This window comes from Lynx canadensis, chromosome C2 (assembly GCF_007474595.2).
Source record: "Lynx canadensis isolate LIC74 chromosome C2, mLynCan4.pri.v2, whole genome shotgun sequence".
Taxonomy (NCBI): domain Eukaryota; kingdom Metazoa; phylum Chordata; class Mammalia; order Carnivora; family Felidae; genus Lynx; species Lynx canadensis.
In genome coordinates, this window is record NC_044311.2 from 140902169 (window position 1) to 141046347 (window position 144179).

Genomic DNA, 144179 nt, shown 5'->3' on the forward strand with positions numbered 1-144179 from the left:
TTTAGCAAATCCTTTGGACACTGCTTGTGAAGTCTAAATTACATTGTAATCTGTTCTATGGGAAATGTGATTTATGAGACAATTATTTTCTGATATTTGGTTGGTATTCTTTTTATGTAAAAAATGAGCCCAGATTTAATCTGAAGAATTGTAAGAGCACAGCTCCCAAACTGGTGTGTGGTCTCGTTCCCACTAAGTGAGTCAGTCAAGAGGAGCATGTTCATTTACTTGAGTGACATGTGTTAATACCGTACTTAATGACACACTCCAGCTACATCTGGATCGATGTATACCATCAATTAAAAACTGAGACTATAGCCTTTGTGCCAGTTCTCTGACCCCTATCTTGGATTACGGACCCCACTGAGAATACACTACTCACTGTAAACTCTCTTCTTCTAGTTCTTTTTTTTTTTAATTTTTAATGTTTATTTATTTATTTATTTATTTATTTATTTATTTATTTTTTAATTTTTTTTTCAACGTTTATTTATTTTTGGGACAGAGAGAGACAGAGCATGAATGGGGGAGGGGCAGAGAGAGAGGGAGACACAGAATCGGAAACAGGCTCCAGGCTCTGAGCCATCAGCCCAGAGCCTGACGCGGGGCTCGAACTCCCGGACCGCGAGATAGTGACCTGGCTGAAGTCGGATGCTTAACCGACTGCGCCACCCAGGCGCCCAATGTTTATTTATTTTTGAGAGAGACAGAGCATGAGTGGGGAGAGGCAGGGAGGGAGAGGGAGACACAGGATCCGAAGCAGGCTCCGGGCTCTGAGCTGTCAGCACAGAGCCTGACACGGGACTCAAACCCACGGACTGTGAGATCATGACCTGAGCCGAAGTCAGAAGCTTAACCTACTGAGCCACCCAGGCGCCCCTCTTCTAATTCTTAAAAACAGACATTTAACAAATCTGTAACAAGGGATACAAGGAGGGTACAAACTAGGTAGAAGCAGGGGCAGAAGTGGGAATCTGTGAATTTTGACGGGAGAAATCATCACACCTCCCAGAGTATAAGCCCTTTTGCTACATGTGGGAAGATGAGCAGGGGGTCCACAGAAGTGAGAAGCCTTTTGAAGAAGCAAGTTTGGGGGTGCCTGGTTGGCTCAGTCTGTTAGGAGTCTGACTTGGGCTCAGGTCATGATCTCACGGCTTGTGAGTTTGAGCCCCACGTCAGGCTCTGTGCTGACAGCTCAGAGCCTGAAGCCTGCTTCAGATTCTCTCTCTCTCTCTCTCTGCCCCTCCCCTGTTCGTGCTCAAACTCTCTGTCTCTCAAAAATAAATAAACATAAAAAAAAAAAGAAGAGGAAGAAGCAAGTTTGTCTTGTGTGTTCAGGGAGTGGTGAGAGACCCAGGGAGTGGTCTCCAATGCATTTTCATAGACAAAGCAGAAAGGACTGGACTTTAATGACTTAATTCTTCTGAACTGCCTTCACGTTCTTCCCAGTCCACCCCGAAAATAAGGCGAAAGTTGTGTGATAATGGAGACATTAACTCACAATGAGATACAGAAATGGGAAAATCAGATCACTTGGTTCTATCCATCCTTCAGATTATGGAGACAATATGAGATCTCTTATTCACTTATTGCCTATGACCAAATGTGATTCAGAAAGGGATCCCCCTGCCTCCCCTTCGCACTAATAGGAGGCGGGCTGCACACACTCGAAAGCTGCTCAAAGCTGGGTAGGAAAAGGGAAAGCAGAGCTGAAACAGGTTAAAATCGAAGGGTCTAGCTGAACATTTTAAAACCATTTATTTCTTAATGCATCCAGAGAAGGCAAAGTCCCCAGCACACGTTCCTGTGGTTGCAAACATTTCCTTAGATTTGTTTTCCATGTTTAGTGAAGGTATTCCAGATTAGGTTAGGTAGCAGCATGGTCCACTGAACACTCATCTGGAAACTCGTCTGGGAATTCTCTTCTTAATGGAGATTAAATATCTTGGCACGAAGTTAAAACAAAGGTTAGAACCGGGGCCATGTTAAGACTTGTCCATAAGGTATGTGGTACATGGTTTACTTCGTTCCCCTGCCAAAATTCGATGTGCTGTATCGCAGCTCATAGATGAAGTTCACGAGAGACACAAACGTTGTGGATCTCGGTTCAGTGTTCTTAGGAATGCAACACTCACCCAGTCAGCATGCCTCTGGGATCGTCACGGCTCCTTTCTGCCCCCGTCAGTTCACTAAAAGCAATTTGATCACAGCCAAGCTTGGCCCTGTAATTCTTTCAGCTGTGGAGCTGGTACAGTCCTGTTAGGAAAGATCGACTAAACTCCACATAATGGACCCACAGAGGATGAGAAAAAATATCCCTCCTGTGGTAGGCTGACTACTAAGATAGCCAGTGCTCTCACCTCCTGGTATTTGTGCCCTTGTGTAATCTCCTTCTCTTTTGGGCAGACTTGACCTGGTGACCTTATTCGAAGGAACTGAACGTGGCAAAAGTGATGGGATGTCAGTTCCAAGATTAGCGTTTAACTCTGTGACTCCCCTCTCGTTGGCACTATGTTTTGCTAGCGTGTTCTTTCGCCTTATGGCTCTCGTTGCTTGCTCGCGCTGGGGAAGCAAGCAGACATATTTCAAGTTGCAGGTGGTCCCTGGCCAACAGCCAGTGAGTCAATCGGACCCTTAGTCCAAAAGCCCGCCAGGAATAGAAGCCTGTCAACAGAGTCCTCCAGGCACAGGAAAGAGCTTGGAGGCAGTCCCTCATCAGGTGCACGTGGAGGTGACCCGTGGGAGTCCCTGAGTCAGAGGACCCCACTAAGCCATACCCAGGTTCCAGGCCTATAGAAACTGAGATCGTTAAAGTTGTTTCAAGGTGCTAAATTCTCAGGTAGTTTGTTACGCAGCAATGGATAACTATTATATCTGCTCACAGAAGTGGTAAGGCTCAGAAGTGGGAGAACAAGCATTGGAAAGAGAATTGGTATATATATTTGTATCTGTCGGACTCACCAACCCAGAGAGAATCCTTATGACAGTTGTTTTCTGTATACTGTTTATAATCATGGCAACAACCTGGCAAAGGTGGTGGTGTTCCCATATTTTAGATAAAACCGAGGTTGTGGAGACCAAGTTACTCGGCTCAGAACACATAGCTAGAAGGCAACAGAGGTGAGAGAAAACACGGTCTCTCACTCTGAAGCCTTCATTCCTTCTTCTGCCTTAACCAGTGTAAGTGGCAAGGGGTGTGGTGGGGATTAGGGTGGAAATCAGAATCACCTGGAGATCTTTTTGAATCCAGTTATGTTGCTTTCGTTTCTGGAGGTCCTGACGCGCTTTGAAATGAGTCATACCACACAGTGGGGTCACACCAGAAAAGCACTGGACTTACAAGTTCAGCTCTCTCCCTTGCAACTTGGCCCTTTAATTAAAACCGCATTTCAACCACATTCAGATTGAGGATCTGGAAAGCCATTATGTGACCATATGACTTTGGCATTGTGGTGTTAGGGTGTTTTAATTAAGTTAAAAATAAAGCAATAGCACCCAGCTCTCCACTATTTTGACAGACTCAACATAGTCTGATGCATCCTGGACTTGACCTCACTTACGGCCAAAAGTTGGCAAAATGGGTTTGGCTCAGCAGGGACGGATTGGGAATAGAATGGAAGAATGGTAAGCGCGGCTTTCATTTGGTGGTGGGAACAAGATTATGAGATAATGGAGGAGCACGCCTCAGTGCCTCACCTTGGGAAGATACGTTTGGCCCTGGATGCTCCTATAATGGCTTCCACAGTGGAGCAGGGCAGTTCAGCAGAACTGAGTAGACTTTGAGAAGGGCCTGTGGTTCTGTCTCACCAGCTCCTGGGCCAGGGTCCCTCTTCTAGATTCAGCCCTTCAGCTCTTGCAATACCTCCCCTGCTTCTGGCCCTGAGGAGAGACCGAGTGGGCTTCTTGCAGACCCCAGCCTCACTTGCACAGCAAAGGCCTCTTTGCACATATCTGTGGAGGATGTCACCATTCGCTGGCAAAGCTCAGTTTCTCCTGGACGAGATGACTGTATCCTTCTTCGTAACCTCCTTCCTGCTACCTCACTGCACTTTGCCTAGATTTTTCTAGAGCAGCACTGCCCTGTATGGTAGCCACTGGTCACTTGAGGCTATACAGCATTTGAAATGTGTTAGTGAGACTGAAGACGTGAATTTTCCAAAAAAAAAAAAAAAAAAAAGAATTTTTCATCTAATTTAAATTTGATTTATTTAAATTTAAATAACCATATGTAGCTGGTGGCTAATGTGTTGGACAGCACGATTCCAGAGGCTGCCGTCCTTACGTTATTCTTTTGTTAACTTATTTTTGGTTAATATTTAGAGAACATTTTCTATGTGCCAGGCACTATACTTAGAATTTTGCATGTATTCATCCAATTTTCACAAAACCTGATGAACCTCATTATATTATTTACATTTTCCAGAGCAGAAAGTTAAATTTCATAGAGATGAAGTGGCCTCTCTCAAATAATACAGGCAGGAGACAGGATTCAAAATAAAGTCTATCCGGCTTCAGCCCTGTGTTTCTGTACAAAAGAATGAGGCTAAATCAGCAGAAATGGAGGGTGAAACAAAACGGAACCAAGACAATTAAAATATAACCCTTGTTATAATGAGTCATTTCACTTTATTGCATATTGTAGATGCTGGCCACAGCACACACATTGGTTTCTGAACAACCATAATTCAAAGCTTTCACATTATATGCTGTTTTCCTTTCAGATGTATCATCTATGAAAATATCAGTGAGCTCCAAAAGTCTATACTGGTAACGTTCACCTTTATGCTCTTGTGACACTAACTACAAATAGTAAAAATAGTCATCGGTTGTAGGTCTTTGGGCCTGTGCTGAGCCTTAAGGGTAGCCATAAAACAACTCAAAGAAGAGATATGGTGCGGACTGAAATGGCTCCTATGGGGGTAATGTTTGCAGAACATAGGAGGTACGCAGTAAATGTTTATGGATGGTGAAGATGATGAGAATTCAATTTCCACTGCTCCTTTCCTCTCCATTTTTCCTAAGGAATTTACGGTTCATTTGCAACCAACACTGTGAACGTCACAGAGACCCCAGCACTGAGTCACATAGCTGCGGTGTAATTGGATGTGATCACACTTACAGGAGAGAGATAAAGCACATGTACTTTTAAAACTGTGCTAAAATCTCAGTCACTAGAATAGGCTGGAGCTCTTGAATGCTTTGTGTCTTATAAGCCAGAAAATCGTCAGTGCCTAAGACTCAAGCAAGTACATTCAAAACAAATCCAGCTTTTAGATCTCACTGACAGAGTGCATTTCAGTCAGATCAATGTATTTGAAAGAAAAATATGCTACATATATTAACTACTAAGTTTCCTAACTACGAGGACCGGAACTGTAATTTTAAACCTTAAGGCATTTCTTTTGATTATTTTATTCAGCAAAATTCTTAGTGTCATTTTGGGATTTCACCAAATTATGACAATGACGTTGGATTAAACTTTTTAGATTTGATTGCCAGATGACACAAACATTTGATCATCTGCTCCCAGTGTTCTTTTAGGCAGGCAGTGCAGTGTTTAAGCAGACTTGTAATAAAGATCTTTCTAACCAGCTACTAGAAAGTTATGATTATCACAGTGTTCTTTCAATGAATAGAAGTGATACACAGTTTTGTTGTTCAGTTTTATTGAGAAATAACTCACATGCATCACTGTGTAAGTTTAAGGCACACGGCATGAAGGTTTCATTTACATATATTGTAAAATGATTACCACAATAGGTTTAACTAACATCCGTCTTCTCATATAGATACGATAAAAGGAAAGTAAAGAAGAATAAAAGAAAAAATTGTCTTCTTACGATGACAACTCTTGGAATTTACTCTCTTAACATCTTTCCTATATACCATACAGCAGTGTTAGCTCTAGTCATTATGTTGTACATTACATCCCTAGTGCTTATTTATCTTAAACTGGAAATTTATAGCTTTTGACCACCTTCCTCTTATCCCCCCTCCTCCCACCTCCCACCTTTGGAAACCACAAGTCTGAGCTCTTTATCTATGAGTTGTTACTGTTTTAAGATTCCACATATAAGTGAGATCATACAGGATTATTTTTGTCTTATTTCACTTAGCATATTACTTTTAAGGTCCATTGTTGTTGTCCCAAATAGTAGGATTTCTTCATTTTTTAATGGCTGAGTGACATTCCATTGTGTACACACACACACACACACACACACACACCACCCTACACCCCATACCTTCCTTATCCATTCATCTATTGATGGATACTTAGACTGTTTACATGTCTCGGCTATAGTAAATAATGCTGTTATGAACTCATATGAGGGTACAAGATATCTTTTTTGAGGTAGTGTTTTCAGTATCTTTGGTTATGTTCTTAGGAGCAGAATTGCAGGATCATATGGTAGTTCTATTTTCAATTTTTTAATGATTCCTCCATATTATTTTCCATAGTGGCTGCACTAATTTATGTTCTAACAGTCTCTTGTGTTCCTTTGAATTTCTATGGTAATAGCTGTAATGTTTCTTTTTCTATTTGTAATTTTGTTGATTTGTTTAATTTTTTTCTCTTATTTCCTTGGTTGGTCTGGCTAGGATTTTGTCAATTCTGTCTTTTCAAAGAAGCACTCTTAGTTGGTTTATCTTTTCTATTGTTTTTCTATTCTCTATTTCCGTGCTGATCTTATTTCCTTTCTTCTGCAAACCTTGGGGTCCATTTGTTCTTCTTTTTCTAATTCCTTATGGCATACAGTTAGGTTGTTTGAGAACTTTCTTACTTCTCATGTAGGCATTTATTGTTATGAACTTCTCTCTTAGAACTGCTTTTGCTGCATCCCATAAGTTCTGGTGTGTTGTGTTTCCATTTTCATTTGTCTCAATAAACTTTTATTTCTCCTCTAATTTCTTCTTTGACCCACTGGTTGCTCAGGAAAATGTTAATTTCTATGTGTTTGTGAATTTTCCAGTTTTCCTCTTATTACTGATTCCTAGTTTCACACTACTGGTATGAGTTCAGTCTTCCTGAATTTGCTGGCCTGTTTTGTGGCCTAACATATGGTCTGTCCTAGAAAATGTTCTAGGTGCTCTTGAGAAGATTGTGTATTCTGCTGTTGTTGGACAGAATGTTCTGTGTACATCTGCTAGGTCTATTTGTTCTATAGTGTTGTTCAAATCCACTGTTTCCTTATTGATTCTCTGTCTGGATGATCTATCCATTGTTGAGAGTGGGGTATTAAAGTTTCCAACTATTATTGGATTACTGTTTATTTTTCCTTTTAACTCTGTTAGTTTTTGCTTTATGTATTAAAGTGCTCTTTTCTTGGGCACCTAAATATTTACAATTGTGTATCTTCTTGATGTATTGATTCCTTTATCATCACATAATAACCTTCTTTGACTCTTTTTTATTATTTTTAAAGTTTATTTTGTCTGATATAAGTGTAGCTATACTTGCCTTCTTTTTCTTTTATTTAAGGTTAAAGTGAGTCTTTTTTAAGGCTGATATTGTTGAACTTTTTTTATCCGCTCTGCCATTCTTTTGATTGAAGAATATAATCCATTTACATTTATTGTAATTATTTATAGGTAAGGGCTTACTATTGCCATTTTGCTAATTTTTTTCTCATTCTTTTGTAGATCCATTGTTCCTTGTTTCCTATCTTGCTGTCTTTTTTGTGTGTGTTTTTGATTTTTTTTTGTATCAATATAGTTTGACTTATTTATTGTGTTCTCTTGTGTTATTACTACAAGATTTTCCCTTGTGGTTACTATGAGGCATGCATAATATATCTTAAACTTATAACACTCTATTTTAAACCTATATTAAACCTATTAATAACTTAAATAGAATTTTTATACTTTACATTTTTATTTCGGCCCCTCACATTTTAATGTTTATTTATTTTTGAGAGAGAGAGCACAAGCAAGGGAGGGGCAGAGAGAGAGGGAGACACAGAATCTGAAGCAGGCTCCAGGCTTCAAGCAGCCAGCACAGAGCCCAATGCAGGGCTCGAACTCACCAGCCGTGAGATCATAACCTGAGCCAAAGTCAGATGCTTAACCAACTGAGCCTCCTAGGCTCCCCTCTGCCTCTCACATTTTAGGTTATTGTTGTTACAATTTATGGTTTTTTTATATGGTGCAAATAACAACAGGTTATTGTATTTATGGTTATTTTTGCTACATTCTTAAAAAATATTTTTAAACTAGAGTTGTGAATGGTGTATCACTATTACCATATTGCATAATCCAATGTGACTATATATTTGCCATTGTCAGTGAGATTCATGCTACCTTTTTGTGTTTTTATTTTTGTGTTAATTATAAGGGGAGTTAAAGAACTCCCTTTAGCATTTCTTGCAAGACAGGTCTGGTTGTAATGAACCCCCCTCAGCTTTTGTTTGTTCAGGACAATCTTTATCCTTCCTTCATTTTTGAAGGACAGCTTTTCTGTGTATAGAATTTTTGTTGACAGTTATTTTCTTTTATTATTTTGTATGTCACCCATTTTCTCCTGGCCTGAAGAGTTTCTGTTGAGAAATTCACCAATAGCCATATGGGGGGTTCCTTGTATGTAAGTTCTCTTTTCTCCTGGTTCTATTAAATGTTGTTGTTGTTTGCCTTTTATTTTTGGCAATATAATTATAATGCCTCTTAGAGTAGCCCTATACCCTTAGGTTCAACCTATTTGGGATCCTTTGGGCCTCATGGATCTAGATATCCATTTATCTCCCCAAGTTCAGTAAGTTTTCAACCATTTTTGCTCTAAATAGACTCTCTGTCCCTTTCTCCTTTTATTCCTTTGGAATTCTTATGATGCAAATATTGTTGGTTTTCATTATCCTTTAATTTCCATAGGGTTTTCTTTGCCGTTTTAATTTCTTTTTTCTCCTTTGACTGGGTAATTTCCAATGCCCTATCCTTCAGGTTGCTGATTTGTTTCTCTGCATGTTTAGGTCTACTTTTGAAACTCTCTATTGAATTCTTCAGTTCAGTTATTGTATCTTTTAACTGCAGGATTTCTGTTTTTGTTTTTATTTTTTGCTGGTTGCTTTGTCAAACTCTTTTTGTTCCTGCATTGTTTTCCTAATTTTGTTTAGTTGTCTGTCTCTGCTTTCACATCATTCACTAAACTTCCTTAGGAGTATTATTCTGAATTTTTTGTCTGATAGTTTATAGATTTCCATTTCGTCAGGGTCAGTCACTGGGGCTTAATTTGTTTCCTTTGGTGGTGACGTATTTACCTGATTTTTCATGAGCCTTGATTTCTTGCATAGGTATCTGAGCATTTGAGTAATTAAAAAAATTTTTTTAATGTTTACTTATTTTTGAGAGAGAGAGAGAGAGAGAGAGAGAGAGAGTTGGAGAGGGGCAGAGAGAGAGGGAGACACAGAATCTGAAGCAGGTTCTAGGCGCTTTGCTATCAGCACAGAGCCTGACGTGAGGCTTGAGCCCGCAAACTGTGAGACCATGACTTGAGCTGAAGTCAGACACCTGGCTGACTGAGCCACCCAGGCAGCCCTGAGCATTTGAGTAATTAACCTCCTTTTCCAGACCTTTACAGGTTTGTTTTGGCAGAGATAGCTCTTCAGTAGTCAGCTCATTTTAGGTGGGTGTGTCTGTTGGAATGCCTTTGGGCAGGTGGGACCTGCTATCATGGACTTCTTTGGGCAAGGCATCTATTCAAACACTGAAGAGAGGGATGGAGTGTGTTTACCACTGGCTGAAAATACTTGGATATGATTGCTGGCTTGGTTCCCTATCCATATGAAGCTGTAGGATGGGGTCCTCAGTTGTCTTATTCTCTGCTCAGACTTACTAGATGTTTGGGACTGGGTCTATATTCAGTAGTAGATGGAGCTGTCTTACCTGCTTCTCTGCTCTGGCAGGGCAGCAGCCAGGGCTCAGGACCCATACAAATCATTGTTTGGGGCACAAATCAGGCCTGAGTGTCCACTGAATTCCCTTGTCAGGTGATGCTGTGCAGATGGAGGAAGCCAAGGGCTGCACTCTTTTCGAGTCCCATGGTATGTAGGGCTGTTAGATGGGCTATGCAGCTTCCTGTGTGCTCTGGTTAAGTTCCCTGCTCAGATAGGCTGCAGGCTGTCTTCAGCAATAAGCAAGGCTATGAATTAGATTCCCTGCCTGGATGCAAGAAGAGGAGCAGCTCTAAAACCAGTCAAGCTCTTTGTTGCCTTAACTCAAGCAGACCCACATCACACACGTTCCCTGGCCAAATGAGGCCATTGGCTCTGCAAACTATCACCTCTGTCTGCTCTTCTTCCAGCTCAAGTATCACTTGGTCACGCAGCTTCCAGGAGTCGTCTCTAGCCCTTCTGGTCAGATGGGGCTGAAGGCAATCTCCACAGTTGGCGGGGCTGTGACTCAGTACCCTTCCTGGGTGTGAGAAAACTGGGCTGTAGGGCTGGCAAACTTCTTGTTTGAGGATGTGAATAAGGCAGATCTGCACCCCTCTGGGTTCCCTGGTCAGAGTGTGCTCCCAACTTGGCTCTACAGATGAGCAAAGCCCCTGGTTGAGATTACTATTTGGGCACTGCCAGTATGAACCTGGTCTGCCAACATCCATGGGCTGGTTGTTGCAAGCTCCTCCTCATTCTCTTTCACAGTTATATTTACAGTGGCTGAGCCCTGCAATTCCAGTGGTATGAGATCAGAGTAGGGGTTGCCACAGAGTGATCCACCATCCTGGGGCGGGGGTGGGCAGTTAGTTGTCCTCCTTTGGGTTCTCTTTTCCGCTGGAGGAACTGGAGGCTCAGGAGACATCTCTTCCCGTGGTGCTGCACTGTCCTGAGGGAGGGGCAATGCAGTCAACATGTAGTCGCTTCTCTTACTCCTCTACTACAGTGTCTTGGTCTCTGAAGTTCAGGGGTGCTTCAGCCTCACTCCTGTGTTCTAGGATTCTCTCAGTGGTGTCTGGTTTTGGATAGTTGTTACTTGTTCTTCTTGTGAGGGGGAGCAAATTCAGCAATGATGTATGTCACCATCTTGGTGACATCACTCTCCCCCAATATTTTGTCAATGTAAATTTTAAAAACATGAAAGGACCCACATAAAAATATAAATGCTAAGGTTACTTGCAGCAAAATATGGCACATTAGAATTATTTAGTAAAAACTTTTATAGTTGAAGGTAGGCACTTCGTAACATTTGGATTTTGGCAAAAGGCAACCGTTTGGTGTCACTATCATAACCTTTCTATTAACTGTATAACTTTTTCAAGGGACTAGGTTTTTAAAGTATTACAAAAGAAAAGGGAAACAAATTTGACTAAGCTACATATGAATGGAATTCCACAGAACAGAATCCAAATTTTATTTTCCTCTCTTCTTTTTGTAAATTGTTGTATATCTTTTTTTGTCAAGTTCTACGAGTCTACTCCTTGATGTAAAATCCCATGGGAATATTTGGCTTCTAATCTCTTAATCTGAAGAGAAGTATTTGTTGCTTGTGGAACTCAGTACGGTCCCCCCCCCCCCCCCCCCACAGTTGGAATAACCTTTTTCATAATAAAACACTACTTAAAGTCACATGATTTTTAGATAGCAGTAGCTAGCACTTGGCTTTAAGCAGCTGTTGAGTCCCTTTGATCTTGTTTTAGCTGTCAAACTAAATAGAGAAGATTCAACTCTTCCAGTTGTTTTAATTCTTGGAGGCATAGAGACTTACTTCACACTTACCTAAAACATGAACAGAATGTTTGGGGCCCAGTGGATCCATCTACCATTTGATTTAGCTATCCTTTCTAGAGCATGTCTCTATCAGATAGACAGATTCTGTTTGAAGTCTTGGTAATAGAGAACTTCACAAAACAATCTAGTGAATAAGGAAGCTCCAACTCCTCTTTCTTATACTGAAACCAAAGTTTCTTGTTCTCATCCAGAAACCAAAGTTCCTGTAGCTTCCACCCAGTGCTTCACAAAGAGTGGAAGACACAGAGTGAGCTCTTAGGCACTTGAATAGTATTTATTGATGAATGAAAGAAAGAATAATTCTTGTCCCAACTTTTAAAGCAACGCAGAATATAGTTGTCTCCTTAGGTAGTCCAGGCTGTCCTCCTGTCTTTCCTAATTCTTCTCTTTTCCAGGGTCAGTATTGCAATTTCCTTAAGCAACATGATTTTCAGATGTTTTGTCTATCTTGTTACTCTTCTCTGAATGTGCTTACATTGACCAGTACATCTCTTCAAATATGATACCATCAAATCGAACAGTACGTCAGATGGGGTCAGCTCAGAGAAGGATAAAAACTCAGTGTTTCTTAGCCTGGACATTCCACTCGACATATTGTTTCACCCAAAAATGTATTCCTTAGAGCAAGCATTTTATTCCAAGCAAGATCTCTGATTGGCACATATTCTGTTCTGGGAGAAGGACTGTTTTCTTGAATTTCCAGGGTAAGGAGGGGGTGGAGAACGCTGCGCGGAAGCCTGTGGGGTGGGAGAGTAGGGAGGCGGCAAGTCGGCACAGTATTCCATCTCATGGTCATAACTATAGGGCGGTGGTGCCACTGAAAAAGAAAAGGTAAAGGGCGTCAGACATTTAGCAAATACTTAAGTGTCTACTATGTTTCAGCCACTGGACTGAGCACTTTGGGAGGTGACATAATTTTTGTCTGAAAAAAATCTTAGTTTTATTTGGTTGAAGATGCATGTATATGAAAGGGTAGGTGCTATAAAAAATGGCGCCATTGGCCAAAATGTTTAGAATTGGCTGCTTAGGGAAGTTTCTTGGAAACATGTGAAAGGGCAGATAAATTAACGACTAGGGGCTAATTCAAGACTGAGCAAAAGCACAGAAGCAGAAGAACACTTTTGTTGAAAGCAAAAAGTACGTGGAGGGTGGAAATGGGAAAAAGTGTTGAGGAATCTGATTGTAGCATCATCATGGAGGGCTCTGAATATCACATAAGGAGTATGTGATGTGCATTTACCAGATATATATATATGTGTATATATATATATATACATATATATATTTAAATATATATTTATATATATTTATAATATATAAATATATATATTTAAAAATTTTTTTACATTTATTTATTTTTGAGAGACAGAGAGAGACAGAGCACAAGTGGGGGAGGGGCAGAGAGAGGGAGGGAGACACAGAATCTGAAGCAGGCTCCAGGCTCTGAGCTGTCAGCATAGAACCTGACGTGGGGCTCGATCTCACAAACCGTGAGATCATGACCTGAGCTGAAGTTGGACACTCAATTGATGGAACCACCCAGGCACAACAGATATATATATATATATATATATATATATATATATATATATATTAATATGCTGGTAAATATGCTTTGGGAAGGTGACTGTCTCAGCCGTATGGATTGAAGTGGGCAGAAGGAAAAGAGAAATGATGTAATAGCATATGTGAAAGAGTGTAAGGGAGTCATGGCATTGAGTGAAAAAATCAGAAGAGATCTTGAGCAGCTGAGTGCTTACTTGATGACTGGGTAGGTGAAGAAAGAGATGGAGAGTGAAAGAAGGTGTCCAGGTATTGGGCACCTTTTATCGGGCTCCTGCAACTCAGAAGGTCATGGAACCATTATAGGAATAAGAAAAAAAGCGAGGGTTTTTCTCGCTTTAGGCAAGCACGTTTGTGAATAGGAATGAAGAATTTCGTTTTCTAAGTATTATTTGAAAAATTTTCTTAATTTTTTATTGTTAATATATGTCAGTGTGTTTTAAATCGTATTTAATACACTTTATCACGACTCTGTATGGATGTCTATTTTGTAGTGTGCCAATCCCGTGTCGAGGGTTGGAAGAGAAGCACCCCTTATGTACTCCATGTCTTCAAGAACCAATCATTCTGCAACATCTGAGCAACCCCTCTGATGATTTGGCAGTAGTTGAATTATCACGATCATGATTCTCATTGGAAATTGACATGCCTTAATTGCTTACTATGAATGTAGCCTAAATCACAGGACTACTGTCATAATAATGCAAAAAATGGCCAAGCCTTTTATTTTTTAATTTTTATTTTTTTTTCAACGTTTATTTATTTTTGGGACAGAGAGAGACAGAGCATGAACGGGGGAGGGGCAGAGAGAGAGGGAGACACAGAATCCGAAACAGGCTCCAGGCTCTGAGCCATCAGCCCAGAGCCTGACGCGGGGCTCGAACCCACGGACCGCAAGATCGTGACCTGGCTGAAGTCGGATGCTTAACCGACTGCGCCATCCAGGCGCCCCTGGCCAAGCCTTTTAAACGTTACAATGGAAGAAAAGAACAAGCAACATTTCAATAAACTTATTTCTAAAATATCTTCCAGGGACACCTGGCTGGCTCAGTTGGTGGAGCATGTGACTTTTGATCTTCAGGTGGTGGATTCGAGCACCATGTTGGGTGCAGAGATTACTTAGAAATAAAATCTTTAAAAAAAGTCTTCTAAATTGTGCTCTTACCAATAAGATTACGATAGCGTTCTGATTAATATGCGTGCACAAACATAGGGCTTCACCCTGTATGCAACACGAACAATGTTTCTTCTGGATCCCTTTAACTTGGCTTGCTTTACCAAGAGCTTGATGACTTGAACCACTTACTGATCTGCCTGTACTCAGGGATGTGAGGACACAGGATTGAGTCACCTGAGAAAAGAGGAAAGTGGAGACACAGAACTGGGCAGGATGTCCTCTGAGGACTGCTCTACTGAGCAAAGGCTTTGCCAGTGTCTAGTGGGCTCTACAGGCCAAGGCCTCATGGCAGAGGATGCAGCTGTATACAGCTTCTCTAAGCCTGCTTTAATTAAACATTTGGAGTCCGGGCTATCACAAGCTTTGTTTTCTATAACAAAATGGAACAACTCCTGTGGACTCAAAGCACACACTCCCGCTGTATTACACCCACTCCTTTGCTTCATTATATCTAGGAAGACTGAGACAAAGAGATTTATAATATACTTCATCCAAGCCAAGAAATGCAGGCTCCATGTAAAACAGGAAGTTACAGCTGGATACCCATTGAACTGTTTCTTATAAGCGTGTGGTTCTAAGCTGTTTTTATGCGGAAGGTTTCCCTGCCTCCCACTTGAGGAGCACACGTAGAATGATTCTACAGATTGACTCTGCACCATTCTCTGTCATGAAGCCGTGACAGTGTCTATTTATGTAACAAAGTGTTTATGTTTTGCCATCTGCATTAAAACTGCTAGAGGACATTTCAGTGAGATTCCCTATGGTTTATACAGCTGCATGTTGAACATGAAAATTTAAGATAGGATTAGAGCCATATAGCTTTCTACTCATATAGCCTTTGAATTTTGATAAAGTGATAACATAATGCAGAAGAGCAATATTTTGAGGACTATCCATCATGAAATAAACATGGCACATCTTTTATAGTACCAGCTACTGGAAGATATTTTGAAATAAGACTTGTATAACTGTGGACTGTGATAATCTTTCCTTCTTGGGATAATAAGGTTTCACTAGGAAGTAAACTTTTTAAGGTATCAATTCTAGAAAATTCCTAACTCTAAGAGGTCTTGTTCTTAAAGGTCAAATCATCCTTCAAAGATGTATGGATGCAGCTGGAAGGATGGTGCCTTTGAAATTCTTTCATAATCAATATTCCAATTCTATGATTTAAGTAGGGAAAATATGCCATTTATCCTTTTTTAAAATTTAAATTTATCCATTTTATTTTGAGAGAAAGAGAAACCACGGGGAGAAGCAGGGGAGGGGCAGAGAGAGAGAAGAGAGTGAGAGATCCAAGCAGGCTCCACATTGCCAACATGGAGCCCGATGCAGTGCTGGACTCACCGATCGCGAGATCATGACCTCAATTAAAGTCAGATGCTTAACCAACTGAGCCACCCAGGTGCACCTATGCTGTTTATCCTTAATGTCACTATAGTTTTCTACAATATTATAAAATTTACAGATGTTATGTAATTCATAGAAGAAACATAGTGCTTTTCATCCACTCAGGCCAACATCTCTAAAGCAAACGTAAAGGGGAAGATGCACAGTGTTACCAAAACGTATACAACATTATTTTTAAAAAATTGGAAACAGGAAAATCATCCATAATTTTGTCGCCATGATTTAACAACTATCTTTATATACTCTCTTCTAGTTATTTATGGTTTTTATATCCTTGTAGTCATGTAAAATGGGTATATGCTTTTTTCACTTTGTATTACAACATAGTCTTTTTCATTCTACTACATATTCTTCATAAACTTTATTGTTAATGTCTGCATATTATTCTGACTCTTCAGTTATTTTGAAATTAACAATTTTTTATTATTATAAATAATGGAGTGATGACTTTCTTTCTACACATAGGTTTTTTTTGTATTATTATTTTGATTTAGTTTGTTAAAATAAAATTCCAAGAATCAACCAACTGGCTATCACTTAACACTTTGGTAATTTAATGGTAAAAACAATAGCTCTTTATTTTATATTTCTTTGGTAGTAGCTGGATTTCACATTGTTCTACAACTTGTTTGCTGTTTGTAGTTTATATTGGGTGATTTTTAGTTTGTTTTAGGTTGGTAATTTAAAAAGTGGGATCTTAATTCGAATCAAGATATAATTAACATAATATGATATGAACAAATATACAGAAGTATGTATCTTTTCTAGGTATTTTTCTAAAAATAACTGTCAAAATGATTAATTATATTGTTTTTACCTTGACATACCACAGTTGAAAACTTGTACTTAAAATATAAGCTTCATCTTTTTTATCTCTTCTGTGTTGTTTCTAAACTTAGACATTTATCTCCTCTTTCAGATATCTGATACGTAACCAAACTATTTCTGAGGTTTTCCATTTAAATTTATGTATTATTTTATTTGGTGTATATTTGCATCAAAGTTTATTTTTTCTAAATGGAAAATTTTTGGCTAAGCCAAATTATCTACATGCCTTCTTAATCCTCATTTTTCACATTGCTTTGTTGTCTCTCCTTTTGTTTGTGAAATTTTAATCTATTTGTTCTATTCCAATGAACAAGACATGTATTTTTGTACTAATATCCCATTTAGTTATTATTGATTTTAAATGGTTTTAATATCTGGTAGGCCAGGTGAATCTCATGACTTTTTTTTAACATGTTTCAAAAAAAAATTTTCTTACTAGATAAATTGACATATAGCATCATGTAAGTTTGAGATGTACAAAATGTTGATTTGACATGTTTATATATTGCAATATGATTACCACCTGTAATATTAATTAAACAAGGAGCCCATTACACTGAGGTGACTCCACTGTCACGGTAAGCAAACCAAGATGTAAGCCTGTAAATGCTTCAAAGTTACAAAATCAAAACACTAAGGCAACCAATCACAAAGAGCCAACTAGGATTTAGGCTGTAGCCAAGCATTTCTTCACTTCCACACTTTCTCTATATAAGGCAGGGTACTCCTAACAACTTCTGGTTGATGCTGTCTGATTCAAATCAATTTTTGCTCAGATAAACTCTTAAAGTTTTAATATGCCTCAATTTATCTTTTAATATACTTTAGCGTTCACTCACAACTTATTTTTAATTTTTTAAAAATGTTTATTTATTTTTGAGAGAGAGAGAGAGAGAGAGAGAGAGAGAAGGAGAGCAGATAGAGAGAGAGAGACAGAGAGAGAGAGAGAGACAGAACCTGGAGAGAGAGGCTTCAGGCTCTGAGCTGTTATCACAGAGGCCGATGCAGGGCTCAAACTCACGAATCACAAGATCGTGACCTGAGCTGAAGTTGGCTGCCTAACTGACTGAGCCACCCAGGGCTCCAGCTCACAACTTATTTTTAAAGATAACTCCTAATATTATTGCTAGGAGAAAATCTTCTCCTCCATCGTCTCCCAAATCCCACTACTCACAATTTGCCTGAACCGTACTCAGAGCAGAAGCCCACAGAGCTCCCAGCAGGACCTCTCCACTGCTTCCATCCCCACCACACAGACCCAGTCCTGCCCACTTTTTCTCAATAGTGGCCTAAGATGCACTTCCCAAAAAGATGATATTATTAGAAGCTGTCATTCCCCTTCCCCTCAGATGACATCAAGACCTAGTCCAGTCATGTTTTACATTTCTCTGTTACCAGAGAAACAAGCTACTAGACAAGCTACTAGAGCATCCTTCATTGTAGACCTCTAACTCTGGAAGGCTTTACGCATGAATTTAATTAATTTTCTAAACTTTCCCCACCCCCTTTCACTGTACTCAGTAGACCACAAAGTCTGTCGTCAGGAAAGCCCTTTGTATCCTCACCTTTTCATCCCTTTACACTTTACTCTAGCTCAGAATATGAGGAAGTCTTCTTCTAATTGTGCCTGTTTTCCAGAGAAATGAGATCTGCTGAGAGGGAGAAAAATAAAGGGGTTTTTGAGCTTTTGAGAAGAAGGAAGAATACAGGAGATAATTATCTCAGGAAGTGAACATTCGCTTTCTGTTTTCATTTAAGTCAGATTTGTCCTGAGAGGGCAGCTTCCTCTACAGCAGTTATTAAATCAGAGGTCTTCTTTTTCTCCCATATCCTACGTCCTATAGGGCCAGCAGGTGCACTGGGTGTCTTCTGGGATTCTCATAGCCATTTTTCAAACCGTGGCTTATGTTCCCTCTTTAAAAACCTGGGCTCTTTTGTAGCACACACTATGAGATTATACTACTTTCTACTCCTCTTCGTTATCAATACCTGTGGTCTGCTCTGCTCTAGACTCTCATCCATTGAAGATTTAGCATCCGGCCCATTATCTTTCTCCACATCATGACTTCTATTAGCATTGTTGATGATTTCAACATTCATGTGTTGAAGTAATTTCTAGCCCCAAGATGGAGCTTACTTCTGCCCAGGGTGCTATGGCAGCAAACCAAAGCTTAGATAACCGTCATGTCCCTACGAAGCTCCACTTGACCTGGATCCAGTCAGCTAATCCCCAAACCCCAAGCCAACTCTGGGCTCTATACTTACTTCCTGTTCCTTCTCACTCCAAACAAGGTTTATGCGGTAGCCAATCAGATATTTCCTATTTTTCTCTTCTTTGTTCTTTATTTTTTTATCCTCTAAAAGCTCCCTTCCTTCCACCTATTTTGCAGCTCTCTGCATGAAGACTGTCCACTTCATGAAGTGTTAAACAGTATTTTTAACACTTGAACTTTTTGGCCTGCAAAAATCTTTTTCTCACCCTTGCTGTAACCAATAACGGAATGGTACGTATGTAAATCTGACCGCGACTCTTTATCTTTCTAGAATACACATGCCAACATATCTTGAACTTCACCTAGATTTCCAGTTTCACTGATGACATTTAAAAAATTTAATTTAAACTGATGTCACCTCTTTCCTGTCTTCCTATCTTTCTTTATTAAGCTTAGATTTATCATCCATCAGTAAAATTATTTCTGTGCATTTATCAACTTTCTTATCTCTTTTTCTCCCCATTGCCTGATAAATCTCCAATCTTGATTAAATTCAACATTTTGGCTCTCCCAGACTGGTACCTAGGAGCTTAAAATGGCTAGAGAAAAATGAACAATTATAACAACTGATTTCACTTTCAAGGAATGACTATATTCTTAAGTGTGGAAACCCTTGGCATTGCTTGGAAATTATGTATTTCTTTAGGTATTTCCCTGCCCCTCTGAGATTCCTTAACTATAAACATCTCCTCAACCCACTTTCAGAACAAGACTTGTTTCTAATTTCTGTAAGAATATAGGCACAATCAGAAGATACTATCCTCATATCACCAAATCCTTTGATAAGTATATGAAAGTCTTTGTGTGTTCAGTGCAAATACTAATAAGGTTACCCTCATTTGTGAATTCAATGATGCAAATAGATTTTTGATTTCTTTTTTTGAATGTTTAATTACTTTAAAAAAGAGAGACAGTGCATGGGCATGGGAAGGACAAAGGGAGAGGGGAGAGAGCAGGTTCCACTCAGCACAGGACCGGACACAAGCCTTCATCTCATGACCTGTGAGATCATGACCTGAGCTGAAATCAAGAGTTGGCCGCTTAAACAGCTAAGTCACTCAGATGCCCCTAGAGTTTTGAGTTTTTTTTAATTCTTTAAAAGCTTTATTTATTTATTTTAAGAAAGAGAGAGCATGAGCAGGGGAAAGGCAGAGAGAGGGAGAGAAAGGATCCCAAGCAGGCTCCGCACTGTCAGTGCAGAGCTTGATGCGGGGCTTGAACTCACAAACCATGAGATCATGACCTGAGCCAAAATCAAGAGTTAGACGTTTAATCGACTAAACCTGCCAGGCACCCTAGAGTTTTGATTTCTTAATGAAATATTTCCAGGAGATTTTAAAGACCATAAGTCAGTTATTTTATACAATGCTTCTCAACTTGGCTTTGTCAGATTTTTTTTTTCATGCTTAGATTCAAGCTGTAAACTTTCAACCAGAATCCTACACATATACAATTGTGTCATCTTCAGAGTAACTAATACCCAAAGGTGCAAGATGTCCATCTGTCCTTTTTTGGTGACTTTACTGGCTGGTCAAGATGTTGTTTGATTTCTCTACTGTCTGGTTTCTATCTTTCCCCTTATAACTAGCAGCAAACTTGGGGGTAGATACTTGCAAATGTCCTGCCCCCCTGCAGCCTCTTCCCCCAGATTCAGCATCATTAATGACTCTTGTCCCAAACTTTTTTTTTTTTTTAGGTTTATTTGTTTATTTTGAGAGAGGGAGGGAGGAGCATGGAGGGGCAGAGACAGAGGGGAAGAGAGAGAATCCCAAGCAGGCTCCACACTGTCATTGCAGAGCCAATATGGGACTCAAACCCACGAACCATGAGACTATGACCTGAGCCGAAACCAAGAGTTGGCTGCCTAATCTACTGAGCCACACAAGCACCCCCAAACTTTTCTTATGATGGTTTTAAAAATGATGATTTTTTCCAATTCCACAACCCCTTTCTACATGTATCCTTTGTCATTTTTCTGTTTGCAGGAACTTCCCCCTCCTTTTCCACTGTTTACTCAAATCAGTCTGTCTATCTATCTATCTATCTATCTATCTATCTATCATCTATTAGGCAATCAGCAGGGGACTCAACAATATACTTCAGATCTCAGATTTCTTGATAGCATTGAAATTCCTTGCTTTCCTTTTGTTGATTTTTATATCTTTGCAAAGCCTTCTGTTGTGGTCTTTCTGTATTCTTTTCTTTCAAGTGTGTATCATCCAAACCTATTTTTAAAAAAAGGGTTAGCACGATCACTTTCCTTTGCTCACGATGAAGTTCTGGAAAGTAGTGGAAGTTATAAGACTTGACAAATAATTGTAATTAAACTGGACACTGTTCACTCTACCCAACATGGCGGGAACAAAAACTATTTTCGAAGGTCATTGTCCAACAAAGTATCGGGGGGGGGGGGGGCAGACTACCTTTTCTCAGTAATCTCTCTAGTGCACAGAAATAGCGTTCACTGCAGGTGTCCTCACTGAGCCCTTTCAGCAAGGAATAAGATGACCTTGGCCAAATTATTTTCTACTCATGCATGTGGCCCGCAGGCTGTAGGACTATACAATAAATTGGGTGGTTGCCTCATTTATCACAAGGTTATTTAATTACTGTGAGGAAAAATATGTAATATGTCTACAGATGAAAGATTTTGAAAAGCATTCAATACTACTCTGTGTGTTTTCCTATCTCTTAAGTAAAAGCTTAATTAGTTACTTTGTGAAGGAAATGAGAAGTGATCAAGCACATTATGTCTGTGAAGACCTAGCCTTTTTGCAGTAAAAATGCTTCCACCATAAGGTTTATTATGTTTCTCACGGTATTCGGTTCCCAGAACAATGCATTTACTGAAAATGCAACATGCTGTCGTGATCCGCCAGAATATATGATGCCATTCAAAAACATGTATCCATGCATGAAATAGAAACTTCAAACCCGAGAAAACATAAGCCCTCACATTCAAATATTTTGTATTTTACATTCTACTTTTATAAAAAATATTTAAAAAAAATTTTTTTACATTTATTTATTTTTGATAGAGAGAGAGCACAAGTGGGGAAGGGGCAGGGAGAGAAGGAGACACAGAATCCGAAGCAGGCTCCAGGCTCCGAGCTGTCAGCATGGAGCCCGACGCGGGGCTCGAACTCACAGACCACGAGATCATGACCTGAGCCGAAGTCGGATGCTTAACCGACTGAGCCACCCAGGTGTCCCCCAAAATATTTTTTAATGTTTTAAAATGTTTAATGTTTAATTTAAGCTTTTTTTGGTCAAGCAAAAGTGTATCTGGGGGCTCCTGCGCTGCTCAGTTTGGTTGAGCGTCCAACTTTGGCTCAGGTCATGATGTCCCAGTTCCTGAGTTTGAGCCCCACGTCGGGCTCCGTGCTGAGAGCTCAGAGCCTGGAGCCTGCTTCGGATCCTATGTCTCCCTCTCTCTCTGACCCTACCCCACTTACTTTCTATCTCTCTCTCTCTGTCTCAAAGATAAATAAACATTAAGAATTTTTTTTTTAAAGTGTATCTGGAATATTATCTACAGAGGGCTTCTCCTTGTCTTCTTTCTAGTTAATGTCTCTCTCTGACTCTCCTCTGTTCTCTTGAGTTATAGGCTGACCAGGTAAAAACAGGGAGATGTGAAGAATAAAAAACAACCCCCATTTTTCTCCCCTTTCCTCGAGTTCTAACATCATTACACTAATCCCAACAATATTTTTACTAAGTTGGAAAGAATCCACATTGTGAATTGCTTTTGTGTGAGTAAAAGCTACATATTCCAAGGTGGAATTTAAAGTAAATTCTCTAGGTTTTTGTATATAACTACATCAGATCTTGTCATGAGTGGTGTTCCTCTCTTGTTCAACTACATCTGTTTAAATGGCCATTATGTGCCAGTCCCGGTATTATACTTGGGATTGAGTGGTGAACAGAAGAGACAATGATTTCTTCTTTGTGGAGCTAATATTCTAGAAGGAGGGGATGGACAAAAAATAGTAAATATAACAATGAGATAAACTATATGGTATCTTAGAAGATTAAAAGTACTCTGGGGGAAAAAAAAAACTGGGTAGAATAAGGACACAATGGGGAGGGACACAATACACTCTTAAATAGAGTGGGCAGAGCAGCCCTCAGTCAGGAGGTGATTTTTGAGCAAAGAGTTGATTGAGTGCGGGAGTCCATGTTCTAGGCAAAGCCCTAAGATGGGAGTGTGGCCTGTTGTGTTCACAGAGTACACGGAGCCTGTTTCTGTGTTCAAGGAAGAGTGAGACTAGAGCCAGAGTGGCAAGAGGGAGTAGAGAACGAAATGACGTCAGACAAATAAAAAGAGGAGCCAGTTCATGCATTGCCTTCTAGCCCCCAGTCAGGAATTTGCCATTTACTTTGGCTAAAATGAGGAGCCCCTGGCTTTGACTGTTCCTCTGGAGAGGATACCCTGAGGTACCCTCTTTTCTAAAGGAGCTGAGAGGGCGCCTGGGTGGCTCAGTTGGTTAAGCGTCCGACTTCAGCTCAGGTCATGATCTCACACTCCGTGGGTTCGAGCCCTGCGTCGGGCTTTGTTCTGAAAGCTCAGAGCCTGGAGCCTGCTTCAGATTCTGTGTCTCCCTCTCTCTCTGCCCCTCCCCTGCTCAAGCTTTGTCTCTCTCTGTCTCAAAAATAATAAAAAAAAAACATTAAAAAAATAAAAATAAATAAAGGAGCTGAGAAAGAACATACAGTGGATGGGAAATTATCTTTTTAAGAATGTATTACATTTAAAACTTGACTCCTTTTTATATGTCAAAATGTACATATATAGACTGACTTAGAAAACTCTACTGTGTAATCACCTAATGTAAAATGGAGTCTTTGGTTATAGAGTCATATGTATTCAATATGTTTATATGTAGAACTTCTAGCAGATTCTTGTCAAATACCTGTCAAATTATTAATGTATTACCTTTGTTGAGAATTTTCTTTGTTGAGAAGTTTGCTATTATGTTAAGAGGGTTTTCCTTGCATAAAGAGGACACGTAAAAACTTTAGTTAATACTTTTCCTTAAGACATACATACCTACTAGGTCAGATGCCAGTTTGTTAAGACATGTCACTTACACTTTCTCTAGAATTATTTGTCAGAACTCTGGCTGGTAGACACAGTGGGCGTGAATTGTCTATTTCTCTTAACTCCGGCTGATTGGGAATTGCAGTCAATGAGACAGGCATTAAAAATACGAATACCTTCAGATGTGAGGTAGATTTTGTTACTTGGACCTAATTCATCTCCATTGAAAGTTAGAGCTTCAATCTACGTTAATTTAGAAATGCCCTACCTTCTTGGAGATGATTGTGGTGACCTCTTCAATGTTTCCTCTCTCCAAGGCATAGAGCATAACTAACAAATCTGACTCTTCCTTCAGAAGGAGTAAGCGATTGTGCTTACCGGGATAGGAGGAGATGGCATTGATGTGGGTGGTCCTGATGACGCCCACCCGGGTCCCACGGTTGTTTTTCATGCACATGCAGATACATATGGCAATCCCCGCAATGACCCCCATGATGAATACAATTCCAAACACGATGCCAGCAATTGCGGTGCCCCTAAAAAAGAAAAACAAAAGTACATTTGTTGAAAAGGCTCAAAAGTCTTTCAAATACAGCTCCATGACTATGTGACTAATGCTCCTTTACAAATCTTCTTAAGGATAATGTTAAAAAAAAAAAAGATAATTCCCTGAATCAGTCAAGTGAGTAGTCTTGTGTATTTCAATAGATAGGAAAACGTTATAAGCCGTCAGGGAATCCTCTTTCAGTACAGTGAAACTATCATTCAGACTCTGGTTTTAGAAATCCATATATTTATACGAAACACAATTATCCAGATATGCTCTCGAAAACAATAATTAAAAAAAACATTCTGCTGTGTACTTAAGCAGCAAAGGATTTACCTATTGTCTGAGTACACATTTACTGAAAACAATTTGATAAATACCAAAATATTAAAGAAACTTGAACGTTTATCTTTATTAAAACTCTTCACAAAGTAGAACTGGGATTTTTTTTTTTTTCTTAACAAAACAGAGAAAACCAAACCAAACTTTTTTTTTTAAGTTTATTTATTTATTTTTGAGACAGAACGAAAGAGAGCATGAGCTGGGGAGGGGCACAGAGAGAGAGGGAGACACAGAATCCAAAGCAGGCTCCAGGCTCTGAGCTGTCAGCCCAGAGCCCAATGCGGGGCTCGAACCCACGAACTGTGAGATCATGACCTGAGCTGAAGTTGGACGCTCAAGTGACTGAGCCACCCAGGTGCCCCCAAACCAAACAGTTTTAAAAAATTATTCAGAAAACAGTTACGACAAACAATATTCTCATTAAATTTGGAAACAATGCAAGCGACACCTTTGTTCTTTAACGTTATGTTTTTCTCTGGAAGGCTTTTATCTCTCACAACAAAATCATAGAAGGGAAAAATACCGCATGAAAGAATCACCATTATCATTACGTGCACACAGTATGATTTGTCAGAGTCTACATTTGTCCACATTTTGGAAAGTAATGGGGAAATCTTTGTGAAAAGGTAAATTTTCAACAGGCAGCATCATTTCTAGCAATGATTTCTGAGGAAATACAGCACGTGTGGGCACAAATAATGTAACAAGGGTATTTCTCAATGTGTTGTTGCTAATAACAAAATATCAGAAGCACCTTAATATCCATATCAAGAAAATTACAAAAAGAAAAAAAATGTAATACACCAGAGAATGAATCCTATATAGTGACTTAAAAAGGTGAAGAGATCCACATGGATTGGGGTGAAATGTTCATGGTACATGGTTAACTTAATACTACAAGTGAAAAGGCAAATATTCGCAGAATACCAGTATTGACAGATGATTGCAAGGAGAAAATTATATTTTTATATTTCAAAATTTTGAATGTATATCTAAAGATTTATTTTAAACATATGGGATCGGTGCCTGGGTGGCTCAGTCAGTTAAGTGTCCGGATTGTCATTCTGGCTCAGGTCATAATCTCACAATTTCCTGAGTTCGGGGCTTACGTAGGGCTCTGCACCGACAGCATGGAACCTAATGGAACCTAATTGGGATTCTCTCTGTCTCTCTCTCTCTCTCTCTCTCTCTCTGCACTGTCTCTGTCTCTCTCAAAATAAATAAATAGACTTTAAACAAAAAACAATGTGTAGACATGGGACAATAAAGAAAAATTTCACTTTCTAATTTGGGTAACTCCCCAGAAGTAACCATTTCAACTCTTTCAAACATTGTTTTAGTACCTTTCATCTTATTTCTCATTAATACAGTTACATTCCTTTATTTTTTTTAAATGTTTATTCATTTGAGAGAAAGGAGAGAGAGAGCATGCACAAGTGGGGGAGGGGCAGAGAGAGAGAGAGAGAGAGAGAGAGAGAGAGAATCCCAAGCAGGCTCCAACATGTCAGTACAGAGCCAGATGAGGGGCTTGAACCCACGAACTGTGATTTCATGACCTGAGCCGAAATCAATAGTCAGACGCTCAACGGACTTGAGCCACCTAGGCGCCCCTTTATTTTTATGGATAATCTATTGGCTCCTCTTAGAAGTATTTGGGAATTTCGATCCCACAGACAAACTTTATCCATGGTTAAATCAGTCATCAGTATTGACATTTACCATGACATTGCTTACTGCTGAGTCAAGCAAGGTACATTGGTAACTTTCATCTCTCTTACACTTACTTTGTTTATGGAATTTCCATGAGTTCCCATCTTTCCATATGCGTGTTGCTATTAGCCCCCACCCCCAAATTCGTAAGAAAATTTTCAAACAGTTATCAGAAGTTGTTAGCATTTTCTTTTCACTAGTATTCTGAAGTTGCATAATGTGCTTGGATTTTTTTATAAATTATTTTTCCAGTCCCTTAGGGTTTTTCGTGTCTGGAGACTCATTCTTCAGTTCTTAAAATTGTTCCATAAATGGATGATTTCCGTTCCACCATTTTATGTGTTTCTCTTTCTGGAAGCTTTTTCTGAAATAACTTCCAGGATAACTTCTTTAAGTTTTCTGATCTCTGTTTTCTTGAACTACTTTCTGGGGAACTTCATTGACTTTACCTTCCAAAGTTTCATTGAATTTTCAGGTGTCATATTTTTAATTTCTGGATGCTCTATCTTATCGTCCATTGCACCCACCCCCTTATTGTATAATGTCTTGTTTTGCTTTCGTGGATATAGTTTCTTCTAATCTCTGAAGGTACAAATAGATGCTCAACCAACTGGAGCACCCAGGCGCCCCTTTATTTTCATGTATTATCTATTGGCTCCTCTTACAAGAATGGTGTACAATGATGTATAATTTTTTGAAATGTTCTCTTCCACACTTTGTATTTCTTCCGTCCTGTTTAGGTTCCTTTTTATGGATTATTTTGATCTGTTTCATGTTTGGCATTTTCCTTCAATGTCTGGTGATCCTGAATTTTCTGCTCTTTAAAAAAGAAGCACTGATTAGCTGCTTGAAAGTTCAGTGTGGAAGGCTACCATTGGACAGATGAAATCCACGGTGTAAGAGCACCCATAGTTTTTTCTTTGGGGCTGTTCATGGTGCCCAATGAACAGGATCCTCCAATGTTATGTATGAGGCAGCCTGACACTTTCTTGGAGCCTAGAGTTTTGCCTATAAGGGCATGAACTTCCACAAATCCTTGTGCTTTTAACTTAGAGACTGCATCCCACTCTGCTGCGACAGTGGAACCATTCAAAATTAGTCTTCAGTAACATAATTTTTGTGCTTCAAAAGAATGATTTCTAAAGCCAGACCGCCCAGGGTTCCAGCTGTAGCTGAGTAACCTTGGGCAAGTTGCTGAATGCCCCCCACCCACCTAGTTTTCTTACTAATTAAACGGAGGTCAGCCTGGTGATTATCTGACTCTTTTCTCAGATTTCATATCTGTACTCCTGGACTCATTTGCCAGATATATATCTGGCATATTTTCATGCCATATAAATATCTATCCTATACTTTTATTTATTTAGTTAGTTATTTCATTAGTTTTTGAGAGAGAGAGTGTGGGCATGATAATCAGGGGAGGGACAGAGGAAGAGTAAGAGAGAGAATCTTAAGAAGGCTCAACACTGGGTGTGGAGGGCTTGATCGCACAACTGTGAGATCATGACCTGAGCCAAAATCAAGAGTGGGCGATGCTTAACTCCCTGAGTCACGCAGGCATCCCTCTATCCTTTTTATCCTATACTTTGTTTCTATCCTATAATCTGTCCTAGACTTTTCTAAGACAGGTCTGTGATTCTCGTCCCAAACCCTTGAGGCCAGATATTTCTCTTAAATCAGAAATTTTAAGGTTTTGTAAAGGGAATATAGTACATACACCATATATTGTAGGATACTTCTTCCAGGGCCAGCATCCCGAGCACATACACATTTACATTTCCTTAAAAAATTTTTTTTATGTTTTTATTTTATTTATTTCAGAAGAGAGAGAGAGAGAGAGAGAGAGCACCAGCAGGGGAGGGGCAGAGAGAGAGGCAGACACAGAATCTGAAGCAGACTCCAGGCTGTGAGCTGTCAGCACAGAACCTGATGTGGGCCTCGAACCCACAAACTGTGAGATCATGACCTGAGTGAAGTCAGATGCTTAGCTCACTGAGCCACCCAGGCACCCCCACATTTACATTTCTGCAGTAAAGGTGGGGATATTTTTTTAAGTTTATTAATTGATTATGAGAGACACAGAGAGAGATAGAGACAGAGAGAGGCTGAGAGAGAGGGAAAGAGAAACCCACGCAGGCTCTGAGATGTTAGCGCAGAGCCTGACGCACCGTGAGCTCATGCTCTGAGCCGAAATCAGGAGTCGGACGCTTAACCAACTGAGTCACCCAGGCGCCCCAGTAAAGGTGAGGAGATACATATATTTGTCATTGTTTTGTTTGGAGGATTTCAGAACTGCAGATCAGGAATTGTGAACATGTATTTGTTCTTTTCAGAAGAGATTTCCTTTTTATGACTTTTCCCGCTCTTAAAAAACAGAATGCCACTAATAATTCCAATAGACTCCAATAGACTTCTTTAAAATATTTCTACATGTTGAGGCACCTGTGCTGCTCAGTCGGTTAAGCTTCTGACACTTGATTTCAGCTCAGGTCATGATCTTGTGGTTTGTGGGATTGAGCCCCGCATGGGGCTCCACATTTGCAACGTGGAGCCTGCTTGGGATTCTCTCTCCTCTCTCTTTGCCCCTCCCCTGCTCATGTACACACACTCTCTCCCTCTCTCAAAATAAATAAATAAGCATAAAAAAATAAAATAAAATATTCCTACATGCATCTTAACTTTGTTAGTAAATTATGAAAGCAGAATGTGAGATGTATTTGGATGTGCTGTTATTAGTACTTAAAGAATGACAGAGTCTAACAATTTAATATATAAGTCTTTCCAAAGGAAAAGATTTATCAAAGGAAATAATTTGAAATAGGTAAACCAAAAGTCATCTGGAAACCTTTCTATGGTAATTTTGAAGTCCAAATAAGATTGATTTGGTGGGCTTAATTTATGCTTCAGAAGTAATCAATGGCCCAATTATTCAGGCATAGAGTTTCCGAAATAAGTGTTATGGAAGCTGTTAAGATATCAAGTTGGTACATATTTATATTCATTAATTCATTTTTTAAACAGAGGAAAGTAGAAAATGAGTCACATTTTGTTTTCTTGTCAGCAGCTCCAGCAACAGTGCCTGTGAGGTCAATACTGAGGGTGCAACTAATGTGTTAAATGAGGTTTCTGATTAAATCATGATTTTGGTGTCCTTGATCTTTTGACACCCATTAGCAACTGTAAATTAGTTATTAAAGACATGGCAAGTAAAACATTTATAGCATTATTTACTCCATTATTAATTAAGAGAAACAATAAACAAGCAGTAACCTTCTGGCACATAAATAATTTGGTTTCGTCAACTGTCGGAAAGAGAGAAGCTATTCGTGGGAGAAATTGGGCATCATGAAAATCTTGAAAACAAGTGTAGGGAATGTACTTTTTTTTGAAAGAATGGACTGCCAGGTGTACATATTTTCCTTTTTAAGCTTTTATTTTGAAATAGTTATAGATTCCTAGAAAGTTGTAAAAATAGTACGGAGAGATCCTTGTGTCTCTTCCGCCTGGTGGCTACAGTACAACATCAAAATCAGGAAGGTGACATTAGGATGAAGTGTGTGCATAGTTCTGTGTCATTTTAACACAGGCAAAGATCATGCAGTCACTATGGCAAGCAAATATTTTGCCCACAAATATTTTCCCTGTGCTGTTTCTTTATAGTTAGACCCATCTCCCTCCTCCCCACTGTTAATAACTGCTCAAATCACTAATCTGTTCTCCATTTTTACAATTTTGTCATTTCAAGAGTGTTATGCAAATGGAGTCACGTAGTATATCACCTTTTGAGATGGACTTTTTTTACTGAGCATAATACCGTTGGAGCCCATCCTAGCTTTTGTGCATACCAATGCATTCCTTTTTATCATTAAGTAGTATTTCATGGTATGGATATAACACAGTTTGGTTATCCAGGACCTATTGTTGGGCATTTTGGTTATTTCCAGTTTTGGCTTTTGCAAATAAAACTGCCATGGACAATCATGTACAGGTTTTTGTGTGGGCATAAGTATTCATGTTTCTGGGATAAATGCCCCAAAGTGGGATTGCTGGGTTATTTGAAAAGTATATGTTCAATTTTAAAAGATACAGCCAAAGTATTTTCCTGAAGGGCTGTACTATTTTACATTCCTACCACCAGAGTATGAGACATCCAGTTTCTCTACATCCCTGCCAGCATTTGGTATTGTCATTATTTTGTATTTTAGTTTTTTTTTAATAGGCGTGTAGTGGTATCTCATTGTGATCTTAACTTACATTCCCTAATGGCTGAGGGCAGGGATATAAACATCTTTTCGTGGGCTTAGTTACCATCTGTGTATTATCTTTTTTTAAAAAATATTTATTTATTTTTGGAAGAGTGCAAGCAGGGGAGGGGCAGAAAGACGGGGACAAAGGATCTGAAGCGAGCTCTGGGCTGACAGCCTAACAGCAGCGAGTCTGATATGGGGCTTGAACTCACAAATCGTGAGATCATGACTTGAGCTGAAGTCGGACACTCAACTGAGTGAACCCCGCGGGGGGCCCCCTATCTGTGGATTTATTTTTCAGTGAAATATCTCTTCATGTCTTTTATTCATGTTCTAGTTGGATTGTTTGTGTTTTTACTATTGAACTTTTAAGAATTCTTCATAAATTCTAGATAGAAGTCTTTTATCAGATATATACTTTGCAAATATTTTCTCAGTCTGTATTTTGTCTTTCCATCCTCTTAACGGTCTTTTGTGGAGAAAAAAAATTACTTTTAATAAAGTCCAGTTTTTCAATTTTTTCTTTAATGGATTAAGCTTTTGGTGTCGTGCCTATGAATTCTTCACCAAGCCCAAGGTTCTGAAGACTTCTCCTATGTTTCTTTCTAAAAGATTTATTAGATTTATGTTTGACATTTAAACCTATGGTCCATTTTGGTTTAATTTTTGGATAAGGTGTCAGGATGAGGTTGAGGGTAATTTTTTTGCCCATGGATATCCATCCAACTGCTCCAGTACCATTGATTGAAAACACTGTCCTTCCCCCATTGCATTGTTTTTGTACCTTTCTAAAAAATTAGTTGGCCCTGGGGCGCCTGGGTGGCTCAGCCAGTTAAGCGTCCAATTTTGGCTCAGGTCGTGATCTCACAGTTTGTGGGTTCGAGCCCCGTGTCGAACAGCTCAGAGCCTGGAGCCTGCTTCGGATTCTGTGTCTCCCTCTCTCTCTCTCTGCCCCTCCCCTGACTCATGCTCTGTCTCTCTCAAAAATAAATAATGAACATTAAAAAAAAATAGTTGGCCATGCTTATTTGGGACTATTTCTGGGGTTTATTTTTCTGTTGTTGAATAGGGTGTTTGGTAAATGATTAGATTCGGCTGGTTGATGATGTTCAGTTCTTCTGTATCCTAGTTGATTTTCTGTCTAGTTATTCTACTAATTGATGAGGGAGGATGTTGAAGGCTTCAACTATACTAAATATTTGTCTGTTTCTCCCTTCGTTTTCATCAGTTTTGTGCCACGTATTTTGTAGCTCTTCTGTTGGGTTTGGGCTCCCGTTTGACCTTTACCGGTAGATGTTAGGATGGGGCTGTATTTGTTTCCTTTGTTGTTTTGTAGTCAAATTGTTATTGTCTAAAAGATTTCTGTCTTGCGAGGCTGCCTCTTTACTGGTGCCGCGGCTGGAAAGATTAGGCTTTTGTTGGGGCTTTTATTGTATGTGTCCACTGGTGTTTCTGGGTTGCCGGTTACCTCCAAGACTGGGATAAATGAGTCAAGAGAAAGCACAAGGAATTCACTCTTGTGTTCTTTAGGCATGGGAATCCTAGCTGCTCTAGCACCTTCTCTTCACCTTTCAAACTCTTCTTGTTTGTTTTATATATAACATCTAGGGTTTTCAAGTTGTACTTAGAGGGAAGAATAGGAAAAAGTAGGTCCAGTCAGGCAATGGGGCTTTGAGAAATAAAATACTGCCCAAAAAGGTAATTGTTTAAAATTATAAAGTGATTTTTTTTAAAGCGAAATATAGAAACACCTTTTTAGAAGAGACGAAAATGTGATAAATATCTTTAAAGATATAGCTGTTAATTTAGGCTGGCAGGGCCAAAATCGTATGTCATTGACATACATATATGATTCCAAACCTTTTCCTGTGCATATTAGAGGTGCTCAAAAAATCTTTAATAAATCAATGAATGAAGCTATCTCACATTTCTTTAACTGTGATGGAAATATCACCTATAAAATTCGTTCCCTGTAATGAAAGTATTTCTTTGTTTAATTGAAACGCAATTGACCTACAATGTGCCATTAATTTCAAGTGGTCAACGTAATGATTAGCTAACTCTATGGTTTTGCTACACTCAAGAGTAGCTACAACCTGTCGCCATACCACGTTATTGCAGGGCTACTGACTATATTCCCTATGTTGTACCTTTCATCCCCCTATCCATTCCATAACTGGAAGCCTGTGTCTCCCCTCCCCTTCGTTTACTTTGTCCACTCCTCATCCCCTTCCCCTGTGGCAACCATCAGATTGTTCTCTGTAGTTATAGGTCTGATTCTGCTTTTTTGGCCTGAGGTTCATTTGTTTTGGTTTTTTTAGAGTCCACATAGGAGTAAGATCATACGGTATTTGTCTTTTTCCGTCTGACTTATTTCGCTTAGCAGAATATTCTCGAGGTCCATCCGTGTTGTTGCAAATGACAAGGTTTTACCTTTTCTTGTGGCTGAGTAATATTTCATTGTATGTATATGTATGTACATATATACATTAATATGTCAAATAGGTAATATTTATTATATACAATATATATCAATATAAAAATTATATCTATTTTAAAGAATTTCATACTATTTTCATACAGTGGCCACACTAACAGTGCACAAGGGCTCCTTTGCCTCTACATTCTCGCCAACACTTCTATTTCTTCTCTTTTTGGCAATGGCAGTTCTGACAGGTGTAAGGTGATAACTCACATGGCTGATTCGTGAATGATTAGTGACGCTGAGCATCTCTTCATGTGTCATGTGTTACATTACAGATGAGTGTAATGTAATGGAAGTATTTCTTACTGGCACTTCTTTATTATTAAATTAAACCTGAAAGGGCAGTTTTCTTGAGAAAAGAAAATGCTGTTAATTTTTAATACTTTTAAAATTTTTGATGCTATTAATTTTTTAAATTTTAACTTCTGATTTCTGGATTATAAAGCACAATTTGAGGGAGCACTGGGTGGCTCAGTTGGTTGGGCGTCCGACTTCAGCTTGGGTCATGATCTCATGTTCGTGGGTTCGAGCCCCGCATCGGGCTCTGTGCTGACAGCTCAGAGCCTGGAGCCTGCTTCAGATGCTGTGTCTCATTCTCTCTCTGCCCCTACACTGCTCATGCTCTCTCTCTCTCTTTCTCTCAAAACTAAATAAACATTAAAAAAAAAAATTTAAAGCACAATTTGGATAAATATGTATGCAAAGACAATTCTCTGTTTTCAGGAGACTACTGCAAAACCTTTCAAGAATTCTAAAAAACATTTCAGAAATAATTATCTTCTCATGGTATTGAATAATTCTGTAAGCTTAGTACTAAACAAAAACATTCAGTTTTCTTGGTTATATACAACAATCAATAGGCAAAAATCCAAGTTGGTTAAAGCAAGTTATTTTTTTTAATTGTTCATTTTAATCATTTATTATAGTGAATGCTGTTTTATTCAGCCTAGTCCTGCAGTAGGCAAACTAAGGCCATGCCTAGTTGTTTTAGCAAATAAAAGTTTTCCTGGAACAAAGCCCAACCCATCTGTTTACATGTTGTCTGACTGGTTTGGTGCTCTAATGTCAAAGCTGAATAGTCGTGAGACCACATGGTCTATAAAGTCTAAAATAGTTACTCTCACCTGTTACAGAAAAAGTAAACTGATGTCTGATTTAATTCACTTGCGAATAAATTAAGGTTGGTTTTTCCTAGATGACTTTTTCTAAAACGTTATGCCACTAGTGATCTTGTAACAAAGCAAGTGGTTGCATAGGCCGGGCAATTTGTCCTGAAGATCTAACAGTCTATGGTATTTGGAAGATCTTTTAATTCTATTAATTAGAAACTCATGAGAGTTGCCAAGTTTGAATATACTTTTTGATTACCCCTACTGATATTTACCGTAGTTCATTTCTGTTGCTACTTCAATACAAAAATTACTCCTGCTTTGTGGTATAATAAAAAAATAAATAAACATTTGGTCTGGTCCCAGGGTCCTGGCATACAGCTCTTCAAACCCTTAGAATCTACAGAGTGATAAAAGTATCTTTTGTATGCTAATGAGATCACTGGTAGCTGGAGGCCCCTAGACAGCTATAAGAAGAGGGCTGATCTCTAGAAAAAGTCCTAAGCACTATTAATGGGTTGGAACTTCCAGCTCTACTTCTGACCTCGGAGAAAGAGGCCTGGGGCTGCAAATTAGTTAATCACCAATGACCAGTGATTTAATCATGCATGCACAGGGAGACCTCCAAAAAAACCCCTACGTGACGGGTTCGGAGAGCTTCTGGGTTGGTGAGCACAAGATAATGCTGTGGAAGGGGGAGTATCTAAAAAGTGCTTGGAAGTTCTGGAAGCTCCGTGCCCCACCTCCCCCCAGACCTTGCACTATGCAGCTCTTTCATTTGCTGTTCCTGTATTGTATCCTTTACGGTAAGCTGGTAATTCCACGTAAAGTGTTTTCCTGAGTCCTGTGAATTCTAGCATTGATTCAACCCCGAAGGAGGAGGCTGTGGGAATCCCTGACTTTACAGCCACGTTAGATGGAAGTGTGGGTAACCCGGGAACGTGATACTGGTGACTGGCATCTGAAATGAGGACAGTCTTGTGGGACCGAGTCCTTAAACCTGTGGAGTCTGACGCCAACTCAGGGACTCAGTGTCAGAATTGAGCTGAACTGTAGGACACTCCGTTGATAGGAGAAGTGATTCCTGTCAGGAGGAAAGACACCCCACATGCTTCCTTCTCTGTTCTCCAAAATATTTGTAAATGCCTATTAGTGTGTATTGTTTCACTCCATGGGTAGATACTGACCACCTGCTGATAATGAAAAACTTTTGAATGAAATTATAGATTGAAAATCTGTACCAAAATGAGACTTTATAATTAAGATATTAAATGTATTTGTAGTGGGTCTAATGATACTGTAAATCTGTGGTCTATAACAAGGCTCAGAGATAATCTATTTCATTCCATAAATAGCTTTTCGTAAGTAAAAAAGATTCTCATAATGTTGCCATTGGCACAGTAATACTTACGACACACTTTTAGGGTCAGCACTGTTATCTAGCAACTTAATACAGATATCTTGACATGGTTTTACAATTAAATAATGTTTGCGGTAAATAGTAGATATGAAAAAATACCACTGTGATATTTCTCTTCTTCTCTGACATAACCAACTCACAAATGCATTTTATAAAACAGCATAATACAAAGGACAAATGAATATTCTATGCAATAATCTAATAACACCAGTCTCAATAAAATAAGATAATAAAAAGGGCCACAGAAATATTTGATGCCCATACAAGATACAGGCAGAGCTACAGAATATTTCCATTAGGAGAAACTTTGCATATGGACGAAAGAGTTTTTAAGAAGTACATGAAAAATAAGGGAGAGACAATTTTTAGAAGAGGGAGTTTTCTGGGAAAAAAAATGACCACGATTTCAAAAGAATAAACTTAAAATGGCCTCATCTCCTATTACAATGAAAATTTATAAGTGAAACAGAGGCCCTCTTTATTAAAGAAGGGACTACTAAATAATCCTATTTGTTTATGTTGATCCATATGCAATGAATTAAAGCAAAGAAACAAACATCCCAACTGTAGTGCTGAAAGTAAAATGCACATGTGGACAGAATAGAGCTTGGCAAATTTTTTTCCTCAATCTATTATTCCATTTGCTCAATAACTGCTCTTTTATCCAATGCATTAAAATATTGTGGTATGATATTTTCATGTCCAGAAGTCTTTAAAACCAATATTTTATTCTAAATGTATTGACAATCGATAAGGTATAGGATTTAGTAAAATTCTGAACTGCTTAATTTAAAAATGATGCATTTTCTTGCTTTGATAAGTTATTACAGAATGTTAAGAAAGAAAAACAAACCCAATGGAGTATGGTTTTCAATATTAAAAATATTTAGTTCTGTAACTTCCATTAATTACAAGAGGACCCCAGAACTACATATATCTATGTTTATATCTGTCTCTCTCTAGCCAGCTACACGTACACCTATAATAAAGAATTTATATATTCTCTTATATATAAATCAATCAGAATATATAAATCAGATATATATATATCTGATATAAATATATAAATAAATATATACAGATATATTTATATCTGATATAAATATACAAATATATGCAGAATATATAAATCAAGTAAGACTACTATAATTTCAAATGGTTAAAGCATGACCAAATATTGTTATAACCCCATATGTAAAATGCTTATTTTAGGAGGGTAGAAACATCAATCCATAAGATTCTCCCAATAAGTCTATGTTACTTCCAAAAAAAATCCTGTAAAATTCAGATATGCTCAAGATAATTTATTTTGCCTTTTATCATGCTAATCTTCTTTACTAACTTCATTCAAATTATCCTTTTGGGAGAGGTGGTTTACCGGTAACTTCTCTGTTATCCTCATAGTCAAATTAGAACCTAGGGGCGGCTGGGCGGCTCGGGCAGTTAAGTGTCCAACTTTGGCTCAGGTCACGATCTCACAGTTTGTGAGTTCGAGCCCCACACTGGGCTCTGTGCTGACAGCTCAGAGCCTGGAGCCTGCCTCGGATTCTGTGTCTCCCTCTCTCTCTGCCCCTCTCCCACTTGCGGTCTGTCTCTTCCCCCCCGCCCCCGCCCTCGCAAAAATAAAATAAGCCCTAAAAAATTAAAAACAAAATTAGAAACTAATGTTTCTCTGTATATGTGCTGCCAAAGTGAGCACAATGTTTCCCTACATGAATAAATCTACCTAATCTCCTGACTCAATCCTGTGGTAGAGAGTTGTCTACTTCAGTATTTGTTCTGTATGTTTCCCCCTTAATAAAAGAACTCTTGCCGGTTAACTCATGCCTACCTGAAATAAATACTATTGCTTACCTCCCTGATTCTTAAAGCTGGTCTTTTTTTATGTGATAAAGTTCTGGAAAAGTAAGTTGTAAGTAAAATATTTTGTGACATCTCTCAAGAAACCTCCTTAAAAAATTGCTTGAATGGGTTTTTTGTCCCTCCATCCTACCCTCCATCTGTCCTGCTTTCTGAAATGAAGACAGCCCTCCTCGGGATGGAGGTTTGAAGGAGATGCTGTATCAGCCTTGAATTGCTTATCTCTGGATTTCATGAGAGAGAAAGAAATGCCTTAAAAAAATTATTAAAACCTTTGTTATTTCACTTTGTGTGTGTGTTTTTTTTGTGTGTGACACAATCCTTGACCCAAGCTTACATAATACAGATCCTTTGCCAAGATTAGCATACAGTATAAACAAAAAGAAAACTTCAATATGGAAGAGCAGTTTTAAGTAGCATACAGGTACTCTGACATCCCCGTGAAAAAGTTCTAAAAATCATGTCAAAACCAAGAAAGCATGAGAGACTACATCCAACTTCTATTAAATTGGGATCATTCATCTTGCATCTTATATACAGCTAAATTTTAATGATTCAGTGAGAGACCTTCAAGAAATCACTACAATGCCTCGATGTCAAAGAGAATACAAAATGAGAATGACAAATGATCTTGAATGTGTTGTGACTGGTAGGGTGATCTACACAATAACATTTTATCACTGGAGTTCAATGGTAAATGATTTGACCGATGAAGAAAGCAAGAATAATTCAAACCAGAAGATACCCTTTGAGGATTGGTTGCTTTTCAGTTATCTCCACTGACCAAATTTTCTGAACAAGTTCCCCACACCTATATTAGATTTATGAAGTAAGTTCAATGAAGATCAAATGCATATAATAAAATAATAGTAATATTGATAATAACGGTTATTTATAAATTTGACTTTCATTTAGGAAAACAGCAATCTGATTGAAGATTCCCTAAACTATATTCCATGATATGTTCTATACAGTGTGTGGATTCCAAATATCATTTATCCGATTAGCTGCCAATATAGACTTGGGATAGCACAACATAATGTACTGTCAGTCAATGTCTAAATGCAACAATTCATAGTTACAGAAGGTCCTAGAACCTTTTTCTTGCAAATGCAGAAAATGTTTCATTTCATTGTTTATAAAACAGCAACATCTCAAAAAGTGGTATTGATCCACAATTAAATCAGCTTATTTTCCAGTCATGCCCTTGAGGTGTTTGATTTAGTTCTAGCATTATGCCTGCAATTCTAAATGGCCGCCGCTAGATAGCAACATTCATTATTTCATTCATGAAATCGGTTCTGAGCATCTAATGTGTGGTAGCCACTCTTCTGGGTGCTGAGATAAAATCTGAATGATACAAAAAAAAAATTTGAATGCTATATGGTGCCTGCCTTCAAGAATTTTAGACCCTATCTGTAGGCATATAAGATGGAGACAAGAAAATAATTAAAGGATTTGATCAGACTCAGCAAAAGAGAACTGTTGTTGTTGTTTTTTAAACAGTATAAATGTCATAGACTAAAGACAGCAGCAATGATTTCTTAATACTTCTTAGTAGCATATAAAAGTTTTTGATCTGCAGGGTACCGTTGTGAAATAGAAATGGACCCACTTGTTTTGTAAGTGAGAAAACCAAATCTGTGAGAGGTGAAGATAAAGATCTTCTAGCCAGTTTCATGGTAAAGAATAGAGCTCAGGGGCGCCTGGGTGGCGCAGTCGGTTAAGCGTCCGACTTCAGCCAGGTCACGATCTCGCGGTCCGTGAGTTCGAGCCCCGCGTCAGGCTCTGGGCTGATGGCTCAGAGCCTGGAGCCTGTTTCCAATTCTGTGTCTCCCTCTTTCTCTGCCCCTCCCCCGTTCGTGCTCTGTCTCTCTCTGTCCCAAAAATAAATAAACGTTGAAAAAAAAAAATTTAAAAAAAAAAAAAAAAAAAAAAAGAATAGAGCTCAGTGGTCCTAATCCCCGCTACAGAGCTGGTTATATTCCAGTGGACTGCCTGCTCTCATTGTCTCATCCATTCAGCAAAAGTTTACGGAGTCCCTTTACTAATAAGCACTAGGCATGTAAAGATGAACAGTCTCGAAGGAAAGCAGAGAAGGAGAGGAGAAAGGATTCCTGGAATGTGTGGGAAATTGAAGCTCTAAGACCTGATGACTGATTGAATTGGAGAGTAAGCAAGAGGCCAGAGTGCAGAATGTCTTCGGGGTCATGGCCCCTTGCTGCATGAAATGCAGTTCATAAAAATGTGCTGAAATGAAGACTATATGAGATATGCAATCATAAGCTAGATTTAAATGGATACATAGGTTTTCCCTACATCCACATAAGTTTGTCTTTCAAACCTAAAAAATTTCCAATTGCTTGTAGATATAATACTCTCATTTACAATGCGTTGGCACAGTTCACCGTTTTGAAGTAACCTTTGCTGCAACTTCATACTGAGCTAATTACCTTAACTTGCTTATGATAATTACTTCAGGCAGGACTATCTTTTTCTTTCTGTACTTTTTTAAGTCATGTTTTGAGTGGGGAAAAAAAAATCACAAACCAGTTTCTTAACAGTGACTATGGGGATTTCTACTGAAAATGTATTTGTTGAGATTTAAGTCCTGAGAGCATCTAAGATCTAAGAGAGTGAATCTGAATATGAAAATTCAGAGCCCTCAGAGTAATCTGTTTTCCTTTTCATTGACTCCAGCACGGAGAGAGGCTCACACAGTTATGGACCTGGCAGAGTAACAGCTGCCCTCCAGGCGTAGACTTCTAAAAATTTAATAAGGTTCCCATAGGACTTGGGTGGATGTTGGAGGTTGTAAACCTTTCCAAATTAACTGCTGAAGCTGGTAACAGACCTTGATATTGTAATGGGTCGTTGGTAGCGAGCCCATGTGCTGCCTAACCTGGTGTTTCCTCATGTGGTTTTACCAATGGCTAGACTATACATTATACGTTGGCCTTCCCACCCAAACAACTGTGATCTTCTTCCTGGACCTTAGCAAGTCCCCATCCTCAGCTGAGACAAGCCTGCAATTGATCACTGTCTGCTGGGGCCATCTTGTGTTTTAGGCTTGTCAATGATTTGCTCAGTTCTGACATTTAGTATCGGCCAACAACTCTCACGAGCCTGGGACTGCCCAGACCCAAGAGGTGCTGTTGGATCACACCTCTCTGAACGTCTTGCTCACAACCTCAGCTGTGCCAGCCTGATGTGGTTGATCGGAAGTGTTACACTTTGGCTTCTTTGTAGGATCTAGCCTCAGGCTCATTTTAATGACTCTTAAAGTCATTCACAATCAATACATCCTTACCATAGCATCAACATCATTCTTTTTCACCGTAGGTGGCTGCCTCTACACAGCTTCAAACAATTTCTGAGCTTTATGGCTTACAATTAGCCATGAGAGAAAAACTGATTTCAACGGTATGTCATTCCAGTAGTTACACTTCCAGTGAAGGAATGAGATTGGCCTAGCTGGAGTTGGGGACCCACCTCTAGATCAACCCACTTGCCCACAGCCAGGAATATCACAATTGGCCCAGCTTGGGGGCGCCTGGGTGGCGCAGTCGGTTAAGCGTCCGACTTCAGCCAGGTCATGATCTTGCGGTCCGGGAGTTCGAGCCCCGCGTCAGGCTCTGGGCTGATGGCTCAGAGCCTGGAGCCTGTTTCGGATTCTGTGTCTCCCTCTCTCTCTGCCCCTCCCCCGTTCATGCTCTGTCTCTCTCTGTCCCAAAAATAAATAAACGTTGAAAAAAGAAAAAACAAAACAAAACAATTGGCCCAGCTTGGCTCGGATGCTTGTCCCCAGACCTGCAATATATAACCAATGAGGAAAGACGTGGGGGAAATAGAGATGGTCAATTCAGGAAGAAAGGAAAAGTTTTGGCATACAATGACACAGACTATCACACACACTATAACTTTGTGTAGTTGACATGATTAGGATTCCAGGTCCAAGTTGGAATTTATGAGTATGGGCTACAATGATAGAGAATGAAAAAGACAAATGCCCTCAAATCCTGGTTTTGTCTGTCCTTCATCCAAATATATTAAAGGTGCCACAAAGTCAAAAAGGTAGCTTCAGGCAGGTTTGCACGTGTAGAACTATGAGGATTTCTAGTGGCCATCTATTCTAGCTGACTTTATTTAAAAAAAAATAATTTAATCTCAAGGTTGGAGAGAATCATGAATTATGCAATATCAAACACTTCTTAGTATCTCTTCTAGCTTAGACACGATGTTGAAGGTTCAAGAAACACAAAGACTGACGAAGACACAGACACACATGCATGTAGTCATGCATGGCATTAGGTGCAAATGGGGAAGCCTAGTCTAGGTTCTATGAGAGCAGCCAGTGCCGATTCCAAATGTGTTAGTGTATGTGCTAGCATGTGTGGGTAGAGATTGGGTACGTGTGAGAGTGTGAGTGAAAGCGGGTGCAGTGTCTAAGTGGTTGGGGGGTGTTTGAGGATGGATTCCTGAAGGAGGTAAACCCCTTCTGATTACTAAAAGAAGATTAGGACTTAATCAAAGGGAATTGAGGAGATTAGAGCAGAAGCACACTCAAGATCAAAAGAACAACATATAAATGCCATAGGAATGTAGTGTATCATGATATGTTAAAGGGATTATGAAAAGTCAAGGGCTGCTGGACTAGGAAAGAGGCAAATCTCTTGAAGAGTAAGCCATGATTTAGGGAGCAGATTGCGAGGATCTTCATTGACACTGCCGAGATCTTGGTTTTTTATTGTAATTTATGGAAAACAAGTGAAAAGCTGTAAGCACAGGCCAGTCAAAGAGTAATGTGGAGTGGAGTGGAGTTGATGGGTACCAGGCTGTGTCCGGGCAGTCCTATTACAAGATCTTTGTAATTATCTGGGAAAAAGATGTCAAGAGACTGAACCTGACCACAGTAGTGGAATACGGAGGAAGGCAGACAGGAGGGAGTTCAGGAACAGCATAGAAAGTAGAATTAGCAGTGCCTTAAAGTCAAGTTCAAACTCTGAAAGGATTATCATAATTCTGTGTTATCCACCAGTCATCCAAAGCTGTTGGACATTCCCAGGACTTAGAAGTCATTGAATCTGGAGGCACCTTATTTCACTGTGCAACACTACCCTGTAAATGTGTGACACTTCAGTGGGATTTAGTTCACCAGAAATCTTATCTCTCCCAAAGAAGAGACCTGTCACAGGGAAGAAGGGAAGGGTCCAGCCCAGAAGGTGCCATACCAAGCGCAGGAGATAAATTTTCCTGGTCTGTCTTTAATCAAGTGTGTTTTCCAAAGATGAATATGTTTATAAAAGGCATATTTGCTCTGTAATATTGTATTACTTAAATTTTGAACATAACGAGCATGCATGGATAGAAGGTTTGCTTTATTTGTATAATCAACGAGCTCTTAACCGTCCTTCTTTGAAACAACTGTCTTTAAACCTCTGTAAAATGTATATTAAAAATAATAATCTTTGAGTTTTTCTTAGATTGCTTCATGAAATCTGATCTTCTGATTCAGGTCTTTGTACAGTTAGAATCTAACTGGATCAGATGATGCCAGAGGTCCCCTCCAGCTCCCTACCACCACAACCAGTTAGCAGAAATTCCACTTTAATCACACAGCGGCTGCCGGTCAAAAAAAAGGAAAGCAAACCAGAGGTGGAAATCTCAGCCTAATGAACACTGAGAAAAGATTAGAAGAGGGTTAAATTTCAGTGTGATGATTAATTACACTCCAACAAGAACAGAATTTTATGAATGTTGGCTAATTGTAATTCAAGCTATATTCATTCACACAAATCTCTTTCCCAACATCACCTCCAATTCTGAGGTGGAAAGAGACTATCTCTTTTCAGTATTTCTTATCTCATTTATAGTTAATACAAACAACAATCTCAAGTCTGTGGAGATGTAATTAATTATCAAGGTAGTATTACATATCTTACATAAGTAATTATAACTGCATGTACTCATTCATATTATCTAATCAGCTCTTAATTAATTACTCCTACTTTGGATGTAGTTTTATCTTAAGGATCTTGACAAAAAAATGGCTATACCATGACACAACAGAATAGAAGATATCTTACATGCTATTTTTTAATAAAGAGAATAAAAGATTCAAAAATCAAGTGGATTCTGCGCATTTTTAAGAGTAACAATTACAATGCGATTGAACATTTCACTGTATTCTTTGACATTCCAATAGGCCAAGGGGCTACTCATTCCTAGAGCCATGCCACCTACAGGGAAGGAATTATGCCTGGTTTGAACCATCTGAGTGAACCATCTTTCTGCATGTCTCAGAAGTCAGGCAAACTTCATCCTATCCCATCTATTAGGAAAAACTAAAGACAAGAGGAGTGGCCTGAGAAATAACAATTCTACCAGCGAGAAGAAAACTAGCCAATGTAAACTGTGCAGCCTGGCAGAATACCTATACTTACTCAAGTAACTTCTATTGCCTGTGTGGACAGGCAGAATAGCAAATTACAGTGTAAGTCATTACTGTAGATTAAAGATTCTTCTTTAACAATTCTTCTGACAAATTAATGCTGACTGGACAGAAAGAAGCAGATCCAATAAAGAGCAACACAGCCACAGGAGATCAAGGAAATAATGATCTTTCGTTCCGCAGAGGCACCTAAGGCAGGCAGTTGCTGCAGGAATAGTAACAGCCACGTGCTCCTCTCCATTTCTCATCTTCTCCTGCAGTTTGGAGGGGAGGGACTGTGTGAATAATTCTTCCCGACAGAATCTTAAAGGGAACGATGCATCACTTCCTGTCAAGGTTAGTTAAGATTTGGTGTTTCTTCTTCACCTCTTCCACCCTAGCCTGTCTATGTGACTGGAAGCAAAGGATTCTGGGATGGTAAGCTCACAATATGGGAGGAGGCTGAGTCACTGAGGGGGCGTGGCTTGAGACAGCCACGCAGATGAGCTGCTGATGTGATCAAGAAATAAAATGGTGTTGGGCCAAGGCATTGAGATTTCAGGGTTTATCAGTTTCTGCATAATTATCCTGATTAATGCACTGGTGTGAGTCAGAGCACAGGATATGAAATCAGCATACCAGTTTTTGAATCCCGTCTCCATTATCAATGAGCTCTGTGACTTGACCTCTCTGAAATTCTGTTTTGGGGGCAAGAATCTTGATGACAGAAAGAGACATTGTACGGAGTTCCAACTCAGGAAACAAAATGAAGCCCACGGGTGGGTCCTGGAAAGACTACCTTCCAAGAGAGATGAAACTTCCAAGGACCCAGGTGTGGTTATCAGGCTCCCAGAATTGTAGAGCTGAATAGGCCCCACAGGGCACCTGACTTGGTATAGAATATGAAAGCCAATCTCATTTTGTCTTGGAATGAAGGCTGCAGTCAACTCTGGATTCGCATTAGATTTAAATTACATCACAAAAATACTGATGCCCAAGCCCTAACCCAAATCAATTAAATCAGAATCCTTGGGGATGAGATCCAGCTAGGGGTTATATTTTTAATGTTACCCTGGTGGTGCTAATATCAGTCAAAGTTGGTAATCAATGACTAAGTGTAACAAAGAGGGTTTAAAGCTGCTTAAGGACTTTCTGCCTCAGTTGAAATTGGTTCAGGAGGTGAAGGATGGAGCCCAGGGGAAAAGTCAGGTGGATTCAGTGATGTGGAACTGAGGAAAAAAGGTGATTTTAGCAGCAATTTCTCAACAAAACAGAGACAGTAGTTTAAGTCAACACATTTTCATTTACAGAAATTAAATAGAGTGCTGTTATGAATGCTATTATTTTCTTTTCAGTCCTATTTCACATTCTCAAAGCTACTAAATGCACTTAAAGTGTGGAAAGAAGTTACAAAATTAATATTCAATAGAGAAAAGTATTTGATTGTTTATATACAAAATTAGTAAAACATTAATAAAGTGGTACAGAAATTAAACAATGCTTGCAACCTTTACATGTATAGCCATTAAAAGAGATGTTTGACTATGAAAATAGGCAGATTGCTGTTTCCCAAATGAGGAGAAAATTTAGCCCGGCAATCTAGAAATTGCCATACTGATTCAATCCCATTGTTTCAATGTCCTATTCTATTTATGATCAACCCACATTTAGCAAGGGAGATCAGTTTCCTACCAGATGTGAATGAATCTTAATGGGAAGGTGACCCTTAATTTCCTATAGTCATTTATAACCGTTACTCAGATTTCTCCTGTTTTTGGACTGCTAAGGTTCAGTGAGATGACAAACTCAAAACTATCTGCTGGTAACAACAGGTATTGATTGGACAGTGACATATTAATTATTTGCTTTTGATGATGTACAGAGGTTACTAAAGAATACTCAGCTTATGTAACTAAGTTGCATCGGCACCAAAGCTTTCTATTTTTTCTTCTTAACTTAAAGTCAAAGTCAGCAGTCTTAATAATTTTGAATGGTCCTTAAAATATTCACACATCTGCTCAGATTTAATTTAAAAATGATCCTTTCTCACCAATGTACCCTCATTAGGAAATACAAATCATAAAAAGTTTTAGGGAACAGCACCAATAACTGATTTCATGCAGTTTGGGATTATGCCAATCAATTCACCATTTTGTGATTTCAAAGACTGTTTTATCAATCTTCTATCACTCAAGTCACAGAACATAAAATAAACCATTAACAAGAATTTGGATTTTAATCTATAAGACAGACAAGGTCATTTTTTAAACGCAAATCAGCTAGCAGGAGTGCTGTGAGAAGCATGCCTACAAAGAAAAGTAGCCATTAAGCCTTTCAGCTCCATTCCATAAATCTTGACCTCTTTTTTCCCTTTTGCTACTAGAGGATAGTTTGCTTCTCGTATCATTCCCTAAGGGAAGTTCTTGCACCACATGAGGCTAACAAATATAATTTGGTCTTTTACTATTTTAAGTTCAAGTTATTAAAATGCCATGGACTCAGTGAAGTGTGGCTCATGTCACATGACCAACCTGAGAAGGAGTCCTACATACTGTCCCTGACAACAACATTATGACAATGTGAAACTAATAATTGCTTTTTGGGGGATCAATCCAATTTAAGATCAAGGTGCCTAAATGTTGTGTTTTAAAACATAAGAAATACATATTCTTTTCTACACTGAAAGCCAAGGAAAACATGGTTTTTTTAGGGAGACCCAGGTGTAAATATTGATTTTATGCTCTCCATTGAATTAGAAAGTCTGCATTGAATCTCACGTTTACTTTCTTTATTTCACCTGTGTCATATTTTCATTTGGTTTGAAATTTGAGCAGCTAAATTCGTCATCAGCTGTACAAGATTTCCATCTTTTACATTTGATAAGTTCTTGAAAAAGTGTGATGGATATATCTCTTCATGTATTCATTATCTATGGATGAAGTACCTATTCAGGTATACGTCTAGAAGCTGTGGACACAACAGTGACATAGAAGGTGTCCGAGTGGCCTCTCTACCAGGAAAGAAAGACAACTAAACAAAAAGACAGTAAGAAATATCAAGGAAGTGGTAATTAAAATGAGGTTTGAAAGGTGAGTTAGCCCAGGATGAAAAGAAAGTACTCAGGAAGAAGAAACAACCTGTGGAAAAGCAAAAGAGAGAACAGGGCATATTTCAAAACAGAAAAGTTCAGTACAGCAAGCACTGTATACAGTTTTGATGGCAGGAAGATATCTGACTAGTGGTTGCACACGAGTTTGGTGAGCTAAACTGGGATGAGATCATGAAGGGCTTTGAAAGCCATGGTAAAGAGGAAACTATAAAGCAGAAGGGTTGGTAGCAGGAATAGAGTTGTGTTTCAGGAAGATGTCAGAGAATATGGAGCAGAGGCAAAAATGGAGACAGAGATGCTACTCGGAAGGTTGCAAAAGAGACGAGGGAAGTAATGGGCAAGTATAGTGGTTGGAATGGTGGTCCCCAAAAGATTATGTCCATGTCCCAATTCCCAGAGCCTGTGAACGTTACCTTACTTGGAAAGAGTCTTTGCAGATGTAATTAAATTAAGGATTTTGAGATCACGAGATGACCCTGGATTACCTAAATGGATTCTAAATCCAATGACAAGTATCCTTATAAGAGACACATAGGGGAGATTTGGCAGACCGAAGAAGAGAAGGCAATGTGACCATGGAGGCAGAAGTTTGAACATGAGCCCAAGGAACGTCGACAGCCATGAGAAACTGGAAGAGGCAAGGAAGAATTCTCCTTTACAGCCATCAGAGGAAGCACGGTCCTTCATACACCTTGATTTTGGATGTCTGCCCCCAGAAATATGAGAACAAACTTCTGTTGTTCTCTGTTAAGCAACAGTTTTTGGTAATTTGTTATAGCATCCACAAGTAACTAACACAACAAGGCAAGAAAAAGACACATGAGGCGGAAATACAGTGCATTGGGGACACTGAAAAAAGTCTGCAGAGCAGAATCCAAGGGCATTTGTGAGTGAGAGGCCAGAAATGAGGGTGGACAGCCAAGCAAGAGGCTATATTGGTGAAAAGATGCTGGGTCTGAATGCACATGGGATGCCAAAATGTCAGTGACTGGATCAGACCGGCTGAAGAAGAACCATGGTCTTGAGGAATGGGAAGAGAAACTGGAAAGGGAGGAAAAAGGAACAAAATGCAGTACTTTTTGGCAGAAAGGGGGTCTGTGGCAGTGCAGAGAGGGAGAGGGAAAGGGCTGGGTGTGGGGAATTTGCACCCCAGCAAGTACAGTGTCTTAGTCAACTCAGGCTTCGATAAACGTACCACAGACTATGCGACTTAAACCACAGGCATTTATTTTCTCGACAGGCCTTTCTGGACTCTAGGACGTTGAATATCCAGGTGCTGGCAGGTTTGGTTTTGGGCGAGGGCCCCCCTCCTATCTTGTTCCTGTCTTCCTTCCCAATGAATCCTCCCACGGCAGGAAGAGAAAGCTCTAGTGTCCCTTCCTCGTCTTAGAAGGGCACTAATCTCACCATGGGGGCTTCACCCTCATGAGCTCATCTAAACCCAATCACCTCCCAAAGGCCCCGCCGCCTAATATCATTACATTGAGGTTAGGACGGCTGAGGAGAAGCTCTAGCTCCTTAAAAAAATAACGTTTATTTATTTTTGAGAGAGAGAGAAAGAGAGAGAGAGAGAGAGAGAATGAGAGAATGAGTGGGGGAGGGGCAGAGAGGGAGACACAGAATCCGAAGCAGGCTCCAGGCTCCAAGCTGTCGGCACAGAAACTGATGAGGCTTGAACTCATGAACCGTGAGATCATGATCTGAGCCCAAATCGGATGCTTAGCCAACTGAGCCACCCAGGTGCCCCGAGAAGCTCCAACTCCTGAAGACTGCTGTCTGAGGGGCCCAGCACAGGGTAAGAAGCTGGCTAAGTATTAGGAACTGAGCTGGAACTTTCCTGTGCCCTTCTTTTCACTCTTCTGTCCTGCAGCTTTCACACCAGTTGGTTGGGTATGCACTGGGGGGTGGGGGGTGGGGGGGGGAGCTGCTGGGTGGGAAACGGGTGGGAAAAGAGCACTTGGCCACATTTCTCTTTCCAAACACAGGTGACCCACCAAATATTGTCCACAGTGAGAAGATGGGGAGAAGCCTGGGCCGAAGTTTGAAATGTTTGCATCTTAAATTAGGCATTTAAAATTTCCAAACAGGAAGGGCGCCTGGGTGGCTCAGTGGATTGAGCTCAGGTCATGATCTCACGGTTTGTGAGTTCGAGCCGCCCCTCGGCGGGCTCTGTGCTGACAGCTCGGAGCCTGGAGCCTGCTTCGGATTCTGTGTCTCCCTCTCTCTCTGCTCCTCCCCTGCTCACACTCTGTCTCTCTCTCAAAAATAAAGATTAGAAAAAAATTTTTTTTAATTTACAAACAGGAGTGTTTTGAACTTAGAAGGTTTAAGGACTAAGAGTGAGCAGGAAAGTCACAGATCCACCAAATTTTCAGCCACGGCAGGGGAAAAGCTTCCTGTGAAAAGGTAGTGGGTTAGAGTTGAATTTTGCTTATCAAACGTCCTGCTTGTTCAATATACTGTTTAGACATTTAAAGAAAAAGACAGACATTTCCTCTAAGACATCCCAGTAATCAATGTATTTCCTCAGAAAACAATCACTAAGGTGGTAAAGGTCCACTCTGAACAGATGCTTCCCCAGTTCTAGTGCTAAATTTAGGATACCTACATCATGGTGTGATTATTAAGCAATGTTTTTCTTTAACTTTGCGACATCTTATTCTTAAGAGAAATTTTTGTACAGAATGCATCACACACAGGTTCCATTTGTTTTCCCTAGCCAAGGGAAAGGTGTGCAACCAGGTAGATACAAAAGACCTAGGGTTGAGCAGCAGAACTGAAAAAGCTTTTCCATACCATTCACACAGGCTCCCTTTTCCTCCTTGGTTCACCACTTAATCTTTTGGTCTCATTTCCTTCATCTGTACAGTGGTGGTAATGGGTCTCAATTTCATTCTGTTTTCTTGATGCATGGATTCCCACAGTTAGACCAAATACAATTCTGGCCAGTAATGCCCACTTATCTACCTCCCTGAAGTGTCGTGAGAATTAATGATGGTCTGCAAAATGCACTGAAGATGAAGAGCACATCCTAAGGGAGTTGTTAAGTATCATTTAAAAGTATCAGCCGGCTCAGGTCATGATCTCGCGGTCCGTGAGTTCGAGCCCCGCATCGGGCTCTGTGCTGACAGCTCAGAGTCTGGAGCCTGTTTCGGATTCTGTGTCTCCCTCTCTCTCTGACCCTCCCCCGTTCATGCTCTGTCTCTCCCTGTCTCAAAAATAAATGAACGTTAAAAAAAAATTTTTTTTAAAGTATCAATGGATAAGGATATTTTAATAAACATGGGAAATTCATGCAGCAAAAGGATCGTGGCTTGCTTGCCGTAATACCTCAATGAGTTAGGGTAGAAAGGAATATACATATTATCCAAGTAGAAAAATAAAGCAAAACAAAATAAAGCAAAAACAAAACCTGACCACCCATGACCGTAAACACATGAATAGAGAGATATTCGTTGCATCTTAAAAAATCTAGCTAATTTTTAAAATAAAGCACTGGTTCACGCACCCACGATGTAATGTATGCCTTGAAATTTTAGAATAGTCTGTGCAGGAAGGCAAGGGACTAAAGGCAGAGATGTTCAGAAATAAAACCAAGGCAAAGAGATCAAAGATACTTTCCTCCCCAGTTCAAAATGCGGCATGGGCAGAATTCATCTGCTGTGTATAAATTTGATAACTGCTTTTATTGTTGTTGGTCTTGCAAAAAAGAGATGAAATGCAGATATGAATATTGCTTGCTTTGGAGGATAGTCGGGGAGCAGATGAAAAGGCACAGCAAGTTTGACAGTAGTAAGTTACATTTATAGAGCAATAAGAGACGAATATGTTATTTATTAATCTGAGCATTTTAAAAGAAAGTTAAAGTCACTGTTTCTTTCCTGCACACTAATTATTCCGGGCTGTAAAGCCCTCCAGCAAACTGGAAATATTAAATTATTTTGGCCTTTACAATTTCTCTTGGTCTTTGCACCCAGAAGCATTAGATATGGCAGTGTCTGTCTTTTCTTTGAGAGGGCTCCAATTCCTTGTATACTTTAAAGTGCTGTCTAGGTCCATTCATAATATATTTAATGAAAAATTTATTTTCTCTCCCATATTATTTGTCTTTATGTTGTAATGCACCAGTGGGCTATAGCTAATTTTAATGTTAAGACATTTAGTTTAAATCCTCAAAAAATTAAAAATAGAGCTACCCAATAACCGAGCAATTGCATTACTAGGTATTTATCCACAGGGTACAAAAATGCTGATTCAAGGGGCGTCTGGGTGGCTCAGTTGGTTGGGCATCAACTTCAGCTCAGGTCACGATCTCAAGGTTTGTGAGTTCGAGCCCCGCGTTGGGCTCCGCGCTGACAGCTCGGAGCCTGGAGCCTGCTTCAGATTCTGTGTCTCCCTCTCTCTCTGCCCCTCCCCCACTCATGTGCGCATGCTCTCTCTCTTTCTCTCTCTCTCTCTGTCAAAAGTAAATAAACATTATGTGTATTTACTTTTGAGAGAGACAGAGTGCTCCAAGCTGTCAGCACGGAGCCTGATGCGGGGCTCGAACTCACAGACCATGAGATCATGACCTGAGCCGAAGTCAACCGCTTAACCGACTGAGCCACCCAGGCACCCCTAAAAAATTTTTTTAAATGCTTATTCAAAGGGGCATATGTACCCCAATATTTATAGCAGCACTATCAACAATAGCCAAATTATGGAAAGAGCCCAAATTTACATCGACTGACATGGATAAAAATATATGGCACACACACACACACACACACACACACACACACACTGAAATATTACTTGGTGATCAAAAAGAGTGAAATCTTGCCATTGCCATTTGCAACACTGTGGATGGAACTAGAGTGTTTATGCTAAGGGAAATAAGTTAGTCAGAGAAAGATATTATATGATTTCACTTATATGTGGAATTTAAGAAATAAAACAGATTAACATGGGAAAGGGAAGCAAAAATAAGATAAAAACAGAGAGGGGGGCAAACCGTAAGAGACTCTTAAATACAGAAAACAAACTGAGGGGTGCTGGAGGGGTGTTAGGTAGTGGGATGGGCCAAATGGGTGATGGGTATTAAGGAGGGCATTTGTTGGGATGAGCTCTGGGTGTTACACGTAAGTGATGAATCACTAAATTCTACTCCTGAAAAAATAAAATAAGGTGAAATAAATTCTCTGATCTTTAATACCATGTGGAACAGATGGTGCTGTGCTCTTATAGATAAATATTTTTTGTGATAAATTTTTTTTCTTTTTATTCTTTATTCACATATGTTAGTTTTTCCCCCCAAATGTTTGTTTTTTTCCCCAAATATGGTCTCAGTGTATGTGCTGTAGTTAGAGGTGTCTGTTTTATACTCAATTCTGGAGGTAAGTGAACAATGAAAATAAAAGTAGGTGGATCCTAATTTCAGTAGGGCAATGTTATCATCATTAAAAGCACTTGGAGATACTATTATAATGGAGAGAATATTCCGGGACTTCATTTATTTTGGATACTAGTGACATAATTTAGAGTCTGTTCTTTCGCCGTGGGACACACTTTGAAACATGTAAGTCCCGCCTTCCTAAACTGCTTATTTTAGTCTTTAAAAAGGATAAAAGTCACTTGAGCATTTGATCAAATTGAATCAAAATGATATTTTCAGAGTATTCTGCATTACATTTTACTGATAAAAATGTAAATGCTATTAACAAGTCCTGAATAAATGATTAAACATGTCATCTAACTTAAGAAATAAATCCTAGATTAAAATTTTTCTCTCAACACCTATCTCCAAGATACTAGAAAGTTCTGATATATATCTATATATATCTCAAATACATCTACATTTCTGCTGAATTCTTCCTTTCTTCAAACTAACCGTCTCATCTCATTTCTGTTCACTTTTGTGTCCTCTCTCTGCAGTAACTGCCAGGGATCCCGTTGCCTGGAGACCACTCTTGAACATCCATTGCTGTGGCCTCTTGGAGATTTAAGGCATCTAATAAGGAGCTGACAGAAACCATCAGCTTGCTCCTGAGAAAGTAGCATTTTTTTTAAATCACCATAAAGCACTTGTCTGGATATTACGTATTTCAGGTAACTGTAACAACTAAAGCATAGGATACAAAGAAGAAAAAGTACCTTTAGAAAAATCTAAGTTCTACGAATCCATACAAAAAGGAGGTGGGACAAAAAACCTAAATGTGCACTTTTTTTAAAATTTTTTTTTAATGTTTATTTATTTCTGAGGCAGAGAGAAACAGAGCACGAGTGGGGAGGGTCAGAGAGAGAGGGAGACATAGAATCTGAAGCAGGCTCCAGGCTCTGAGCTCTCAGCACAGAACCCAACGCGGGGCTCGAACTCACAGACCGTGAGATCATGACCTGAACCGAAGTCGGTCGCTCAACCGACTGAGCCCCCAGGCGCCCCAACTTTTTTTTTTAAATAGAAGAACGTTTCAACTCCCCCCAATTTTTCAAACTATTCTAAAAGGCTCTACTATCTGTATTTTTAGCTCTGTTATTTTTCTATTAACATTCTCGTTAGCCCAAAGGAGTTATGAAGCAGAAAATTCAATAAAATTACATAAGGCCAACTGTGAAAAAAAGTGAGTGAAGGAGATAAAACACAGCTATAAGAACTCCATATTGCAAAATCAACAAAATGAAAAGGCAGCCTACAGAATGGGAGAAAATATTTGCAAATCATACATCTGGTAACAGGTTAATATCCAAAATATATAAAGACTTCATACAACTTAATAACGAAAGAGAAAATAATCCGATTAAAAATGGGCAAAGGACCTGAATAGGCATTTTCCCAAAGAGGTTATTCAGATGGCCAACAGGTACATGAAAAGGTGCTCAACATGACTGATCATCAGGGAAATGCAAATCAAAACCACTCTGAGATATCACCTTATGCCTGTTAGAATGGTCATCATCAACATGACCAGAGATAAATGCTGGCGAGGATGTGGAGAAAGGGAACCTTCTCTGGGTGCACTGCTGGTGGAAATGTAAATTGGTGCAGCCACTATAGAAAACAGTATGGAGGATCATCAAAAAATTAGCAGTGGAACTTTCATATCCAGCAATTCCACTTCTGAGTACATACACAAAGGAAATGAAATAACTATAATTAATGCTGTATGGTGTATTTGAAAGCTGCTAACAGAGTAGATCTTACAAGTTCTTATTACAAGGGAAAAAAAACCTTTTGGTAACTACATGAGGTGACAGGTGTCAAGAATGATGACATAATTATAATTTTGGAATATAATAAAATAATACGGATAAATCCAGTAAAGAAAACCCAGAAGAGCCTCGTATCACCTTGGGGCATTCTGATTAGGATCGAAGAGTGCAGCACATCTTAATGGTGTCCAAGGATCAAGAAGAGATTAATATTTGGTGGAAGGTGTGCCCTGTTTAAGAAGTTAGGATGTATTTGAGTAATATTTTGCATTTCTGGCAGATAAACTATTTTTTAAATGTTCATGCTCAAAGGAAAAAAACTTTTGTAAAGTAGAAATTTAATGTGAATTAAAACACAGCTCAGAGATGAAATTAGAAAGAAAACAATGGCCCTTCTTTGCTAAACATTTATGGCTTTGATGCTATTAATTACACTTTGTTTTGCATACAGTGCCTCATGGTCGCCAAGGTATGGTACATTATTTAGAATTAACATTTCCTCCAAAATTCTTTATCTCCAAGCAAGTAAAAAGCCATACAAGCCCGAACTGCAATTAAGATGTGCCTCTCCATGAGCATTTGGAGGCTGCTGGGAGGTGGTACATTCCAAAAAGCTTAAGATTGTGCTTTAATAACAGACAAAACTAAATTTCTGCCATATTTCACAATGTGACCATGTATTGGCTGTTCAACCTCCCTAAACTTCATTTTTCTTTTGCAAGAAAAATGCACGTATTTATTGTATTGAACTCCTAAGGTTGTTATGAAAATCAAATAAGTAGGTATGTAACCAGGTCCCTGGAACTTTATAAGCACTTAATAAACAGGAGCTATTATCATTATCATTCCTATTAAGTTATATGAAGCCAATAGGATCATAAAGTTCTGAGACTGAGTTTGAGGGCAATGACAGAGTCACATAGCTAATTGTGAACTGCTGTTTAAGAAAATAAAAGGAAGCTATTGTCTACATAGTACCAAAGAGTACATTCTGAAGAAACTAGGTTAGATTAGAAAAAAAAAAAAGTGTTTTTAATGCTTCTTGGAGATGTGAGAGAAGAAATGGCGGTAATGCTGCATTAGGAACTATTTATTCTTGGGAGAAGTATAAAACCAAGGTCCTGCACAGTTCTATCCCATCTGTTTTGTTTGTTTTGTGTGTGTGTGTGTGTGTGTGTGTCTGTGTGTGTGTAGGTATAACTTACATAAGCAAAGTACCTAAATATTAAAAATACTGCTTGATGAATGATTTTATGCATATGTCATGTAAACCCCTACTCATCAACATGTAGATCTTAGCCACCATCTCAATAAGCCCCCTTGTGCTCACTAACAGTCAAAACACCATCCAGGCCCCAAAGGCAATCACTCTGTTGATATGAGGCTTCGGATCCCCTTCCCAATCTAGAAAAGGGGCTTGTGAGAAATTCAAAGCCTTCATTCTGTACCCTAACTAGACTTGACTCCTAATCCACTGCCTTTACTTCACCCACCTTCAATGTCCCCTTGCCTCTAGCCAACAGTCACCTTGTCATCAACATGCCCTTAATCTAATTAATCTGTACTATGTTAAGTATTCTCTAGACAGGAACAGCTGATGAACTGTGTGACATTCTTCTGATATTTAGGGGACTTTCCCTCCACTATACATTAATGATGTTTCATTGCATTTTTTGATTCACAAATTCTACAACCATCATTGCACTGTATTTTCCAAAGCATCCTGGGCCAATGCTAAGAAGGTGACAGAGAAAATAAGCTTCAAAAAGACCTGAAGGTGAACTGTACAGGTAGCTACATTTTTCTTTTTAAAGTTTATTTATTTATTGAGAGAGAGCCAGACAGAGAGAGAGAGAGAGAGAGAGAGAGAAGGGAGGGGGAGAGAGAGAGAGAGAGAGAGAAAGCATGTGGGGGAGGGGCAGAGAGAGAGGGAGAGGGGGAATCCCAAGCAGGTTTTGTGCTGTCAGCACAGAGCCCGACATGGGGCTTGAACCCACAAACCATGAGATCATGACCTGAGCGGAAACCAACCGTTGGTTGCTTAACTGACTGAACCACTCAGATGCCCCCGGGCAGCTACATTTTCAAACTCAAATTCCCCAAAGAAGATTTTCTGGTCCTAGTTAGAGTTAAATCATGGTGCAACAGCAGAATGAGCTTGGTGTTCTTGGTCTGAAGCAGCTCTCCACACGTTTCTATCATCAGTGTGTTCTATGCTCCGAATCTTACCTCGGATACCTGACCCAGGTGCCCAGCCTGGGAATCCTTCCATTTTAGGGAAGAGAAACAGGCCCAAAAGGCGCACTGACCTTTGTAGGCTCCCTACCCGATCTAGGTGGGTGCCCACTTGCCAAAATGACACTAACCTCTCATTTAAGCACTAGACCACTGATGACTGTACAAGAAAATAAGCCCATAATGAGCAAAGGATCACAGTTTACAGACAATCACAGAAAAACTCAAATCATTTCTAATATCATCCTTTTCATAACAGTGCTAGTGAGTTCTGAGCTTGGATTTTTCCACTTGCTGCATGAAAATACAAGGACTATAATAATACAACTGGGTCAAAAATCAAATAGTAGCTACAAAAACCCTCAGCCCTTGGGTTGCCGTGATTTTCACTTGAGTACGCTCAAGGGTTCATTTTACGTTTGACTTTAAAATTCACACTCAATTTTGACACGAGATCTATGACTGAGTTCTTTACACTACCATCCTGTGAAAACAGATGACTCAGCCGCCAGTTCTAACAGCAGATTATTGCAGTCATCATCCAAACATGCCTTATGCTGACTAGAGAGGGCTTTCAAGTTAATGAGGCAAAAACAGCAATGTCCCAATAGAACATACGCTATCCTGTAATAAGAAAAAAAAAAAAGAACAAAATATAAATACTAAACAATGTGGTATCATTAAAATGTAGTCCCTTAAAAAATCAAGCATCTTTACTTTTTTCCCACTGTTTGATTATTACTTTTAGAGTAGCTGCTCTCTTAACTCAAGTCTATTTTTACACAGCTTTAGAATTCAGATCCCCGTAGGAACCAAGAAGCTAGAGGCTGATTTTTCTCAACAGGTTTCCCCTTCATAGTCAAAGCGTCCGCTGGACAAGAAAATGAGGTCAGCCCTAAGAAGAATGGTAATCATTTAATAACACCGGCTGCAAGCCAAAGAATTACAAAAATAAGTCAATCTGAAGCAATAAAAAGCCAAAAAAAAAAAAAAAAAACCCAACCAACCCAGAAACCCGAGCAAAAACAAATTCAAAATTAGTGTTTTTTTAAATCAACTTACCCAACAAACTACTTAAAGAAATTACTACATTCTCCCTCAAGAAGGATGTGGTAACACAATGCCATTTTTCTACCCACTGAGCAGCACAGGATGCGGGTCAGCATACAGATGTGACATCCCCTTAATTATATTAACACCAGGCAATAGAGTCAGAATGGTATTTAGAGTTATTAATTCATTCAACGTGGACTAATCACCTACTATATATATCCTTTCCCTCTGTCTCAGGGGCTTGGCATATAAAATATTGTGTGGTGTGGGCAACAGATATGAGTTCTAAGGCACCACTGAAATACAGTTACATCTGAGGGGCCCTGGAGGCGGGGTCGGGGAAGGCTTCACAGTTGGTATGACCTATAAGCAGAGGCTGAAAGCGGTAGGAATTTGCCAGTCAGACAAGGTGAAACGATATTCCAGCAGAGGGCACGTGCAAAGTCACAGATGTGTGAAGTAGCTTAGGATTTTGGAATACAACAAGCAGTCTTGTGTAGCTGCTGTAAAAATTGCAATCTAGAAGTGACAAGAGATGTGGCTAAAAATGCACGCAGGAACTTGATGGTACGGGATCTTTAAGTCCAAAGAGTTTAGCTCATCTTTGCAAAGAGGGGAGTGACACAATCAGATTCGTGTTTTAGAAAGATACTTCATGTAGCTGTGTGCAAAGAATGGGACCTAGGAGATCCATTATGGACTGTTCCGGCAATTTGCATGAGAGGGAACACGGGCTGGATTCGAGGTCGCACTGGAGAAAGTGAGGGGAAAGGGTTGAATTGTGTAGGACAAAGAACTTTCTAGAAATGGTTAGCAATCTCTGGGGTTTCTGACTCGAGCTACTAGAGTAATAAGGGTTTTCTGAACAAAGACCAGGAATCCAGTGGGCCTAAGTTCTGGAGTAGTAGACTAGTGCGAGTGGAGAATGGTTCTATTTTGGGAGACACTGAGCCAAAAAGTGTCTTTTGAATATCCAGGTGGAAATGACAAAGCAAAGGGTTTGGAAGATTAATGTCTTCATTCTGTCATTGCCTAGGACACTTCAAGCGCTGGTTTGAAATTATATGCAAGTATTTTTGATGATTTACAGTGGAGGTTCAGGAGAATAAGGACTCTTGCAAGGATTTCTTTGATAGCTTTATGGCAAGTGTTTCAAATAAAGGCACTGTAGTCCAGGGTGTCACTGGGAACCTTGATAGAGGTCTGATTGTCATCCATATAATTTTCAGTGTGAGTTAACACCACCAGCGTCGGTTTGGTGTGAATTAACCATGTATCCAAACCCCACATCCTGAAATCAGGGTTGTATTGCAACAACATCATCCAATGTAAATAACTGTTTAATGTCATAAATAGGCATTTAGGAAACAATCTTTTAAAAATATAAATTAAACTATGTCACTACACTTCCCGGTGGTTTCTGCTTTCCCTCAGAGTAAGAGCCAAAGTCCTTATAACAGCCCACAAAGCTGTCCATGATGTGCCTCTTTCTCCTTAACTCTCTGACTCCATTTCTCATTACTGTCTTCCCCCAGTCACTGTATTCCAGCTACACTGGCCTCTTTGCTACTCCTCAAATGTCAGAAACGTGACGATTCCCTTTTGCTGAGAATGTGTCTCCTGCAGATTTATCTGCATGGTTTTGACTTATTGGTCAAATGTTATCTTTTAAGTGAGTCCTTCCTTGACCATTGATTTTAAATTGTGGCAACTAATTTTTTACCAATCCCTATTACCTTCTTTTTTTTAAAAAAAATGTTTATTTATTTTTGAGAGAGAGAGAGAGAGAGAGCGTGAGTGAGGTAGGGGCAGAGAGAAAGGGAGACACAGAATCCAGGTTCCATGCTGCCAGCACAGAGCCCGACCCAGGGCTCAAACTCGCGAACTGTGAGATCATGACCTGACACTTACCGACTGAGCCACCCAGGCACCCTGATATTACCTTCTGCTTTATTTTCTCAGTAGTGCCAAAGTATAATTTTTGTACTCCCTCCCAACATCATAGCGGGAGATAATGGTGATAGCATCTGTTGATAGCATCTGTAGAAAGGATCTAGATGGGTTTTAGTAGAATAGACTGAGCTTGTGCTGCCTTGACTCACAAGCCCCAAACTCAGTGGCTTAACTGAGATAGCTTCTTTCTTCCTCAAAGTCTATTTAAGTCAGGTGACTAACCATGATGGCTCTCCTCCATGCAGTGACTCAGGAGTCCAGGCTCATTGTAGTTCATGGCCCCAATCGGTCAACATATGGCCTCCATGCTTGCCCCCAAAAGGAAGGAGATTGTGTTGAAAGGTCCCACAGAGTCTTTTACGTAACTCAGGCCAGAAGTGACATACATCACTTCTGCTCATGGTCCAATGGTCAGCTAGTTCCATGGTCCCACTTAACTATAAGAGGGCTGGTTGGGAAGTATAGTCTTCTAAGGGCCCTTCAAGGAAAGGAACCCTGGGCATTGGTGAGCACTTCTCAAGTTTCGCACAACAGCCAGCTTTGGAATGGCTTCCTTAAGATGGAGAGAGCACAGAAGTAGGATCCAGCAGAGCTGAGCATAGATCTTGTTGAACCAGTCACTAGCCATGTTGCCTTGAGTAAATCAATCATTACCTCTGGGTCTCAGTTTTCAAATCCACCAAATGGGGAAAATAATACCTACCCTGCTTGTATTAGCGAGACTTTTTAGTTTCTGCTACAAAAGTCTGCAAGCAGAATTACCATATTTAGGTGACTGTTCAAATGCAAGTACATAAATAATGTAGTATGAAACCTAGAAAGCCTGTCTGGATGAGATATAACAAATTGTGCTGTTCTACATCAACATTGTTAGAGCCGTAAACAACGGTACCATGTCCAGTCTTGCTTGCTTAACGGCTGAGATGCCTAAGCAGCGAAGTAAGGAGCTGTTTACGTATCAGCACTCGTGTATTTTCTATGTACGGAGTATGAAGAAAATGCAAAGGAAATTATGATATATGTTAAACATTAAAGATTACCCAAAGCACAAGTTTGGCGGCTCTTGTGGTATCTGATGCTCTGTTGCTAGAGAGCATCTACCTAGATCAGCTACTAGGCCACAAAGCCGACCCTATGTTCCAAGGATGGATGTGTAGTTAGGACAGGGTATAATACTGGCCAACTGTCAGCTATTTGAAAAGTTTCATTACCATGTATTTGAGGCGATATCAAAGTCTTTTAAAGACATCAATTTTTACAGATTTGGCTAATTAATAAATATATTCGTTGTCAGACATCAAACGGTACTGAACGTACATGTAGTTACTTTGTAAGTCACCTCAAGATTGCTCGTGATGGTAAAATTTTAATGGTAATAATGATAATCATGATTATTGATCATTTTTCCGTATGCAAAAAATGTCATCAATAGCAGGCGTAATCTTATAAATAGATGTCATGCAAAATACTCAAACGTGTGAATTCTACTATTAAAATATGCTTTGGGTTATCTGGAAAACTCAGTGAAATCTACAGCATCATGACAGAAAGAGTCCAAGTCACCTGTTTTAAAGTGACAAACTGTCCCTATAGAGAGCTTCTTTTTAACTCAGCCTGCCATTTATTTTCTGAGAAAGCTCATTCTGCCTGCATGTATCTATGTCTGATAGACGAGTATTTCCTACATTAAACAGATGGGCCTCTACAGAAGCTCCCCTATGATTCTAGTTCAGAAAACGTTTCTTGCTGCTAATAATAGTATTATACACACACGAAACATTAGGAACACCTATATGGTCATTGAAAGGTTACAGATCGATTACAGCCTAAAATATTAGAGTCCAGGAACCAGTCAGTACTGTGGTAACCAACCCACAAAAATCCATATAAAAATCTGCTAATTGAACTTTGTCATGGAATTTTTCTGCCTAGTCATTGGCCCACATAACTCTACGGTGACGAACAAAAGAAATGGATCGAATAAAGCCAGCTGCAAATAGATACCCACGGCCATGTGCTGGAATGCAGATAGCATATCAACAATGAGATAAAGCTTTCTGAAGCAGAAGGTCACTGAACCAAGATTTCTGACACATGTCCAAGTGCTGGCTTTTAAAATGGAGCGTAACAGAAAGCACAGTGAGTGAATTTTATAGGATGTTTTATGTGATGTTATGATAAAATAGGACCGGGCTATTGCCAAGCGAATGCTCCTTTGTTTCCTTTTGCTAACAACTTCTATGTACTATTGCCTTGACTCGAGGGTTTGGGTTCCTTCCCACCTCCCACGAAGATTACAACCTCGAGAATGATTGTTTTTCTTCTCTTGAAACACTTCTGCTGCTCTCATGGATAAAAGACATTCACAGAGCTGGTCACAGTTCCAAGTTGATGACCATACATGTGTGGACACTTTGGAATAGAGAGTATAGAAAAATAAACAGTCCAAATCAGAAGGAACTTTCTACATGGCAGTTAAAAACTGTGTCCAAAATAGCGCACATGCACACACAAACGCAGATACACACAGCTTGAACTATGATCTCTTATCTCTGTCTCTCTTCTTACTAATCTCTTTCTTATTCAGATTTGACAGTATCGTGCTTGTCTTTAATAAATGCCATCAATGGTTTTCAATCATGGCCTGTATCTTAATTCCAGGAGTATCATTCACATGGAGTCTAGATTGAGGTCAGCAAACAATAACCTATGGGCCAAATCTGGTCTGCTGCCTATTTTGTATGCTAATAAGCTAAAAACATCTTTTTTCTTAATGTTTATTTATTTTTGAGACAGAGAGAGACAGAGCATGAACGGGGGAGGGGCAGAGAGGAGGGAGACACAGAATCGGAAGCAGGCTCCGGGCTCCCAGCCGTCAGCCCAGAGCCCGACGCGGTGCTCGAACTCACAGACTGCGAGATGGTGACCTGAGTTGAAGTCGGACGCTTAACAGACTGAGCCACCCAGGTGCCCCTTAAAACATCTTTTATATTAAAAAAATGTTTATTAATTTTGAAAGAGAGGGCACGAGCAGGGAAGGGGTAGAGTGAGAGGGGGGCAGAGGATCCAAAGTGGATTCTGTACTGACAGCAGAGAGCCTGATGCGGAGCTTGAAGTCACAAACCATGAAATCATGACCCGAGCTGAAGTCGGATGCTCAACTGAGGGAGCCACCCAGGAGCCCCCCCCCTTTTTTTTTTTTACATTTTTAAATGGTTGAAACCAATCAAAATAATAATATGCTATGAAACTCAAATTTCAGTGTCCATAAACAAGGTTTTATTGGAGCACATCTATACTCATTTGTTTATATGCTGTCTGTGCCTTCTTTTGGCTGCAAAGGCAGATTTGAGTAGTTGCAACACAGACCACATGGTCTGCAAAGCCTCAAATATTGACTATCTGGCCAAATAAAACAGAAGTTTGCCAGCCCCCACTATGCAAATGGGATCTCCTGGGGTTGAGTAGTACCTAGCCTGTGTGGCTGTCTACTAAACCTGATCTCTAATACTCATCCTTTTAAGTGCTTTTTCTCGAGCTAGGCATTTAAGATTTTCCATAAGCTAGGCTCAGACCAGATTCTCTCCAGCCTTTCCACCCATTACTTACTCTTTCCTCAGTACCCTGTAGCTTTTTATGTTGCTTCCATGTTCTAGCTGTGTGTTGACATCTGTGTAGCTTCATCTGTCTGTTGATATCCAACCTGAAATCCCAGCTCAGATGTCACTTTGAACCTGGCAGCTTAGAGATGTGTCTACCTAATAGGATTCCTCGCTTCTGTGAATTCACAGTGTCTTGATCTTCTCTGACACACTTACCGTATCTTGCCCTGCACTCTACTTAGTCATACTCTTGTATCATTTCTCCTACTTTGTCCTGCAATCCTTGAGTGTAAGGACTTGCCTTAGGTTCCCTTTGTACCTTTACGAATGGTGTGGGTATGGACAGGCCTGGTGACGATCCCAGTAGACTGAGGGACAAATGCCAGCATCCATCCAGGCCTCTGCACACAGGCAATCACGTATTTCCTTAGTTGCAGTGTCCAAGGAAATTCCAGTGGCATGGCAAAAGACCCAAGTTAGTACTCTAATAAAGCTGCTATGGGGAGGGGTGGCTCAGTTCCATAAAAACAAACAAAATCTTGGAAGGGCACAAGCCCAGGACCCAATCCAGAAGCAGACAAATACACCGAGGAACAGACAGGCCCTAAACATCGGCAACATTCAATAAGTAGTGAGATTCCATTCACCAGACCGGGGTCCAGGGCAACAGAGCCAATAAAAAAGGGGATAAAGTGAGGCTGTGGTGTTTGGCCAGGAGAAAATAGCAGCCGGGTCTTAGAAAGACTGGAGTTGTAAAGAGGTGACTGGGCAAAAGTCCAAAGACAGACACACTCAAGGTCAGAGCTAGGCTACTACCAAGACAATGACTGGAGCTGAGTCCCAAATATTGTGTAAGGACTCCTTAAATTATTCTTGCTTAGGTTTGGATTTAATTCTGAGATTTATAGAGCAGAGAAATCTATAAAGAAGGCTTAAGTGGCTCTAGCAGTGGGGGAAGACAAGAGACGCAGAGGGAGGGGGAGAGCAAAGCCTGGGAAAGGCCAGGGTAGAGAGAATTAAATGAGCCCTAACCACACGTCAGGCCTTGATAAGGCTTTTACTTACAATACCTCATTTGACATGCATAAGAGCTGCAAGGAAGCAGCATATCCCCATTTTACAGAAGAAGAAACTGTGGCTTAGAGATTAGTGGAGCTGAGGTAAGAAGGCAGCCATAAATGAAGCCACACCAATTCCCCCTGCTACCTACCATTGCCCGTCACACTTTTTCAATAAATATCTATTAAATGAATAATGCAGGTAGAGAAATGACAAAGCGGTCTTTTTACAGTTCAACATGGTAAATGTGAGAGCACAGATATTTGTCTCTTTTATTACTGGCCCATTGAACTCAAACTCACAACTCACTCATGGGTACTCTGTGTCCCATGTGCCAACCTGCACACGAAAAAATCTAAAAACATATTGGTTGCTGTGGTCAGGTGCTCTGGATTTCTGGCCTTCCAAGTCATTTTCACAAACATGTCCAAATTCCATTTCCAGATTTATTTTAGCGTGCTCAGTCCCCCTGGGTACTCACCATCTTCCAATTAACCCTGGTACACCTCGTTCCCTGCATGTTAAATGTTCCCTCAATAAAACCCTCCTTGATCTCTTTATGCAGAAATGGTATCTCTTTCTTTCCTCCACTCTGATAGACATTTCTTTCTATACCATTTATATGGCTCTATCCTTAACCTGAAATAATAGTTGCATATAAGCTCCAGGAGCTTTAGAGTTTGTTTACATCTTTTTGTCCGCCCCCCACCCCCCACCCCAGCAACAGTGCCTTAGAATGGCATTCATACAAAAAGTGCTCAAAAATGTATTAAAGAACAATGTACACATGAAATTTCACTTTCTTAGGCTCCTCAATGTGGGCATTTTTTCCCTCGGAGGTTTGTTCCCACACTCACCTTATGTTTGACTTGGTTCTTTTCAATTAATACAGTTCTTTCTAGTCACTGGAATTCTTTCAAAGAAGCAGTTGTATGAAATGGAAGACGACGGTATATTGAAGGTAACTAAGGCTTTTCATTCTATGCCAGTTCCAAAGCCAATGTAAGGATCTGAGTCTAAAAGTACTTTTCACTACCAGTAGGATATACAGGCCTATTGGCATACAATCTGTTTTTCAAAGTCTTTAACAAAAATACTGATTCGAGTATTCTTCCTCTGATCGTGTATTCTTCTAAGAAGTGCTATTTAAATAACTGTATGATTTCTTTTATTGTATAATTTACATCATTGTAACAGTCTGATAGTTCACAGGGACCCCTTGAAAGACTTATATTTAGAACATGTAAAAAGCGTATTAAAAGGTATTTTTTCTCATTTGATAAATATTAATGCATTTATTGATGGACAACCATTTAGGGTTGTCCTAAATTATGAAAAAAATAATCTTGAGTGTGCAGTTATTATAAGAAAGTTAACTATTACTAAAGCTGAAAATATAAAATATATTCTTCTGGAAACTGCACCTGAAAAATATTAATGATAGAAAATCTGATGGTTTCTGCTGGATAAGCTCCCTCGTTTTGATAGAGGCCTCCCAAAATGCAATCATTTTAAATTGTCTGTGTAAATAGACAATAGTAGCCATGTAAATTATGGCTTAATATACATAAAACTTAAAGCCACTTATATTGGCCTCTAGAATGTGTTAAATACTTTAAGGATATTGCTTTAAAATTCTTTGCTTAACTTAATATGAAGATTATTCTACAAGCCAGCAAGTAATGAAGGGATTCTATGGAATAATAAAAGAAATGTTTAGCCAGGATTTAAGAATTCACTAGGATAATCTAACCAATTATAATATTGACTATGATTAAGGCTAAAAATAATGTACCTATCAAATAAAGTGAATTATAAGAAAGAAATAGAACACCCTGTATAGGATTATCTGAGCTGATTCTTTCTAGAATCCATTTTTTTTTTTACTTTTCATGTTATATGCAGTTTTAATATGGTATTACTTCTAATCTTTCAAGTACTGCTGTCAGATAAACCTAATTATTTCCTAGAAATGGCTTGCTACTGAAAGAAAAATGTAGCAGAAGACTTAGTCGCCCATTTAGATATATTCAGTTCATATTAAAATATTTCCTTCTTTATTTTTTTCTCTAAAAGAAGACTCAAGTGGATGAGGTATCAGACATATTGGCAAAAGTAAGATGAAGGTGGGTAGAGAAGGCGTAGCAAATCCCAGGACTTGACACAGACCAGACAATTCTTTCATTAAGTCTCTAGGAGCCCCGGAAAATTTCCACAGATATTTCTTGGCGACTATTACGAATTGAGTATTTGTGTCCCCTCAAGATTCGTATGTTGAAGGCCTAATCTCAGTGCAATATATTTGAAGGTGGGGCCTTTGAGAAACAATTACATTTAGACGGGGTCAAGAAGGTAGAGCCCCCATGATGGGATTAGTCCACTTATGAGCTTGGTCTCTCTCCCCCCACCCCACCCCCGCCTCCAGTGGAGAAAGAAAGCAGCTGTCTCTAAATCAGAAACAGGGGCCGGACCAAGCACTCAACCATGCTAACTGATTTTAGACTTCCCTAGAAGTCTAGACTTCCTAGAGCTAGAAGAAATAAATGTCGATTGTTGAAGCTACCCAGTATGGTATTCTGTTACAGCAAACTGGAGAGAGGATAAGGATTGTCAGTGTTCCTCTCACGTGGCCCTTGAAGTCTTGGCCGACAAGATCATGAATCTTGGTGTCACAGCACCTATGCTGACTGCACACAGCTTGCTGAAGATGTTGGTGCCACTCTCTGAGCATTTGGGAAGGCAATGCTGAGACGTGTCTGGTCCTACATCTGCAATCGTCTGAGATCCAGACTTAGACACCCAGCATGGTTGTCTAGGACACTAGTTTTTGAAGCTATTGTTTTAATCTCATTATGAAAAGAAGAAATTATGCTACTTTACTCCTTGTACATCCGTGTTTTACGAGGCTCTCAGACTATTATCCTCCTAAAGTTCAGCCTGCTGACATACCAACAAATGGTAGGATTTAGCTTTACACCAACTGATTACCTTAAGAATGGGAAAGGGCTCAGGATCATGTCTCACTCTGAGTTCAAAAATTAGGCAGTAATTTACATTCTTGAAGTATCATTGAAATCCTTGCAACAGATGTCTTTTCTCCCAAAATTGAATAGATGTGGTTAGAACCATCCTTGTTCCTTTACTCAGGGCTGTCTGTGGTCAGTGGCAAACAGTTTAATATAGATCCTAATGGTAGAGACAACATCGGTTAGTTTTTGTACAGGATCCTGTCTTCTTATTCATTGTTGTATCTTCAGAATGAATTAATATGTAAATCTTAGGCTGTATAGTAATCAGTTCATTCATTTGATTCAACAAATATTTATTGAGAGCCTACCATGTGCCAAGTACTATTTGAGATATTTGGAATACATTATTAAGACACTTGTCCTTGAAGAGATTACATTTTGGAAGGAATGGAGGAACAGGCAATAAACATAACAAAGTATAAATATTGTCAGAAGATATTAAATTCCACAAGGAATAAAACGATAAGTCAGCAGGATAAGGAGGATCAGAGGAAGGGATACAAGCAAGTTGAGATACAACAACTTGAAGGCAGTGAAAGAGTTGGCCAAGCGAACACCTGGAAAAGGGCACTCCAAGCAGATGGCACAGCCACCAGAGAATAATTTGGGTCTCAGATAGTCAAGCAAGGAGGTCAACGTAGCTGAGGGAGAGTGCCGCAGGGGGAAAATGGTAGGAGATGAGGTCAGAAGTTAGCAGGTCAGGTCCAGAGGGACTCGGAGACCATTTAAGAACTTTGGCTCTTACTCTGCATGGACATAGGGTGCTGCTAAAGGGCTCTGAGCAGAGGAGTGACATGATCCAAAATTGGGTTTTGGAAGGAATCCCTCCGGTTGCTGGGCTGAGAAGAGACGGTCAGGAGTGAGGGTAACCTGAGAAAGAGGACTAGGAGGCAATGGCAGTAATCCAGGTGAGAGGTATTTTTCAGAGATGAAATCAGCGACCTTGGTTCCCCATGAGTTAACTTACCGATGCTAGCTAGCCCAGACTGAAATGACTTTATACATATGCTAAATAAATCTATTTAGATAGATACAGCTCTGCCAATACATTTCACCTCGAGAAATGCTCGGGTATGCTTTTTAATTCTTACATTTTGTGAGCAGGTGGTACAATGAATGGACACCAACTTCAAACAAACTCCCATAAGAACCATCAGGACTAACTTACCCGAAAGGAACATTCAAATTCACATCAATCAATAATAGCTAATAATGGCCTCCGTTAATTTGTTTTAATTTTGACCGAGTGATAATATTGCCATCTTTTTTTTTTTTTTTTAAACAATCCTTGATGGAACTGCTACCTCTGTTGAACTCTTGAGTGTATCTCGTCCCAAAGAGAATGATCAACAAAATCAGTCCTGGATACATGCTATACATTCCGTTATACCTACTCATAGCTCATCTGTGACATAGCTTCTGAATTAAAAGCAAAGAAAAAAAAAACAGGAAGAGAGAGAATAAAATATTTGCTCACATCTGGGAAGAATTCAACTAATTTCTTTAGCTGACTAAGGTAGGATTTAAAATGTTTCTCTCTCTCTCTGTCTCTCTCTTTTTTGCAGCTCCTTGTTAGCTGTTTTGCCCTTCAGGAAAGGATCTGTGGTGGTATGGATTGAAAAGGTTACACTGTGATCATTTGCAAATGAATTCTATCTGGAATGAAAATCCACATCGTTTTATACTGATGTTGTAATGTTCTATGTGATATTTTGTCAAAACTATATGCTGCCTACAACATAATATTTCACCTTTAGTTATTAGCACATTGACACATTATGAGAACAGTAACAGTTGGCAATGTGAGCAATATTCCAACTATAGAGAAGATTTACCATATATTTTTAAAAGCTTACAGAAGATACTTTCACCTAGTCTTGATCTATCCCATGAGGGGATTTTAGTGGGCTTGAAAGCCTCCAAAATTATTTCCAAAGTTGTGTGTTCATATGAATTTGTGAAATGATCCAACAGTTTTTATCACAATCTTAAAGGAACCTGTGACATCACCCCTCTTTGGAAAAAACAAAACTTAAAAAAACACTGACGTGGAAAAATGCACAGATGGTACTTTTTAAAGGTTATTTATATATCAGAAGAATACTCTCAATTTATGTACAGTTTGATTGCTCACAAAATTTAGTTTTGTTTTGATCAAAATGGACCTTTTGCTTTCACATCTTGATTTTCTAGAGAAAATATTTTATTTTACCTGTCATTATTTTTTTATAATGAGACAGACCTTAATTTATTTCAATCAGCACTGATGAGCCCCTACCATAGACTGAGGGATACAATGATGAGAAAAGATAAAAAGACCAGGTTCTTGACCTTGAGAATCTCACAGTCTATCGGGAGAGATGGAGACACAGCTATTGAGCATAAATTGTGAAAAACATTATTAGGGAAATGAATTCAATGGTGGTTTTATCCCTGGGATAACTGATTTCCCAGAAAAGATCTGGGTTATTGGCACTGGGAAGATGACTATGTTTTTCTAGGCCGGGAAGAAAGTTAGAGTGTTCTGGGCACAAAGAACAACAGGTATGAAAGCGTGACCGTTCAGTTTTGTGAGAACACAGGCTTAGGGGACAGGGGTGGAGAGCTTGGCTGAAAGGAAGTCTGGAAAGATGAGGCCAGGCTCCAAAGAGCCTTGGGACCATCCTAAGAGTTTGGAGTTGCGTATGTAAGGTGAGGAAAAAGTATAGAGGAGAGAGAGGATCGAATTAGTTTAGAAATCTGACTCTCGTGGATAAGATGAGGCCAGACCGAAAATACCAGGAAGCTCCTGGAAAAAAAAAATCTTGAATTAGTAATAGAATAGATATTCTTGTCCCTATTTTTTTTTTATTTATAGAAATTTCTTTTTTATCGTAGCCTATAGAAGGATCACAATCATCTTCCTCTCTCTTGTTCCCCAAAGTGGCTCTGAACTGGGGTCCCTGCTTTCTCTCTTGCCCCTTACAATCCGGACTCCACATGAAAGTGAGTGGCCGTTTACAATAAAATACAAATCAAATCATTCTCCAGAGGCCTCAGCCCTGATGAACATCCTGACTAACGTCTGTATATTTCTATTTCTTTTTCTTCCATATTCTTTTTGAGCCCACTACTACAACTCTGTATTAACTAAGTGACTGTATGAGCCTTATGGGAAACACGTCACCTCTGTGACTCTTGGTTTTGTTTGTTTGTTTGCATCTTTACAGTGGTGTCGGAACTCTTGTCCTTACTTCAGGGTTCTAGATATCAAAGGAGACAGGAAGGTGAGGCATTTTAAGATTCAGGAACCCCATCTAGGGAACAAATCCCATGTCCTCCAAACACTGCGGCCCTGTTAATTCTCAAAAATCTGAGCGAAGGCATTCCTTTCCGTGCACAACATAAGCCAAGAGTTCGAGTCAATCGCTTGCAATGAATTAGACAGTAAAGAAAGTTGACTCCTTCAGTGAAGAAGCTCTGGACACTTCTATTGTGTTTTATTTTTCTTGCAAATATTGTGTTTATGACATGAATGATCAGAAGTCAAGGAAAGGCTGCCCTCACATAACTTTATTCTGTCCAGGAAACATAGAGAAGGGCATTTGGACATTTGAAGCAAATTAAAGCCAGATCAAAGGCCAGAAGCACTTGCCAGCTTCCTACTTGTCTTTGTCCACAGGCCAAAATATTACCAAAACAAGTGTTTCCTGTCAATAAGCTGCAAGCACAACTTCTAAAATATTACGGTTTTTAATTTTTTTTCAGGCATGAAGTTCCGTAAGCTCATTATATTTTAATTATGTAGCATAACCCCAGTTACATAACAAATTAAAGTCAAACCACTGTTACTTTTCTCAAGGAATGCTGTATAAACCTCGAAGGTTAGAAAGTCAACCAAAAAAGAATAGTAGTTCTTTATAGTTCTAATAGTAGTTCTTTATATTATCCACAAATTTAGAAATCTTTCACTTTTAAGGACAGTTATTTGGTTTTTTTTTTAATTTTTTTTATGTTTCTTTATTTTTGAGAGAGAGAGAGAGAGAGAAACAGAGCATGAGTGGGGTAGGGACAGAGAGAGAGGGAGACACAGGATCTGAAGCAGGCTCCAGGCTCTGAGCTGTCAGCACAGAACCAGACGCGGGGTTCGAACTCACGAACCATGAGATCATGACTGGAGCCGAAGTCAGATGCTTAACCAACTGAGCCACCCAGGCGCCCCAGTTACTTGATTGTTGAATGGTTCCCACTTTCATCAAGTATAACTGGCTTATGTTGGGATGAACGTATTCCATTTCGTTGCTGTCTCCGTACATTTCTTTTAGTTTGCATGAATATGGCCAGATGAATCATACATAAAGAAAGCTCAGCTCCTCCAGAGCACTGCTATTTTGCTAAGAGCTCCACTGCCAAATTCAAAGCTAAATTCAGGTTTTAGGTATCAGAATCTTGCATAGGCCCCCGGAGAATATTTTGTTCAAATAATGTAACACCTCAGCGATCAGAGGTTCTGTTCACCTGTTGTGTCTTCAGAAATACGATATTTTACAAAGTCTGAGGTAATGAATATTAAGGCATTATTGTTACCTTTTTTAAAAAAAAGCTCAGACAAAATATAGTGAGACAAAGGAGTGGACTGTTTTATGAAAACATCATACAGAAATGTCAAGAAATAAACTTTAGCAATTCTATAAAGAAAGGGTAAAGGAAAAACTTAAAAATCTGGAAATGCTCTGGTAGAAATCTGGTTAACTATCAATCAAAAAGAAGCAAACCATTTTGGCAGAAGAGAAATAGAAATATTAATTTTGAGCCAAAATGTTATCATTTTGTTAGTTACTGAATTTCTGCTTTTAGCTCAAAAGGTTTACAATTAAAAGCCTTTGGTCTCTTTTTAGAAATTCCTGTAAATAGCATTTGCTAGAAATTTGTTGGAAAGACCCTAAAATGGGGAAAGATGTGAAAATAAAATCTAAGATTCAGTTCAATCTACTGAGATGGTATCTTCATTTATATAATCGGAAGAAATGTCCGAATTGGAAATCAATTTGCCTTGTTATTGAGGAGCTCGGTTACTGAGTATCTGTGGCCGTCAGACAAGAAAGTGTGTAAAAGAAGGAAGCACATTCAAATAAATCTCTCGTGAGCCTTTTCAACACAGGTTTTCTGGGACAGGCAGGCTAAACCATAAAGTTTTGTTGGTTTGGTATCTATTTCACACACACGTAGTCCACTATTAATAGCAAACAAAGGGACATAAAGAAATTAAAATACTGAGTCCTTCCTCTCTATGTTTTACAAAGATACTTTACTTATTTTGCTTATTTCTCACAACAATCCAATAGTTGTGTATTGTCATTGCCACTGACCACACAAAGACAGTAAGGCTCAGAGGGGTTTACTAAGTTGTCTAAAGTCACCTGGTGAGTAAGTGGCAAATGTGCGATTTGAATAGAAGTCTACTTACTGAGTTCAAAGCCCATTCTGTGTCTGTCACATCAGATTTTGTTACATATGCTCCTTTTGCATCGTTTTAGAAAGGTACAAGAGTTTTATGAAATAAATGAGCTTCTGATAAACTGGATACAAATGACCTTTTATAGATTGAGTCACGTATTCATATGGAACACACACATGTAATTCATATATTGAATTAATGAGTGTTATGCATTACATTTGTAAAGCATAAAATGTGTGAAGAAAACAGATAACCACAACTTTGAACTGAATCTTAGAATACAAATGATCACTCTCGGCTTTGCTTCAAATGGGTGAAATGTATACAGAACACGGTTTTGCTGGAGCCAGCAGCAGCCGTTGGCACGGGCTGGGAATCAGGGCACACTACTGCAGACCCGGAGGCTGGCTGGACCAACAGTGTGGCACAAAAAGACACAAGATCCTGAAGGCACAGGGAGACACAGCTTGCGACCGTCAGGGACAATACCACCAGTCTCTATTTCACTTAATTTAAAATTATCAGCTGCAGGTAATGTTGTTTTTGACAGAGGTCACTGTGGTTCAGTGCTACTGGATTTTACGTTATTAAGCACTTAAGCTGTTTGCTAGAATGATTGACGAGCAGAGGTATATTAGGAGGCCTTTAGAGGGAGTTAGCTCTTAGACCTTTGGTAATAATGGGTCTTCAAAATAAGGAAGCAAAAGATCTTTGGAAGTTCCTTGCCTTTTTTTAAATTAATTTTTTGGGGCGCCTGGGTGGCTCAGTCGGTTGAGCGTCCGACTTCGGCTCAGGTCATGATCTCGCGGTTCATGGGTTCGAGCCCCGCGTCGGGCCCTGTGCTGACAGCTCGGAGCCTGGAGCCGGCTTCGGATTCTGTGTCTCTCTCTGTCTCTCTGCCCCTCCCCCGCTCATACTCTGTCTCTCTCACTCTCAAAAATGAATAAATGTTAAGAAAAATTAAAATTAATTTTTTCTTGAAGTATAGTATCGACACACAATGTTACATTAGTTTCAGGTGTACAACACAGTGATTCACCTTCTCTATCCTGTATGTTGTACTCACTGCCAATGTCGCTACCATCTGGCACCATGCAATGACATTACAAAACCACTGACTATGTTCCCTGTGCCGTAACTTTCATCCTTTTGATTCATTCATTCCGTAACCTTCTACTCCCCTTCATCCATTTTGCCCACCCCCCACCACTGCCCCTCTGGCAACCACCAGTTTGTTCTCTGTATTTATGGGCCTATTTCTGCTTTTTATTTGTTCATTTGGTTGTTTTTTTTTTTTTAGAGTCCACATATGATTGAAATCACATGGTAATTGCCTTTCTCTGTCTGACTTATTCCAGTAAGCAAAATACCATAGGTCCGGCCATGCTGTTGCAAATGGCAACATTCTTTTTTGTTGCTGAGTAATATTCCATTGCATATATTGTATATACACACTACATCTTTATCCATTCATCTATCTCTGGACACTTAGGTTGCATCCATATCTTGGCTATTGTAAACAATGCTGCAATAAACATAGGGGTGAATGTGTCTTTTTGAGTTAGTGTTTTCATTTTCTTTGGGTAAATACCCATGAGGACTCCTTTCTTGACAGTTTTATGTTACTGCACCCATCCCATTTTTTCTAGTGACAATGATGAGTTATGGCACAACACTGATATAGATATCTTCAGGAATACAAACATGTATTGGTCAGCAGCTCTACAACGATGGTGAGTACATGAACAGATCTTCCATTGGAGACTAACAAACCCACACTATATCATTTGACATACACTGTGAAGCTTAGGTTGGTCAATCTGCTTGTATTTGTGTGTTATAAAAGTCGTCGGAGCTGAGAAACGCTTATGGAATTCAAGCCCTTCATAACCAGCCCGCACGATCGTTTTCTGCCGTAATCAAGTTATGTGTTGTTAATGGAGGAATTTTACTGGTATAGAAGTTGAGTATCCTGTCACTTCGGCCACACGGCATGCAGCGCGTGCCAGAACTGGTCGTGACAAAACATCAACTAGGCTGTTGCTGTTGTCATTGGTGGTGGTGGTGGTGGTAGCAGGGTGTGTGTGTGTGTGTGTGTGTGTGTGTGTATTTTGTGTGCGATGCTTGGCATTGGTTCTGAGAGGGGACCAATTGCAAAAGTGAATGTTAGCAAACACTGGTCATGGAACATAACCAGCCAAAGCCACTTACTCTTTCACAGCAAAAGGCCTAGAAGGTTTGAAGAATTTAAAACTCAGATGTATTTGCTCTAAGACTGATTCAAATAATATAAAATTTAGTAGCAAATTCTAAGTACATGGAGCTGTAAGCACACCTGTCATGCTATTCACCAGTATTTCTGGCACTGTCGGCATGTGTCTCAAATCAGTGTAAGGAATTTGTCAACCCGAATCTCAAAAGAATGACCTTGTAAAATACGTTGTCAATATTTCACTAATATCACTATGATGTGTTGTCAGTTGCTTATTTACGTGTCTGATTGCCCCATTACAACTCCTTGTAGGCAGAAATCATGCTTTATTTCTTTGTACGCTCAGGACCTAGCAGAATTCTTTTACAGGATGGGGGCTGAATAAAGGGCTAATGTTAAATGAGTGAATCAATGAATAGGAGTCACCACTTTCTTACTTTATCACACTCAGCTTCAGAGTCGGTGGCCATGCATTCCGTCTCTACTGTGTGTTAATATACTGGATATTTTCTTACCCCTCCTGACCCACCTTCCAGCCCTCTCCGTCTTGCTCAATAGTCAGGAAGGCTGACCCATAACAACTGTGTCAATACACCAACTTGCCTTCTGACGTATGCTTGGGTTTGGCCAAACTGGATATGGGGGATTGGAGGTTGAAAGGAACATGAGAATGAGTCCTAGGACGCTATGGCTATCCCTCCAGTCAGCTGGCTGCCTTCCAGGGATAGTCATAGCTCTGGTGGGAGGTCCTTTTCATACAGGTACTCTGTGTGGACTTGGGTAACCTCTCTTTCCTTGTCCCTTGGGAAAGGCTCTCAGCTGTTGATAGCCTAGAACATTGCACCATCTTTTGTTGGTTTCTCCAGTCCCCATCTGCACCTTTATGAAAGATCCTTTTCTTAAACTCTCTCCAATCTCCCCTTTGAGTGTGCTGCTTCCTGCTAGGAACTTGACAGTCACCATATGGCTGCTTGCATAACTCTTAAACAATTAATGTTACTCTTTACGCTTGCAAGGAAAATAGGACTACTCCCATTTTAAAGAATGGCTGTGACAGAAATACACTCTACCTAGAACTTGCATTATTTCCATTCACTCATTCATTCTTTGTTCATTTTGTTTCCCAGAAGCCACTGGGCATTTGTCTGTGGACACTGCAGCTGCTAGGTGTAATTCCTGTTAAAACAGAGTGGCACAGACACAGCCTGGCTCAAAGTGAGTCTCTCTTTTGGATAAAAGAGTAAACTAGTTTAAGGGAGTAAACTAGTTTTGCTGAGTGAGGGAAAAGAGCAGGAGGGGGAAATTTATAAAAGGAGGAATGCAGAATACTTTAGCTATTATAAAAAACAATACTGGGGCACCTGGGTGGCTCAGTCGGTTAGGCATCCAACTTTGGCTCAGATCATGATCTCATAGTTCATAAGTTCGAGCCCTGTGGTGGGCTCTGGGCTGACAGCTTGGAGCCTGGACCTGCTTCAGATTCTGTGTCTCCTTCTCTCTGCCTGTCTCCCGCTCTCTCTCTCTCTCTCTCAAAAATAAATAAAACATTAAACGAAGAAAGAACAGTACTGTTGGAGTTTTGCTCATTCTATTCATTTGGGTGGAGAGAGACAGGCTTAGGAGACCTTTACTATGGCTATGGAGGAAAGTCAATGAGCTTTAAATCGGGTTTTGTTACAGCACCCTTTAAAATGTAGAAGACTCTCTAACTTCATTCATTATATACGCCCTGTCAGCATTCTGAGGGTTGTCTGAGGGCCACAGTAGGTCAATGGTCACTCTCAGATCCCACCCTCCAAGGGCTGCTTCAGTTTCTCTATCAGGCTCAAGAGTTGAGTGAACTCTGAGGTACTTTCACGTGGAGATATTTGTAACTTGCCTCTCCAGTAGACCACCAGTGCGTTTGTATGTCTCCTTACGTAAGGCTACTTAAGAATCAGAGTTTCCAGAGAAGCATGGAAGAGAAAGATGTAATATATCGTTGAAAGCCACACAGGTCTTAAGCTCTGCTTTTCTATGAGCTGTTTTATTGTGATTTTAACAAATGGGCATATGTATGATCTATTATGAATTAAGAAATAGTGTACATTACCAGAGGAAGGCAATATCAAATTATAGAATTTCAAAATCGGGTATGGCAGGAACTTGGGATTTTTTTCAGATGGTGTAAGTCTCCTTAGTACATTTTAAACACCATGGCCTCCATACTTCAGAGGCTTTCGTTTTAGAAAAGCATGGCAGGAGTCACTCTAATGTGATTATAAGGGGCCTGAAGGTTTGCTTTTAAAATTCAATACGTAGGTAGAAAGAAAGTGGTAACTTTTCCCCTTTGATTTCCAGTCACTATTTTTATAACACTGGCAGCCCTGAGACACTGGAATGGAAATGGACCTGCTTCTGGATGTTACCTGAGCACCACCACACCAGCCCTTCGACTGGCTCTTTGCATCTGTGCCCTGATCTTTATTTCTGCATTCCCCCAACGCATCATTTCTATATCCTCCAGACTTATTCTCAGCTTTCTTGATGCTAGGTGCACTTGTTCCATCATTCAGTAGATATTTATGGAGAACCTACTGTGTACCAGGCCCAGCCAAAGATCCTGCATTCAAAGAATCATGCGAAAGAGCCAAGAATTTGTAAACGCTGTGAAGCAAAAGTACAAGGGTAGGAGCATACAGCCAGGGAAACTTACATGATGTGTGGATTCAGAGAAGCTTTCCTAGGGGAATTATTGGAAAGGACTGTGATGGATAAGTGTGCTAATTAATTAAGTGAAGGGTACAGGAGAAGGCCTAGGGAGAGCTTATCAGATAGAAAGAATGGTATAGGCAGGGACTCAGAGACCATGTGGTGCTAGAATCAGGTATTGATGTATGTAGTGTTTGACTTAAAACCACTGGGCTCCAGGTAACTTATGCATAATAAGATCAAGGCTCAGATACCAAAGGGTCCAAGCTGGCTTCTTCTATGTTGTTCTTCGGTGTGGCATCGCATCCCCCTATGGTTCACCACCCAGAACACATAAAGAGCAGATGTAAGATCGAAGTAAGCCACAGGGCAATGCTTGACCTCAAACTACGGAGAAGGAGGAGCCTACCGCCATGAGGCTGGTAGGCAGACAACTAGAAATATCTGGTAAGAACAGTAGCGGTCACCATAGAGATGAACTTTCGTTTATCAGATACTGTGGTCCATGGAAAGAGCAAGTTACTGGTACCCTGCCTAAAACCAACCCATTTTCTGCCCTCTCATTTTCAACCAGCTGCCCCTATATAGGTGAATAGGTGTGGGTGGGGGCATTGTAGGGGAGTGGTAGGGTGCAGAAGTGGAGATCAGAAGGTGTTCACTAACCACGGCAATGATTTAGAAATGGAGACTAGGCAGAGCAAATAAAATACCATTTTCATTTTTTTGACTTTTTTTTCCCACTTCCTGAAAGAAGGAAAAGAGTAATGTTGTCCTTAATGTTATTTTCCACCCATCTGTTGAACATTTTATTGAAGCTATCTTTTTCTTTTATTTTAGAGGGGCACAGAAGAGAGAATCTTTTTGTTTTTAATGTTTATTTATTTTGAGAGAGAGAGAAAAGTGCACAAATGAGCAGGAAGTGGGGAGGGACAGAAAGAGAGAGGAGAGAGAATCCCAAACGTGGGGCTCCATCTCACGAACCACGAGCCAAACTCAAGAGTCGGGTGTTCAACAGACTGAGCCACTCAGGCACCCTTATTGAATCTATCTTAATTGAGTTTTCAAGAAGTCCTTTGGATTCTTTGCTCCTTTGTATGTGTATTGTTCTGGTCTTGTTTTACAGATGAAATAGAGTCTCTTAGTTCTCTTTGGATATTAATCACGATGTTCTTTTTTCATGAGTTTATTTTACCACTTTGTTCCTCTCCCTTCTTTGTTTCTCCCTATTTTGTTTTGTTCCGGCTCTACCTTTCAGAGTAGAGGCTGTCCTTAATGTCTGGTCTTCCTTAGCTGTCAAATCATATTTAAAAGTGAGGCCCAAATGAACTAGACTGGGAAGCATAAGTGTAGTTTCCTGATCTGTGCATCTCACTATGAGATCATTTGTTTGGCTGGGGGAAATCTCCAAATGCCTGTATCTGCATTTTAGGGGTTCTTAACTTATTTTGTGCCATGGCAGTCTGGTGAAGCCTGTAGACCCTATTTCAGGATGTATTTAAATGCATGGAACCAATTATAGCAAAGTTTTAAAAATAAATCTGTGATACAATAATATGTGCTTTTTATTAATGCATCATATAATAAGCTTTAGAGTTTGATCTAATAACTGCTGAAGTAATGATGAATGAAAATATTATTTCAAGATATACGCGATGGATAATGTGATAAAAAAGATTACCGTGATTCCTACCAGTGACAAAGTGATGGGTACTGCGATTATTACAATGGTTTGTTACCTACATTCAAAAATGACAGAGATGGGGCGCCTGGGTGGCGCAGTCGGTTAAGCGTCCGACTTCAGCCAGGTCACGATCTCGCGGTCCGTGAGTTCGAGCCCCGCGTCGGGCTCTGGGCTGATGGCTCAGAGCCTGGAGCCTGTTTCCGATTCTGTGTCTCCCTCTCTCTCTGCCCCTCACCCGTTCATGCTCTGTCTCTCTCTGTCCCAAAAATAAATAAACGTTGAAAAAAAAATTTATAAAAAAAAAAACAAAAATGACAGAGATGCTAATTTGCAGGTTAGTGGAAACAAAAATGAATTTTTGTGCTCATGGACCCTATGGTTAAAAATCCTACTGTAAGTCTATACTTTTGAGTGGATCCATTTTCTTCCAGAAGGCAGTTCACCAATCTCCAACCTCAAGTATGTATGCCTGGCTGCAGGCCTTTCCAGAGCCATGCAGGGAACAAATCTCTCTTCAGTGGGAAGATTTTCCCATAATCCCTCTGATTTCAGCATAGTAACTCACCCTCCAACCCCAACTCTTCTTGCTGTCTCCAAATCCAGAGGCTATCTGATCAAACCTCTCTAAAAATAGATCCCAGGTTTTGTTTTGATAGAGCCAGCGTGGGGAGGGAAGATGGGAAGTCTGGCTTCTTTTTTTTTTTTTTTTTTTTTTTTTTTCAACGTTTATTTATTTTTGGGACAGAGAGAGAGCATGAACGGGGGAGGGGCAGAGAGAGGGAGACACAGAATCGGAAACAGGCTCCAGGCTCTGAGCCATCAGCCCAGAGCCCGACGCGGGGCTCGAACTCACGGAGCGCGAGATCGTGACCTGGCTGAAGTCGGACGCTTAACCGACTGCGCCACCCAGGCGCCCCTGGCTTCTCTTTTAAAGATGTTCAGTTCAGAGGCACCTGGGTGTCTCCGTCGGTTAAGCATCCAATTTCGGCTCAGGTCATGATCTCCCAGTTTGTGAGTTCGAGCCCCGCATTGGGCTTGCTGCTATCAGGGCAGAGCCCACTTCAGATCTTCTGTACCCCCCACCCCCATCCCTCCTCCACTTGTGTTCTCTCTCTCTCTCTCTCTCAAAAATAAATAAATCTTTAAAAAAAAAGTTCAGTTCACACTCCAGATTTCAGCCCCATTTTTTGCACACCTGCGTTCCAAGCACGGGTTGTCTCCAGTCTGAGTATTTTCATAGTTTTATGAGAAAATGACTGGCTTTCTGGCTTGCTGTCGCAACAGACTCAGATTGCTGCGTTCTCCAGTCTAAAGCAGCTACCGGTGGTTAAACTATTTCCCAGATTTCAAAATGTTACATTTGTTGTCTGCTGTCTTCTTTTTGTCCTTGTGAATTTTTTTTTCTCTTAATTCCTTTATTGTCATTGCTTTGTGAGGCTTCAGGAGGAAGTTCAGATAGACATTTGCATTCAGCCTATGCTGTTTAAACAGCGCTTTGATGCATTCATAAATTCATAAGTAGCATTTTATTGTGTCTGGGATTCACATCTTTTTTTCTGCTCATAGTAGCATATCTTCTTCTCTCTGATTTAATATAAAAGTGAGACAACAAGGTTGATATGCAATGCCACTTTAAGGAAGACATCTATTCTGTGTTTTTAGGAAATCATTTCTTAAAGAACTTTTCTCAGACTCTCCCTAACTGCTTTTAGTGTCTCTGCTTAGGACACTACACTGAGTTTCTCAAAGTCAACAACCAAGGATGCGGGCAGTTTTTTCTTCTGGTACAATGGTAAACGTGGAGTAGCTCTTATGGGTACAACCCTACCACAGGTAGCAACTGAGTTATTTGTCAATATAAAACACATCTCCCCGAAGTCACTGGAGCGAAACGAAAAGCAGGCATAAATTGGAAGAGAGTCAAAACTTGGAAGAAGCGAATAGGAACTGGTGAGTTTCCTGTTGATCAAGATTTTTGCTAAAGGACATGCGCTGGCCAGATTAAACAGATACACTAAATCTTGGATAGAAATCTTTGCAGTGTACCATTTTTAAGAATTAAAGGTCAGAATTTAGGACTGTCAAAGCAGATGGAAAATGAGGGAGGAAATCAGGGAAAGGAGAAACTCTGGGGAAAGGGGGAAGGGGAATATCAACCTGTGCACATAAATTCTGGGAGAAAAAAATCAGGATGGCATCTGAACTATGCATGCATAAACCGTGAGCAGCCCTGAGGCTAAAAGAATTGAACCGAGATTTTAGCAGATACCCACTGCGGAGGTGACAAACATTAGGACTTGAGTCCTGTCATGTTAACTGCCTGATGAAACAAACAAACAATCAAATACTCAGGGAAATACCAGAATATAATCTCTATGATGTATTTTTCACAATGTCCAGGATACATGTCAAATTACTAGACACATAGTCAAGAGGAAAGGCAACTGAGATGACCCAGACGCCAGAATTAGAGCACAAAAAATTTAATTTAGCTGTTATGAGTATGCTCAAGGATATAAAAGAAAATATATTTGTGATGAATGGATAAACAGGATATCTCAACAGCGAGATAGTAACCATAAGAAAAGAATCAAACGGAAATTCTGGAAGTGAAAAATACAGTATCTGAGACAAAAACGTCATTGGATAGGCTGGACAACCATGTTGGAAATAAAAGAGTCAGTGATTGAAGATCACTCCACTGAAATTATACAGTGTGGAGAACAAAGAGGAAAAAAATGATAGGAAAAAACCTGAGTCTCAGTGATTAGTGCACTGTATCAAAAGAGCGACTACATATGGAGTTTTAGAAAAAGATGATAGAATTGGGTAACCCAACATTTGAAGAAAGAATGGACAAAAGTTTCCAAAATTTTATAGATTCGAAAACCTCAGAGAACTCTATGTGGTATAAATAGAAAAAAAGCAAACAAACGAACACAAGAGTTGGAAAGGTGACAGTTATTAAGCAAATGAAAACAAAAAAAATAAAGAAAATCTTAAAAGTTTCCAGAAGAAAAAGGGACACATAACATATACAGGGCAAAAATACAAGTTACCAATGACTTCTCTCAGCAGAAACACTGGAGGCCAAAATATAGTTGAATGACATCTTTAGAGTGTCAAATAAAAACAACAAATTGTGAACCCAGCATTCTCCATGGAACAGAAATAACTTTTAGGAATAAAGGTGAAATAAAGGCAGTTTCAGATTAACAAAAACAAAGGTAATTCTCCAGCAGCCTTTGCGTTCAAGAAAAGCTAAAGTAAGTTCTTCAAGCGCAAGGGAAATGATTCCAGATAAAAATTCAGATTTTAATTAAAAACTATTTATGACCATTTAAGGTAAAAATCCTAGCATGTATAGCTTGTGTAATAAACATGAGAACTATAACATAAATTACAGGGTGTAAAAAACCTATAAGATTGCACTAAAAAAAACCAAAAAGATTGCAAAGTTATTACATTTTATGTTATTAACTTCCAACGGACTGAAAAATCAAGGACGTTTGTTGTGCTTTGTAGATCACCACTAAAATATAATACAAAGATGTAAGCAAAACAGCCACTGGATAATTAAAATGAAATTTTAAAAGCAATTTCAATGAACTCAAAATGATAGGAGAAGAGGGACAGAGGAACACAAAACAAATGGGGAAAACAGAAAACAAATAGTAACCACGTTGACCTAATCCAGCCACGTCAAAAGTTACATGAATTACAAATTAAATACTCCAATGAAAAGGCAGGAATTGTCAGAATTGGTTGGTTAAAAGGCACTATATGCTGTCTGCCTGGAAGTTACTTTAAATAAAAAAATTTCAGTTAGATGTACTCTGAATTCAAAGACTTACTTAAAGGGGCGCCTGGGTGGCTCAATACGTTAGGTGTCCCAACTCTTGATTTTGGCTCAGGTCATGATCTCATGGTTCCTGAGTTCAAGCCTTGCAATGGGCTCCCCACTGACAGTGGGGGAGCCTGGTTGGGATTCCCTCTCTCTTTCTCTCAAAAATAAATAAACTTGGAATAAAACTTTCTTAAAGACAGGGAAGAAAACATATAAATACATAAATACTTTCATAATGCTAAAATAAAAATTGAACAGAAGACTTAATATTCAGAAATGCATTTGCACTTAGAAACAAAAAGTTTGAAAATTCACGGGGCAAAAATTAGTAGAATTAAAGGGAGGAACAGACAAATTCACAATTTTGGTTGGACTTTTAACAACTTCTCTCAGCAGTTAATAGAACAACTATGTAAGAAGTCAGGAAGAATACAGATCGCCTGAACAGGATTATCAACAACCTTGAATAATTGACATTTATAGAACACTGCACCTAACAAGTGTAGTATACAGCCTTCTTTTCAAGTGCACAGGGACCATTCACTAAAGCCACATGTTGGACTAGACACAAATCTTTTCTAAAAAAAAAAAATTTAACCTTTATTGTTGAGAGATAGAGCACATGAACATGAGGAGGGGAGAGGCAGAGAGAGAGGGAGACACAGAATCCGAAGCAGGCTCCGGGCTCTGAGCTGTCAGCACAGAGCCCGATGCGGGACTTGAACTCACAAACCGTGAGATCATGACCTGAGCCGAAGTCGGACGCTCAACCGACTGAGCCACCCAGGCGCCCCCACAAATCTTAACAGAGTTTAAAATTTGAAATATTCCAGAGTATGTTCTCCAACCAAAAGAGAACTAAATTAGAAATCAATAATAAAATGATATTAAGTAAGAAAATTTATAAATATCCGGAATTCAAGAAACACACTTCCAAGTAACAAAAAAAGAAGTCATCAAGGAAATTAGAGTACACTTTCATGTCAATGATCATGAAAGTTCATCATAACATTTGTGGGATGTAACTCTATGATGCTTAGACACTAATACCTTTAAATGGCTATATTAGAAAAGAAGTTATAACATCAGTGATCTAAGCTTCCAACTTAAGAAGCTAGAAAAAGAAGATCAGTGCAAACATAAAATAAATAGGAGGAAATAACTAAGACCAGAAATCAGTGAGTGAGAAAACAACAGAGAACATTAACAAAGCCCAAAGGTAAAAACCAAGGAATGAAGGGCTACATGGAATCTGGGCAAGGGGACTTAAGTCCTCTTTAGCCGAGAGGGCATGTCTGAGAGCCAGGCTACTGTTCTTTACATCCCTGGCCTCTCTGCCCAAGAAAAGGAAGCTGCCCACTGCCTCAGGTTTCTCCAAGACTTTCCACAGGGCTCCTTCCAGGAACTAAGCCCACGAGGGCAGGGACTGTGTGGATCCCAGGACCTGGCAGATGTGACTGCTCAAAAAATATTTGTTGAAAGATCACCCTTGCAAACCCATCCTCAAAAAAATTTTTTTTCTTTGAAAATATCAATAAGATTGAAAACCTCCTGGGTAAGACAGGCCAATTTAAAAAAGAAAGAGAACAAGAATACAAATTAGCAATACTTAGAATAAAAGAAGGTTTATCACTAAAAATCCTACAGATAGTAAAGGATAGTAAGGGAATATTATGAACTTAATAAAATTAAATTTGAAGATTCAGGTGAAAAGAATTTTTTAAAATATACAAATGGAAGTGGAAAATTTAAATAGCCTCATGAATATTAAAAATTAAAATTAAAGTCATTATTAAAAATATTCCCCCAGGCGCCTGGGTGGCTCAGTCGGTTGAGCAGCCAACCTCCGCTCAGGTCACGATCTTGCGGTCCGTGAGCTCGAGCCCCGCGTCAGGCTCTGTGCTGACAGCTCGGAGCCTGGAGCCTGTTTCAGATTCTGTGTCTCCCTCTCTCTGACCCTCCCCCGTTCATGCTCTGTCTCTCTGTGTCTCAAAAAAAAATAAAATAAAACGTTAAAAAAAAATAAAAAAAAAATATTCCCCCAAATAGAACTGTAGACTCAGATGGCTTCACTGATAAAATTCCATCCAGCCTTTAAGGAAGAAATAAGTCAATCTCACAAAATTCTTTCAGCAAATAGAGATGGAAAGAACACATCCTCAGCTGTTATATGAGGTTGGTATAACCCTGAGCACACAACAAGACTTTACAAGGCAATAAAATTACAGACCAATTTCCCTCATGAGCATAGATGCAAAAATTCGTGACAAAGTCTTTACCAAATTAAAGTCAGAAACATATAAAAAGATTTTTAAAAAAATCATGACTGAGTAGGGATACTCCTAGGAATGTTAGGGTGGTTTAAAATTTGAAAATCGATATAATTCATATTACAAGAAAGCTAAGCATACAATCATTTCAGGAGAGGCAAAGAAGTATTTGATGAAATTGAACCCACAATCATGAGGAACAGAAGAGAATTTCCTCAATCTGACAAAGAAGATCAATGAAAAAAATTTCAGTTGTCATACGTTAATGGATGTTGCTTCTTCCTAAGTTCTGGAGCAAGGCAAAGATATTATAACTTCTATTCAATATTTCTTTCAACGTTTATTTATTTTTGGGACAGAGAGAGACAGAGCATGAACGGGGGAGGGGCAGAGAGAGAGGGAGACACAGAATCGGAAACAGGCTCCAGGCTCCGAGCCATCAGCCCAGAGCCTGACTCGGGGCTCGAACTCCCGGACCGCGAGATCGTGACCTGGCTGAAGTCGGACGCTTAACCGACTGCGCCACCCAGGTGCCCCTCTATTCAATATTTCTATTGGCAATGAAGGGCAATGAAGTAAGAAAAAAAAAGCATACACATAAAGGAAGAAGTATAACTCGGTTTGCAGATAATTTTTTACATGGAAAATCCAAACTACTGTACAAAGTAATTACTAGAGGTACTAGGTGAATTTAGTAGGGTGGTATACAGGATTTATACACAAACCCTAATTATATTTTTATATTCTGCCAGCAAACAGAAAACAAATTTACAAACAATTCCGTGTATTCAAGTGTTAAGAAACAAGTTACTACTTAGGGATAAATTTAACAAAGGCAAGGACTGAATCATGTTTACCTGTATTTCCACAGTGATTAGCAGAGTTCCTGGCAAACGGAATTTTTTAAATAAAATGTACAATATAAAAATAACACATTTAATGCGTAAATATATAAAATTTAATATTTATTAAATGTGCGCTACAACAGAGATTTAATTAATGTCTTAGGATGTTAGAAATTGTTTTCTCCCTCATCTATCTGTCATGGAATAAGTGTACCAGACAACAAAAGATAGCGTCATACAGGGGGCTACACTCCTTCCTTCCCCACTTGGACCTGAACCACTTTTGCGTTCCAGCCAGAGTATATATACTGAAATTGTACTTATCACCTCTGCCCATGTACCATTGGCTGTAGGTTAGTCACATGGTCACACCCAGCTGCAAGGAGGACTGGGAAATGTAGTGTTTATCCTGGGCAGATATTGTGCTCTGTGAAAATTACATTACTACAGAAAAAGAGAGTGGATACTTGAAGACAATTAATGGTTTCTGGCACACAAATCCTAACCTGGCAGGTACAGTCAACAATGACTTTAATTTTAATATTTTATTGTTCTTCCAGCTACAATACTTTGAAATCATCATTGAGTTTAGAGTTCATTTCTATAAACTCACTCCCTAGAATACAGAGCAAGTTCTATTCAGCTGCTGTGTTTATTTAATCAAATTATATGCAAATTATCACTTTTAATCATTAACACCCTAAAATATGTACTTCTGAGACCCACTGTAAATGCAGAACACTTAGAAAACTGAAAACCTACACTGACCAGGATTTATGAATTACAGGCTAAAACAGAAGTCACAGAATAAGATTTATGCCTGATCAAATTATAGATTTTAGCATACTGACTCATAAATCAGTCCCTAGAATCTCAAGGGCAATGAAAGGATTTATAAATCAAAACTTATTTAGGATTTATTAGCTGAATGTTTATCATAAGAATGCAATGTTTATAAATCTTGTCTGACTTACACAACTAAATTTATAAGCTCTTTGTAGTCAGGGTCCATCTCTGATGACACTTTTGACGGGTATAGATTGTGATGTATACTGGTAATACTTAGGTTACATTGGTTAATGACAGGATCAGAAGGAAAGATAATTTTATTAAATTTGCTTAACATTTAAATGGGTTTTAAAGGTTAACTTTGTAATTAAAACATAGCATCTATTTATATATTTTTACTACTATAGACAGATGGGTTTAAATATTTAGAGAATAACATAAATTATAATTTGAGTATAAAATGACACCAAAAGAACAATTTAGCTAAATGGCAAAACCATTTCAGAACAGGTTAAATGTTCCAGAAAACATTAATACGACATTTCTGTACTATGAATTCTGGTCCGTATTTAATTCCTAATTTGGAAAACAATTCTATGTTAAAATTATAAATTTTATTACAAATACAAGATATTTGTACTATTTCAACATACTTTACTTTTAAAGTTCTGTTTTCTCATTTATCACATTCTTTCAGGGTCTCCAGATCTGCCTCCCACCTGGTGAAATGGTATTCTTTAATCTAGCTGACTTCCTCATTTGGTTTTATTTCTCTGCTCAAATATCACATCTCTAGGGCCCACCCACATCGCTCTCAAGTTAAGCTTATTTATTGAAATAAATATTTATATAATTTAGAAATTATATATACATTTATTTATTGAAAGATACTAAGAAGCAACTAGAAGGTAGGGGCGTCTGGGTGGCTCAGTCGGTTAAGCGTCCGACTTCGGCTCAGGTCATGATCTCGCGGTCCGTGAGTTCGAGCCCTGCGTCGGGCTCTTTGCTGACGGCTCAGAGTCTGGAGCTGCTTGGGATTCTGTGTCTCCTTCTCTCTCTCTGCCCCTCCCCCGCTCATGCTCTATCTCTCTCTGTGTCTCTCAATAATAAACAAACGTTAAAATTTTTTTTTACAAAGAAGCAACTAGAAGGTTAATTCCCAAATAGCAAAGTGAATGAGTGATCGCACATGCAGACAGTTCTATGGTGAAGTTTCTACCTCCTGGTTAACTCAGTACTCCTAACAAAGTGAAAGGTGGTTCACCTTATTCACTTTTCAATAATGAAAGCTTAAACAGATACTTTAAAATAATTTGAATAAGTGCTGACATTAGGTGTTTTCTTAGATGGACATGGGATGGACCTTGCTACCTTTAGATATTAGAGATTTCCAAAACAAAATAAAGCAGGAAGAAATTGTAACTATTAAAACAAAACACAATTTCAGTACAGATATGAATAAAACTATGATCTGCTTAGTCTTTTTTTTTAATTTTTTTTAATGTTTATTTATTTTTGAGACAGAGCATGAGCAGGGGAGGGGCAGAGAGAGAGGGAGACACAGAATCTGAAACAGGCTCCAGGCTCTGAGCTGTCAGCACAGAGCCGGACGTGGGGCTCAAACTCATGAACTGTGAGATCATGACCTGAGCCGAAGTCAGATGCTCAACCTACTGAGCCACCCAGGCGCCCCATGCTTAGTCTTTTTTTTTAATGTTTATTTATTTTTAGAGAGAGAGAGAGAGACAGAGTGTGAGTGGGGGAAGGCAGAGAGACAGGGAGACAGAATCCGAAGCAGGCTCCAGGCTCTGAGCTGTGAGCAGCACAAATCCTGACGCTGGGTTTGAACTCATGAACTGCAAGATCATGACCTGAGCCGAAGTCAGACGCTTAACCAACTGAGCCACCCAGGCACCCTTGCTTAGTTTTCAATTTAAGAAAAAGTTAGGATAATATTTCTATGTGCTTTAAGTCTCTTGATTTTTCTTAAAATGTAATTTTAAAAATACAGTATAAAAATTTATAAATAAAACATAAATACAAAACGACTTTAGGAAATCACTTCCTATTATCGAACAGGTTTGGTTCAATATATCCCCCTCCCCTCATCCCAAGGTCCAATAATTGCATTGATAACAATAATAATAATTAATAATGGTAATAACATAACAGCAACTGATGTTTCTGCTATAACATGATGTATGTAGTCCTGGGTTATGAAAAGTTCTACAATATCGTGAATTAAAAATTAAAAGTAATAGGACTACGGAGTATAGACAGGTCAGTTAATCAAAAACCAGTGGTAGGTAGATCAGCGTTTCTTGGAGTCTGAACCTTGCAGACTTTTGAGGACCCTTTATTTTGCAGAAGATACATTTGATTAACTGACTGACACAACTCAGCAGAACAAATTCCTTTATGTTTTACTACATTTTGTGGCTGCAAATTCTTTGAGCTCCTTTTCATGTAACAGTAACTCGTAATATCTTTTCCTAGACAGAGAAGAGAAAGATAATGCAGTCTTTCCTCTAACATGATGGATGGGGCTGTTTGATCATTTGGGGGAAGCGTTCCTATACAGAAATGGCTAACAGTTACAGCTATATATGGAAGTCACTATAAACCACATAAATATATACTAAACTTAGACAAAATATATCCTACAATTCTCGTTACCCCCCAGCTGGTCCCTAAAACGGTACAGCCATTCCAAAGCCCCTGAGGGAGAAGTAATTGAAGTGGAAAGATTGTGGTCTTAAAAGAAACAGTCAAAATATCCTACTTTACAAGTGCTACAAAAATGCACCCCCTTCGATGCAATGAAGGGGCCCACGCAATAAAAAGAAAGCTTCATTAGGGCCACCATAGATTCTACTGAGCTCAGACTGAGTATTCCAGCAACAGTAATGGATGCTCAGGAAATAACTTGCCCAGCTCAGGCAGGAAGCTCGCCGTGGCCGGAGGCTGCCTCAGAGGATATTAAAAAGGCACAGGGGTGCCTGGGTGGCTCAGTCGGTTGAGCATCCAACTTCGACTCAGGTTATGATCCTGTGGTTCGTGGGTTCAAGCCCCGCGTCGGGCTCTGTGCTGACAGCGCGGAGCCTGGAGCCTGTTTCGGATTCTGTGTCTGCCCCTCCCCCGCTCGGGCTCTATCTCTGTCTCAGAAATAAATAAACCTTAACATAAATAAATAAATAGGCACAAAAACAATCAGGTGGAAATGCCAGCTCCCCAGCACTGAGGCAATGCAGACGGAAGCGTAATCTACCCAAAGTCAAGAGCTGAGCAAGGCGGAGGGTACATTTTTCTAGATGGGGAACCCCAGGTGCAAAGACTCATTTTTATTTTTCTTACAATAGAGCAAGAGAAGGTCTCCCACGTGCAGCATTTAAGCTAAGGGTCTTGGCCTTTCCTGGTGAAGACTGTATTTATATTCCTACGTTGTTGATTCTCTTTGCCCAGGAAAAAATGTTTGAACCAGCACAGTTTCTGTGTTACGCTCATGCCATTACCTGCTTTGCCCAACACGTAGCATATAACTGATAATCATGGAGAAGAAGAGATAGCAGCCAAAAATTATTGAGCACTAGCTCTTGTTCTAAGTGGCCCATAAGTTCAAACTAATCTATTCTTCGTAGCCACCCATGGGACAGATTCTAATATTATCACCATTTTACAATCTTACTGTTGGTAACGGTAAAGGCTCTGTTTTAAGTATGACTGCTGTGGGCTTACCAAGAAGTCATTGGTCATTCCTTCTATTCAATTACTTTGATCAAACCTAAGTAAATCTTTATAGCCTTTTATTTTCAGTAAAAATACTCCTGGAAACACTTACCATAGTTATTTGAACTGTCTTTATTAGGTCTGCATAAAGGCAAAGAAGTTATGGTTCGTTATATGACGATTCGATTCTATTTCTTAATTTGATAACTAAACAGGATAGTAGAGTCCAAAACGAAATGTACTTTGGTATAGTTAACTTAGACTAGTGTAGCCCAAGGGCTATTTGTTGGTTAATAAAAATATAGATTTCTGGCTCCCATTTTGGACCTACTGAACCTGAATTTCTACATTAGGTCCTAGGAAAATGTAGTTTTAACAAGCACTCTCAGGTGATTCTGATGCATACTGAAGTTTAGGAACCTCTAATTTAAACTAATGTAGGGGCGCCCGAGTGGCTCAGTCAGTTAGGGGACTGACTTCGGCTCAGGTCATGACTTCAGCTCAGGTTTGTGGGCTGGAGCCCTGCGTCAGGCTCTGTGCGGACAGCTCAGAGCCTGGAGCCTGCTTTGGATTCTGTGTGTGCCTCTCTCTACTCCTCCCCTGCTCATGCTCTCTCTCAAAAACAAATAAATGTTAAAAAATTAAAAATAAATAAACTAATGTAAATGCTGTGAAATCTCTACTTTCCTATGAACAGACATAATTAATGTCTGGTGTTTACAACTGCAGGGCATTTAAAAGCTTGGGTGTGATTTAAGAAATGGATAAATACGTTTTTGTTTCTTGTATGCTAATATAGCCTTAAAAGCGTTATTTGAAATAAATGACGCAGCACGGGGGAAAAAAACCTACAAAGTTGTGCAGGTCTTTAAATCATACTATCGATTAATGGAAACACCTGGGGGTTAGTCTTCCTAATAGCATAATCTGAAAAGTAGAACAGATTTTACTGGCTTTGGATAAATCATTTCAGGATAAGCTCTTTTCCCTCATGAACTACTTTCTTCTTGCACCAGGAAAGGAATGAATTTTTGGGTCTTGCAGTTCCTGGTGAGTTCTCTTTTCTCATAAATATTTAGATTAGAAGAGAAAAGCCAAGATCATTCTTTTAAATAGTTTAATGAATTTTTTTTTTTAATTTTTTTTTTTCAACGTTTATTTATTTTTGGGACAGAGAGAGACAGAGCATGAACGGGGGAGGGGCAGAGAGAGAGGGAGACACAGAATCGGAAACAGGCTCCAGGCTCTGAGCCATCAGCCCAGAGCCTGACGCGGGGCTCAAACTCACGGACCGCGAGATCGTGACCTGGCTGAAGTCGGACGCTTAACCGACTGCGCCACCCAGGTGCCCCAATGAATTTTTTTTTAAATGTACGAACATAGTTGGGAAAGCCTGCCACTGATTAGATTCTTGGTTTTAATATTCTATTCTTTCCCCTTCCGAAATTCTCTTCTACGTTTCATGAAGTAATGTATTTCTCTTAATAAGCCTAAGTTGAAATTCATTATTGTAGTCACTTTTACCACAAAATTCAATTATCAATTCTCTTCATTTTCTGTTGCTTGTGTCTTTATCTTCCTTTCACGTCACCTGCAGGGCACTCTGTCTATCTGGTACTTTTTTCCCCCCTTTAATGTTTATTTATTTTTGAGAGAGAGAGAGACACACACACAGAATGTGAGCAGGGGAAGAGCCAAGAGAGAGGGAGACACAGACTCTGAAGCAGGCTCCAGGCTCTGAACTGTCAGCACAGAGCTCGACACGGGGCTTGAACTCTCGAACTGCGAGATCATGACCTGAAGTTGGATGCTTAACTGACTGAGCCACCCAGGCGCCCCTGCATCTGGTACCATTAAATTAATATCTCTGCCATCACTGCGACGGGTTTTTGGTGCACCACACGTGTGGGGCACCTCCTTAAATATCTCATTTCCTAGTTGAGGTGATTACACATAAAAATGCCAGGAATTGCCAAGTTTTAGGTTGTTTTAGAATTAGAATACAGTAACTCTAAGCTTCCATGGTATTATCTACAATTCGCTGACATGACTCATAATTAAAAAGAAAAAAGATGAACAAAGGGAAAATGCAAATAATTTCATCTAACCCTGTATGTACGTCAAGAGACACACACTGCTCTCTCCTAAGATGCGCTTCAGCAACAAACAATGAGTCTATTTGCTGTTTACAGAAACCAAACATCAACAGTTTGAATTTCTCTTTTTGATGGTTATGTCTTCTTGATCGATGGACCCTTTTCTCACTATGCAATATCACTTTTTATCTCTGGTAATACTTTCTGCTCTGGACTTTACTTTGTCTCACACTCATGTAGCCACACTAGCTTTCTTTTGGTTCAAGTTTGCACGGTCTGTATTTTCTCTATCCTTTTACTTTTTTTTTTCTTTTCATGGCTTGATAGCTCATTTCCCCCCTCCCCTGCTGTATTAAGAGATAATTAATTTAAAAATTGCGTAGATTTAAGGTATACAACCTGGTTATTCAATATTTTCATATATTGTAAACTAATCACGACAATCAAGGTAATCAACATATCCCTCACCTCACTGTTACCTTTTTCTTTTGTGTGTGTGTTGAGAAAAATGTAAGATCTATGCCTTTAGCAATCACACAATAGAGTATTGCTAACTATAGTCACATGGTTACACAGCAGATCTCCAAGACTTAATTCATCTTGTATACCTGAAACTTTGTACCCCTTGACCAACATCTCCCCATTTTCCTTCCTCCCATTCTTTTAACCTACCTATATCATTGTAGTTGAAGTATCAGGTAGACAGGACAAATTTCTGTCAGTTAAAAACAAAATCCATTCTCTGTCCTTTAGTTGATGTGTTTTGACCACCCATGTAATTACTGATACGTTTGGTCTATCATGTATTATTTACGTTCTGTTTGTTTTCTTTGTTTTTCATTCCAATTCCCCTTTTCTCCTGCCTTCTTTTAACTGTGTTACGCTATAGGTTTTTGGGTTGGTTCTTTTGTTTTTGTTTTTTGCTTTCTGTTTATTTTTAAATTATTTTCATTTACTTTTTTTAGTGGATGCTCTCAGGATTGCAGAACACATACTTTTCATCATTACTGAGAATCACTTCTATACTTTAGCTGGAAGGCGGAACCTCACTGTCTTACAGATCCCTTAATCTCTCCGCGTTATGCTATGGTTGTGTTATGCATAGCATTTCCCTCCACTGAAAACACAAACCTACAATGTATATGTTTCTGCATCCAACAGTCTAACATATTTTAAAGGACTCAAAAGGGGTAAATTACGCTATTATATTTACCCAAATACATGCCAATTTTGTACTCTTCTTTTCTTTCTGATATTGCAAGTTTCCTTCCGGCATCATTTGCCTTCTTTCTGAAGAAGTTCCTTTAGCAATCCTTTTGGATCAGGTCTGACTGCTAAATATTTTCTTAGTTTTTCTAAACCTGCAAATGTCTTGGGGCACCTGGGTGGCTCAGTCGGTTAAGTGTTGAACTTCAGCTCGGGTCATGATCTCACCATTCGTGGATTTGAGCCCCTCATCCGGCTCTGTGCTGACAGCTCAAAGCCTGGAGCCTGCTTCGGATTCTGTGTCTCCCTCTCTCTCTGCTCCCCCCACCCCCCACTCTTTCTTAAAATAAGTAAGTAGACTTTAAAAAAATCTGAAAATATCTTTATTTCACTTTTATTCTGGAAGGATATTTTTGCTAGTTATAGAAGTGTGGACTCATCTTTCTGTTCTTTCATCACATAAATCACATCACAAAATGTTGACACTTTGTCCTCCATGGTTTCTGATGACAAATGTGGACTCCTTCAAATCGTAGCTCTTCAGGAGGTAATTTGTTGCTTATTTTTTAGCTGCTTTCAAGATCTTATTTTCTTTACTTCTCAGTAGTTTGATTAGGATGTGTCTGGTATGGATTTCTTTAAGTTTCGCCTCTTGGGAGTTTGTTGAATTTTCTTGAATATGTGGTTTCTCTCACCAAACTTGGGAAGTTTTAAGCATCGTGGTCCTCTTTTCTTGGACTTTGTGACATCAACGCTAGACTTTTCCCTGAGACTCTGTTCTTTTCTTCTTCAATATTTTTTCTCTCTGTTGCTCAGATTGAGTAATTTCTACTACTCTGTCCCCAAGTTCACGTATGCTTTACTCTGCTACTGAGCCCATCCGGTGAATCTTTTAAACCTTATCTCCTGAATTTTTTTTGTTCTGAAATTACCATTTGGTTCTTCAGGTTTCCTATTTCCTTCCTTTTTCTGTTTCAGTCTTCTCATAAATTTCAAGTAGTGTTTGTCCTTACTTTTTGGGTCCTATTCATCATAGCTGCTTTAGAGGCTCTGTCAGAGAATTCCAACATGTCTGTTGCTTGATGACTGTTTGCCTTTCGAGTTAAGATTCCTTGTTTGTTTGATTCTTTGTTTGTATGCTGGGTGCTTTTGAATTGTATCCTGGACTTTGAGTCTTATGCTATGAGGATTTTGGTGTGAAGTGCATGGAGAATTCTGAGATTTTTGTTTCAGCAGGTGACCAACCAGTTTCAATTTAGACCACAAGCTTCAGTCAGACTGCTGGTTGTGGTTTTAATGTGAGTTCCATTTCCAGAGCCTTTGCAGTCAGGTTTGGATCTAGTTGCTAGTTGCCTAGCCTGTGTTCAGCTCTCAAGTTCTGTGTATACCGTTTAGGGTTGGATCCATGCATTAAAAAAAAAAAAAAAAAAGAAACGCTGCACAAATTTGCATGCCATCCTCACACAGGGCCTCGCTAATCTCCGTATAGTTCCCATTTTAGTATATGTGAAGCCAAAGCGAGCACAAAGATCTCACCGGTACTTTCTGGTTCCCTGGGACAACACTTGCAGTTCTCTGGTCAAAAAATGGGCTTTATTTACTTTGCTCTCTGCGCGTTTCTACAAATGGGCTCATAGCCAGGGTGGACCCCAGGAGGACAAAGACAGAAGAAAAGCACTGGGGATTTGCCCCATCCTCCTGGTATAACATCACTCTGATCAGAAAGGAAGATTCCCTTCTCTCGGAATGTTAGGCTCCTGCCAGGTCCTGCTGCTGCCACTACCCCTGGCCCTGCTGCAGCAACCAAAGGATCACTCGGGAGCTACGCAAGAGAGCAGAACAAAGACAAAATATCGGGGTATTTTCCCCCACGGTCTTCCGGCACGAGGAGTCCTGGGTTACTTAGCTGGAGAGATTCTGCTGTATCTACTTGACTGTCCGTGTAAGCGTCTGTGTTTTGGGCTACGTTTAGTCCAGAGTGGAGTAAACAGAGGGGGGAAAAACAACTGGTAAACTCATGGCTAGTTAGGCAGTACTTTGAATTTTGGTCTTGTTCCCCAATCTGTTTGCTACTGTTTACTTTCCATACACCTGAAAGGGCTTTTCCTGCCTCCCACCCCAATTCTATAGCTGCATTCAGCGGGAGGCAGAGAGTGGAGCGCACTTTCTGTGTCTCCCCCAGAACTGGAGCCAATCCTTGCCATGAACGGTAGTGAGATGAAACGATTGTACCACAAACGCGAAGCAAAATATATAGCATGTGCAATAAGCTGGCTGTTTCAAGCCAACACACTGAGTACACAGGAATTCATTTTAGGACCGATAGACCTCAGCTGATCCTTGCCATGATCAATGGCTTTTTACTCAGCATAGCATCTGGCATTTACTCGTTACCACTGAAAATATTTTCAATCTGGCGATGTGGCAAATGTAGGTTATGTACTATATCATCAGAGGCAAGTCATTGCCTTTTTAATTTTTGTCTTTTAAGCACTAACTTACTGCTGATTAAGACATTTTTTAAAAAGCCTAATCAGGGCATTTCTAAACTTTTACATGCAAAGGCACACTCAGATCTATAGAGTACTGTGATCACTGTTGAAATGGTCAGCAGTTAATGTCTATCTATTTTTGAGAGAGAGAGAGAGACAGAGAGAGGGAGAGTGAACAAGCTGGGGAGGGGTAGAGAGAGACACACACACACACAGACACACACACACACACACACACACACACACACAGAATCTCAAGCAGGCTCCAGGCTCGGAGATGTCAGCACAGAGCCCAACGCCGGGCTCGAACCCACGAACTGAGAGATCATGACCTGAGCCGAAGTCGGACGCTCAACCAACTGAGCCACCCACGTGCCCCTAAGTAGTCAGCAGGTAGAACACGCTTTTTGTGTATTAATTACTGACATGTCATCCACAGAGATGAACCAGGCTTATGTACAATATACATTTCTGAAAAATTGTGAATAAAATAAATTTTGAAAGGGGAATTAATTGGAACCCTATAATAGTTTAGTAAAACAAATCATTGCCTCCCCGATATTTGCTATTACCTGTGTGCTTTTTTAATAAATCAGGTTTATATATTTGGACTTCCTTACCCCAGTGTTGAGTTGGCTTCTCTGATTCATAGGTCAGCCTAGGGCAACACGGAGCGTTTGTCTATCGTATGCACGTGACTTTCTGGGCTGTATTACGCTTTTAGCAATTGCTGGGCGGCAGAACACTGTGCTTAATCAGTAGATTTTGCAGTTAAGAGATGGTAATCACATTTGATTAAAAAGGTCATTTATTTCATTCAAGGCTGAGGGTGCTTTCCTGAGGACAGAAGCCTATGTTTTGGCCTGGAGGACCAAGGAGGTCTTACACCCAAAGTGGCACTCACTTTGCAGATCAGTCATGGATTTCTGAATGACCTTGGAGAAGTCACTTTGCTTCTCTCTTCTCAACTCCAGAGATTTGCAAAGCCCGATGTTTTCATTAATGACAGGAAAATGTGCACAGTTCTTCTAAATGTTTTTTTTTTAAGTTTATTTTTTTTTTGAGAGAGAGAGCAAGCAGGGGAGTGGCAGAGAGACACAGGGGACAGAGGATCCGAAGCAGGATCTATGCTGACAGTAGAGAGACGGATGCGAGGATCCAACTCACAAACCATGAGATCACGACCTGAGCCGAAGTCGGATGCTCAACCCACTAAGCCACCCAGGCACCCCTTTCTAAATGCTTTTAATAACAAATATATCCTTTAGCTAAATTCTGAGAGGTAGGCAAGTTGTTACTACTGTTCCCTCTTTACAAATTAATAAACCCAGGCTTGGTGACATTAGGAGAATAGTTTGCAGAGCATAAGAGCAAGAGAAACTCAAATGCATTTTTTGTGAATCCAAACATTCTTGGTCTTTCTTCTACAAGTTCCTATCACTAAGACTTCTATCTGTTAATAAGAGAAATCACAAAGAATTGTTTTCTGTTGAATTCCACCTGGCAAAGGGCAAAGAGGTCTATTTGCTCAACGTAAGGATACGTATTGCTCAGGATTGCAATTGTCAAGTGGAGTTTTCACCACTAACTTATTTTTGGCAGATTGGTGCAGGGGCATTAAAAAAAAAGCATTCTTGTTACGTGTCAGATCTTTCTTCTTCCTCTTTCCTTACAAATGAATACTGAAACTACAAATTCCATTTGTCTCTGAGTTACTATGGGTTAAACGGTCGAGGCTTTCACCGTGCCCTTTCGGTTGGAATCCTATTACACTTTATGAGGTTATCACTGCCCTCTGAAATTTTCATCAGCTAGGGGTGTGTTCATCCTAACATTTTGTAGGCGGGAGACATGGGTTCTGGCCCATAGCTGCCCACCAGAACTCGCCCAGGATAATCCCGTAAAAAGCACCGTGTGTGCCTAATTCTTCCCTCCTCAATTTTGTCAGCAAAACATTTTATCTCCCCAAATTATGCAAGTGACTCGAGTCGCAAGGAGGCTGTTCCCTTAGTAATCATGGCCTGGCATCCTGGAAGGAGCACATTCACTCCAGAGATGTGACAGGAGGTCAAATCGTCATAATCAAATCGGTCTTCAAAGTCTGATCCCTATCATCTGATTATAATTTATCCTAAACGGTGTGACTAGAAACTGATGCGTGGTTACATAGAGACCATTCCATTAATGACTCCTGATTTATACTGCAGGAAAAGAAATTCTCTGAAATCAATAACATTTCCGAATTTGTTTTGTATTTATCCAGGTGATACATATTTGTGTAGAACCCACAATATATCCGGTTCTTCAGGAGCACATGAAGGACTGACCTGCATTTAAACAATCCATTATGGGGGCGCCTGGGTGGCTCGGTCAGGTAAGCATCGAACTCTTGATTTCGGCTCAGGTCATGATCTTGTGTTTCGTGGGTTCAAGCCCCACGTTGGGCTCCTTGCTGTCAGCATGGGGCTTGCTTGGGATTCTCTCTCTCTCCCTCTCTCTCTCTCTCTCTCTGCCTCTCCCCCAATCTGTGCCTCTCTCTCAAAAATAAATAAAAACTTAAAAAAAAAAAAAAACAACAGCTCATTATGGATCATTCAGTTGGTTCCACCCCTCTACCTTTGATGGTAAACTGCCACACTGGCTTCTTACCCTCTCAGGGTCTAGAGTATGGAAGGGCAGAAAGATAATTTTGGAACCTGAGCTAAGCGATAAATAATAACAGAGTAGAGAAAGGATAATGTTATGGCAGCATAAGGGAGGGAATTTAATCCAGATGTTGGGGCAAAAAAGCGCTCTCCCCAAAGTATGGTGTTTAGGTCTCCATAAGGTCTTATAGCAATGAGTAGTGTCTACTCATCCCTTTTGAAATCTTCAGATCTTCTGGAGCCAGTGGGGAGTGGCAGTAAGACGTCGAGCACACACGGTTTTAAGTGCCAGCTCATTACACGGTAGCTGTATAAAATTAGAGAGATTACCCAGCTCTGAGCTTAACTTCCTCATCTGTACAGACAGGGAATAACAATACCTCGGTCATGAGGGCCATTCTGAAGATTAATAAACTAATACATTTTTAATTTAATTAATTTAATTTAAACTAATATATTTTAGATAATAAAACACAAAAAGCACATAGGAGAAAATAAGGACATTTAGGGTCCCCACCACGGGAGGTAGAGTCAGGCTGATTAGTGAAGAACAGATCGATTCACACAGAGGCGAAGGAATATCGAAGGGATAGAAAACACTCTAAGGGAGGCTGAAATAGATGTAGAACACTTTTCAAAAGACTGATTAAATATAGAAAGGGAAGAACTCACAGTGTATTCCCGAATCTCCCCGGGGCTCTCTGGTTGGCTTGCTGTTCTCTTTCATACACCTCTCTCTACACCTTTTTCAACCAGCACCTCTAGGCTTTGTCCTCTCAAATTTATCTGTGCCTGCCCCAGGCTTCCCACGGAGTTCAGATTAGTCCATTTCACCATTTGAAGACCCACTGAATTGAGCCCATAGGCTATAAAGTCTATTACCGCTGCTCCCCTACTGGCCCGCCACTCAACATATTAAAAATGGAATTAATTCCCCTCTCAGGACCTTCTTGAATATTTCCTATTAGTTCCAGCATACCATCCACCCAATCATCAAAAGCAGAAGCTCCAGAATTAAATGTGGGCTTGTTCTTTCTTTTAGCCCCAGTCACTAGCCCCGCATGCCAGCAGTCCTCCAGTCCTAATCTCTTCTACCGCTTCATTCCATAGGTTAGGACGTTGTCAAGTCACGCCAGCCTCCTCTATCCAAGTGTGCTTGGAGGCTGGGCTGTGACAGCTCATCAGAGGTGGTGAAAATTGCAGAATTTCGGGTCTTACCCCACAGCTACCAAACCAGAATCTGCATGATAACGAGGGGCTGTAGAGGCTTATAATAAGAAATCTATATTTGGCCCTCCTTCTATTTCTGGCACAGAGCTCCCCAGATGCTTGAAATTTCCTAAAGGTGTCTTTTGTTAGGTTAATGAGGTGACTTTTGGAAAGCACCTGAGGATGGGGGCTGGTGGCCAGGGCAACCAACCGGGTAATAAGGGATGGAAAACTTTCAGTCCCACCCATCCTCCTCTGGGGAGGGGAGTGGGGCTGGAGATTGAGTCCAATCATGCCTCTGGAATGAAGCTCCCATCAAACCCCCAAAGGACAGAGTTTGGAGAGTTTCCTGGTTGGTGAACACACAGAGAGTTGGGGACAACAGATTGCTAGGGGGACACAGAAGCTCGGAGTCTTCTCCCCAGGCCTTGCCCTTTGCACTCTTCCATCTTGCTGTTCCTGAGTTGGATCCTTTTATAACCAAGTAAAATGTTTCTCTGGGTTCTGCGGGTCACTCCAACAAATTCATCAATCTGTAGCTGGTTGGTCAGAAGCACAGGTGGCCACCTGGACTTGCCCTTGATGGTTGAAGTGGAAGGATGTCTTGTACGATGGAGGCCTTCACCTCTGGGATCTGAGGCTCTCTCCACACGGTAGCAGAATTGAGTTCATTGCTCAACGGTGCCTAGGCGGCCAACTTGTCCCAGTTTGCCAAGGGCTGTCTCCATTGTGGCACTGAAAATTCTGCATTCCAGGAAATCCCTCAGTCCTGGGAAATCCTCATATTCATGTATACCCTTCGCTCCCTCAGATATTTACACATTTACCACATGCCCATGTTTCCTAAGTAATGCACAGAATTATTTTATGTGTTTAACTTCACACAAGTAGTATGTTTTGCACAGTCTATTTCTGTTAGCTCTTTTTCACATAGCATTACCAGTTTTGAGATTTACTATAGTGATGCATTAACATGCACAGATTTTTTTTAAGCTTATTTATTTATTTTTTAGAGAGACTGAGACAGCATGAGCGGGGGAGAGGCAGAGAGAGAGAGGGAGACAGGGAATGCCAAGAAGGCTCCGTGCTGCCAGCACAGGGCCCCACCCAGGGCTTGAACTCACAAAACCATGAGATCGTAACCTGAGCCGAAACCAAGAGTCAGACGCTTAACCGAATGAGCCACCCAGGTGCCCCAACATGCACGGATTCATTGTAATTTCTGTATCCCGTTCCATTGTATGAATACACTCGATCCATTTTCTTCTGATGGAAATTGAGGTTGCTTCCAATGTTTTGCTAGTTTAACACGTCTGCCAGTATTATAAATCTTGTTGCATATTTGGGAAATTTGTAGGGAATATACGTGGAAGAGGAATCGCTAACCTCCAAAGTATGCCCACGTTCATCTTTACTGTACTTGGTCAAATTGCTCCCCAAGTGCTGATGACAGGTGACGTTCTTTCCCCAGCAATGTGAGCTCCGTTCACCTTGGCTCATGCGGCTCACTGAACAGCGGCTCATGTCACACTGAACAGCACTGCCAGCCTGAGGGGTGTGAGATGGTATTTCATCTCCCAGCTTTGGCTCACTGGGTAGAGCATCTTCTATACATTTAGTGCCCTTCCACTTCTCTGCTCTCTTATTTTTTTTGTGCACGCACATTGGTCATGTGGATTAAAGATTAAGGTTAAGAGATACAAACTGCCTGTCACAAAATAAAGAAGTCATGGGGATGAAAATCTTTTTTAAAAAGTATACAGTTCATTGGTTTTCAGTTTTAGTAGTTGTACTTGTGTTTTTACCTTTTATTTGAGAACTCTTTCCTATCCTGATACCATAATGTCATTCTCTCCCTTTTTTAAAAGCGATAAATGTTGGCTTCTTGCATTTATATAATTAATCCAATAGGAACGAATAGACTTCTGGGTGCGGTGTGACGGAGTGAGCGAATTTAATGTTTACCCATATGGATAGCTAATGCACCATTTATTAAATAACCCACCCACCTCCACTGGTCTGTAAGGCCATCTGTTATCTGTCAAAGCCCAATATATATATGAGTCAATTTCTAAGTTCTATATTCTATTGGTTTACCTGTAAACCAATATCACACAATTTATTTACTATAACTTTATAATAAATCTTGATGTCTCCAAGGCATATCTTCTCACTTTGTTCTTCTTCATCTCTTTTTTTCTTACACCCTTTGCTATCCCATGAAAACGTTACACTCAGTCTATCAAACTCAGCAACAACAAAAAGAATGGTCTTGTGGGTTGTGATGAGAATTCCACTGAATTTACATACAGTTCAGGAAGAACTGACATATACCAATATTGATATCCTTACAATATTCACATCTAAAATTTGATAGATCTTTTCATTTCTGTAGCTCTCTCTTTCTTCTCTCAAAATTTTTATATATTTATATTACTCCATAAATGCCATGCATATACTATTACTGGATCTCTGACTAGGTATCTTATCATTTTTGATGTTATAAATGAGATTTGGGTACACACATACATATTACATTTTCTGAATGTTGCTGATATAGAGGGATGCACTAATTTTTGTACGCTGAGCTTATATACGGCAATCTTGGTGAATTCTCATTCATTTTTATAGTCTGAAGAGTGCAGGCAATCATACCATTAATAAATAACAACTTAGCTCCCCCCTATCCAATTCTTATCACCTCTTTTTAACTTGTCTTGTTAGTTACACTGACCAGGATGCTGAATAGAAGCCCTAGATGCCAGCTTGCCTTATGGGTGGCTTTAAAGGGAAAGGTGATATATAATATTGTACCACTAAGTCTGGGGTTTGACATAGGGTTTTTTTGCTTTTTGGAGGTTTTTCTTTTTTGAGATATTTATAAGGTGGAGAGACTTTCCTCTGTATTCTTAGTTTGCTAAATCTTTTCTTTTAACTCCAAGTAAGCGATGCATTTTATCAATTGCTTTTCTTTTCGAGGTTAATCTTAGAATTACTCTCCTTCAAGAAGCTTTCCTAGAACCCTCAAACTGGACTAAAAGCTTCTCTTCCCTAATTCCACTGCATTTTGCACTTTCCCCAGTAGATTAAACTATCTCTTTATAGGTCTATGCTCCCCAGTAGCTTATAAATAATTCAAGGGCAAGAACCATGTTTGGTTCAAGGCTCTATCCCCCAGAACCTGGTGTAGAACACAGAATCTCTCTCTACATATTTATAGATACAAATTCCTGAGAACATGTTCTAGAAACTTCATCCATTTCTTTCTAAACACAAATTATGTTTCTGACATTGAAGCTTAATTTACAGAGGCAGTTACGATGAAATAGAATGTAAGATTTGACAGAGAAGAGTTTTAGATTTCTAGATGTTTATTGTATAAACATCTTTATAAAATAACCCATAAAATAGAAATACCTTCTGAGACACACTGACGTTATTCTTAATCAAACAAAATTTGTTACTACATTTGAAGCCAAATTCATATTTGTCTTAACATTATATTCATTATTTATCTTTGTGTCACACTAAAGGTAAGACCCTCCCCCCTCACCCCACCAACTTTGGTTTGCTCAGTAAACGCCTTTCAGAGTTGTTTTTCTCATATCTAAGTACTAAGAATATTTTATTTTAATTACTTTAAATGATGTTCCCAATACCAAAGGGCCTTTCAAAATACATTATGTCCCAGTCAGTATTTGAAGAGCCCCACGTGTTTTATTCAGAACGTTCAGCTACTTAATGAGCATACGCTTCAAATGCCATTTGAAAATATGAAACCTTTATCTTTTAGCTCGGTTTTGCTTTCGTGCGTAACATGGTTCTAAAATCACAGTGGTGATATTTATTAGCTGTCTTTGCAAAACTGTGGGCAATACATCTTTCACATTTCATTGAGGAGAAAAGAAACTTAATCCCACCAGGATCTCCATTATTAGTTCTTCCTCTTGATTTTTTTCCCCACGGGGATTTTGTGTTGGCCAGATGGTGCTCTGAGGAATCCCTCGACAGAGCTGTATTTTACAGAGGCATACTGGAAAAGCAAATATCTATTTCTGAATAAAAGGATTAAATCTTATATCTTGTTATCGGGCTCACTAAGTCCATCCTAGGCATTATTGGGCTCCTATTCGACACCAGACAATACTTTTTTTTACTCACAAAGCAGTTTCCCTTCACGTCCAGTAAAGTTTTTACTTTATTCCATTACTGACAGTAATTAGCCACTCAAGTGCACCCTCTACCCCCTTGAATTCTTCCAATGCTAAAGAGTACTCTACAAACCACATCTTTATGCTGGATCCTCTCCCTCAGACATGTCAATTAAACTTCATCAGCAGCAAAAAAATTGAAATATCCCTTTCCATATTCATCACAGATATTTATTTTTCACGGGGAAGAGTGGCTAAATGAAATGTTTGAGAATCATTTTGATGAGAAATTGTTTACTTCTTGAGTTGACCCAATTCTCTTTTTCAAGCACAGTGAGGCTTTTAATCTTCAGGTAATTACCCTCATGATGACAAAAAGTCTCAAAAAGGGAGAAGTAATTCCAAGGTCACATGTCCTGTCGTAAGTTGTTCTAAATAGCGCAACATCTCAAAGTGTTTATTCCAAATCCTTTCTTTATGGCATAAATAAAATAATGTCCATTTGGTACCCTTCTCACCCATGTCCTTTGTCATAGTAGTACCTAAGAGTATGTCATTTCTATATAAAACCAGCTATCTTAATCAAGAAAAATAATACATTATTTTGTTTCAGTTTTGTTAAGCATGACCACTAAAAGTATGTGAACGTAAGGACCTATCTTTTGTCTCCCCTACTTATTCATATGTTATATTTAAAGTTTAACCTTCCTTCTACAGCAACATTGAATAACATGGGTTTTCTCAAACTGACCCGTTCCATTCTTATATCTTTGCCTTTGCAAGTGACAGTCTCTCCCTGGAATGTACCTCCCTTTCTTGGCTGTCCATTTATATAAATATCTTTCAATACTCTGATCCAATTTCATGTTTATGAGACGCTCCCTAAACATTTCTTTCCAAACACTACACACAAAGACTTGGCTGTTTTCTCTCTTCCTGGCCCTCCAATAACACTTGATAGATTAATTCACTGAATCAGAATTAAATGTTCTGCACTTTCTTCTCTTATGAGATTGTGAGATCCTAGAGGTCAAGGTATATCATTTATTCATCCTTGGATCCCAGAACCTAGCTCAGTACTGCTAGAGTAATTAATGAGCACTCAATATGTATTTGTAAATAACTGATTACATAGTATATGCTGACTTCTGTGAAAACATTCTTAAATTCTGGAAAATGGGACTATTTTTCTATATCGAACTTAGTATGTGTGACCATAATGATCAAAAATAAATATGCTATTTATTTATTTATTTTTTTTTAAAATTTTTTTTTTCAACGTTTATTTATTTTTGGGACAGAGAGAGACAGAGCATGAACGGGGGAGGGGCAGAGAGAGAGGGAGACACAGAATCGGAAACAGGCTCCAGGCTCTGAGCCATCAGCCCAGAGCCCGACGCGGGGCTCGAACTCACGGACCGCGAGATCGTGACCTGGCTGAAGTCGGACGCTTAACCGACTGCGCCACCCAGGCGCCCCTAAATATGCTATTTAAAATAGACTTACTGTGGTGATCATTTTGCAATATGTACAAATATTGAATCAATATGTTGCACACCTGAAACTAACATAATGTTATATGCCGACTATACTCCAATTAAAAAGTAGATATGCCATTTTAAAAGTTGAATTTTTAAAATTTTTCAGGAGACACATGTAAAATTAAAAATTCCTGACTGAAGGGGTGCCTGGGTGGCTCAGTCGGTTAAGCGTCCAACTCTTGATTTCAGCTCAGGTCACGATCTCATAGTTTGTGAGTTCAAGCCCCGTGTCAGGCTCTGTGCTGACAGTGTGGACCTTGTTTGGAATTTTCTTTGCTTCTACCCCACCCATGCTCTCCCTCTCTCCCTCTCTCTGAAAATAAACAAATAAACTTTAAAAAATTCCTAACTGAAAAAAGAAAAAAAATGTGGGGATGTAGAATCTAAATTTATTTGTCAAAATTAACTCATATTTAGAATGTAAAATGTCTAAAAACAAGGGACCTGAGTAATGTAAGTAAGGCTTTTCAACTAAAAGGTAAATTTAGCTCTTGGGATCTCTTTACAAATGAACCTTAGTGGTTCATTTGTAAAACAGAAAAGGGAGTTGAAGGAAACAGAGTTAGGGCTGAACACTTCTCTCTGATTATTTTAGAGGGGCCTCAGCGATGAGGATTGACTGTACATTACCTTACCGATTTGTGAACAGTTTAGAATGACCCAGATTGTACTTTGCACTCTTTTTAGTTCATTTTAAGCTGAGCCAAGATATCTTCTATTTTGAAAACATATAAAAATAGAAAGCAAATTATAACCAATTTATAAAATTAGCCATTTAGGGTACATTACATCCCATTGTGTTTACAGCTTTCTTCCTTATTACTTTTCTAATAAGGACAAAGATTTAACTTTCCGTTAAGATGATTAAAATGATTTTAGCAAGAATGTGCCTGGATACTTGGAAGAGAGGAAGGTAGTTTATGTGTTCCAAAATAGCAATATTTGAAAACATGTGCATGAAAGAACTTTTGTAAGCATTCTTGGAATGATTTTGTTTCTATCTCCTTTCCCCCCACAACTTAAAAAAAAAAAAAAAAGCTTTGGGTGGAGTTAAGAACTCTTTTCAAATCTTAAACAATTACTGGAAATCCTGAAAATGTATTCTCCTTTATTCAGTGGGGGAAAACACTTTAAAGCTTCTCTTTTTTTTTTTTTCTCCTGAGAATTGTTTACCAAAGGATTTACTTAATGGCTTCTATTTTGAACACAGAATTCAGTTATAACCGCCTGAAATATAACGCCATCTGTGTTTATTCTCCCCCCAACTCAAAACACAATTCTTCTCTTCAAATATAACCAGTCCATGGCCCTAATAACCCAAATAGATCAATTCCACTAACTCTTTACTTTAACCAAGGGTAAAATTAAAGAGTTACAACGCCTACCATAAAAATGTAAATCTGAATGCAAATATAAAACATACAAAGCGCATCTGTAAACTTAAATTTTTTAAAGTTCTGATTTTAGTAATTTTTTCTTCTCTCTGTATTCCCCAGGGTGCAGTTAGCTGTGAGGTGACAAATAAGGACACAACGCACACAGTAATGGATATTAGTGGATGGGACCAGGAGCCAGGGGACCAGAGAATCACGGAATCACTCTGAAGCTTCTTTCCTCAAATCCGTACCACCTTTTGAGCCCACCTGCACCTCTCCCTGAAACACCAACAGCTGGCATGTGGAATCCACTGGAAAATGAAATTGGAATTCAGTAATTATGTCTTTTAAATTATTTTAAATTGCAAATTTTTTTTTAATGTTTATTTATTTTCCAGAGAGAGAGAGAAAGACGGAGCGTGAACGGGGGAGGGCAGAGAGACAGAGGGAGACACAAAATCCAAAGCAGGCTCCAGGCTCTGACCTGTCAGCATAAAGCCCGACACGGGGCTCGAACTCACAAACGGAACTCATGACCTGAGTTGGACGCACAACCGATGGAGCCACCCAGGCGCCCCTATTTTAAAGTACTTCAAGCGTGAGAAGTGACATACACATGTGAAACATCCTTATATATTTATATTGAGCGTATTCTGAGCTGATTAATCCCGTAAATATCATTCTGACTGATCTCTAATATTAAGAAGGAGACTTAAGCCCTTTTTCAGCAAGACTTCCGGGAGAAAATGTCAAACATTTTATTTAGAGTTATTTTGCATTTCAAGAATGCTTAAATTCCGTTCATCAATCTTTATTATAGCCTGACAAGTCTTAGAGCCATGGCAGACTTCAAGAGTATCCTGAAGTATGATTATTTTTGGCCTTATTCAGACAGTTATGATCTCCACTATCAGCCCCAACTTTGATTTTAGAAAGTGTATGTGGTGCCAGCTCTTCTGTCCTCAGGGAATGGAGAATGAGTTATCGTGATATTCACTTGAAAAATAAAAACTAAGGAGCTAGTCTAAAAGACTAGATCCTGGCTGTTATTTGAAAGCCACGTGTGATTTTTGACTCTGAAAAGTTTTACGTTCCTAATTTTCTAATTTCTTGACTTTAAGATCCATGTAGAAGAACAAAGAATTGCAAACCCTTCAGACATACAACCCTGAAGGCCGTTCCAGCTTCTCCATGTCCCTTTGCCCAGGGGCATCTCCAAAATAAATTCTCAATTTGTTATGGAGGAATGTTAAACACAGTCTATGTGTGTTTGTTTCACTCGTGTTTGTACTTGGTTACCACCGTATAGGGTTGATGCTTAGACTTTCTTGGGCTCTAAGCTTATTTCCCGAAGTTGTTCAACATACATTATGTAGAAAATTGACATTTCGTATCTTAACTGTTTTTATTCATAATGTCTCTCATCTACTGAATGAGATAGACAAATACATGGCAAAATATACTAGCCATAATTAAATGACAAATTCTAACTTACAAATCCTTCAACAAAGCAGACAAAACCATATAATTGACAATGTTAAAAAATGATCAGTAATATGCATGTGGTCGACTAGAAACATTGTTATTATAGAACACAAATTAAGCGTAAAAGAATACTTCTTAACCCTCTTCTAACAAAAGCAGCTTATGTTGCATATCACTTTGCATATTTTGTTAGATAATATAACACTGTAGATAGTGATGAGTGTTTAATATCTCCAGGGAAGGTTTTATGTCAATAACCACTCTTTGGGCACCCATGTGGCTCAGTCAGTTGAGCGTCCCACCCTTGATTTCAGATCAGGTCACATCTAGTGTTTCATGTGATCAAGCATTTCATGTGGTCTCAGCTCAGGTCACACGTAGCATTTCATGTGACGGTGCGGAGCCTGCTTGGGGCTCCCCCCCACCGCCCCGCTTCTCTCCCCATCTCAAAATAAATAAATAAACTTAAAAAAAAAAAACCCTTTAAAATTTCTTGCCCCTACCTCTATACCTTGGTACTTTGTGAACACGTAACTGAGGAATGGAAAGAGCATCAGTATTGCCGAACTTGACCAGTACTCACGAGAGGATATTCCCAATATAGGCGTAGTAGGAACAACAGTAGGGCGTGGCCCCATCGCAGCAGTAAGATCTGCAGTCTTTGCCACACTGAGCAAGGCAATCCTCTGCAAAAGAAACACCACACACGTCCTTTACAGTTCTGAAATCACAGCTTCATGAAAAGTATTCTATTTTATATCTCCATCGGTCAGCGACCACACTTCGGTGCATTTAGGTATTCATTTTGCATACTCAGAATTCTAAAACATGAATAAGCATCTAAACTAGTCTTCCTTCCCTATTGGACGTAAATCCAGAAGAGGCAAAGACCATTCTGTTTTGAATTTCCTTCATCCAACACCATAACTGGTAGTTGGAAGTGCTGAACGGGACAACGGAAGGAGAAATGAATGATCCAACAGATCAGCCATTCAATTTTGCCACAGAATTCTTATAACAATTTCGAAATGATAAAGTCTTTTGACTTGAGGGTCACATTAAGGTCATTTGATGGCATGTGTTATTGACGTGTATATTGTCAACTGGAGATACTTTTTAGATAATGTATATTTTTATGACAATGCATTATGTTACTCTTTCTGTACATTTTGTTTCACCCTCGTAATGACAGTTTGCACACATATGGTAACACAAATGAGTCTGCATATCCTGTCAATTCATCTGGATTGGAAGATAACGGGTTAGTTGTAGGAAGGCGTTTCCGTAGATAACTATCTTGTGAATAATTAAGAATTTATTTAATGTTAGATTTAAGAATCAACAAGTTATGAGACAGCACTACGGGAAGGGAAAAAGGTGCTTTCTGAGCAGAAAGGACATGTTGGAGCTGATAAAGCCAAATTACTGTCTTTTTTCTTCCATATGTTTTCGGCAAGGAAAATTAGACCCCACATTTGAATAAAAATTGCCCTAGCTTTTAAAAATTCTTCGTGCCACCTAAATGATTTATGTTTAACAAGTTCAGATGATTATTTAATTATGATCACTGGTATAAATTATCATGGATATGTGAGTTTGAGGTACATGATTAGAAACGCACTAAATATAGTCTGGTAATTTAAGTTACACGTTCAAGAATCACAAAGGAAGTCCTTTCCAACTCAATCCCTAGAGGTAATATCAACTCTTATCTAAATTATGTAACACTTTTGCTTGCCTGTCAAACCATAACCGAAAAGTACAAGATGTTACATTATGTCTGTGTGTTCAGGTGATTGATTTATCCAGAAAGAAAAATTTAGATTAAAAAAAAATTAATGTATATTTATTTTTGGGAGAGAGAGAGAGAGAGAGAGAGAGGACAAGGTGGGAGGGGCAAAGAGAGAGGGAGACACAGAATCCGAAGCAGGCTCGAGGCTCTGAGCTGTCGGCACAGAGCCCAACACGAGGCTTGAACCCACAAGATGTGAGATCATGACCTGAGCCGAAGTTGGACGCTGAACTGACTGAGCCACCCAGGCGCCCCTAGATTTTGTTTTTAAATTACCTCCCTGACAGGATGATTCTTGACAAATGAATGTCATCACAAAGTAGCAAAGTTCATTGATCTTTTTCAATAATGCATGGCCTTTGCAGAACACGTGAAAACATTCACCTTTTTCCCCCTCCGTTTTACTTCTACCCCATAAATTAATAAACCTTAATGTTTTCTTCTGAGATGAGGTAAGAAGAAAGGAGAGGAAGAAATAATTACTTTGTAAGATTCAGTAACTCTACTGAAAACCACTACTAAATTTTGAAGACAGAAGCACAATCTAATGACTTACTGACAGGGTATGCTCTTTGCAGAGTGCATCACACTTTTTAAGGCTATTTATCTTCTCATTTTTCCCTATGAACTTCTATAGCTCTCATTTTTAGTGCTGTTTAGTTAATTCAAACATTTAGATTAGTTAGTTGTCTCAAGAGGCTTAACCGGGATGTTTTGCTGCATGTTCTTTAAAGCCATTCGGAGAGTGGAAGAGCCGATGTCCCCATTTTTTCTGTGTGAGCAGGACAACCCATATGTAAGTAGCTTCATGGGGTGCCTTCGGAATGATGCCCTTGATAGTGACGTCTTATTAAACTCTCCATGAATACCAAAGGTTCAATTACTATTATTGTATTCCAGTTACTACTATTATAAGGATGTGGTGTTATCAAAATATTTTGAACCAGTGTTACAGGAAACCAACATCTTGTAGCCAAGGAGCTGGATTATACCTGCAGCAAACATCAGGATCGTGTCACAAGTTGTTCCTTATTTTGATGGCACTTTCTAGCACTCCTGTCTACTTCCCAGAATTAAACGACAAGGGCAGATGTAAGAGTATGGCAAACAGATTCACAATCACAACATTCTCGAACTGAGGTTTTGACCACACGTCAAATCTTCTATGTCAGTTGCTCTCTCCAGTTTAGTGGAGAGCAATTCTGTGAAAATCGGATTTGGAAGGCACCAGAGCATTTTCTCACTTGTAAGGAATGGAACATTCCAATTGTTTCAGAAGATAATTGATATTACCTCTAATATTCGAGTGAATATTCTTGAAAAGTAGCCAGTTCAAACTTTCTTCAGTGACTTGAATCAAAGGCATGATGTGGAAGAAGGTTCTCCAACCCTCACCCCCACCTCAAGGAATCCGTGGCACAGGAAAAGCGACATCTGGTTGCAAAGCACATGCTCAGAAATGGCTCTTGTAAGCTACAGCTGAGGATAAGGGAGGAAGGAAAGGGAGGGGACAGCAGTCACTGGCTGAGGCTGGGAAGGTAAAACCTTGGCCAAATCCTGTCTTTGTTGCCTGCGGTGGGAGTTGGATAACAGCATAAATGTCATCGGGTCTCTTTCCGAAGGTGGTTCCACAGCAAAACGTGATGCTTTAGGCACAGAAACTTCGCCCGTACCTCCTTATCAAAGGGAGCATGAATTTAGTGCATCTGCTTTGGGGGAAAATAATTCAGGTTATAGGCGGTGCATCTACATAGGTTTTTGTCCCATTAAAGCTGGAAATTTATTTAACAGGGTGTCTCAACTGTTAGATCGGCATTGTTTCCTCATCATCCCCCAGTCCTCACTTCCAGCCACATGTCTTAGTTCCAACCAAAATGAATTCTGTATCATTACAAATACATATCTCATGGTTTTTGCCTTTGTTCACATTATATCCTCCTCCATTTCCTTATGTCCAAGGCTTCCCTATCTAGTCCCTAAATTCCTCCTTACGTTCAATTTCTCTGAGCGATTACTTATTGGGTTCTTCTTACGGGCCGGGTATTTTGCCAGTCTCTGAACATCATGCTGAACAAAACAGACATCATCTTCCTGGAGCTTACTCTCCTAAGCCAGCTATGAGGTTCCCTCCTGTGAACAGTTGTGGCACATGACTGTAATTCGCCTATGACACAGCCTTTTATACATTATAATAGGCCTCCTTTATCTCCCAGATGAAACTCAGAGCAAGGCCTCTGTCCTATATAACACTCAACATGCCTCACTCAGTGAATATTGGGTAAATAAATAAGGCAAGCATAAAGGGATTTCTGAAGCAAAGAGTTCGGGAGTTAACACCAAAGAACACACTGGCTAAATATTTCTTATCAAAGATAGTTAATTTAGTATTATTGGCTTGTAGTTATTCTGTAGCTTTTGAGGGGGGTACGCCTAAGAAGAGAAGAAATGAATGCAGAGAAACTTTCTCAACTAACCAAACTTGTTGCCAGAAGGCTTTGCAGATTTCCTGAACCCTGGGGATTGTTCGCCAAGCACAGGGTGGGGTGGGGGTGGAGGTGGGGTGGGGGTGGGGTGGGGGCACAGGACGAAAGGAAGGAAAAGCGTGTGCATTAGAAGCTTTCAGTTTACCACAGGGAATAAAATAGACAAGAGTAAGTTGTTGTTCAACGGTGTGCTTGAGTAAAGATGAGTGAGGTTTTGTTCTATTTTCTTATTTTTATTTTTGTTTTTGGATAAACAGAGGAGGTAAAAAGAATCATTGCTTCAAATGAACGAATGGGAAGATTTTACCATAAAGCAAATAACGCAATTGTTTCTTTTAGCTTCACAAATTCTGGAATACACTTTAAGGTACAGAAATACGCAAACGGATTAGAATGCAGTTTCTCCTCATTAAGTAGGAAGTTCTTTTCCTACTTTGATGAATTTTTGCACTTGAAAGTCAGCATTTTCCTTGCAATAAAATATCTTTTAAATAATTTAAAGACAGCCACTAATTCACATTTTAGTGTATAAATTGAAAATTTCTATAGAAGTTTGGGGAGTCATTTCTGGCAAGGTTGAATGAGAAGTTCAATTCTCTTGACGTTCACGTTCAATAATGTGGAAGAACCTCTTCATGTCAGTCTCAATCTTTGTTAAGTATCAAGAAATAAATCACAGTGCTACATAAATTTACTATTGCAAGGTCACAGGTAAGCCTGTGATTTTTTTTTTTCTTTTTGTCCTAGGAAGCGAGAGACATGAAAACATTTTACAAAGAACTTTGCTTTCAGCTTCTTTTGTGAATAGGAAGCAAATGCAAAACCACATGTGTAATTAACTTTATACATGAATAACCAGTGAAAAGCCATTTTGAGTTCCATATCAATCATGAAACAAGAAAACCGCTTTGCTCCATCAATTATTAGCAATTCTCAGGAAGAATAATTAGGAGGAGGGAAATGAAATTCCTTTCACCTATAAACAGAGCTTCACGAAATCGATGAAAACAGGATTAGACTCTGGGTGAATTTACGCCTCCCGAAAACCTCCTATTTGAACTCAAAGCACCCAATTATCCAGACTACCACACTTGAGAATCATCTTCTAAAGTGAAAAAAAACAAAACAAAAAACCCGATAGTCTAAGGCTTTATATTTCCAAATACTCAGAATGTGGGGGGTAGCAAGGAGAGGAGATAGACTACCTTGGAATGGAAAAGTCACCACATTAGTTCATGTTAAAACTTCAGCAAACACCTCTCTGAATCTCGGGTACTTTAAAAAAAAAATGCTTTTCTCCCACCCCTCAGTCTCTGCCCTCAACCCCCAGATTCCTGAGTCGTGGACAGGATCAATGGAACGCTATCCAGAGAGTGAAATCCTCTAAATGTGCGTTTGGGATTTTTAAATTGGACTGGGAGTTTTAAATTGCTTGCAGAGAGAGAAGGGAGGAGGAAAGGGGAAAGGGAAAGTTAAAGAAAAGGAGCAAAACAAAACAAAACCTCGGGGGAGGTCGAGCCGAGGGTCGCAGCACGCCGGCTTCCCTGGCTGCCCGGCGGGGACCACCCCGTCTCGGCTCTCCCACCGAGGTCCCCGTGCCTCCCGCCCAACCCGCGTGGCCAGAGGGCGACCCGAGCTCAGTCCCAAGTCTCGTTCCCCTCTCCCGCCGCCCCAGGCCACTGACCTGCGTAGACAAAGAGCAGGACCAGCTTCGGAAGCAAGATTCCTGGACCCCCGGGCAGCCTCAGCGCGTCCATCCAAGCCGGTGGCCGGAGGTTGCGCGCCAGGACAGACGGACAGACGCACAGACTGGAGAGAGGGCTGATGGGGGTGGAGAAGGGAGAGCCCGGGCCGCGGAGGAGCCGGAGCGCGGTCAGAGGGAGAGGGCAGCGCTCCCGAGAGGGGGGTCGCGCGGGGACCGGGCCATTGCCCTGAGCGTCTTCGAGGGGAGCCCGGCCGGGGCGCGCGGGGCTGCGCTGGGGTCGAGGTCTCTTTGTCTCTGCCCGCGGCGCTCAGGCGGCAGGCGAGGCAGCCGCTCCGGCGTCCTGGGCCACCCGGGCTCACATTTCATCTCCGCGGGTGGCACCGACGTGGGGCTGGGGGCGGGGGTGGCCCCGACTCCTCCCCACCCTCGGGTTCTTCCTTCTGTGGCCTGAGTCCTGGAGCAAGAGGGAACTTCTTCCAGCCCGGGGCTCTGGCAGTTGCTCTTTTGAATTCCAGCCCTGCGCTCCAGTTTTTCCTTTGGAGGCAATAGCTGAAGAAGAATCTAACTTTTCACCTTTCAACAAAGGTAGGGCAGTTGCAGGGTTGAAGGTTCTGGACAAAGGAAGCCACTAAAGAAGGCCCAGAAGAATCGGAAAGTCAGAGGCCGTGTGTAGCTTCTCTGCTGAGAGCTGATAAAATGTTTATTTGTTAAACACCTAAAGCGTTGTCAGTAAAGTGGAAAACACAACAAGAATGTACACTGTCATCGCTATTGGTTGATGCTGTTCTGGAGTTACTGGCCTATGCAATTAGGCAAGAGAAAGAAAAAAGTTATAAAAATTGGAAGCAAAAATTACCACTGGCAAATGATATGCTTGTGTATGTGGAAAATCAGACAGAATCAACTATACAGCTCTTAAATAGAGTTACAGAGACTCAATCATTTTCTTTCATGCAAATTAGAATCGATTAGAAAGTTCTGTTTTAGTCATGAAAGAAAAAAAAAGCTTGAGTAAGGGAATAAAGATAATTCTCTTTATTTATTAAAGAAATTCAAAAGAGTATGAATGGGATAAGCCTCAACAGAAAATAACCATATTATAACATCACAATGATTGAAACAGTTTTCATTAACACTAGAATAGATAGGCTTAATGGATCAGACTGGAGAATCCAAAAATGGAGATACATATGCATAGAAATTAAATTTATAGTTTTAAAAAAGATACTTTTAAAGCAGAAGAGGAAATGATGGGTTACCCAGTGAATAGTGCTGGGGCTTTAAGTAAGCATTTGTGGATTCTTATCTCCTTTCATCAAAACAGTAGCATACGAATCAAGTATTTAAACTTGAAGATGCAATTATAAAAATGTTGGATAAAAAAAGGAAAGATGACATGTAAATAATTATGGAAAGCTTTTCTAAGCGTTATACGATCGCAGAAGTCATAAAAGAAACAAATTGACCAATTTGACTCCATAAGAAATAAAACTGCCCGTATATGACAAGCCACACATCTAACTGGGAAAAATATTTACAATGCATAGGCTAGGTAAAGTCCTGATCTCCTTAATATGTAAGGAACTTCAAAATCAATAAGGAAGGGGCACCTGGGTGGCTCAGTCGGTTAAATGTCCGACTTCGGCTCGGGTCATGATCTTGCAGTTTGTGAGTTCAAGCCCCGCGTCAGGCTCTGTGCTGACAGCTCAGAGCCCGGAGCCTGCTTCGGATTCTGTGTCTCCCCCTCTCTCTGCCCCTCCCGTGCTCATGCTCTGTCTCTCTGTCTCTCAATAATGAATAAACATTAAAAAATTTAAAAAAATCAATAAGGAAAACAAAACCAATAGAAAACTGAGCAGGAATATTAATAGATTGATCTACCTATCTATCTATCTAGGTCTTCTAGTCTTCTAAACATCCTAACTCCCCAAAAAGAAAAGAAAGTGAAAACCAAAATGACAGTGAGACATCATTCTTTCATATATCAGATCAACCAAATAAATAAATAAATAAATAAAATAAAAAATAAAAACCAACAACCCAACTTTTAAGAACAATGTGGCAATATGTATCAAAATGCAAATACACATTCAGTTTAATGCAGTTTGTCCTCCTCTAGGAGGTTAGTCCTATCAATATGCTGCTGCTTTGGTGTAAGAAGATGGGAGGAAAAACCACTTTCAAAATAAATATAAGCGGAGAGCCCTAGCAGGCTGTATGCTTCAGCGAAGGCCTAGCCATCCACCTGTCCAATAAGAAGCCCGGTCAATTGCTCCTCTCTCTCAGTTCTAACAGCTGATCTATCACAGAGTTTTTCTGATGGTGCACCCAAACAACATTCAAATATATTTGCATTTTGCCTTCTATCTCTGCTCTAAGCTAGGCTCTTAGAGTCTCCATTACAACCAGTCTCCCTGGCTCCAAGGATATTCTCCAGACTAAAACTAGAATATTTCTTCTTAAATTATAGATTTCATCACATTCACTCACTGGTTTAAAACCCAGTGCATTCGTTTTGCTCTTGGGTTAAAATCCAGACATTTAATCCATGGTTTTTGAGAAACTTTATCAGTGGGTTCTGTTGTTCTTAACCTGATCTCAACATTCTGCTGGGGAACACAATTGCTAAGTAGCTGTGAGAATTTGTAAATAACTGGAGGAAGTCTCAGGTATATAGGATTTTACGTCCTAAAAGAAGAAGATACGCATGTAAGTGAGTATTTGCAAAGCTGGAGAAGGATATTGAAGGTTTTTGGAAAGGAAAGATGCTTTCCTCTGCAGATAAAACTGGATGCAGAACCCTAGGACTGGGGTGGTGGGGACAGGCATCTGGAGATGAAGGGCAGGACTGCTCCCACCCAGTTGTTGCACACAGCTCTGGGACTGGCAGCTTGTTGCCAATGAGGCCAGTGGCAAGTGGAATATGTTGATCCCAGCTTGCTTTTGAGAACAGAGAACCTTCTCTTCATACATGTCAATGGAAGAGGCCAAGCAGGCTTGCCTCCTGGTTTGCCATTGCAAAAGATAATCCACCTTAAAGTACTCAGGTGCTTTAGGTGCAAAATATATATGTATATATGTATGTACATGCCTACACAAATCTATATGAAATGAAAACCCTTAAAGCACAGCATTAGAGGGAAGAAAAGAGTTTCTGGAAATTAAAATAAAACTTGACTTGGAATTTTAAAAATATCACAGAAAAATTACAAAATTGTCACAGATTAAAAAAAAAAACACCAACTTAGGCTGTTAGAGGGGATAGGCTCAAGGAGAGGGCATATTTCTTAACAGAAAAATATGCAAAGAAATACAAACCATGAATAAAAATATAAAAAATGCTAAGGCATAGAGAAGAGACCGAATATGAAAATAATATGCAATCTAGATGCAGTTTTAAAAGAAAAAAAATGAAGAAACAAATATTAAAAAGATTATTGTTTAAAATTCCAAGCTATAATAAAATTTGAATTTTCAAATTTAAAATGGTGAGTGAGTTCCAGGAAACCTTTTTTAAAAGAGGAATGCATATATACATATCCTAGAGACCTATTTGAACTAGCATTAACTTAAAATAATATAAATTTTTCTGTATAATAAAATAAGTTTGCTTAGAAAAAGAATCCGACATCAGACTTCTCATTTGCAACCTTAGAATTTAAGGGAGCAAAAATATTTCTGTACCTTTGAAAGATAAAGACAATAGCCCAAGAATCCTATTTCCAAATCGGATTCCATTAACATTTGAGTTTGTTAACATGTTTATAACAGTATTTATAATAACTTTAAAACATGATAAAGAGCTTACATGTCCAGTTAAGTGAATTAGGATACATCCATATTATGGATTAATATCCAGTACTTTAAGATAATGGGGAAAGTCCTTGAGATACGTAGTTAAGACGAAAAATGGGAAAGGAAAGTATCCAAGGGAAGTAATCCATGGATAAACATGTTGTGCTGTATATTCATACAGTGAAACACAACTTGGCAGTAAAAACAAGTTTGAAGAATATGCAACAGCATGGATGAGTCTCTGGATGAATATGCTGAGCAAAGAAGCCAGACACGAACAAATTACTGTATAATATTGTTTGCATGATATTGTAGAAAAGGCAAAATTGATCTATAATGACAGAAAGCAGATTAATGATTGCCTTGGAATGGGGTAGGAATATAAGTTTTATTGCAGAGTCTCATGAGGGAATGTTTGGGGGTGATGGCAAAGTTCTATATCTTAATAATGGTGGCCATCACCCAGGTGCATACATGTGCTGAAGTCATGGAAATGCACATTAACAGTACACTTAAAATATGCATGTTCTGGAGTGTGTAAATTATACCTCAAGGAAGTTGATTTTTCAACGTTTATTTATTTTTGGGACAGAGAGAGACAGAGCATGAACGGGGGAGGGGCAGAGAGAGAGGGAGACACAGAATCGGAAACGGGCTCCAGGCTCTGAGCCATCAGCCCAGAGCCCGACGCGGGGCTCGAACTCACGGACCGCGAGATCGTGACCTGGCTGAAGTCGGACGCTTAACCGACTGCGCCACCCAGGCGCCCCAAAACACAGATCTTTAAACCTATCCCTGATTCACACTAGGTTTAGGCAAACCACCCTTTAGAATATGACCCAGCAATAGCACTGCTAGGAATTTATCCAAGGGATACAGGAGTACTGATGCATAGGGGCACTTGTACCCCAATGTTTATAGCAGCACTCTCAACAATAGCCAAATTATGGAAAGAGCCTAAATGTCCATCAACTGATGAATGGATAAAGAAATTGTGGTTTATATACACAATGGAATACTACGTGGCAATGAGAAAAAATGAAATATGGCCTTTTGTAGCAACGTGGATGGAACTGGAGAGTGTGATGCTAAATGAAATAAGCCATACAGAGAAAGACAGATACCGTATGGTTTCACTCTTATGTGGATCCTGAGAAACTTAACAGAAACCCATGGGGGAGGGGAAGGAAAAAAAAAAAAAAAAAAGAGGTTAGAGTGGGAGAGAGCCAAAGCATTAGAGACTGTTAAAAACTGAGAACAGGGGCGCCTGGGTGGCGCAGTCGGTTAAGCGTCCGACTTCAGCCAGGTCACGATCTCGCGGTCTGGGAGTTCGAGCCCCGCGTCAGGCTCTGGGCTGATGGCTCAGAGCCTGGAGCCTGTTTCTGATTCTGTGTCTCCCTCTCTCTCTGCCCCTCCCCCGTTCATGCTCTGTCTCTCTCTGTCCCAAAAATAAATAAACGTTGAAAAAAAAAAATACTGAGAACAAACTGAGGGTTGATGGGGGGTGGGAGGGAGGGGAGGGTGGGTGATGGGTATTGAGGAGGGCACCTTTTGGGATGAGCACTGGGTGTTGTATGGAAACCAATTTGACAATAAATTTCATATATTAAAAAAAATAAAATGAAATAAAATTTCTTAGACCTTCAAAAAAAAAAAAAAGAAGTCTTCATTTGTATGTCTCCTAAGGATATTTGACGGGCATCTCATAATTAAAAGTGGGTTTTGAGTTTGTGGGGGTCCTCACTCAATATGGCTATATCAGCTTTTCAAAGGAAATTTGGGAGAGAGTTCATGTAATAACCATATGCTTTGAAATATTAATTTAGTTTAAAAAGTCTGTCTATAGGGAAGTAAGTTCACTGAATAATACATCTTGGAAATCACTCCGTATCAATTCATAGGGTTTGTCTTCATTCTTTTTTTATTGCTCCAGGATTTCTGGGAAGATGGCGGAGTAGGAGGATCCTACGCTCTCCTCATGCCATGGATGCACCTAGACTACAGCCACATCAGTGCACCCAACCCAGAAAATCACAGAGAGGAGGCCACATCAAAAGGATGAAAGGGGTGGAGACATGATCAGGAACTAAACGCCTAGGGAGATTAACCAACCCCACAAACCTAAGGAGGGGAGAGGAGTAGACCCACACCAGGCACCCCAGCATGGGGGACCCACATTGGAAGATGAGTCTTCATAACATTTGTCTTTGGAAATCAGTGCGTTTAACTTTGCAAGTTTTTATAACCAGCAGGCTTACCATCAGGAACTTTAGAAATTCAGTGGGCAGGAGAAAATCTGGGGGGAGGGGGTGGGATGGAAAACAGTCCCCTGCCCTTAAAGAGCCAGCATAGCAAACAACCTGCTAGGAACAGCATAGAAGCAGCAGTTTAAAAGGTGCCTGGGGCATTGGGAAGGATATTTGTGTACTAATCTCAGAACAAGTGAGGGGTGGGGATCTTAAGGAAACTTCTCCAAGGACAAAAGAGCTGGTGGGCACAGGTCCTTCCTACCCCTCACCGTAGATACATGGATTCCTACAGCAACCAGCGCGAATACCCTCCATCATTTGTTATGGCTCTATAGTATTCTGTCGAAGATGTGTACCATACTTTTCTAGTATGTTGTGGCATTATAGCTTCCAGTGTACAATTACAAACAATGCTGCAATAAATAGCCTTGAAAATATGTAGTATTGCTGTATTTTTAGGGTAAATTTAGAATTGCTGGGTTGAAGGGTAAATGCATATGTGCTTTTGTTAAATACTGCTAAATTCTCTCATTGAGAGAATGTACCATTTTTCCATTTCTACCAGAAGTGCATATATGAGTGCCTGTTTCTCCCCAGCTCTGCCAACATAATGCATTGTTAAGCTTTTGATTTTTGTTCTGCTTGGTCAGTTTGATGGGAAAGGTGGTATCCTTTGCATTTCTGCTATTATGAGTGACCACGAACATCTTTCTATAGGTTACTTTCAATCATTTTGTGAATTAGATATTCACATCTTTGCTTATTTTTCTTTTTTTTTTTTTTTCAACGTTTATTTATTTTTGGGACAGAGAGAGACAGAGCATGAACGGGGGAGGGGCAGAGAGAGAGGGAGACACAGAATCGGAAACAGGCTCCAGGCTCTGAGCCATCAGCCCAGAGCCCGACGCGGGGCTCGAACTCACGGACCGCGAGATCGTGACCTGGCTGAAGTCGGACGCTTAACCGACTGCGCCACCCAGGCGCCCCAGTCTTTGCTTATTTTTCTATAGGAGTTTGGTGGGGCTTTTTCCCCTCAATTAAAAAATTATTACATGTTTGATCTTTTAAAGTTACATCTTTTGCAATTTTTTTCTACCAGTTTTTCCTTTGTCTTTTGGTGCTTATGCCATGCAAGTTATTTTAATTCTTAAGAGGTCAAATTTTTTTACTTTTATTTTTTTTTGGTATCTGACGTTTGAAGTCATGGTTAGAGAGCCTCTTCTTACTCCCAGGTTATAGAGGAATGCACCTCCAAAAACAGTCCTCGTGTGCTTTCATTTTATACATTTTGCTCTCTTTGTGGTTAGGTGGTTCAGTAGGGTAGCAGGATATAAAGGTAGCATGCGACAATCATTAAGCATTTAAGTACACAAATCATAACTAGTTAGAAGATACTTTGCGTGTTTTTGTTGGTGTGAGGTTATATGAGGAGATTTGAAATCAGATGGTCCCCATTGCTTTCCAATTGGAGATCTGATGCATTTACTTTTAAAAGAATTAGGAATTCTTCAAGTGGATAATATCTTCTTTGCGGTATCGTGCAAAGACTTGTCTAGAAAAAGTAGTGTCTCCGTCATAAAACACGAACTGGAACTCACTGTGGAGGGTTAAACACAAATGCAGATGTGGCTCATATTATCAACAATTATATTATCAACAATTTTACCTTCTGGGCTGGTAAAAATATCTCACCTTACTAAGAGGGTAGGCAAGAGAACTCTTTCAATGAACAGAAGGAAGGGTCCCAATTTATATTGTTCTAAAGTAATATTAAGTAAAATTATTTCTATCATCCATGTTCTTACTGATTTTTCTTCTTTGATGTAGGTGGGATAAATCCCCACATAGTCTTTGTATGCGTATATAACTTCACATAGTTGAAGCATAATGTCTGCTCAATTTTATATTCCATGTTTGTGTCAGGTAATATTGAATTCTAAACATTTTCAGCATTTGTACAATTTTCATAATCATTACTGTCAGTAGCTGCTTAGAATTCCGTTTGGTTGTTTTAGTATATTTTACTTACCCCCCCCCTTTATTGTTGCAATAGACTTTTTAGTGCTCAGCCCATACCTGCTTTGCTCATATTCAATCTGTTTTCCAAGTGTCAGCTTGGGTAGTCTTTTAGAAATGTTATAGAGGCGCCTGGGAGGCTCAGTTGGTTGAGTGTCTGACTTCAGCTCAGGTCATGATCTCACAGTTCATGAGTTCAAACCCTGCATCGGGCTCTGTGCTGACAGCTAGGAGCCTGAGCCTGCTTCGGATTCTGTGTCTCCCTCCCTCTGCCCCTTCCCCGCTCATGCTCTGTCTCTGTCTCTCAAAAATAAATAAACATTAAAAAAAATTTAAAAAAAAAGAAATATTATCAGATCCCATATTCCACTGATTGAAATTCTCTCATGTGTTTCCTTTGCACTTTGAATAAAGTTCAGATTCCTTACCAAGACCGACAGAGCCATGCACAATTTGGTTCCTATCTGCCTTTCCGAATTCTTAACCACATTTTCATCTTTCTGCTCTGCGATCTGGCTACAAGAGCCTCTTGGAGCTTCTCAGAAGTACCACTCATTCTCTTGCCTCTGATCCTACTTCCTACTATTCCTTCTCTTTGTGGCTGTCCTCTTCCCAAACCTTCACCTTCAGACCTCACCTGAAAGGTCACTTCTTCAGATTCCTGCTTCATTCATCTCCTTCTGCCATTCTCAATGAAAACACTGTATTAGTTCACCGTGCCCACCGTGCCTTCCAGGTAATTCTGATGCATATTAAAATGTGAGAACCACTGGTCTAGGAAATTGCTGTCCAATAAAAACATAACACGAGCCACATATGTAATTGAAAGTCTTCCACAGCTATGTTAAAAAACTAAAATGAAAGAGGTGAAATTAACTTAAAGATATATTTTCTTTACCTTGATCAATCCAAAATATTATTAGAACACACCATCAATGTATAGTATTAAGGTATAAGTAATTACTAACTATAGTATTAGTGAGATATTTTACATTCTTTTTTATAAGAAGTCTTTAAAATCCTTTGTATATTTGGGGCACCTGGGGGGCTCAACTGGTTAAGCTCTGACTTTGGCTCAGGTCGTGATCTCATGGTTCTGTAGGTTCGAGCCCCACATTGACCTATGCACTGATGGTGAACATCTTGCCTGGGCTTCTCTCTCCCTCTCTCAGTCCCTCCCCAACTCTCTCTCTCTCTCTCTCTCTCTCTCAAAATAAATAAGTAAACTTGAAAAAATAAATAAAAAGTAAATAAAATAAAATTCTTTGTGTATTTTATCCTTAACAGGTTATCTCAATTTGAATACTGAACTTCCATCAGACAATCTGATCTGGATTTTGGCTTCATAAAATTTATAGTTGAAAAAGTAGATACACATACCAAAAGTTGTTCCAAATACTATACTTAAATGTCTTCCAATAACTAAATGAAGTGGCTGCTTTAAAATACTAATTTATTTTTAGGGGGGGGTGCCTGGGTGTCTCAGTTGGTTGAGCATCTGACTCATGATTGCAGCTAAGGTCATGATCTTATGGTTCATGAGTTCAAGCCCTCTGTACTGACAGTGAGGAGCCTGCTTGGGATTCTCTTTCTCCTCTCTCTGTCCTTCCATCACTCGTTCTCTCTCTGTCTCTCAAAATAAATAAGTAAACATTAAAAAACATTAAAAAATCTATTTTGAGAAAGAGAGGGTGCACATGTGACTGGGGGAGGGGCAGAGAGAGACAGAGAGAGAGAGAGAGAAAGAATCCCAAACAGACCCTGTACTCTCAGCGCAGAACCTGACGTGAGGCTTGAACCCACGAACTGTGAGATCATGACTTGAACCAAAATCTAGAATCGGATACTTAACTGACTAAGCCACCCAGGTGCCCCTAAAATACTACTTTAAATTAATTTTAAATTTAGTTCATCAGTTATATGAGCCACATTCTGAAAGGTGGACAGATGCATAGAGCTATTAACTACCATATTGGGAGGCACAAATCTAGAAAATGCCAAATTATACTGTAAGCCTGCCTAACTGGGGACTCTACACTTTGGGCACCAAAAACTAATATAAGAATCTCTATAAATTATTTCTCTCTGGCCTGGATGACTTTGCAAAGCCATGCCACCCTCACCAAAAAAAAAAAAAAAAAAAAAAGATTCTATTTATTCCTTCATCTTCACAGTACCTTCTTCTATATTTTATATCTTAACAATGCATGTGACAAGAAGGGCACAGTCATATGCCTGTGCCTTGGTTGCCAGAGAGGCTGAGATGTTGAGTTTTTAGCATCTTCCTGAGTCAGACCAGTTCATGTGGAAAATTTGAAAAACACCGGAAGGGTACTCAAAGAGTTCTGGGCAGTCACAGACGCGTGGTAAATAGCCACTGCATTTCTCCACCACAGCGTAAACCCTTAAAGGTAGGAATCGCATCTTTTCTGTTTGTGGATAGTCTACCCAGAGCTTTAAATGTAATTTGGCTCAGATGGCTGTGCAACGATTTTTGGTTTAGTACTCGAGTTTATGATTCACACCAGAGAATGTGAACTAAGAAATACAAAATGTATGTTCATTTCAGTGTCCACAGAAAGTCAGTTTCAACAGTGTTGTGAGGGAGACATATACTTATCTATTTGCTTTTAACCTCTGCTCCTGCCAGGACGATTTTTCTGATACCTTCCAGGGATTTCTCTGGATGATAAATTAAAAATGGAACATGAATGATAGCAGAGCTGAAGGGCAGAATGACTTTGAGTACACAGCAAAGGGTGATTCAGCTGGTGATTTCAAGAGATATGTCAGTCAGGAAGCTTGCTTACCCACAGGCTCTTTAAAAGAAACTGACGTGACTGCATTCCTGCTCTTCGGAAACTCCAGGCAGGTATTCTGGTGCTAACTGATCTTTTTCTGTCACAGACTTGATGACATTAGGAAAGGGTATCTGATGTACAAGTCAATCCCTGGACTGGCAAGCAGTTTATGGCATTACTTGGAACCAAAAGATAAATTCAGCCCATCAGATGATTTCAAGTTGGGAAATACCACAATAATTAGGCAGGTAATAGTGGGAGCTCAAGGTGGAGGAGGTCGGACTAGGAGACAGCAGGCAACTCTGATGACCATTTGCTGGCCTGTGTCAATGAGGGAGAGGCTACTATGAATGAATAGAATGAGGAAGTAGACAAGTTAACATAAATGTGTGTGTGTGTGTGTGTGTGTGTGCATAGTGTCATCTGGGTTGCTGTAAAAAATATATAAGATATATATATATGTATATATATATATATATGGTGTATATATATATATATATACACCATAGATTGGGTGGATATGAACAATAGAGATTTATTTTTCGTGGTTCTGGAAGTCAGGAAGTCCAAGATAGAGGTGTTGGCAGATTCGGTGTCTAGTGAGAACCTGCCACCTAGTTGACTGTCTCTTCACTGTGTCCTCACATGGAGCTCTGTGGGGTCTCTCTCGTAACAGCACTAATCCCATTCCTGAAGGTTCCACCCTCATGGCTCAGTCACCACCCAAAGGCCCCTTCCCCTAGTACTATCACCTGTGAGAGCTGGGATTTCAACATACGAATAATGGGGGGACACGAACATTCAGATCATGGGGCACATGCACACATGTGTATACACATACACACCCACATACATTTGGCACTGGCTCTTTACTTCTAGATTTCTCTTTCTAGGTCTTCATACGGGAAACCTTTAATTATCTCCTGCAATTGTCTTTTGGGTTTTGAGTGAGATGTCACCTCTTTAGTGAGTCTTCCCCAATTTCCCAGTCTAATCTTGCCTCTCTGCTTCCTCCCCCACCGCCGTTAATTTCTAACACATTACGCTCTTCTATTTTCTGTGTAGCATTTATCACCACCTGAATTAATTTGCTTATTGATCAGTTTGCTATTTACTATCAGTTGCCCTGCAAAATTATAAGCACCATGGAGGCAGTGTCTCTGAATATCACATACAATTGTTGTATGTGCAGTACCCTCAGTGGTCTCTGACATATGGAAGGAGGAAGTAAATATTCCTTAAAAGAATATGTGATAAATATAAAATTATATATGCCATATATTGGAAGGTTGGTGACAGAAAACAAACACTTTGCGCTGCAGAGATGCTGAATGTTGTAAATAGTGGAACATATGTATGACGATGGAAGGATCCTACTGCTGGGTTCCTCAGAGCCACCTTGGCGCTTTCCACTTCCTGCTTCTCCTCGGGTCTGATTTCCTTTTCCTGAGGTCATATGATAATGTAGAGTCAAAAGAATTTCTTTACTGAGGTATAACTGACATATGACTTTATATTAGTTTCGGGTCGAGGACACAATAATTTGATATTTGCGGACATTGCCAAATGATCACCACTGAAAGTCTGGTGACATCCAATGTCACACATAGTTACCAAAAATCTTCTTCTTGTGATAAGAAGTGTTAAGATCTGCTCTCTTACCAACTTTCAAACATACAACACAGTGTTATTAACTATAGTCGCCATGCTGTCCAATAATGCACCACTGTGACTTACTTATTTTATATCTGGAAGTTTATCTCCTTTTGATAGGGTGGAAAGTATGAAGATATATCTTGCTGAGAGGTTTTCTAAGGCATATTTTCGTGGATGAAAATCGAGGATCGTTCTTGTGTTTGTCACCCTCTCCTCCTTGCCCTGGTAACAGTACTCCCATTTTTCTCTAAATCGGTGGTTCTCAATCAGGGGAGATCTCCCCCATGAAACCCTCCAGGAGAAATCTAAAGATATCTGAATGCAGTTTGTTTGTTACAACTGGGAGCATGTGTAGTGACCAGAGATGCTGCTAAATATCCTACAATGCACAGGACAGCTCCCCACAACAAAGAGTTCTCCGGCCCCAAATGTCAATAGTGCTGAGGCGGACAAATGCTACTCTAACCTATCCCCCCATTCATTGTTCTTACCCACATGACATCATATTTACTTTGCTAAAATCCAGGGGTTTTCTGCCACTGGTAATAGAAGAGTTGGAATAGAGAAACCAAATAAATGGAAAGGATACTTCCTAGAAATTAGGCAGATTGATTACACTCATGGATCTACTCTCACTCGCAACCTTCACTGGGAACAAAGTAAGAATTAAAAGTGTATCAATCCATAAGGCCAAACAGAATAGGAGAGAAGACATCTGTAGAAGAGACTGCTGTGAGTTTTGGAAGCTAGGGGGTCCGTTAGAGGAGAAGCACCTGACCTAGCAGAGAGAAAAGACACCTCAGCTGAAGTATCTGCAAAAGGTAACCCGGTTGCAATGCTCGGAACTTGGAGGTATCAGGTAAACCGGAAAGCAGCAGTGAAACAAAAGGGATTGGGTGAACGCGAATATATAAAAGTGGGTGCTCTCTATGTCTCCCTGCAACCATGAAATGCCCATCGCTATTCTTTCCTTCTCTCCCCGCTCTTCCACTCCTCTCCTCCCTACTTTCACGGGCCTTTCAGATTTGGACCCTGGACAATTTGAATGAGAGAGTTTCTGCAGTCAGTGACTCCAAGCATGGCTGGGCTAAGACAAGTGGCGGAGGAGTGGGACGGGAGGGTGGTGTTGGACTCAAGCCTCATTAGTTTTGGCAGACCGTGGTGAGAAGTTCAAAATTCATTCTAAATATGGCAGGAAGACTTAAGAATTCCAAGAAGAGGGATGTTGTAATTCGATTTGTCTTTAAAAAAAATGACAGATTGCCATATGGAGAATGGATTCTAGAGTGATGATGAGATAAGCAAGGAGATAATTTTGGAGACTACTTTTTTTGTGTTTCATGGTGATTTGGACCTGTATGGTGCCAGAACTGATGAGAGAAAAGAATTATTCCTCCCCCTTCGTGGAGGTCAAAGAATAAGAAAAAACTGTTAATGGGATATATGTAGGAGACGAAGGTAAGGGAGGAACAACAGATGATTTGTGGATTTTGAGACTGAATAGTGAGGCAGATGTCAGCCCCATACAATAAGACAAAGGCGACTTGGGGAGGTAGGACAGTTGATACGTTTTGCATGTGTTGAAATGCCATTTAGATATCCAAGTGGAGATGCCAAGTAAGCAATTGGGAAATTGCTCAGGATCATTATAAAGATACACATTTGGGAATCATGAGTGTATGGATGTTATTATGGGTTGAACTGTGCCCTCCAAAAAGATATGTTGAAGTCCTAACCCCTAGTGCCTTCGAATATAGACTTTTTTGGAAATGTGGTCATTGCAGATGTAATTAGTCAAGGCAAGAGGACTAATTTAGGATGGGCCCTAAATCTAATGTGACTGGTGGGTGTCCTTATCGGAAGGAAATGGAGAATAGACACAGAAATACAGACTCATGGGAGGGGGTGGATGCCATGTGTTGATGGAGGCAGAGATGGGAGGGATGGAGCTGTAAACCAAAGAACACCAAGGATTGCCAACAAACCACCAAAAACTAGGAAGCGGTAAGAATGGATTCTCCACTACAGGGGAAAGGGAAACTTGGACCTGTTGAAACCCTGATTTTGGATCTTTAGCCTTCAGAACTGTGAGACCACACATTTCTGTGGTTTTGGGCCCCCTGGTTTGTGGTAACCACCAAGGCTATGGCAATGCCAGGAAACTAGTAAGTTGGTATTTAAAGGTGAGGATCTGGATGAAAACATTCAGTGACAGAATATATGCAGAGAATATATACAATAACTGAGCCCTGAGGCACTCCATCTGTGAGATTCTATGGTGTTGCCTCAGTTTCTGACTGGTTTCTGACCCCAGTGGTATCTAAGCATTTTCTTCCCACATAGACAACTTATGTTATCCTACGTAGACTCTCTGGACATTTTTATCATCCTGTTCCCTGCGGTTCCCCTTTACTTCTGTCTTTTACACTGACTCAAACCAGTGCTCTCTCACTAAGATGAGAGAGAAAGGCTGGCCAACTCGTGAGGTACCATTTTTATTGTCATCTTGTTAAAGGGGTTTATAGACATGTCTGGCTCACAGATAATAAACAACGGAGATGGAATATTAAGATAACAGAACTTCAAAACTCATTCTCTTTCCACCAGAATTCTGAGAGCAGGCAACCTTTCCAAATGGTGAATATGGTGCTATTTGGGAATCTCCTTCACAACATCTGATGCAGCTCATGTCCCATGTCTTGGACCTAATGATTAACTACCTTCAGTATGAGACATTCAAACTAATGAGGAGAGACTCTTGCTTCTGTCTGCTTCAATTAGTGCCTGTGCTCTCATTATCCCGCAAGTATACAAGGCTTCTTGTATATATGGCCTCTGGATTGTAGACAAGATATTATATGCCTGAGGGATGTCTTCTACTTCTCCATGGCCACACACTTGCTATTTCTATGTTTTAATGGGACACATAAGCAGGGATACAGTGATACTTCTGTTTTATGAAGTTAATTCAAACTCAGGCCAGTGAAGAGGCTTATTTACTAACCACGCAGAAGTTACCAGGGGAATTGAAATAAATCTGATGTTGTATCCTATCTATTCCCCAATCGTATTAGAGGTTTCTGTTATTAGGTTGAAGTCTTTTCCAAGACCTCTATTTCCGAACCTTAACCAACTTTACCTTCTTCCCAAGTTCACTGTACCCATTCGTGTTCCAACTTCCATCTCATTCTGTTCCCTAATTAGAGTCCTCTTAAGAGATCTTTTTATCTGCATGTATCTCTTATTCTGCATTTTAGCATCTCCTTCCTCTCTGGCTCTTTTCCTCAGTATGTAAACATGACTGCAGATGTTATAAACTGAGAAACTATGTAGTCTCTTTGGTAATTTTAACTGTTATGCATAAGTTTTTGGCAAAGCTATGTCTCTACAGATTTTGTTGCTTCTTTGAGAGATGTGTTTCTGCTTTATGAATATATTTATAATGTCGGCTGCTTGTATACTATAATTTATTCTTTGAGATTGCATGTATTCTTGCTTGAGCAGCTGTTTTTTGGAATGAGAATCTCAGATGAAGACGACTTCAAGAAAGAGATACAGACATAATTTTAAACTCGCACTGGAAAGAAACCAGGAAAGGAAGGACATTTGTTTTTGTGTGTGAACGCTTTTGTGGGCCTTTGGTTTCTTAGCAATGAGCTTGTCTAAGAGCTGAACGACCTGGATGCCAAGAAATGACTCCATGCAGGGCTACTGTGTTCAGGTACAATTGTCCTGTTAGGGCCAGAGGAAAAGGCTACATCTCCGTGATGGGTGTGGGTAGGGGGAAGTGTCTCTTCTTGAGTTAATCAACTAGAAAAACTAGTTTCCGGTTAATCAACTAGGAAAAATGGAGAGTTGTGACAAGAAGACAAAGCTCACAGTAAGGTGAAAGGGAGATATTCTTTCAGTTGGGGTCTCGGGACAGGAGAGGCTATACTGAGAGGTATGATGATAAGAAGCTTTGTTAGAGATGTGAGTTGACACCTCCATGTTGAGTGCGGCCAGCAGTTAAGAACACTCTATGACTCTGTGAATGACCATGAACCCAGGGTCTCTGAGGCCATGTATTTACAGCAGACACTGATCGTTATTCTGTGTTGTAATTTCCCCATTATTAGCCCCAGGTGGCTGAGCCTGGCAGAGTGGCAATCTTATGCCAAAGCATCAATGGCCAACCCCATGGGAAGGACAGCATATTTAGAAAGAATCATGGAAAACTCACAGATGTAATTAGAATATTATTAAGTTTCCAAGAGGGTAGATATGGGCTCAGAGTTGTGGCACTTTGGGGCATTCATAGACATGTGACCTTCAAGCCTGGTGAATACATCACTATCTTTAATAGCTCTTCATTTACCTTCCTGTCTCATAAGAAAAATGTCTTTCCTCTAACCCTGAGAATATGCATTGAAGAAATAATGATTGCACTCTAAATCATTGACATGTTGAATGCTAAGATGATGTCAAGAAAAATGTATTAACTTTGTTTTACTTGAAAAATTGCATTCCATTTTTCTTCATAAAATGCTTCATTCCTCCTTTAATTACATATAACTTAAAGAATCGTCTTTGAAAAGAAGATCTCTGAGCGAGGATGTGCAGTGCAACCCTGTGTTATAGAAGGTTTATCTATTTCCATGGTTTTATGAACATCTCACTAACTGACCAAAAAAAATGAAAAAAGAAAAAGGAAGAAGAAGAAAAGAAAGTGAGAGAGAATATGAAAGAGGAAGACATGAATTCTCTTTGGACACAAGCTGGCTTGGGACAAAAAATATTTTGCGATATCATATATTTAAAAACTCTTTGTGAGCATATACCTCCTGGAAACATGCAGATGATTACCTATGCCCACCAGTGCATACGAGCAGATGAAAATCCACTCGGGGCACATAACCATTACTGCTGATTCTGTAAAAGGTTTGTGGCTTCCTTGTTTTGCTGTTTTGTTTTTTTAATGAGGAAGATTCTCATCCAACCCACTGCACAACATTAATGTGTAGGGATGGGCATCTTTGACCTGTCAAGTAACAAGACTGGAGATCAAACATTTTGTGTATGTTGCTGACTATTCTTGAGTTTTGCCACTATTCTGGGAGATGAAATCTGTTGAGATGATGTCATTCCTTGCATTTAATTTTGTGACTATTTTGCTGTTGATTCAAGTCATCTGCCTTTTATTCACTTGGAATAAATATGCCCTGAATGATCATCTTGATTCCTGGAATCATTACTGACTGTTACAGATTCTTAAAATGGCTGGAATTGTATTAGTCTTGGAGATCCGGGATAAATTTAACTTCATTGCCATTTATGTGAGAATGTGTCTACCAGGTATCCATCGTTGTGGTTTCTGCATTTGTAAACACCCACTCCATTTTCAGGCTACCTCTCCTCACTCTTAGCCAGCAAGTGCATGGGGAATTAAAACTAATTTTAATATCACACAAAGCAAAACATCATTAAGAAAATGTGTAAAAAATTAAAAAGCTGCAATTTTTATAATGCAATTCACAACTAAACAGAAATGATTTTTTAATTATATGCTCATTTGAGTTATGTGCCACAGATTCCCAGGAGAGATGTCTGTTTAAATCTAAGTAGTGACCTCAGAACTTCATTATTACACCATGTATTGGTGCCCAAGAAACTCACATCCCCCTTCCTGGTCCTTCCTTCTTGTCCAGGTCTGGGGATAGGGTATGGTGAGGTTGTGATCCCCACTGTTCACAACCCAAGTCCTTTTCTCAAGAGTGTGCTCAATTCTGGGCCATTGGGTGAGGGAGGATCAGTGTCCGAACGGCCTCTTATAGGGAATCTCAACCATCCTTCCTTTTTTGAGACGCATCTGCCCACCACATGTCGGTCCTCAGCCTTTTCGTAGTTCTCTGGGGACAACGGATCTGCTTTCTGGAAAGGCAGGTAGCTTTCAGTTTTCTCCAGCCACCTGAATGCTTTATCATTTATCTGTGTCTTTTTCTATTTCTAGATTTCTTTTTGACCTGTCTGCTCTTGACTTCTCTACTACTCTCTTTAACCCTGTGGGATGATGGCTTTTACCTTTTTTTGTCTCTTTACTGTCATTTTGGTTAGATTCTCATGCTGAAGGCAGCATGAGAAAATGTACCTGTCCAATCTGCCATTCTCAAACAGATGTCCCTGAGACAGTATTTGGAACGAGGGGGAAGTACGTCTTTCCTCTTCGCCTTTCTTTCTATGTCTTCTTCCTATTTCCATCTCACTTATGCCCTGAAAGGTACCTATAAAGTTCTCAACCAGCTGTCAGTTCATCTCCATCAAGACATTAGTTGATAGCAGCTTAAAGAATTAGCCTATCTAGAAACACTGCATATATTTTTTCATACTCTAAAAGGAATGCATTCTCTTTGCCGCAAGAAAAAAAAATACAGACAGGTACAAAGAAATAGTGGAATTTCTTTTCAGTGGAAATCTAAAAGACCAAAAAGACTTTTAGACTACCAAGAAATAACTCTTGATTGAAATTTCAGGCTGAGACAAGTGCTTGGGGATAGACCATCATCTCCAATCTAATCTGATTAATCTGGGTCAGTTCAGAAAACCTGCTCTTCCCTGAGATACTAGCAATTGGTTTTAGCATTTGGTATGATATTAACCAAAAGTTACCTATTGTAGATAAATAACTGAGTGAATCAAAAAAGATCATAAAAAGGAGTATATTTTTTTCCAACAAAGTCATTATATTTTACAATGGGGCTACTTTTTAATTAAGTTAGGTGGAATTTCTAAGCCATTTGTTTATACTCCAAAAGATTAGGGGAAAAAACTCCTCCCCCTCCTACAAATTTCTAAGTGTCAGTTCAATGTATGAAAAATGCGTTTTTAAAAGCATTTCAGTTGAGGGCATAAAGAAGTTAAGAACGTCATCTGATAGTCAATTGTGTGGGATCTCTGAAAAGCAGCTCTCTTTTGAATTACTATTTGTATTTTCCGTGCCTTAAAGCCTCGGTAGCTGGAAAGACCACGGAACCAACATAAGAAACAAGTTCTTGAAAGTGTTCATAAATTCTTGAAAAATAAATTGGGTATGTTATTTCTTCATAAAGTAGACAGAAAATGAAACAAACCTCCCAAATCCCAAGGAAAAAATAAACAGTAATTAAAAATCTATTATTAAACAGTGAGAACAGCAAAATTTATTTTTATGGCTCTCTGGAAATAATAGAAGTGTTTTTTTAAGTTATATATATAGCAATATTTACTATAAGCCAGCTACATGTGCAGAACATTGCCAAATGAAAATTTTAGAAATTTTATTGGATGTTAAATCTTTTAACAAAGAAGCTGAGATAGAAATGTTAAGTCCTCCTAGGAAGATCCCACCGGTCAGGCTTTCATCCGTTTTAACTTTAAACAAGAAACTTCTGCGGTTAGATCATCTTTCTAGTTTTGATCTAAGGTTAAAGAAAAAGTTCGCGTATTGAATGCCATCATTTAATGACTGTGGATGTCAGGGGTGCTGAGCTGAAGGTAATGAGACACAAAACAAAAATTCTTCTTAAATTACAATATTTCCTACGTTATTTGAGGTTTTAATCTTGTCACTAAGTTTTTCTTAATTTGCCTTCAGGAAGAGTAAACTTCAAACAGGTCTGAAGTCTGCATGGGCTTAGAAAAGAGCCTGGAAAATTGACTCCTGACTTTCAGGAGATGTTTAGCAACGTTTTAGTTTTGGGGGTTGCTTTACACTGGGTTCATGCACCTGCTGAACAGCCAGAGTCATATTCTAAGACTTTCCAACAGTGCAGCAATGAGAAGGAGGTTCAAGAGGGCCTGAGACCTCTATGCGGATGTGCGAAAAACTTCCCTCACGTGGTTGTATGCTTTCTCCTCACAGATGAAATCATGCACAGCTGTCCATCTCTAGCTCTTTCCATGATAGTCCTGGGAATTGAGAAACTGTGCCTATGTGTAATCTTCCCCTTATGTAACCAAGTCCATACATTTCCAGATATTTTGCTGTAGGTTTCTCTCTTTTACCTACTTGTTGACTTCGTTCTATCAAGGATGTCATCATTTCATTGTGGTAACAATGTACTACCTCTGATTTAGAGTATTTGAGACATGGAAGCATTTTACTGGAAACATCTGTTTTCGAGAAGGATAAAACTTACCTTCTGAAATGCAGGAAAGGTTGTAAACTTGTACTTTTAGATCAACATGGGAACTACCCTTAACTTTCTCTAGTAAGATCCTATTCTCCGGGTGCCTGGGTGGCTCAGTCGGTTGAGCGTCCAACTACAGCTCAGGTCATGATCTCACCGTCTGTGAGTTTGAGCCCCACATCGGGCTCTGTGCGGACAGCTGAGAGCCTGGAGCCTACTTCCAGTTCTGTGTCTCCCTCTCTCTCTGCCCCTCCCCTGCTCACACTCTCTCTCTGTCAAAAATAAAATAAACATTAGAAAAAATTTTTTAAAAAGATCCTATTCTTCTACCCTTTTTTTTCCCCTCCCCCAGTGTATTTGTTGAGTCACTCCGTATTCATTTAATCATTGGGGAAAATCTGGTATCATCTTGGGCAGTGGGTGACTTCTGTGTCAGACCTCTCTAACCGCTAGAAGTCTTCTGTGACAACTCTTTCTGACCTTAATATGCCAGAACCTGCTCATACTAGCCAACTGTGCACATCTCTTCCCAACTTTGCATTCTTCAAATCATTGATTTATGGTAGCATAAATCAACCATGGTGGAATGTTTACACCACTGGAATGGACCATTGCTACAAATCAAGCTTTTATTGCCCTCCTGCCCCTACACAGGTTGCTAAACATTTACCAGCATACCACTGCCCCCAAGTTATCTATATATTCATATTCTGATCTAATTAAATGTTATGTTTGAGCACAACATAGTAAAAAGGATCAAACAGAAAATGTGTTTTCAAAGCAACCTCCCCAGTCTTGAGAAAAGATCAGATATTCTTTAATGGTTACCCAGTGTCTCACTCATCATGCTTAACTATTTGCAATGCTGATTCACAGAATCAAGAATCTAGAATTTCAGCTACTTCAACATCTCCCAAACATTCTGGCTTCAACTCTTTTTACTTTGATATCCTCTTAGGAATTTGTTGAATCACAGGGTCGCTTCTGAGTGAGTTAGTACCATGAAAGAAAATTTGCTATTCTTAAATATTTCAGACATACTAGAAAACACAAGAGATATTATGATGATCACTCAGGTATCCACATCCCAGTGAAAAAAATTAGTTGAAGCTTTCTCTTATTCTCTTTTCATTTCTGCGAAGGTAGCTAATATTCTCCCTATGATGGTTACCATTTCTATATATTTGATATATTCTCACATAATATATGCTATTCTTTTATTCTTTTAAGTATCTAAACAAAAAGTATCATAACATCTGTTAAACTTGCTTTTTTTTTGCTCAATATTACATTTGTGACAATTACCCAAGTAGCTCATATTTAGTTATTTTCATTGCTATCTAATATCTAATTTAACGATATATATCACAGTTTATCCATTCTGTTGACAACACGTCTGTGCTGTTTTAATGTTTTTTGGTCTTTGTAAAAAGTGCTGCCGTGAGCATTTTTGTGGAGAACTCCTTACACACGAATCTGTGAATTTCTTCAAATGGTATAAACAGGAGTGGGATTACTCGATAGTGGTGAATGTGCCCTTACGACTTTCTTAAAGATCACCAAATTGCTTGTCACAGTGATTACAATAATTTATATCCCATCCAGCAGAATGTAATTGTTCTGGTTGCTACATAATCTGCCCTAAATATGCTACTGTTAGACTCAAATGTTGGCTGGTATGATGGATAAGAAATTAACAACGTGGTTTTAAGCAAAGGCATGATAGATGAATATGTTACTATACACAAAGTAGCAAGACAGCCAAAAACTGGAAAAGTCCAAACGTACCTCAACACGACAATGGATAAACACGTGATGCTATATTCATACAGCAAAATACCACTTAGCACCAGAAGGGAACAAAGTACTGCTACGTGAAAAATATGGATAAATCCCAAAATGATTATTAGGAATTATCATGCTGATTGGCTCTGTTAATTGCGGGGAACTGCCTGACAGGGGTGCAAAGGGGTTAATTGAAATGTTCTATCATAGTTAACACTGGGAATTGGTTACACAAGTGTATGTATTTGTCAAAACTCACCAAGCTGTACATTTAGGATCTATACATTTTATAGACTGTAAATCATAAATCAATTTAAAAGAAAGAATATTAGAAGAAAATAAGAGTGTAGATACCCGCATTAAGAGAAAGAGCCCCTTATTGCTTGAGTAGCTCCCCGGGATGCCTTTTTATTTCATATGGTTTTACATATGTAAGTTAATCAGAAGCATGAAAAGATTTAGGGAGAAAGAATTCAGAGGCGTGAGGAGGAGAGAGAAGGGAGATTAAGGGCAAATGCCTTGCCAAAGACACTGAAAGAGAGTCTCAGATAAAGAGATTTTAAACACATTTTGCTCAGAGTTAAAAATATAGTTTCTCTTTAATGCTTTCCAAAAGCAGCAGTAAAAAATTTAAATTGCCTTCCAATTTCTCTTGGATGTTGCAGTGATGCTTCATCTAAATGTATTCTCTCTGCTGAGATAGACCCAGGATACAGTGTCTCCTGAGACACCCTGGTGTAATTTGTTACATTTTAGTACATTTTATGGCTATTCTTAAGACATAGAAGTTTTAGCTTTTTTACAAACGATAAATGACATCTACCCATTAATTTCTTTTAAATTAATTATACAAGAAAAGTGTGATTTAAAAATAAATAATAAAAATTAAATGATGCACTTTATTTTGAAGTCAAATGTATATGGAATATTAAGTATGATGGTATTAAATGTGTATAGAAGCCGGGCGCCTGGGTGGCTCAGTCAGTTAAGCATCCGACTTCAGCTCAGGTCATATCTCCGTCCGTGAGTTCGAGCCCCGCGTTGGGCTCTGTGCTGACAGCTCAGAGCCTGGAGCCTGCTTCAGATTCTGTGTCTCCCTCTCTCTCTGCCCCTTCCCACTCACACTCTGTCTCTCTCACTCTCAAAAATGAATAAACGTTAAAAAAAAAATTAAATGTTTACAGATGCAACTTTCTTTATCCGCTATTGGGAAATCTTGCAATTTGTAATTTTTTCCCAACAATTCTGTGTTTTGTTTATAGGTGAACAAATAGGAGAGTCCATTTAAAATTATTTCAGTCATATTTTGCAAAATGCTTTGTGAGTTTGGGTAATCATTATTTCCAAAGACGTAAAGGTCAAGTTAGCGGTATTCCATCCAGGTGTTTTATCTTTTTAGCATTGATTTTTAAGCTCAAAGAATATATTTAAAGTTCCAATTAAGAATTTTGACCAGTTAGATATAGTAAAGATTACCATGAAACAAAATTTTAGATTTTTGTCCTTTGTATGCCTTTCATTAAATTTCATTCATTCATTCTTCATGTTTCCTGCTTTTAATGAATGATCTAATATGGGTACACATTACACAGGATATGATCAAAATTAAAAGTAGTAAAAAAAATTAAACTTTCATACCCCTCAAAACTACCTTGGTGTCCAGTCAGGTACAACTGAGTCATACATACATACATCCGTGCGTGATACTCAGGGGCTTAATTACATCTCTCACTTGATCTCTACTAGCTCACTCCATGTTGCGTTACAAAGAAAACATTTAAAAATTTTGTTTCATGAATGGATTAACATTGGAGAAATGGAAATAGTTGTCACGAACTCTCCCAAGTGCTTTGACCCACTGTTGGACATTTACAAATCGTAGATTGTGAAAAGCTGATCTAGTTCATGCCCTTCATCTCGGCAAGATCAAATCAGCCCTGTAAATAATACCCCTCCTCAGATTTCCTGGGGTTTATAGCCGCATAATGTGCAAAGATTAGGATATTGTAAACAGAATCCAAATGTGTGTATTTTTATATGTTTCTATTGATCAATAAGGATATTAAGGTATGTGTATAATAAGATCAGTAAGTAAACAAGACAATTCATAGTAAAGTGCCCGTCTGAGTATGTATCCAAAAGAACTGAAAATAAGATTTTGAACAGATACTTGCATTTTCATGTTCATTACAGGATTATTTACCATAGCTAAGAGGTGGAAACAACCTAACTATCCATCAGTGGATGGATGGATAAAGAAAATGTGATGTATACACACAATGGGATATTATCCAGAATGGAAAATGAAGGAAAGGCCGTCATACCTGACAACACGGAGGACTCTGGGGGCTACTATACTAAGTGAAATAAACCAGCCACAGAAAGACAAATCTGTATGATTTCATTTATATGAGGGATCCGAAGCCGTTAAACTCACAGCAGTAGAAAGTGAAATGGTGGCTACCAGGGGCTAGGGAAAGGGGGAAATGGAACGTTGCTTCTTGCAATGGGTCCTGCAAGATGAAGAAGTCATGCAAGGTGAAAAGTTCTAGAAATCTTCCATACGACAACGCTTATGCTGTTAGCAGTTCTGTACTTTGCACCTAAAACTTTGTGAAAATGGTAGATTTCACATTATATGCTTTTTTTAAAAAAGTTTTTTTTAACGTGTGTTTATTATTGAGAGACAGACACAGAAAGTGAGCAGGGGAGGGGCAGACACAGAATCCGAAGCAGGCTCCAGGCTCCGAGCTGTCAGCACAGAGCCTGACGCGGGGCTGGAACTCACAAACCAAGAGATCATGACCTGAGCTGAAGTCAGACGCTTAACTGACTGAGCCACCCAGGCGCCCCATGTTATGTGCTTTTTATCACCATAAAAAATTCTTAAATATAAACCATAAATATGATTTTGTGTTCATTATCTGTAGGTAGTTGTTGATACGAATTTTAGTGGTCGTGAGGGAACAAAATAGCTCCTTAACATGGGTAGCGTCATGGAGAGTTTAGTATTTCAGCGAAAGGGCGGTCTATTAAGCACAGGTTCCCTAGGAAGCTGACTGTGCGGCAGATTTTGGAGTTCAGGAAGCTGTCCCTGAGGAGTGCTCTCGGGATCAACTTTGTGGGAGAATGGAGGCAGGAAACTGGAGGGGGAGAGAAGCCCAGATCTCACGTAACCGCAATCAGGTCTCTGCCAGGTTGGCAGGCAGCTGAAGCTGCCGAGGAGGAGGCTCCTCGAGAGTCATCCCAAATAGGGTCGGGGGTCCAGGCCTCTGTACCCTCACGTCTCCCAGTCACCGAATGCCTGCAGCCCCTGGGAAGGGGACGTGACTTGGATCAGGATGGCCTTCGTTTGTGGAGAATAACCACATAGAGGAGGCGGGCACTCAGTCCTGGCGTAGGAGCCCATAGGTCAGGAAGGAGGATCCGTGAGCCAAACTAGATCATCTCCCAGCCAGGGTTGAGGGGAGTGAACACGGGCTATTTAGAGGTTACAGGGATGGAAAGTGAGATAGAGACAGGAGAAATGGATGGGTGGGAGGCAGGTGGTACTACAGCCCCTTCGAAGAACGGAAGATGTGGGTTGGAATCTCAGCCTGTTTCCGAGTCCAAAAAGAAGTTTGCTCAAAGGAGAGTTTATACGCATTTCTGTCTTTAGAGTTGTGGCCTTAGTCTAGAACTTTGGTTTACCTGAATATGGCTCGATATGTTATAAACACAATTTATTATTGTTTTCAAAGCAAATGCCGTTTTATATAAAATCTATTACTTTACGTAACTTTCTGCCTTTAGACCCATGGCTAAACATTTTTATTGTCTTGATAATTATCTATCTCCCTGATGTGTGTTTTACTTGTGTACCACAGGTTCTTAATGAAAAATTCTCTTTACCCTCTAATCTCTGTTTGGAGGTTATAATGGCAATTAGATATCCTTCTTGCTCATACATAATGCATGAATACTGCAGAAGTAGGTTATTGAAGTATTTGACTTATCTCCTGCATCACCTTTTCAGCTGATGAGTAGTGAGTAGAAATTTAATATACAGATGTTATTCTACTTCTATGCTCCACTTACGGATCTAGGTTAGGTTTACATAAAGGAGAGTTTAAGGGCATTAATTTCTGAAGTCAACAGTGTACTCGATTGGATTTCAGTCCTGCCTCTGCTATTAACTTTGTGTGGGATGTCGACCAAGCAGTTGTATCTCTCTGGGTCTCAGTTATACATTTACTACATCTGCAAAGTGTAGTTTTGGATCGCATGCTTCATGATGACGTTGTCCAGCCAACATTTCATTGGATGAATGAATACGTTTGAATGAATATGGTTTTTTTTCCCAAAGAAAATGAATTTTTCCTCGTTCACTATAGCTCAACATGCACAGATCGTTTTGGTGCACAAATAACTTTCAAGCATGACACCTTCATTTGGTTTCATAAACTTGAACCCAGATCAGAGGGGTAGTAGGATCCATTATGTACACATATAAACTCATTATGTTATAAAGTGTAATAGTGTCATTATTTTCCATAACTGATCAAGAATTCCTAAGAACCTTCCATTGCCACTGAGGGCAAGAAAAAGTCAGACTCCCTTCCAGGCCATTCGCCTGGAAGCAAATTCACCATTGCATAAGCCTGAGCATGAGTGTCTAACCTCCTGTACATTCTTTTCCCTCCTCTTTCCTCAGGCTCTACATGGAACCTAGAAAGTCTCTCCTTCCCTTTTTGTCTAGCAGGGACTTCTCCTGTGTCAGTTCTTTCCTTCAACTTCCCAGAGTGGGATTCATCTTCCCCCTTCCCTAGCAGTAAGAAGGGTATTTCGAGTACTATTTGAATCATATCATTCCTACTGCAAAAGAATAATAGTTAAATCCCTTACAAGTGAAAACCAAGTCGCTGCATCTTGTATTAGGAGAGGAAAAAAATTGCTTCGTGGGCCCTTTAATTCTGATGGCGACGTTTATCACGCTAGGCAGGGAGGTGCTGCTCTGAGCCACTTACTGGGTGACCCTCTGCCTGCTAAGCTGAAGTGTGGCCCAGAGAAGCTTCTTCAGCAGGTCCTGGAGGGCAAGCGACTATGCCACTTGGACCTTTTGAGCCAGCAGAATCAATTTTGCTTGAACTTTCTGCAGCAGATTGGATTGTTCCGTGGTTCTTCTAGCAAATCCCGGTAGAATGACTGTGAGGCCTCCAGGGCGGCATGCCTCACGCTGTGTGTTGTGACCCATCAGTGAGTTGTGAAATCCATTTAACAAGTCTAGAGCAGCATTTTTTAAAATATGAAAGATGATAGGATAGAAAGGAAAATACCAGAGTACATTGCCTGTAGTAAGGGCAACATTCATTAAAACTTGTTTATTTTGCTCAAGATCTTCTGAGTGTATTGGATTACAAATTAAAATGCATTTCCTACAGCATCCTAAGGCCACGATTTTGGAAACCCACTTCTTTAGGATATTTGAGCGAAGTCATGCCTGCTTGGTCAAATAACTTGTTTTCTTTCAAGAAACAGCTCTTGGCGTGGTACTGGGACCTGGAAGATAGAGACTGAGTCCCTGATGGTAACACTGGAGGAGCATAGTACCTTCTCGAACTGGATGTTCTCTGATCCACTGGTCCATAAAGGAGGGGCTGCCCAGGCCACAGTATTATTGAATGGAAATGGTATATATGGGATCGGGTACCGCCCGATCCAAAGCGCCCAACTAAATCATGGGAATAGATTGTTCTCACTCCTAGCATCCGTCATGCTTCACAGCTACCCCCTGTTCCAGAATCTATAGCTAGGGTCTCATGGGGAGTTCCATTTGAGATGTTGGCTGAAAATCCCTGTATAAATCCCAGTTTACAGATGGCTCTTCCCAAAACTCTAAAATGGGCTGTAAGTAGACGTGCAACATTACAATCCTACCACGTATGACTCTGAAGGAAAGTGCAGAATGGAATTCTTTTCAGAGAAAGGAAAGTAGGCAGAGCACTGGATTGTCCATTTTCGCCCGGAAGAAGGGTCTGAAGTCAAGGTTAACATTATTTCCTTAGTTTTGTCGGTTGGTCTAGATTATGAAAATCGGGGAGAAAAAAGGTTGGGTAGAGACATGTGGATGAGACTAAAGTATGGGGTTACTTGGGTTCCATGTGAACGCTCACTGCTATGGACTGAATGTTTATGTCCCTCACCCCCATCCCCCAATTCATATGCTTGAAACACTAACGTGATGGTATTGGGAGGTGAGGGCTTTGGAAGGCAATTACGTCATGAGGGTGGAGCCTTCATGATGGAATTAGTGTCCTTACAAGAAGAAGAAGAAGAAGAAGAAGAAGAAGAAGAAGAAGAAGAAGAGAGCTGACCTCTTTCTGCTCTCTGCCACGTAAGGACACAGCAGGAAGACCACCGTCTGCAAATCCGGAAGAGTTACCTCACCAGATATGCAATCTGCTGGCACCTTGATCTTGGACTTCCCATCCTCCAGAACTGTGAGAAATATATGTTTGTTTATGCTCCTCACTCTGTGGTAATTTGTTAAAGCAGCCTAAACTGAACAAGACATTCATCCAAGGGCCCTTTCTAAAGAGATAGCTCTTAATAACCAGGTGGACAATGATACCCGCTCTGTAGATGTCAGCCAGTCTCATTCTCCAACAACCCCGTCCCTGGCTCAGTG

General features: G+C 39.7%; 1 protein-coding gene, 1 long non-coding RNA gene and 1 other non-coding gene across 3 annotated transcripts; 1 reads left to right on the forward strand and 2 right to left on the reverse strand.

The window, feature by feature from the left end:
• Window positions 1-9480: 9480 nt before the first annotated feature.
• On the reverse strand, window positions 9481-115303 carry CYYR1 (cysteine and tyrosine rich 1). The gene is made up of 4 exons (XM_030329243.1): window positions 115046-115303; window positions 109670-109772; window positions 24388-24545; window positions 9481-12534 (listed from the first exon to the last, which is right to left on the reverse strand). Exons 1-4 carry the CDS (start codon window positions 115116-115118, stop codon window positions 12350-12352), a joined length of 519 nt encoding a protein of 172 aa, XP_030185103.1. The 5' UTR covers window positions 115119-115303; the 3' UTR covers window positions 9481-12349.
• LOC116738316 lies at window positions 62623-107956 on the forward strand. Its single transcript, XR_004344106.1, has 5 exons — window positions 62623-62664; window positions 65251-65319; window positions 66944-68903; window positions 98943-99053; window positions 107722-107956. It is a non-coding gene; the product is annotated as an uncharacterized LOC116738316 (long non-coding RNA).
• On the reverse strand, window positions 95610-95712 carry LOC115524341. Its single transcript, XR_003972049.1, has one exon. It is a non-coding gene; the product is annotated as a U6 spliceosomal RNA (small nuclear RNA).
• Window positions 115304-144179: the final 28876 nt, after the last annotated feature.

What these genes read in the sequence shown, in the direction of transcription:
- CYYR1 (XM_030329243.1), bottom strand. Translation starts at nt 115,118, where the DNA reads ATGGACGCGCTGAGGCTGCCCGGGGGTCCAGGAATCTTGCTTCCGAAG. An exon ending in TATATTGGGAATATCCTCTC is followed by an intron (nt 24,546 to 109,669) that starts GTGAGTACTGGT and finishes TTTCTTTTTTAG; the next exon opens with GGGCACCGCAATTGCTGGCA. An exon ending in TGCCATCTCCTCCTATCCCG is followed by an intron (nt 12,535 to 24,387) that starts GTAAGCACAATC and finishes TTTCTTTTTCAG; the next exon opens with TGGCACCACCGCCCTATAGT.